Genomic DNA, 109159 nt, shown 5'->3' with positions numbered 1-109159 from the left:
TCAACTTTTCTGTGCTCGGCTGCTTCTTACCTCGTGCAGGCAACGGAAAGGAGAACGTGAGCGGTGTTTGTGTGGTGGAATGCACCTTCCCCCAGGGCCTGCATGAAAGTTGCTTTCCTTTGCACACCTGCAGCATTGCGCGGGTTAAAGCAGTAATTAATCTTGACCTTACAGTGAACTGGCTTTTTGGGAGCATGTATATTCGCAAGTTTAATCTTTGTCTTTTTACATGGCACTTCTTAGGAAATAAGCTCCAGTTCAGCTGTCGTGGCTGAAATTATCCATCTAAACTGGGTGATACAATAGAGAGAGAGACACACAACCTGCAGTTTATTTCACACTGCTCTGTAGCCTGCCAGAGAAAGATTTTAAAAAGGCTGGGCAGGACCAGCAACTTCAGGAAAACCAGACGTTGCGTTTTGAGTGCCGCATGATCATCCTTAGGGCTCCGTTGCCCAAGCAGGGAGCGCAATGTGAGTAAACACATATGTACCTCCAGATTGAGTGAAACACGGTTGTGGAATCTCAAGGTCTCCCCCTGCACGATGTATAATGAGTGTCTAGAGCTAAACCACTGAGGAACAAATTGTGGCTGTTTTCTTTTGCTCCCATGACTTTGTGGGGCTAGAGAACGTACTTGTCGCTCCAGTGAAGCAGCAGGAAATCCAGGCTGGCCATCAACGAGGTAGATTTCAAGGGGGGTTCTGATTCATTGAGAACAGAGAATAGTTTCTTTGAGAATTCAGCACAATAACAGCTATTACCAAATGCCAAGAAAGCAAGGTGAAATCATTTAGATGGAAGGAAAATCTCAGGTGTCTCCCATCTCAGTATGAAGCAGATGTGGCCTGAAATTTTCCCTTCCGGTGTGTTTGCTAACTGCAAATATTATCAACACTGATTTATTAACCATAATGGGTATTTGCAGTTGCTATGCAGTAAACTCATCTAAAAGCTTGCCCATTAATAACATGTTATTACAAATATTCCATTTTACTCATTAGCCCAGACATCAAACATTTTCTGTACTGGCATGACAGGAGGTGCTGGATGAACCCCTTTGCCAGAGGCTTTTGTGCCTTTTTGGTGCTATTCTGCTGTATACAGCCAGATCCTGTTTCTTCGCTGGGGTAGCTCTTGACTGCAGTGGTCTGTTAGACAAGAACTTGCGTCCCAGAAACTTCAGCCTTTACCTTACTAACAATTTTGACTCTAAAACTTGGGGTTTAACGGCTCCTAACTGCTGCCATGCGTCTGAAAAGCCTGCTTCCTTTAAGGATGCAGCTGCTGTACTAACATGACCATCAAATGCAGCTTAGTGTCCATTTAGGAAAGCACTGCAAATGTGCCTGTACTTGCATTGATGGGAGCAAAGGGGAACTTTGCACAACACTCTGTGGAAGCAGCAGCAGGAGAACTCTGACTGCCATTACATACTGCCTCACAGATACTGTTTTCTCTTTAGCAGCACCCCCACCTCCCAAAGTGTCCTTCTCTAGGTTTATTTTATTTTAGGCTGTGGACTGCTGTTTTTTAGGGTGTCCAGAACTGGGGATACCAAGGCTGTTATATTCATACTGGTTGGACAGGAGAGATGAATATATGTAGGGAAGAGCCAGGGCTGTGCCTGTGCCATGCTATTTTTGCAGACAATGAAAATTAGGTCCTTTTCCATATTGTCTCAACAAGAGGCTAATTAGTCAGCAAGCTTGAGCTCCTGAGGCATAATTAAGCTTTATAACTGTGGGTTCTCTCTGGTTGATGAGAAGGAGAAGACAGTACCCTCAGAGCCTAAGAATGCTGCTCTGCAGCTACTGTGCTGTACCTCATAATTGATCTATTGTTTCAACAGCAGATAATTCCTCACTTCCTCATAATTATCTCTTTTTAGTGCCTCACACTGTATCCTGATATTAGCTATAATCACTGATAATTTACCCTGAAGGCAATGGGAATCCGCAGAGCAAAATATTGGCCTTTACGCTTTCAGACAAAATTCTCTTTTCTTGGTGTCAAGAGGAATCAGGCCATTTTTTTGGATGTGGATGTTGAACTGGGTATAAACTTGTTTGGTTTTGTTGCTGTTCATTTATGTTAATTACCTACTACTGCCAAAAGACAAAAAGAACTACTGCTGAATCCTGTTTCTGGGTTTTTGCCCACAGAGGCATTGTATTTATTTGGTTTCAGGGGATTATATTACTCAAAAGGTGGTGCGTTATGTTTTAGATGCTGAATGCCTGTTGGTCCTTGCCTGTAGACAGTTAGCTTTTATGAGCTTGAAGGCCTCTAGCCCTATTTTATTAAATTACTGCTCACCCGTACTTTGTGAGCTTGATTTTCCCCAGAGTGACTGCCTCCAAGTTACTGTTGATTTATACCAAGTTATTTTGGTGACGGGAGAAGTGAATCATTCTCTGCATGTGTTGCTTTTAGGAGGCTAGCGGCAAGACATTACATAATGCCAGGTTCTGTTTGCTCCCCCTCCCCCCCCCCTTTTTATTTTTAAAGCTTTCCTGCAGTGCTTTCAGCATTTGCTGCCTGAAGAACTGATGAGCTGCTCCGAGTGTACAGCTCAGCCCTCACAACTCTGCTGCTTTGAGCCAAAAGCCCTTAGGATCACAGAGTGGTTGAGGCTGGAAGGGACCTCCAAAAGTCATCTTGTCCAACCCTCGCTCAAGCAGGGCCACCTAAAACCAGTTGCCCTGAACCACATCCAGATGCCTTTTAACATCTCCAAGCACAGGGACTCCACAACCCCTCTGGGCAACCTCTGCCAATGCTCTGTCACCCTCACTGTAAAGAAGTGTTCTCGTGTTTAGAGGGAACATCCCGTGTTTCATTTTGCGCCCCTTGTCTCTGGTCCTGTCACTGGGCACGACTGAAAAGAGCCTGGCTGCATCTTTTTTGTACCCTCCCTTCAGATACTTATCTTAATTTACATCAGCAAGATCCCCCCTCCCCAAACCTTCTCTTCCAGGCTGAAGAGTTGCAGCTCTCTCAGCCTTTCCTCACAAGAGAGATGCTCCAGTCCTTTCATCATACAAGTGGTTCTTTACTGGACTCTCCAGCATGTCCATGCCTCTCTTGCTCTGGAGAGCCCTGAACTGGACAGAGTACTTGGGTGTAGCCTCACCAGTGCTAAGAGAAGTGGAAGGATCACCTCCCTCAGTCTGCTGGCAACACCCCTCCTAATGCAGCCCGAGATACCATGAGCTCTGTATGCCACAATGGCACGCTGCTGGCTCATGGTCAACTTGGTGTGCAATAGGACCCCCTGGGCCTTTTCTGCAAAGCTCTTTCCAGCCAGTTCACCCCCAGCATGTGCTGGTGCCTGGGGTTGTTCCTCTGCAGGTGGAGGACTTTGCACTTACCCTTCATGAGGTTCCTGTCAGCCCATTTCTTCAGCGTGCTGAGGTCCTTCTGGATGGCAGCATGACCCTCGGGCGTATCAGCCACTCCTCCTCATTTGGTGTCACCTACAAACTTCCTGAGAGTACTCTGGCCCATCATCTGTATCATTAACATTGCTCAACAATATTGTTCCCTGTGGTACACCACTGGTTACCACCTCCAGCTAGACTTTGTGCCACCAATCCCCGCCCTCCGGACATCATCATTCAGCCAGTTTTCAGTCCACCTTTCTGCTCATCCAGGCCCTACTTCCAATACTACACCCAGACTTTCCCTGGCCTGCCTTTTTTTACCTATGTATTTATTCAAGCCTCTCTTATCTTTGACATGGCCGTGCCAGATACAGTTCCAGCTGGAGTTTGGCTTTCCTAGCCTCATCCCCAGCTGCTCAGTGTTTCCATATTCGTCCCAGGTTACCAATCCTTGCTTCCACCCTCTGCAACACTTTCTGTGTTTGAACATTGCCAAGAGCTCCTTATTTATCCACACAGGCCTCCTGGCATTTTTGCTTGACTTGGTATTTGTTGGGGTGGAACTCTTGAGTTTTGAGGTGGTGATCCTTGGATACTAACCACCATTTCTGAGCCCTTCTTCCCTTCAGGGCCTTGCCCCACAGAACACTCCCAAGCGGATCTTTCAAGAGTCCAAAGCCTGCTCACCTGAAGTCCATGGTTGTGAGCTTCTTATCTTCCTCCTTGCCTTTAGGATCCTGAACTCCACTGTCCCATGCTCACTGCAGCCAAGGCAGCCTTTGATCTTCACATCCCCAAGAAGTCCCTCCTTTGTAGAAGGGTATGAGGTCCAGGAGAACACTTCTCCTTCAGCTTCTCTATCACTTGGGTCAGGAAGGTGTCATCAGGGCACTGCAGGAACCTTGTGGACTGCTTGTGCTCTGCATACATTGGGGCAGCTGGAGTCCCCCATGAGGACTGGGGTCTGCAAACATGAGGCTGCTTCCAGCTGTCTGTAGAAGGCCTCATCATCGCTTGTTTCTCTACCAACTACAGTGTCACCCGTATCTGTTTTCTCTTTAGTCCTCGCCCGTAAACTCTCATTTGGCTCCTCATCCATCCCCCGGCAAACCTCTATGCATCCCAGCTGTCCCCTCAGAGGGAACCGCCACCATCCTGCTCTTTGCAGCATGTCTTTCTTATAGAGCCTGTATCCCTCTGCTGCAACATTCCAAGTGTTGCATGTCATGGAGCATCCCACCATGCCCTTGTGATCCCAGCAAGACTGTAGCCTTTCAGCTGCACATAGGTCTCTCCCACCATGTTTGTTCCCCACGCTCTGTTCATAAGCATACATGCACTGCAGAGAAGCACCCCATCATGCTTATTTCCCAGAAAGGGTTTGAGGAGGATTTCTCCGTAATCATACCTCACATGTGCGTTTTTGCTCACATGCAAATGCTGGAAGTGACCCCACTTAAGCATAACTCTTTTTGGTTTTTTTGTGATCCATTCTTCTCATATCAACCCAGGCCCTTTGCTCATCAGCCCTGTCTGTCTCTCTCACAGGGCTCCTGGTAACTCTGTCCCTGCCCTATCATACCTAGTTTAAAGTCCTCCTTATAAGGTCAGCCATCTACTAGCACAGTAGTGCTTTGTCCAGCTTGGCAGGGTGGATCCTGTCCCTCCAAAGCAGATGCTGCTCCACAGGCATGATCCCATGGTCACAGAACCCAACACCCTGTTGCCAACACTAATTCTGCAACCAACTCTTGACCTTCCCTGAGGAGAACATCGCCAGGGCTCCCAAGCCTTTAACTCCCTCCCACAGATCTCTGTAGTCACTTGACACTCTCCAGGTTACCGCTGAAGCCCACGTGGAAGAACATCAGCACTAGCAGTCAGAAGGTAGAACGAGTCCAGACAGTTCCTCCACAGCATCCCAGATCTGGGCCCTTTGCAGGCAGCAAGCCTCTCTAGATGATAGGTCAGGTTGGCAGGTGGGTGCCTCTGTCCCCTGCAGTCAGGGATACCCTGTTACAATCACTCACACCTTCTTTCTAGAGGTCTTGGGTGGTTTAGGGTCAGGTGGCTGATATCTTTAGCTGAAAGGCACATCTAGCTCCTCTTTAACAAGTGTGGTGAACCTGTTTTGTAGTTACAAGCCTTTAGGTGGGGCAGGAACTTCCATTGAACTGTCGTAAGTCACCTCCTTCCACCCTTCCTCTTTTCCAGAAGTTTCATTTACCTGGGTGATGGGGGTGGACACTGCCTGCGTCTCCATTGCAGATAGGGGCTGAAACTCTTCAAGCTGCTGAGACCCAGAGCGGATCCTGTCCATCTCCCATGAAACTTAACTGATGCTGTGCAGCCTTCTCGCTTCTTCCCATTCCTCCTTCACTTGGCACCACAGCTCCTCCAAGTCAGCATGTCTCCTGCAGCACAGAGGGTCATCTCTCCCAGCCTCAGGGATAGACCCAAGTCACTCCCTGCAGCCTCAGGCTTGGAGAGCTGTGCCCATCATCCAAAGCTCTGCCTGTATCAAAACCTTTACGCTAGCAGGGGCAGCTGCTCCTACGTGTGCTGGGGAAACTGCTCTATGGCATGCCACCACCATATCTGAACAGTTTACACAGGAACCAATAAAGCTAACAAAAACCCTTTCCCCTCTCTGCCTCCCAGCAATCTTCTCCAGAAACTTCAGCATTTGGTGGTGATGCCTTGGGCTTGGCTCTTATATAGAACTCGCCCAAGCCCTGGCTAAAAGGGTGCTTGACCCTCCCTGATTAGGGAGCAGCTGCACTCTGGATCAAGGGCAGCTGATCATGCTCGTTAGAAGCTTCTAGAGCTTCCTCAGCCCTGCGGCTTTGTGGCTCTCCATGCCTTGTCCTCACGTAGCAGCAGCGGCACCCCTAATTTTCTCAGAGGGTTCCCGGGTGTTCCCCAGTGATCCTGCACCATCTTTTTGGCACATGACCACGAATTGTCCCATACAAGGGATCTCTGCCCTTGATGTGGTACCCCAATGCACACAATAAGTGCACACCTTGTCCACAAAAGATCAGAAGGTCCCAAAGCAGAATCCAGAGACTACTGCACAAACCTTGGTCGGTTGCCTCTGGGAGCTTGTGCTCGTTCCTTTGCCGATGGTTTACAGAGAATTTGGTACGGGGCTCAGCCATTGCTTACTTGGATTTACCCCTCATTTAGGTTGGAAACGGCATAAAAATAATGGGCGTCATTTCAGCAAACACTCATTTGTAGTTGCTTTATACCTGTCTCCTGCTTCAGTTCTGAACAAGGATGCGGCACCATCTTTTTGGCACATGACCGCGAATTGTCCCATACGAGGGCTGTCTGCCCTTGATGTGACACCCAAGTGCACACAATAAAGGCTCACATTCCTGACCTGGCAGCACGGCTGTTTCTGAGCATTGACGTCTGCGTGCCGAGCAACAGCACAGCCCCATTCCTACCGAAATGTTAGCCCGAAACCTGTGGCTGATTTTAATAAAAGTTGTGACGAGTTTACATCTTCAGGAGGCATCTTGCAGGCATATCAGCAGCCAGATGATGAGCCTGTAGTGTTGAAAGAGTATAAAATGTAAGCATTTCTTTTGCAAGCGTTCGTAAAAAGGCATAGAGGGGGTTTTTGTTTGCAAGGACTTTGTTTTTGCTTAATTTAATCCATGCAAGCAAACAGCCTCCGCCAGTTAATAACTCTCCCTTTGATTTTTAGGTTCAAATAAAACAAAATCTCAAAGCAGAACTCATTAAAGTATATTGAGTTTCATCTCCTCTTTGCATCAAACACATACGTTATGCAGCTGGAACTGGTCTCCTAGGACTGGATTCTGAGTTTACCTTTCATCCACAGTTTACTTGGTATGGAGCCACACGCTGTCTCAAAAGGGAAAGGAGCTGTGATTGACACAGCTTGTTTGCATTGCTCGCCAGCCATGGCACAGAAAATTTAAGCCATTGCTGACCAAAGGCCTTTCTGGGCAAATGCTTCTTGGACGGACTTATCTTGGCAGTTTCCGAGACAAAAAGGAAATGCAAACCTCCTCCGGCACTTCCAATCGGAGCCATTAGGAAAGGGGGTAGGGCAGGCATGGATCTGGAAGCATGCCTGTCTCGCCGGGAGGGAAGAATGGTGACATTGTCTGAAAGTTCATTTGGGAGTTCATCTTCTACCTTGTTTCTCCAAAAGTCCCTGCTTTGCAAAATATCGTTTAAGTTTCCCCAGCAAAACCCTGGTGTCAATCATGAGGCTTAGGGAATGAAGTACAGCAGAGATTTCTTAGAACTAGTTTGTTTTATGGTTCCCGGGTGTAGGAGAGAAAAGGCTGGGCAGCAGGCATAGATGTTACAAAGTGGTGGCTGCTATGAAAAAACAAGAAAGAACAGCTCAGGCTTATACCTGCAGAGACCCCCTGAGTGACAGCCATCAGGCAGCAGCTTTATACCACCGTCGTCACCCGTGGCACCCTCCCCCCTATTTAAAAATACCCTCATCCAGGCTTCCCCCCCCCCCGAATTATTCCCCCTGTTTTCTTGATGCTTTTTTGCTACCCTTGACAGAAGATGCTGTCTTCTTGTTAAGCTACTTGTTAAGTTTGTCTTCTTCATGTTAAGCTACTTCTTAACATGAAGAACCAAAGATGTTTACGTTTTCTACCACATTTGTCTACAAATCTCAAAGTGTTTATGGTGCTGTGACAAATTCCATCTGAGCTTTCCTTTTTGAACAGAATAGAAACAGAAGAGTGCAGAGCTGCTGGTCACGATGCAGCCCTCTCCAGAGGGCTCTTGCTTCTCCACCATAGTTGCTAAATAGGCCCTGGGATTTCTCTGTTTCAAAACAGACTTGAAAACGCCTCCCTTCCCTCCCATCAAAACATTGCTGTGCGTTCTCTTTTTGCAGTTGCAGACCTGTGTTTTTAACTGTCAGGTTTCTTTAAAATGTTTGGAAAAATTCTTCAGCTCGGAAAACCGGCACTAAAACGAGGTTGACTTTTATTTGCACTCCCAGGAAAAATCTGGTTGGAGGAGAAGAAGTGGCGAGCGTGTGATGTACATGAGCCTGCCTGAACGATGCTGCCAAAGCATCTCACAGACCTGCCTTTGTAGCAGGTTGTGGGAGTTAGCTCTGGGTGAATCATACAGACAAACGGCAAGGGCCCTCTTCATTTCCCAGCCTGAATAAAATTACCTCTTTCCGAATTTAGGTCTGTTGGCTGGCTTCTACACAAGTCAAATAGGCTGCTTTTTAAAGGTGCAGTATTGTATATATACCTATGGCATATTTACGTGTGATACTAACACGTTTCTCATGGGGGAACACACTCTTAATGTATATTAGTATTCATTCCGTAGGCGTCAATTTGTCTCTTCAGATAGTGCACTCACTTATTTAGATGTTGAAATTTGAAACTGTATTCCCAAATATCTTTTTCCCAGTCGTTAACTTGAACTTTCCAGTAACCAGGCTGCAACGTGATTTACTTTCTACAACTCAAAACAGTTGATCTTAACCCACACCGGTCCTCTGCTTAGCGCTATCACGCCAGGTTGTGCTTTGGCAAGTTGAAAAGACAGAGAGCCAGGCACTGTTTTCCAGTAGCGAGGCATTCATGGGATGTGTTACTCTCTCAGCCACAGAAACGCTGTCCTCTTAGAACTGTTACGTGGCACAGAAATGATGTAAAATTGTAAAGGTAGTATATGCCTGCTGCTTTTTTCTTCTCATATATAAGCAACGCTGTAGGCATTTATGTCTGTCTGGCATAAATTTCTAGAGTGCTTTACTGACGTGGGGTGAGGAAAGAGTTAAGCCAAGAGAAAGGCTCAGATGCTAAAATTAACATCCATCCCACCGCCCACCCCACCCATAGCTTTGAAATTTCCCATCACAACTTGCAGTTAGACGATTTCTTCTAGCAGTGCAAACTACGTTTTGATCATTTGAAATCACAGATGGCTGGCTGGAGCTCGGAGGAATGCAGTCTCTTTCCTCTCTTCCTTCTGCTTCGCCTTCCTCCCCCACCCAGAAAAGTCTGTTTTCAGGTCATCTGTAAAATTGTGTTATTACTTGCTAAAGCTGAAGCAGATGTAGCTGCTGGTCGCTGAAAATACTTACAAGGTCTGCAGAAATGCGTGTGGTGGTTAAGCTTTATTGGAATTACTCCTCTTGTCCAGAATACCCACCTGGATTTATGTGCCAAATAAAGACAGCATTTTTTAGGCTTGTCTGTAGTCCTAGAAATCGTGTAACTTGTTTATGAAATGATCTATATTTAAAAAACAAAAAAAACCCCAACCCACAACCAAAACAAAAGAGGTTTTTATTATTGCCCTGAATGATTTCAGTGACCCTATTTAGAGTTCAGTTGCATTGGCACAGCTGAATTGCAACTGAAGGCAGGGGAAGATCAGGAACTGTGTTACGAGCTTGTTCTGCCAATGGATAACACGTTCCTGTAACTGCATCTTTTGTCTGCAGGACACACTTCTTATTGTCAGTGCAAATGATTACAAAGCCTAAAACAAAAAAATATACTGACTGTTTTGCATCCTGCACAAATGCACCACCACCACCCCCCCCAACCCAGAAAGTGTCTATGGCTAGGTAGCTGTCTGCCCCAATTACTGCAAACACGAAACTGCTTTTGAAAACTGTAGCCTGCAGCATTTAGCAGTGTAAAACTTCTCTTAGGAAACGGAAAGTACATTTTTAAGTTAGCTATATACTTGGATCAAAAAGAGAAAGCTTGGACTAAATGATCTTTAAAGGTGCCCTCCAACCCGACCTGACCCAACCCATTCTTTTTCTTTCCTTTCCCTTTCCCTTTCCCTTTCCCTTTCCCTTTCCCTTTCCCTTTCCCTTTCCTTTTCCCTTTCCCTTTCCCTTTCCCTTTCCCTTTCCCTTCCTTTCCTTTCCTTTCCTTTCCTTTCCTTTCCTTTCCTTTCCTTTCCTTTCCTTTCCTTTCCTTTCCTTTCCTTTCCTTTCCTTTCCTTTCCTTTCCTTTCCTTTCCTTTCCTTTCCTTTCCTTTCCTTTCCTTTCCTTTCCTTTCCTTTCCTTTCCTTTCCTTTCCTTTCCTTTCCTTTCCTTTCCTTTCCTTTCCTTTCCTTTCCTTTCCTTTCCTTTCCTTTCCTATTCTATTCTACTCTATTTTAATTCTTTATGAGATGGGTTACATTTTATGGATCAAGTCGGGGTATTTTTAATGGATAAGCAGGGGATTTTTAATGCCTCTCAAAAGGGAAAACCGCACACCAAAGTTTTTATTCCCTAATTTCAGAGCAAGATTCAAGCTGCAGCTTGTGACTTTGCTCAAAGGAGACGTCAGAACAAAGCCAATGCGTTGACTTGGCTCACTTTTCCTTTATGAACTTTCCAACTGTTCTTTAAGAAGATTCAGTGTAGCCAGTTCACCTTTCAGTGAAGATTAAGAAACTTTAAGAACTGTTTGAACAGTGGTTTAAAAACTCCCAAAGTGACCACAGAAAAAATAAAAAAAATCACCACCCTGGAGCTAAAGTTCAATTTTGAATCAAGGAAGCAGAAGCAGAAAGCTAGGGTGAGTTAGTTTATGCTAACTGTCACAGCTTCAGCAGTTCCTCCAGCCGTGGGTCTGTCGGGCTCAGTCGCGGAAAAATGCATGCAAGTTTTTGGCTGGAGCAAATCTTTGCTGGCAGGGCAGGCTCAGCCCTCCTGTTGGTACTGCTGTTCTCTGCAGATGCCTGCTACATTGACAAGGATCTTTACCGCTGATGGGAGCCTTGACATTGTTTTTCTGTGATGCTCAGGTTTTATCACCTTTATCTGAGCAGAAAGAAGAGAGTCCGGTCCCTCTGAGGTCTTCACCCGACGTCCATGCGCTGGATTTCAGGAAGCTGTGCCGGCCATCCCGTTTCTCATCTTCTGCGAGCAGTGCTCGCTCTGTAGTGGCTCCCTTGTGTTTTGTGAAGTGCTGCATATGTGTAGAGCATGCTGGCATTTTTGTAAAATGGCGGGCATTTATCTGATTAAGAGCTATGTAAATTTAGATGCAAACTCGTTTCAGCCCTCAGGGTGCTTGGCGTGTTGCCTGGCGTGCTCTCCGTGCTGGAAGAGTCTGCGCACCACTGTTGCTCCAAGGGAAACTTTTGAGCACGTCATTCCTCTTCTTTTTTTCCTTATAGAGGTTATTGTGCCTCAGCCCTCATTGAATTCCCTCCCCAGTTCAGAAAGGAAAGGTTACTTTTCCCTCTCTTTTTCCCTTGGCAACTCAAGAAGAGTTGCCATCACTGCTCACTAAAAATGTCCCTTGCAGGGCCATTGGTATTTAAGGGTGCTCCAGGGACGCCCCTGAGCTGTCTGCTGGGGCCACTAACTGGCCAAGGCAGTACAGGGACAACCTAAAAAGGGATCAGGGTAACTAAAAGATCTTCTTTGGGCCCACAGGCCCATGAAACCCATTGATGTTGTAAATACAGTGGCATTGTCTGTCAGTCACAACAGAAAAAAAAAGGTGCCTGAGGATGCTTACTTTGGCCTGAAATTTTTTATGTGTTATCTCCAGTGATTTGAGGGGTGGCTAATTACTCTCTCTTTCCTGCAAAACCAAGAAAGGACCATCGATATTTCATATTGGGAGACATGGTCGGGATAAATACAGGTACTGCTTTTTTTTCTGGCAAGCACGCAGCGAGGAGCTCGCTGTCTGCCGGCTCTCGGCGCTCAGCGCTGGTCGCCGGCTTTGGCCTCACTGCTGGCTTGGCCGAGCTTTGGGTCTGGTCCTAACTTCACCATTTTTCTCCATGCATATATTTCACCTTGTGCAACGCCGAGCGCTCGCGCACGCCTTTAATTGCCGTCTTCTCCAGGTGTGGCCCGAGAGACTGTAGCTGACGTCCTGCTGGACGTTACCCGGTTAGCATTACCTGGTATGTTGCAACTGATGATCTGCAGGCTCAGTTAAATTAAATAAATTTAAAAAAGAAAAAAAAAGTCAGCCATCTTTTTGCTCTGCACGGGCCTGGAGAAACCCGTTTTCTGGGGCTCTGGAGTCGCAAGGTGGGAAGGCTACACTCCCTGATGTGTGCTCCCCCAGCTCAACCCCCCTCTGCTGGATGCTCCCCCCCGCATGCCAGAGGGGACAAAATATTTCACCTGCGCCTGCAATTTGAACGGCTTTTTTCCATCGGTGCGGGGGTGCAGCCCTCATCCCTGCTGTCCTCATTTCGCAGGGCTTTACACCTCCTCTGGAAGTGGTGGGTGATCTGGCCTTTGGGAACCAGCCCAGCCCACACGGAAGCCTGGAGTGTCTGCTGGGCGGATAATGAGATGGTAATTAAGCCCCCCGAGGGGTGGGGAGGCTGTGAATGTGCATCCCTGTTACCCCTTCAGCTTCACCGGCAGCCCCATTTAAAGTGGTTTGAGTGTCACCAGGATCACCTCAAGGTTTAAAAAAGCAATGCAACAATGAGTAGATGCACATAAGGAAGCTGCGGTTCAAGCCACGGTTCTGTTTAGGGGAACATTGTTTCACCTCTTCCCAGGCAGAGTCTCCCTCTTGTCAAGTGAGGAACTTTTAATAGGGATTTTTCAGTCCACAGTGATACTCCACTAGCCATTCGGGGGCTGATGGAAAGTGATTTTGAGACACGGTGCGGAGGATTTTGAGCCCGTGCAGGAATCCTGGATCCGAGGTGTTCCCCCCAGCCGGAAGATCTGTACACGGCCCCAGTCACCTTGGGTCGTTACAGTGATGGGCTGGAAACCTTGTGTAGGGGTATGCCAAGCCAGTACAGCCTCTCCTTTGTTCATGGAGAAGCATTTGTTTTATACAAACCTAATATAAAAGGGGTTTCTGTTCAGGACTGAGAGGCTTGACGTTTATTTGCCACTTAAAAGCCGCTTGGCTATAAGTGGGACTTGAGTGCAGTTTTATGCCTCATGCAGGTTCTGTGTGAATCACGCCATTAAAAACTCCTGTAAACTGATAAAGAAAAATAGTTGTTCTACAGTTTCCCTTAGCTCCGTGAAAGCACTCTGAATCTTCATTTGTTCTGAGCTGCTGTTGTTATTATTTATAACAAGCTGATTGTTTTCACTGTGAATTTTGTTTATTTTCTCTGATTCAACATGTTGCCTTATTTCCTGTAAATACAACATAAACTGTTGTATTAACAAACCGGTCTTTATAAAATAGCCTGGTTAGCATTTGGCCAATATCCACCTGTTGCAGTTTCACAAGAGCTCACAGAAGGAATTGAAAGTTTAAATAACTTTCCCATGAATTTACCCTTCAGGGCTGAACTGCTTTGCCTAAGTGATTTAATACTGTCAAGAATTTGCAGCCAGAGTAATGGTAGGCAGTATTAGAACAATTTAAATAACCTTTTCAATCAGATCATCTCATCCCTTTGAAAACAGCTGGTGGAATCTGTTGTCTTTAAAAAAAAAAAAAAACCAAACCAAAAAAACCCCCAAACCTTGCCTTTGAAACTTTCATTTCAAATTTACAAGTTTCTTGACATATTGTGACTGCTGAGTGAGGCTGCAAGAGGGCCAGGAGAAGCCCCTTTTTTCTGTTTTGTGTATAGCAAAGTGTTTGGCTTTAAATTGCGTGCTTTTTATCATCACTTCTGCCAGTGGAAGCAGGCGTTTGTGAACACTGTAGGCCTTGCAGAAATTTTCTCCGTGGCTTACCTGGCTCGTAGTCAATTCATGCTTTGCAAAGGCTGTCGCTGGCTTTGCCACTTTTTGCCACCTTTAAAAGGCACTTTCTATCTAAAATGAAGGGATATGCGCTAAAGTTTTGTGGATCTAACATATTTTCAGAGTGATTAGACCCGAGAGGAGCCTTCCTGAGCTCCTTGGTACATTTGCATTGCACATGAAACAGGTTGCAACTTCTGTGAGAAGCTACAAACCGTACTGTGCAGAGAGGGAAAACACTGATCTTTTTGTCAGGCTTCAGCTTGTAAATCATTTAAATTCTCAAACAAGCATTCCTCTGTTTTGCACAGAACTTCCTATTGCTGCTGTGAGTACTGGGGTACTGCGTTGGCTGGCACCAGCCAGCTGGGATTTCTGAAAAACATGTGAATGTCAAGTCTTAACTTCCCTTGAAGTCGCTGCTAGACTGGTTTTAACTTCAGCTAGATTTGGGCCAGGGCAATCAACTTAGTGAAATCCCTTTTATATTTGCCATACAGCTCCTCCCTCTTCTCAAGTATTTTTTGTGTATTTCGTGTGTATAGGGAAAAAGTATTTTCCCTACTTTTTAGTGCTGCTGAAGCGGGAGAGGCCTTGCCTGCTTGCCTACATAACAGAGAAGGCAGAAGGATTCTCCAGCCCACGTTAGGTGTTGGAGATCAGTGGACGAGCTTGGCCCAGCTTCGTCTGAATCTGAGCCGGCTGGTTTGGGTTTCCTTGCGTAGGTTTGCCAAGTACCCGATCACCATCTGTGTTACAGATGAGCCTGTTCGGTTTCTTGCAGCTTTAGTCACCTTCGTGCTTTCTTTTGCTCAGTTCACCGGACAGGCACGGCTCTGTATTTTACCAGGCTGTCTTTGGTTTTGCAGGTAGCTGTATCCAGCTGGGTGGCAGGTGGATCCAAGGGTTACCATGAAGTTTTCAGGACCCCTGGAGAGCCAGAGGTTGTCTCTCCTTCTGGAGACGGCAATCTCTAGGGAAGCTCAAATGTGGAAAGCACATGTGCCGAAAATTCAGCCCAATCAGGTAACGTCTCTTCTTCACATCATTCATCTTAGCAAAGGCATGAGACTGTCCTCTGGTGTGTTTTTATGTGAACAACTGAAGCTGTTGCATGAGAGGTTGCCTTCTGCTTGAGACCTGGGAACTTAGCCTCGGAAGCAAGTGACTACTTTTTTATTTGAGGGACGTACCTGCAGCAGTCAGCGTAGAGAACACGCCATACAGCGTACACTGTAGATCTCTGCTGTTGCTTCTGAAAGCACGTACATGTATTGTCTTAATTAAATTCATTTTACAAATTGTATGGGTAATTAATGCACATTCCTAGTGGGCACCAACTCTGCAGCAGTTCTTGAAAGCAGCTTCATTTTCTTGCACTAAGTTCACTAATAACACCGTTGAAATGCTGGTTGCTTTCCACATGAACCGACGTCTTCTCACATGAACCGTTACTGCCAGCTTAGCTCAGGCCTCCCCTGACACAGCATTTTCACAGCGAAAGCCTTACTTGGCGACCTTTTCCCATTCTCAGCCAGATTCTTCCCTGGTGTAAATCACCCTAGTTCTGCAGGGGAGGCTGAAGCCAGATGAGGATCTGACTTGGTAAGGCACTGTCTACTTCAGGAAGAACCTCGCTGACTGTAGTGGGACTATTTACGGAGCAGGATGCACGCTAATGTCAAGGGAAGCGGAGCCAGGCGCTGGCCTGTTCCAGCGAGGAATGTTCTCGTGGGACTGGGGCAGAATTCAGGCCGGAAGGGACCGCAGGGGGTCCGCAGTCCACCCTCCTGCTCAAGTTCTGTGTCAGGGCCAGCTGGGAGGTTGGACCAGGGCACTCGCAGCCTTACCCAGCCCAAACTGCGTTTGCATTCCTTGCGGAGGAGGCATCTGTCTAGCACGTGTACTCAAAAAATGCCTGTAAACTCCACAAAGCTTCGTTTAAAGCAAAATGTGAAATGTGAGGATGCTCGTCGTAAGGTTTCTGGTACTTTGTTGCTGGGTTGGGCAGAAAAAAACCCGTAGTAACGGGCTCGGATCCAGTCTTGCTGTTCTTGATCCATATAAACTGTTCACGCAAGTATGTCAGCTGTTGTCATAGGTAATCGGTGTGGTGGTGGTTTTTTCTGTCTGGCGAACAAGAAACTGCTGTTGTGTAGGAACAAATATGTTTTTAAAGGGCTCAGTAGTAGTTTTGTTAATCCACATTTAGGTTTCTCCATAAGTGACCTGGTTGTCAGAGGTGCTGAGTATATTGTAGCTGTGGCTGTCTTTGGGCACGTACAATTTAAGACCCTGTTTTATGGTAAACCAGCCTGTTATTCCATGCTGGCAGTATTCCTGGGGTTAGTAATTATAATGTAGGGAGATAAGATTACAGTATAACAAGATAGGTTAGGGACTCGGAGAGCGTAATCAGGCCAGATTCTTGTGTAAAGATTTCACAGGGACAAAGCGTTTGCAGTTTTGCCTTGGTGAAGTTGCTTCTGGTGGCTCAGACAAGCAGCATTAGACGGTCTTCCTAGCAATCCCTCCCTTGCAGGATTGCTTTGTCGCCCTTTGGAGGTGAGCTTCCCCGCCCGCGCCACGTTCGAGTTGTCGCTGCCGCAGAAGCACTAACCTCAGCCCTGTCTGTGGTGAACAGCAGTTGTCCTGCTGCCAGGGAGCTTGAGGGGGTCTCAGCATCTCTGCGGCTGAGGTTTGCAGCACCTCACAAAGTGTTGTCCTCGGGGGTAAATACTCGGAGAGGTTCACGGGACTCTGGGCCGTCTGCCGAATGTGAAACTGGGGAGGCAGCTCTGTTTGCCTGCTGTGAAAAGTTGGAGTGGGATCAAGTATGGAAACAGCCTGATGGCTAAAGCCAGCGTAAGGTTTGTGCTCGCTAGCAGAGTCTCAGGTCTGGCCTGGACGAATACCAAGTTTGTCCTTTTAGTGTGCAATTATGTCATGATGACGGAGTATCTCTCCCCACCCTCCTCCCCTGCACTTCGACATATTGCTGGGAGTGTTTCCTGGCCCGCGGTGCTTGTCCTCTAGGGTTTCTGCTCCTGGAGTTTCCACCCCCAAAACTCTGTTGTCTTTGTGACCTTTTTCTTTATACTTTCCTACGTGTCAGTTCAGACATTGACTTTCAGTCAGTTCAGACATAGAATGCCACACCATTGAATGTTTTCTAGCAGTAAACAATCATTAAATTGGATTGAAATCTCTGTGTGCATCTCTGTAAAATGTACCGAGGTCAGATTTAAAACAGAACATAAACGCAGTTGTCTGCTCGGGGGAAATCCTGACTTGCAGTGCCAGGGTGCAGCTGAAAACCCTCTATCTGTGGTCACATGTTTCTCTCTGCTCCTACAGTCTGTGACACCCGGTTTTTCAAACTGTCACGTGTTCCTCCACTTCTGCAGCGTTCATTTTGCAATGTTACAGTCATGGACGTTCCGTGTGAATTATCCTATTTTCTGTAGTATCTGGAAGAAGGTCATATTCCCTGACATCTACTGCCTTCTTTTGAAAACAGCTGCAGTAGCCTAAAACCTCACTTGGATGAAACTGTCATTTATTTCCCATGACAGTCAGGAAATCTGCATCCTTCTGTGTATCAGATCTGGCAACCCAAAGCGTATGTAACTTTCCATTCCTTGCTACAAAGGTAGACTGGCTACAGGAAGGGTTTTAATGAAGTCATCTCGTTTGCAAATGAGAAAATGTGAGTGCGTCTACAAAAAAAAATAATAAATAGATGGGAGCTACACCGTAACTATTTTTCTGGAGTAGACTTCCGGTTTTGAGTCTTTAGGAGACCTTTTTGGTTCTAATGTTTAAAACCGGAACAAATTTAGTTTCTAAATATGTGTCGGAGTTGAGAACTTTAAAAGGAAGAAAGAAACTCATAGTTACAGAAACAGGAAGACTTTACATTTTTAGTACAGGATGCAGAATCTGTTGGGGACTTTGGTCCCGATAATGTATGTGATTTTTCTGTTTTGTTTTTATTTTTTGTTTGAAAACTCCCATTTCCTACTGCCATGTATAGTTCTTTTAGTTTCCCTCTTTTAAATGTAGGCCACTGGCTCTGGGTATTTGCAATATATCGAAGCCAGATGTCGCAGGGGCTTTTATCAGCCTGAAGAAATAGGTGGGCTGAGTCTGGAACCCTCCTCCTAGTGCTTCTGAATGTATTTGGTCTTTTTTTGTTTCCTCTCTTGGGTTATACAGCATGCAGACGACATTCAGAAGTTTCCATGTGAGAACTGAGGCTTGAGAAATCAAGCAGTAAAGATTGGTCAAAGATTGATTTTTGCACGTTACCAAGTAACAGTGCAGCAGAGAGGTGTGTAAGCCAAGATTTTTGTTTTCTTTTGTTGTGTTTTTTTTTTTAATAGAAACAGTGTGTCACTTCTATTATTACTCCTTTCTTGCCTGTTCTGGCTTTCTTTCTGTCTTGTCGTTTGTTCTCTGTACCTCTTGAGAAATCAGGAGACCTCGGTTTATTTCCAGTTTTTCCACTGTCTCAGCACATGACCTTTTTCGGTCTTTTAACCTTCTGGTGCCCATTTTATCCTGTGGGCAAATCGGAGCCTCACTTACCATTTTTTTAAAACCTTGTGAGGTTAATGCACCCACCTCTTCTGCTCTGCTGAGCAGTAATCTCTCTCCCCAGTGTTTGTGCACGTTACCGTGCCGATGGCAGAGGCTGTGCTGCTTGAGCTCTCTGCTGCACCGCTAAACGGTAGGCAAACCCTGCAAAACGCCACTTCCGAAAGCTATCAGGAGAGCACCTCTAATTCCCAGCTGCTTGGAGGTCGCTCTGGCATAAAACAAGGGCTCCTGAGACCAAGGAAGGACCGATTCGGCTGCGATGTTTACAGCTGCCCTTTTCAGAAGCCACCCAGTCCTGATAAAGGTCACCTGCTTGCTCCCCGGGGAGCCCACAGCGGGCCTAGGCAGAAACAAAGAGGGGAAAGAGCAAAACATCTCTGTCTGGGACAGCAGTCACTAAAGAAAAAAAAAAAGATCAGGTAGGGTGTTTTTCTTAGATTAGACAGCAATAAAATTGAGTCACGTTTGAGGTCACAGATAATATTTTCTTTTTAGTCTGCATTTTCCAAAAGTTTCAAGGTATTCTTAGAGATGATTTGTACTGCGCTCGCACTCTGGAACCTGACTCACGGGCTCCGGCCCTCCTGTCCCTTGCAGCAGGCCCCAAATAAGATATTAACCATCACAGGTGCTGCAGGCCTCGTGTCTGTGTGTTTTGTATGGGGTGCTGCCTTGGGCAGAATTACTGACCTCTGCGTTGCTCACTTTGCAGTGGTAAGATGACAGACACAGTGGGTGCGGCGCTGCCCTTTCATTGTTCCGCATCATCACGTGCGGTCAGCAGGCTCATGTTGAGTGGCCTTGTGTCGTGTGATGTGCGGTACCTGTCAGGAATCTTCACAGAAGCTTCCTGTTAGCTGACAGCATTTAAAGGCCTGTTCATCGATATAGTGACAGACAGGATGCTTCTTGATAAGGAATCAAGCAAATAATGCCAGGAAGTGGGTCAATGTGATGTACCCCTGCTTTAGGTGAGGAAGAGGGAGAAGTCGACATCCCTCCGCTTCCCCGTTTGTGTCCCAAACAGATCCCAGTAGCTCCGTAGTTCTGCAAGGTGGCTTATTTGTGTTCATGCTGAAACAAAACTGATGGGTTTACACATGCTGCTGTGCTCTGAAAAGATGGGAATTAGCATCACATCTTCTGCCTCGAAAAGAAGTCACGGGTCTGTCAGACACGGGTTTGGAATAGCTTTGGTAGGTTCGCACATCCGACGGGGCTGTTGCGCTGCTCCGGCGTCACGTTTTGCGCTGATACCGGCAGGGCGCATTGTGTGTGGCGGTCTGTCCGCTGCTCCCGCCGGCCTCCCGGTGGATGGAGCGTTTGTGCGCTCCGCAGGCGGAAGACTGGAAAAGAGCTGCAGAAACCTCTGTGGTTATTTTACAGAGGTGCCAAGCAGGACTAAGCAGACTGGAGAAAGAGGAAGGGAGTACAGTTAAAGAGCAGTGGTTGATCTTGTGCTCTGCAGGAGCATTCAGCCTGCCACGTTACACGTCACCGTCGGTCCCGAGCACCGGGTAGACAAAGAGACGGCTGTGAGCCAACGGCTGTAAGTGCGCAGGGCAGTTTGTAAAAGTTACTCTAAGGCACTGCAGCAGCAGCACTGCCTCTCTTCGCTCTCAGTAAAACTCTGTCAGGCGCTTTTGCAAGAGCCCTGCCTGCGCTCCGTGGGGTGTCTCCTGCAGAGCAAATCAGTGCTGAAATCCCTCGTGCTTCTTCACGCAGCTGCCCACTGTCTCCCTGCTGCGGGCGAGCTGAGCCGCACCTGCTGCAAAGACCTGCACGGGTGCCAGTCCGGAGAAGAGCACTCTGGCACCCGCAGGGGCTCGGACCGCGACGGCTGGTGTGGCAGGGGGACAGGTAACGTGGCCCCCGCTTGCAGCAGCTGGGGGTCCTGGGCATCTGCAGTTGCACGGGGTGAGTAGGGCCGCGGCTCAGGGAGGCGCCTGATCCTGGTGGGGAGTGTGGGGAAGAGCTAGGGGTGCTGTCGCCTTTTTGATGGCAGGAGTCACGTGGACGTCTTTGCTGCCGGGACGGGCAACCGGATCTGTAGGTTGGGCCCTGCTCTGATCTGGCTGTCCCTCCAAAAAAAAAAAGAGGGGGGGAAAAGCGCCAGCTGGAGAACATGGATTGTTTTTAATTTTATCTCTATCTTCCTTAGATACACTGTTTTGTTTTTCAGTGGTTCAGATTAAACACCATTTCTTTTTCACACGGAAAGGACAGATGATACCAGGGACTGAGCGTACAGTCCTAAGGGCGGTTGTTGGGTCTGTCTTGGAGCAACCTGCTGCTGCCCTGTGAAAACGGAGCCTGCCCTCGCTGGGCTTGGGTTGCTTTTCCCTAATTAAAGCCGTCATGCTAGGCTGTCGTGCTCTTCCAACCTGGGGGCTAAGTTCCGCAACGGTGGATTTGTGGCGACAAAACAAAGAGCTGGCCACACACAGACGCGGTGAGTGGCAGAAGGCGACGTCTGTGGGAAAGTACCTCCGCACCAAAGAGGAACTTTTGCTTTCCAGCCCAAAGGGACTTTTTTACTTTCAGCCACCATAGCGTCTCGTTTTTGCTTTTAATTTTATATAACTAAGGAACAGCGACCTTGCCACTTACTTAAAGAATTTTACAGTGCTGCATTTCTTATTTGTGTTACTAGGATGACATGGGTATACCTTCGAGGGAGAGGGATAAAGACCGACAGCTTTGCGTGGGAAGCTCCTTGCCATGCTCGGAAGTAGCGGCAGGGTTTCTGTGGTGGGACCAGTTCTCAGCCCTTCTGCCTGCCTCTTCCAATGGTCCGTGACAAACCTTCCTTGTGCTGACGGGAGGAGGTTTACATTCACCTGGTCTTTCTGTGCGAGGGGATTCTCCCCCCTACCCTTGTGCTCCTTTATTTGCAGTTAGAGACTGGAGTAGACAAATTTTTTGTGTTCTTGCAGAAAAAGAACTGGAGATTCACCTCCTTTCCTTTGCTTCCCCAGATAGTTCTTAAGAACACAGATTTTATTTTGAAGCCTTACTCCTGCTGCGCATATACCTAGATGCGAGTTCACTTTGCAGATGTTCCTTCATGTCAAAGGAACCTAACACTCTATGTAGGGGCCTCTTTTTGTTTGTTTTAATTTTATATCTTACTTAGATACACTGTTGTTTTTCAGTGGTTTCGATTAAACGCCATTTCTTTTTCACAGGGAGAGGACAGATGTTAGCAGGGACCGCGTACAGTTGCTATTCTTTGCGATACGGCCTTGCCATTTAAAGCTAATTCCCGAGTCTGAAACTTTGCCTTTCGGCCTCACGCTGCCCGCGAAGGGCGAGAGGATGCAAGGATTGATCTTGGGAGGACTGAAGACTGAGAGGCAGCGTGGAAAAGACCACCTCACCCTTTCCACCCGTGCTGTTTTTAGGAGAAGGCCTAATCTTTTGCTTTGGCAGATGCAGGGAAAATGGCGCTGAGCCAGGACAGACACCGGCAGGAGCTGTTGAAGCTGACTCCCCATTTCTGCTGGGATCTAGCAGGAGTGGGATTTGCCAGGAATGGAAGGGGATGGGAAACCCCCCCGCTCCGTGTTGCTGAGGCACAGCCCTGCCTCCCCAGCAAGGAGCCCAATGGATGCCCTTTTTGCCCGCTCCTCTAGAGCAGATGTTGTATCGCAGGAGGGAGCGCGGGGACGGAGAGCCTGCTGCCCCGTTGCACCGCCGGCCAAGGGCCCAAGCCCATTACCTGCTGCTTTCCCCGTGAAGCTGCTGTGGCAGGACCAGGGTGCTGATTTAAGAGTCAGAGGCAGGTTTTTAAAGTCCGGTTTATTCTGTTTGACGTGGTAGTGTCAGGTTGGCTTTTAGCAGGTGAGCTTAGCTGCTGGATTCACCCAGATACTGCGTTTCCAAATTAATCCTTTAAGCTGCTTGAAACATTTTGTGTGCACAGTATTGTCCCAACCTGGCTGCGGTTACAGGCCCTTTTGTATGGCTTTGTCCCCTTCCATTTAAAAGTAGGTGCAATCAATAAAGCAATAAGGAACTTCCTCCTCACTATCACTCCTCCCCGTGCTGCCTGTTTTAGGTTCAGCTGTGCAGGCCTCACTTTGCTACGGAGGAAGTTTGCTCTGTAAGGACAGCCGGTAAATAACATAGTGGTGCCCATTTTTCTCCCTAGGGACATTCTAGGTCCCTATCCCACTGTCCGAAAGATGTTTTTAGCACAGCATTTAATAAACTCCTTACTGGCATGTGGTATATTCATTACAGTCCCAGCGCGTGTCAAACTAGCGTTTCTGGAATGAGCGCAACGCGCTGCAGACAGCGGGTGTCCCACACCTGGTGGGGCTCAGATTTCACCCTTAAAATGCAATAATGATTTTAGAAAGAATCGCTATTTCTTGGAATTGTGAAAACTAATTTTCTCTTCTCTCCTGAAAAATGGTAGGTGCTTTTTAAAAAGCCACGCTGTAGTCGAGTGGCATCCAAAGGTCCCAGCCGAGAGCAGAGGCCCATCTGGACCGGACACACAGTCCTGCTGACGCTGTTGTGGCTTCAGGAAAGAAAACAAGGCAGGACTTTGTTCTCCTCAGGGGAACACCTGATAGAGCGCCGAAGGCACATTTTAGAGGCAGAGGTAGTATCGCTTCATTAGCCCAGCTCGTACAGCTGGAAAAAACAACTTTGGATTGCACAGCCCTGCGCCCTCAGACCAGATCCCTGCTACAGCAGCACTGTTACTGTTGTACTTTTCCCAAGGGAATTGGGTGGCCGCATGTTGGCAGGACGCGCATCTGCGAGCAGCAGTAACCGGCTGCACGCCCACCATCGCAAAACCCAGAACTCAGCCCCGGGGCTCGAGCCCTGCCACCTTCCCCGCCCCGTCCTGCTCGGTGCTGAAGGTGAGGCTCAGCAGCAGTAAGGAAGTTAAGTATAGAGTAAAGATGATGTACTGTAGGGAACAGCAAAAGGTGTGAAGCCGGCATCCTCATGGAGGCCCTAGTGTAATAACAGCTCTGCCTAAAACCTCTACTTTCACGCACTGCCTTGACTCCAAGGCCGGAGAGGCAGTAGACCTGTAACAGGGCATTACGGTGTATGTAAGGCACACAGTCAGTACTTTGGTGATAGAGCCTGAAATATTTATTTTGCATCAACATCTGGTGTTTTTATTTTCTACTGTCCCCGCCCGTCTTCGTGCCGGGAGGAGAGCTACAACCCAGCCCAGCAGTGATGCTGGTGTGCGCAAGCCCTTAGCTTTCTTTTCCACGGTACTTGGCCAGCCCGCGTTTTGTTCGGGTCTTTTCTCGTGAACCGCCTCAGCAGTAGCCAAAAGAGCACAAGGTCCCCGCGCGTAGCAGAAGAACTTTGTTTAGTTTTACTTCTGGACACATCCTTGCTAATCACCCCAAATAATCCCTGTTGAAGTGAGACCAGAGACTTACTTGGCTGAATGGAAAGGCTCTAGAAGAGCTACCAATATTTCTGAAGAAAGTCAGAGAGAAAGATTTTTACATCAATGACTGATCTCTGCATGCGGTTAAAATTCAGCTATAGTCCAAACAGATTGACGGTGGTGACTTGGGCCAAAAAGTTTAAAAAAAAAAAAAACAAACCAGCTGAAAAACTTCAACATACACTGAGCTAAAACTGTCCCCACAGTTTGAAAGAAAAATAAACCTTTCCTCTCAACCACCAACTCTGTCCCTCCCCGCTTCTGTTTGCCAGCAGCAGTGCACCCGCCCGGCTCCCGTAGCACATCTGGTTTTGCTCAAGCTGGGCATTTCGGTGTATCTGCAGGGTTCTAAGGAGGTTAAAAAACCCAATAGATCCCTTCTTAGAGCTACCCTGGAGCAGAAACTACAAGACATCTTTCCTCTTTTCCCCAACCTCCAGTGAAATTTCCGAGTGAGGGTTGCGGTTGCTGTGAGGAAAATTGCCTTTTCCAGGGCAGATTTCTTGGGACAGAGTAAAGTAACTGCAAGAACAAAGGGGTGATTGAGGCTGGCACGAGGCCCCCCCTTTCCAAAGGAGGCTTTGTTTCCCTGCTGAGTAACTCCTGCAGAGGTAAAACATTTGGTCTTCTCTGACTTGCTCAGCCTGGGTGTAAGAAGAGTTTGTTTTTCTCTCCAACAGGATGCAGCCATTTCTCCAAAGCAGAGGGATGAGGTCATTCAGTGGCTGGCCAAGCTCAAATACCAGTTCCACCTTTATCCAGAAACGCTCGCCCTGGCCATCAGCCTTTTGGACAGGTTTCTAGCTGCAGTAAAGGTAAATATTTGCAGATACATAAACTGGAATAAATTCATACCACCCACTTGGCTATTTCTGTGTCCAGGCCGAGCAGTGCAGCTGTACGGAAAAGGTTTCTTCCCCGCCCTCTGCTCTCGCACCCTCTGCCTTTCTCACACATGCAGAGGATGGTACCTGCACTGCTCCAGGAACCTAATTTCGGGTTGTCGAACTGGCAGCACACACTGCTGCCAGGAACTTTTGAAGGCAGGTTCTTTCCATAGTCATTTTTAACCTGGGGAAAGTGGCCATTGCTTTAATGAGAACACGCAGTTCTCGGGGAACTGACCCAGTGCTTGTAGCCGCTCCGGGTATTTTCCCTCTTTTCTCCATTGTGCCCCTTTCCCCTCATGTAATGCAACTCATTAGTTTAAATGTGTACTAAGCTGAGATGAAAGCAGCACCCTTCCTCTTCAACAACATGCTCGCTCTTAAGCTGGTGTGAATATTGAATTTACCTTGGCACAATTCCTATTCCTATAAGCAATCAGAAGGAGGGGCTGCAGAGAGGTTATGCTTTAGATAAAAAGAAAGAAAACAGTCTCTACCTTAACCCAAATTGACTCATAAAGCTAAAGGAAATGCCTGCTAGCCCGCAGTTCGAAACCTAGGCCCAGTGCCCTCTTGACAGAAAAGTCAGGGAAAGTCCCTGCTCACAGCGTATTTCTCTCATGTTTTAACTGCATTTAATCTCATTTGTAGCACCTGGAGTTGCTGGGAGCACATGCTAGCAGTGAACTAACTGGAGGAAACAAGCATTTGAGGACAGGTTTGGGCCTGGCAAGTGTGCTAGTGCAGGGAAAAAAATGGAGCAAGAAGGCAGAGCCAGAGGTGATTGCTTTTTGGGGGAGTAGTTCACTACTAACCTGCTCTAAACCCTGACTGACAGACTAAGAGCTTAAGACTGAGGTCAGGCCAGACCCAAGCGGAGGAGAAAGAGGGGTAGGCAAGCGGGGTGCAGGCCAAAGTGACAGGTTGTCCCCTGCCGCTGTTGTGAGCGCGATGAAGAATATATATGCCCCTTCGGTGTGAAGGCTGTTACGCCATACACACTGTTTAACAAAAGACAAAAGCCTGCATTTGGGCTGCCTGCCACCGGGATCTGCCGCTCTCCTGTCGCTGTCAGCCTGCTGTGGAAGCAAGTTAGACGTGCTGTGCTTGGGCCGTGTCCTGCTCCCGCGCAAGCAACTGAACAAACTGTGGGTCAGCCCAAAACCCTTGGCCTTGAGTTGTCAAGTCAGGCTTTGGGTAGCCTTATCGCTTAACCTATTTGCTCAGTTACATTCCGTGCTCAGCAAACCTGCAGTCTCATCTGCACGTGCGTCTAATCTCATCACCAATGCCATTAGGTCAGCAATATAGCTTAGGTGATTTAAGCAGAAGGTGGCGGTCTGAGCCTGTACATTTACTTACATTTCAATGCAACTTTAAATATTGATAAACATTGCTAATGTTTTAATTACAAACCATGGAAGTTTCTATTTCTAAGGAGATCGTGAAGTAGCTGATCTACTGAGATGGGAAATAGATTTAAATCCCACAGCAGCTAAGGCCCTCAGGTACAGTTTTTCTTTCAGTCGTTTGCAGCAGCCAAGAAGTCTGCAAAGAAAGTATGACAACACGAGTAAGGAGTCCACCGCATGCTTCAGGCAGCAAGCAGGAATGGGGAAAGCTGTATTCTCTGGGTGAGGATTGTTCAAACGGCTCAGGGCTTTGTACTCCCTGCCCCAGTTTTCCTCTCCCATAAAGCTGTCATGCCTCTTCTGCAGCTTAACTCCTGGGGTTTTTTTGACCAGGCACTACCATGTGCGATTTTATTATTAAGACAACTAGTCCCTTCCCCTCCCTGTGAACACGCTTTGGAACTGCTGGGACTGGCCACCCCTAGGGCTGTTCGCCAGCCAGCCGCAGTTGGCGTAACTCGCTGCACAGCACTCGTTAACCCTCCACAGAGCTGGGCTTACAGCCTCCCCTCAGCAGTGCTTGCCTGCGTGCAAGGAGCCGGACAGGCAGGGAGAGGCTCCTGTAGGAGACCAGGATGGGTGACAGGGTTTGTTACACTGGTAAAAGACAGAGTTGTTCCTTCCAGGTCAGTCGCTAGAGGGCATGTACTTGGGAAAGAGAGGAGACAAAATTACTCTTGAAAATAATGGGGAGTGTTAAGTGTCCCTGATGGTAGGACCCTGCTCTAGACACCGGCTTTTCCCTGAAAGGTGTCGTTCTTTGCTGTAGAGGATGTTGTGCTAACTTGGCAGTTCTCTTTCAATCTGGCTGCATGGTCAAGAACGACTTGCAGTTGTGCCCTCAGGGAATCTATTCTCTTTGCTTACAGTGACACCTGAATGCAGCAGCAGATGTGTGCACGTGCACTCCCGGCCCCTACACGTATTTAAGTTGAAGTTTAAATGGCACTAGAAAGCCAAAGCTCTAGGCACAGCGTGGTCCTTTTTATCTAACTGGGGCTGCATGTGGATCTTCAACTTGGACATCTTCTCTTGTTGCTTTCCGGAAATGGCATTCTGGATTTCTTGACAGCTCATTGCACGAGTGTAACATGCAGCATCTCGCCCCATAGCTCTGCTGCATCCGCTGAAAATTACTCAGCAAGAAGAACTCATGGCAGCAGCTCAGGCTGTAAGCAGATTTTCATACTCTGTGCGGGATTTTCACTTACCTTTGTTTCCAGCATGTGCTAACGTGGACAGAAGAGGGCCAATTGCCAGTTGGCTACTGGAGGCAGGGGCACAGCCCTGCAGCTGCCTACTCACGTGGCCACGTGGCTGCGACAAGGTTTAGGAACAGTACCTCTGCATTTCCTACCCCCAGCCACCAAGAAGGAGGGGGACACAGTCTGTGGTTTTTACGCTGACGTTGGAAGGGAAGGTCCTTGTCAGATGGTCAAATTGACAAAGATGGCTGCTAAATAAAACTGCAACAGGTGCGCCACATTCGAAGCGTGTGCTCAGTCTGGTCCGGCACAGGGACTGTCTGAACACTGCTTCCCCCTCACCCCCCAGCCAAGGCCCAGAAAAAGGAGGTTTTGATGCATGGGGGGTGGGGGGGGAAGTGGTAAATCACCCTTTCCCCTCCAAATTTCACTTACCTTCCCTAAAACAACTCACCACAGAAGGGAACAGCTCTCCCTCCACACTTCCTGGGCCGCAGTTTGGACAACTGCAGTGCAAAATCACGAGTAGTGATTTTTATGGGTGTTTTATATTCCCTAGGCAAGGACAGGATTTTTAACTTGCCCTCTTTTCCTTCCTGTTCTGTGTGTGATCCCCAGCAGCACTAACAGGAGAGCTCTGCTGAAGCAGGTGGAGTGGGGCAAGGTTTTTTTGTGGAGTGACATCATCTTCTGATTTTCTCCTTCCCATTTCTGTTACACCGTCTAAAAATGAGGTCTTTCCGCTCCAGCACCGCACAACAGTGGGTGCCAGTTACGGTCATGGGGCTGGCGGATCTTTGTTCTGCCTTACGTCACGGAGCATGGATTTTTGCTTGGCACGGCTTGCCACTGCCATGGCGTACTTGCAGGCCAGCCTGCTGATCCAGAAAGTGTTGCATGGGCAGCTGAGACCCTGGGGCTCAGGATATCCGACCAGAAAGCATTATGCATAATTTTTGCATCATATTCACACAGAGACTTCTCTGCTCTTCTGTTCCGTAGGCCCGTCCAAAGTACTTGAACTGTATTGCAATCAGCTGCTTCTTCCTTGCTGCAAAGACCATTGAGGAAGATGAGGTAATTTTTCCTTAGTACCTTAGCGCTGTTTGAGTATATACTTTGCCAGCCCTGCCTTTGCTTGCACGGAGGGGCTGATGCTTGCCAGGACAGGAACAAAGTGTTTTGTGTGATTTCTATAACGATCGGTTCTCTGGTTTCTTTTTTGCGTTGCCTTTTGCAGAGGATTCCAGTACTGAAGGTGTTGGCTCGGGATAGCTTTTGTGGTTGTTCTCCAGCTGAAATACGCAGAATGGAGAAGATTATCCTGGATAAGCTGAACTGGGATCTTCACATGGCAACGCCGCTGGATTTCCTTCATATTGTAAGTAAGGGGCTATTTAGATTCTTTCTGGTGCCTGTCGGTGTAAGTAAGGTACCTAGACAAAAACTCTACCTGCAGGAGAGCAAAGCCCTCACGATGTGTTCGTCATTCCTCTGTACAAGTAGTTTCTGAAAGAAAAAGCCTTTGCCAGAGAATTTCACAGGAGACTTGTGACACCTTGAGCGCCATTTCCAAAACGTGGGCCTGCCATCTGGCCTGTTCCTAGGCATGCTAAACTGCACACTAAGCCTCACAGCTCCTGAAACCCTTGCCCTACTTGCTAGTGGCTTTGCTCAAAGCTAAGTGCCAGGCAGCACAAGAACAGTAAGTACAACCGCAGAAGTAAGCACTGATGCTGGGCCAACGGATGTGCTCCGTGCCTGCTACAGAAAGGCACGGCCAGAGAACCAGATACATGGATGAGACAAAGGGAAAGAAGTGTCCCGAGGTTCTCTGTTGGATGTCATCCTCTCTGCTTGCTCCAGAAGGAGTTTCTGTAGAGGACACCTCAACTGCCAAACCTGTGTTGTTGACGAAGAAGAGTGGAAGGGGATGGCCTTTTGCATGGCCCCGAGAAGCCTGGCCACCAGGCAGATGGGGTGTATGATGGCAGGTCCACCTGAAAGGCTGCATCAGGCTGTTTGGTGGTTCAAGGCATTGTTTTTTTTTTTTCCACGGTGTGGAAATTGCCTCGAAAGTTGGGCTGGAGGATCCTTGTGCGTCAAAAACATGTCGCATGCCGTTCTTGAGGCACGACCTGGCTCTGCCTGTGGGGTTGCCTGTCAGTGATGCCAGCTGCCTCACTTGCTTGTTTCCCCCCCTAGTTCCACGCAGTTGCGGTGTCCAACAGGCCTCAGCTACTGACCATCCTGCCCAAGCTGAGTCCCTCTCAGCACGTGGCGGCGCTCACAAGGCAGCTGCTGCACTGCATGGCCTGTTACCAGCTGCTGCAGTTCAAGGGCTCCATGCTGGCACTGGCCATCGTCAGCCTGGAGCTGGAGAAGCTGCTCCCCGACTGGCTGGCTCTCATCATCGAGCTGCTCCAGAAAGCACAGGTGAGGGGGTGCTGGCACCGCACACCGCAGCAGGGAGGGACCGGGGGCCGAGGAAGGCCACGTCTCGCTTGGTGCTCCAGTGATCCAAGCCAGCCGGGGCTTTCGGATCCCTAGCTGCTCACCTCTGCCCACGGTTACGCTTTCACAGGGAGAGCTGTGCCACAGCCTGAAGGGACAGTTGGTTGGGACAGTGCTGCATAGCCTCGATCTTGACTGCATGCAGTAGGTCACAAAGGGAGGAGCTGTGTGCCCTGACGTATACGGGTGCACTCTGCACCAGGGAGAACATGACACGCTGGGGTTAAAAATCCTAGTTAGCTGCTCAGCCGTTCATTCTAAGCGTACAGGGTTGGTCCTGCAGGTACTGGGAAGGCAAATGGTCAAGCTGCTAAAAATAGGCAGTGAAAGCTTTTAATATCTGACCGGTCTTTTTCCCCCCCCGCTATTGCCATGGGGTGTAAGGAGGAGCAGGGGTCCATACCTTATGGAGTCGTCACATTGGGGGGTCTTTTTGGTCCTTTGTCACTTACTTTCTGCTGCATCCAGCATGTCACTGAGAAGCGACATGCACGGCTGGCCGGCACGTTCAGAGCCCTAGCACTGCCCTGGCCGACAGCCTCGCCTCTCCGTGGCAGCGATCCCGCAACGCCGGTATCTTTGCTTGTCTTCCCACTCTAGATGGATAGCTCGCAGCTGATCCACTGCCGGGAGCTCGTGGCACATCACCTTTCCACCCTGCAGTTTTCTCTGCTGCCCAATTCTGTATATGTCTACAGTCCCCTCCAGCATACCCTGGTGACCTGTAACAGAGGAGCGTTCAAATGCCCGCCCTCCTCTGTCCCAGGGCCGGGTTTCTCCAAGGACAACGGCAGGCCAGAAGTGCCCGTCACAGGTACAGCCGCGCTCTACCAGCGTCTGCCAGCTCACAGCGGTTGCAAGCAAGCCTCTGCCAAGCGTAAAGTGGAAGAGATGGAAGTGGACGACTTCTACGACGGTATCAAGCGTCTCTACAACGAAGACATCGCTCCAGAGGTAGTGCCTCTTGAAAACATGGGCTCTGTTTGTGGCGCTGATGTCTCGAGGCAGGAGGGCAACGTTTCCCCTTGTCCACCCTTACAGCCAGTGTCCGTGATGTAGCTGTGAGTGCCCACTGCCAGCTCCACTGTAGCTACTCTAGAAACCATGCAGAACCTGGCACCCCATGTTCTCAGTGGGGGGAGAAGGGGCCATACCTTGTCAGGCTGAACTGAAGGGAGCCAAAAAACAGAAAAAAAACCCAATCCCAACCCTTTTTTGAATCTTCTTCTTGTGCGGCTAATTATAGTTCCACTATTTAAGCACTTAAAACCACAAAAAAGTATAAAAATCTAAAAAAAGACCCAAAAACCAAACAAAAAAAGTAGCAAAAAATTGTTTCTTTCTAGTGTTGTCAGTTCCACTGTTTTTCTGCTCCTGTGTATTGTAACCCATTCTCCATGTCCCAGAGCTCACATCAGTCGTGCAGAGTTGTTCCGGGTTTCCCAGCTAACTAACACCTCTCTGATGCAATTTCCACCTGCTCCTCGCTCTCTCTCTGCTTGCTCCTCTTTTACTTCTCAGCAAGTCTTGTGCATGGTGTTCTGTACTACCTGACCTTCACGACCGCTTTCTTTTTCCTTTCTGAAGAAAAAGACCTTTTTCATTTTGTTTTGTTAGCACTTTGGTGTTTAAATGTGATAATATTTAAAAACTGGATTTAAATAAAAAGGTTATTCAGGAAAAAAAACAACACAAAAACAAGCTTACAAGCTGCTCCACACTTAAGTAATTACTACAGCAATGTGAACAAACTCTAGAAGAACAGTAGGGCAGCCGGCCACTGTGCTCTGTACCTTACACAGAGACTTCTCCAAGTTAAAAGTTTGCGTTTTCAAACACAGAAAGCAGTTAACGGATTTTATATCACCTGAACAAAAATGGTATTTTTTTCTTGTTCACACCAAGAAATGTTGCGCTCTGTGTAGATTTTCACCAACGCTTGACTCCCTATGTCAAGTGTAAACTTAAAATTCTGCAGAGTCTGTTTTTTTGCCATACATTTATAAGCTTAGCATGCGACCAGCACTGCTCGGTGGGTGCAGGGGTGGCTACGTACGCCTGAGCTTTGAAAGGTGTGTAACTATCAGCCACAAAACCAAAAAGACCCTAATCCTAAAGTTTTGTGTTCATGTAACTTCTAACCAAGAGTAAAGCCTTTAAAAACTTGTCTCTTAAATGTTACACCTCTGTTTCTCAGAATGACCTGTCCCAATTGTAAGCTCTCTCCACAGCCCTGAGGAAGGTATCGTATTTGGAGCCATTGTACTGATGAAAGCCTTCTGGTAGCAATAAAGAAAGTTGTCCTGGATTCCGAGTCTTGTGTTGTGCTTTTCACCCGAGTCCAGGATCAGTTTTACCTGGAGGCTGCAAGGGAGCTGCTCTGTGCCAGACCTGTGAGAAAGTGCCAGTAGGGGTGCCAGGTAGCCGGGGTGCCAGAGGAGTTGCACGACATTAACTCGTCGCCTCTACAGCGGTTCCAGCTTTAGCCCCAGCTCCAGTGCCCCTCACTCCCTCCTCAGTCACCAGGTTGTCCCCCTTCCAGGCCGAGTACAAGCCACTCAGGGCACAGCTGGGACACTGCTTCATCTCATCCATCTTGTAGTCCTCTCCTTTCTGATCTTCTGAGCACCCCACTGAAGGGTCAAGTTTCCTGTAGGCAGGCTGGCCCTAGGTTCCCGCTTGCCTGACATACCTTCCACGGGAAATCACATTGGATCATGAGCAGGTTAGCACAGATGCCCTTTGTGCTCTTTCACAGATTACAGAATAGATCCCTCTCTGTAATCTCGCTTTCTTCACGGCTGGCTTTCATCTTGTGAGTTTCAGGAGGAGCTGGTCCCTCTTGCCTCGTACCTTCTGAGGTGCCATCCTTCTTGTTGTGCTCAGCCTGCCGTGACAAACTGCTCTCTTGGGTTTCCGCTCTCTTCCTGCCCGTGTGTTGGAAACCACCTTGTGAGGCTGCATGTCTCAATGGTGTGCGCACCTTCCCTCCCCACCAGCCCTTCCTGTCGTCCTTATGTATCACAAGTCCTTTTCTCTCTTCCCGCTGCTCAGCTCTCTCCAGCCAGGCTGCTGTGGGGCTTCACCTAGCACACCCCTAGTAAAATACCCCGTCGCTGCAGGATTTGTACGACACTGGTGCTCGCTACTTGATAGCGGACGTCTTTTTTGGTTAAACTACACAGCACAACAGCTCTACATCAAAGTAACTGCCCCTGTGTCCAACACTAGATGTAACAACATGAGCACGGGGAAGAGGGGAGCCAGGTAATTTTCACACCCCTTGAGAGCCAAGCCAGGCCCCCGTGGTTTCTGCCCAGAAGCGACTCTGTGCGCACTTGTGCTTGCTGCATGTGAGCAGCAGTTGAAGTCATGCAGCCTGCGCCGAAGGGAGCAGTTGCTAAGAGCTCCGGCTGTGCACACAGTCGGGGAGAGGTGACCCAGGGCTCTAACTCCTCTGACCATATTGGCCTGCATGGCACAAAACCATGGAGAGAGTTTTGTGGGACTACAGCTTTAGTTGGCTTCTAATAGTATCAGCCACATTGTGGGGGAAAGAAGAGAAGACGGGGACCAAAGCACGTTGTTGTCCCACAGCATAAATCTAAGCCTCACCCGCCACTGGTTTCTCTCCCCCTCCACACTCTCCCTCCCACTCAGCTTAAAGGGCACGTTCCCCCTTACCCCGTTCAGGCCGATACCCACATAGGCTGATTACGGCCCAAACCCATTTGCAGACACGCACAAGGAGAGGAGTTGGCCCAGGGCCAGCCAAAGGAGGCTGTTGGCTTGCGCCAGCTGGCAGGGGCCTGGCGGGAACACAAGGGAGAGAGATTCAGAGAAGCACTGCTCCCGCAGCAGTTAACAGACGCGCTGCAGCCATGGCTGCGAGTCACTCGCCGAGAAGGTCAGAGTTCTCCTTCTCACCATTTTCTCCCCCGCAAAAGCGAGGGGACAAGGGCAGGTCCCACACCACCCCTGCACCAGGCATGTCCGTGCCAGCCCTGGGAGAAGAGCTCTGCGACGACTGAGCTACCTGAGTAACAGCGTTACTTCTGGCTCTCCCAGTGTGAAGCGCAACGCTGGCAAGGGTCACTGCCCAGAAATCTTCCCAGCCGCCCCGTGCTGCACAAAGCGGGCCCAGCCACAAGCACCAACTTGGCACGCTCCTGCGAGGCAAACGCCTCAAGAGGCAGGACTCAAAACCTCCCTTCGTGCTCCTGAGTCCCAAGCACACAGACGCTCCCCCAGCCCCAGCCTGAGCAGATTGCGGAGGGGGACGCCTCTTTATTTTGTTCTGCCTGGATACAGGCAGCTCTACCAACAAAATCCAAGATTCTAATAGATAAAACCCGCCCCCCTTTCGGCAGACCTACCTCCGCAGGGTCCTGCCGCCAGGTTGTTCTCACATAGGCCCTAGGACACTTGTGGTAAGCTTGGTTTTAAACTTGGGCACCTGCTCACTCTTGCGGATGAAGCAGCTCTCCCAGCTCTGCTGGGGACATTCGGTGACACTGAGTGACAAATAACCTCCCTGGGCTGCCCAACAGCAGGTTTCACATTGCTGTCCCCTCCCCATGCTGACACCTCTTCCCCTGACAGCTGCAGGGATGGAGGACACGAGCCAAAGGGCACGTCGGGAAAACCTCGGCAACACTCCCTTATTCGACACATGTCTCGCTGCTAAGGGCCCTTGCACTGCCCCTACAGTGCTTTCTCTGCTCCCCCGCCCCAATATCCACCACTGCCAGGCTATGGGTGTCAGCTGTTTCATCCTGTTTTTCCCCACCCCCCACTTAAAATTTCTTATGGCTCTGTGCCCATGAATTTACCTTTAGAAAAAAAAAATCAAAACAAACACCAAAACCTTCTGCTGACACCATCTGCATCAACAACCTGGGGCAACAAATTCCAGAAGCTTACTACTTGCTCTGTAACAACATTACTCAATGTTTTGAGTTGGTTTCCTTCTAGCTAAACGCCCCTCTAGTTCTAGTCGAGAGGATTTGCTAACTAGTAGATCGGCATCCACTGCCATCACAGCTTAGCAGACTTTGTAACAGAATCACAAAAAAATTTAGGCTGCAAGAGACCTCTAGAGGACATCTGCTGCAACCTCCAGCTCACAGCAGGGCTGATGCTCCCAGCTCAGCCTTTCCCTCTCCAAAACTGACACCTCCAAGCCTTTGCGGTCTCACCTGGCGGGCTGCCGCTCCATCCCGTTTACCATTAGTGCCCTCCTCTAACTCCTCTGTGTCCTTCTGGAGACATGAACTCCAGAGCTGCATGCAGGACTCAAGGCACCAGCACAGCAAAACTCTAGAGCTGCAACATAAAAGCAGTTCTCTTAGGTCTTGGCATTTGGTTTGGGCCCATCTGCTTCTCTTTATATAAAGCTTCAAAGAAACGTCTATTCGGAGTTTAAGAAACATCTATTCAGTGTTTAGACATCGTCAAAAGGGTTTTGCCCCTCTTCAAACCTTCTTGACACAACAGCACTACTGCTGGGTCACCTAGGCCTGAGTCCCTCCAGCTGATGAAGAACAACCTCCTCCGGGACAGCCCAGCACTTGCAAAGGGCAGAAGAAATGCCCTAAAAGGGTAGTTCTCGAGAGCACCTTGAAAAGCCAGGGCTGAGTCCATCAGGACACTTCTTCAATACTTGCCAACCTGCAGATTTGGTCATGACTTGACACACAAGATTTCAGAAAATCACACAGCTGCATGGCTAAGATGATGGGGTTAGGAACGCTCGATATCCTCTCTTCAGATACAGGATAAAAAAAGCCACCACCACCCAACTTTTTTCTTCTTACTTGCAGTAGATGATGCCCAGCCACCCATGACTGAGCCTGGCTCCCAAATCATTACCATCAGCACCACATGGGTGACCTGACACGAGGTGGAGCCCAGCAGAATAGCTCTGTGCCCATCCATGATGCTGAACTATATCATAACAAGTGACTATTTCAAGAGGGAAGCTCTAGCACAGTGGTGAGGTTTTCCAGGCTAGACTCCTACCACCAGATAAACCCACACTACAGTTTTTAAATGGAATAAAAAAAGGGTCCGAGGAATGAGAGAAACATAAACATAAGATTCCCTCCCCAAAACAGGGGCTCTGGGGAGGGTCTCACTGCACAGGACACTGCGGGAGCCATCCGGCAGGTGGGCTGGCCTGTGGGCAAGTAACCAGCAGGGTATTTTGGCAAGTTGGAGGCTATCATAGAGGGGAGTCGCACAGACGAGCCACAGCAAGGCCCTCGGGCCAGGCGCGGTGGTCCCTGACGCTGCAGACTGGCCTAGGTGCCAACACTGAAAGAAAACAAAACACAGCAGTAGTAAACTGGGCGTTTTAACGGGCAAGACATTTTCCTCAGTAAGCACTGACCGCCTTCACACGCGGAGACCCCGGGCTGGGGGGTGACACTCACCCTGCACGAGGGACAGGGCCGGCTCAAGGAGCAGGACGCCCCAGCCCTGCAGCAGCCCTCGGCTGCAAGGTTCACGACTGATTTCAGAAAATACATGGCTGCAGCCATCGCTTTTTGCTAGGCAGGGGTGGTCCGGTGCACGCAGAGCACGCCTGCCTAAGCCCTGTCAGAACAAAAAGGATTCCCTCCTGCAAGTGGTGCAAGCGGTTCCCAGTTAGCAAAGCACTCAGTTTTGCACAATCGGAGAGGAATTACCAGAGGCAAAGTTTAATCCAGCAATACCCTCAAGGCCTCAACCCACGAGGCACTAGCTGCAGAAGACTTAATGCGAGCAGTTTTCCAGTTCGGGCTGTCTCGAGGTAAGCGCTGGCGGCTGGAGAGCAGACCTTCAGCAGGTATCACCCGAGAGCACTGAAGCCTAGAGAGGCGGGCAGGCTCCATTTTTGGTGTTAATGCCAGTTGCGTCCTAAGCTACATCTGTGCAAATGCTCACATCCCTTCGGTTTTGGCAACCATCAGCAATTCCATTTACATACCAGATATGTCGTTACAGCGTATGCACAAGGCCATTATTTAATCATCTTTCCCCCTTAATCTATGAAGTCACTTAGTTGGTTGCAAAGGTTTCCAGGATAAATTTTCTGCCACTTTAGAAAAATAGCCACCTGGCTGGAGGAAGCTTCTAGTGCTCTCATCCTTGCCACTGAGGAGTGCTGAAAAATATTGTGCTTCTGAAAAAACCCCCAGCAGATTTCAGCAGCGACCCTTGGCAGCTTGCGCTTCACACACAGATTGGAAGAGGCAAAACCTAGAAGATTTAACAGTTACCTTTTCCCTGGCAGGTTAAAGGAGGTGAATTCCTTCATTAAGATTCACAGATGAAAAGACTAAATCACTAGTGTTCGGCTAAAAAAAAAAAAAGTGCATCACCCCACATGAAAAAACAGCCAAAGAAAGCGGATCAGGCTATCTCCTTCCATCCATCCCAAACCAGCTAGAGGTCACTACATGCCAAGTTTACAAGCTTTGTTTTTACACTCAAACAAGACTTTGGCACTTCTCAAGCTTTTTGACTGAATTCACTCCCGAAGTAAGCAAGTTAGAAAGTTTAACAACTATCCCACATTTGGGATTGTTAAAAAAAATAATGACTACTTAGGTGTCATGAAAATAAAATGAAGCCCTCAATGTAAGTGCAAGTCAGCGCAGCTCAGTTGTGCAAGGAGGGGTACCTACTTAGCTCATACAGAGGCAGATGAGCCAGAAAATAATAAGGCCTTGACCATCCAGAACAAGCTCCATCAATGCAACAGTACACGACCTCAGCCACCTCCGCTTCGTGCGACCGCATACTGAAAACAGAAGTCGTCTGGGTCTAAGGACTTATTTTCAGCACATGTCAGAGGAGCACAGGACGTACTGGTGATGAAGCTGCGGTGTCCAAAGCAGCCAGACTTGATCTTCAGAAGCAGAAATGAGGTCCTCCAGCTATGCACACACACCCTCATCCACAGTCTGTCATTCTATTTGTCATCACGTGCGTATTATGGCAAAAGGAAAGAAAATGGGGAGGGAGAAAAAACCAAACCTCAGCCAGTGCAATATCTCACATTATGGCCAAGCTCTTTCCTGCAGCCGTTACCTCTGTCATTTTTGGTAGCCTCAATTCTGTTGGAGATGCGCCAGGAGCGGACAGGTCCCGCACAGAGATACACAGCACAGCGCACCCTCAGACGCACAGGTGAAAAACAAAAAGGAAGGGAGAGAAGGGCGGACGTGATGGAAGAATGAGATGGCTCTTCTCCTGGTGGGGGTGCCCGTAGCCGCAGGCTCTTCCAGTGCCCTACTGTCCACTGGGAGAGAGGGTGTGGGGGCTTTGGCAAGGTGACGGTTACATAAAGAAGAAGCTACAGAAAAAGAGAAAAACAGAAAAGAAAAGAAACAGACATTGAGAATTGAAATTAAAAAGTGAGAGAGGGAAAAAAAAAAAAGGAGGAACAACATTTTAAAAGAAGTAAGCCATGAAGGATGAGTGCACTGGGGAGGTGGTGTACAAATCGGCTATGCCAGAGAGACCTGGACCCCTCCGAGACACCGGCCAATTTGGAGAACAAGCTCACAACCGCCACAGAAAGCGACTGACAAACACCAGCACAGACCTACAGAGGCATCTCCAATGCACAAAACAACCTGCTGGGAAACGCCGCGCTTCCTCAGCCCCTCCTGTCACGCCGTTACAAAATGGCAACGGCAAAACAAAGTTAAAGGCCACGCGAAAAGCAAAGCGTTTGGGTAAAAATGAATTTCCTCGCTCCACTTCAAGTGTTGGCACTATTTGTGTAACCTAAAGCATACGCAAGAAATAACTGAGCTTATGCTATAAGGTTATTATTCAATTTGTAATTCAGAAACTGAAATATTTTAACATCAAATAAAGTAACAATATCTAACAGATGTATACATAAAATTTGCATTAACACTGTACGTAGGTTACACAATTATTTAGTTACAAACATGGGTTATTTCCAAATAGCAAGGTAATAAAGTTCTACATCTACAGTTTAAGGCAATCAAGATATTAAAAATGTATACAAATACAATATTTCTACCGCTGTTCACAGCTTTATTTTCCGTTAATTAAAAAACCCTTCATATTTGTAGAGTTCCATGCTGATACACGCCAATGAGAGCGTGATGGGTATCGTATACTGCCAATGCAACCACGGTCCACGGAGAAGAGACAAATACAGACTCTAATGTCTCGGAAGGGCAAATGGTAACCAGATTCAGATGGACGTATCTGATATGATCACACACAAAAAGACATTTCCATTCTCACTGGGATGTTTTAGGAGAAGCAGAACGAGAGCTACCTGGAGAAGCGCCGGTCATGTTAAAGACAGACACGCTTAAAGAGAGACACAAGAGATACAGATCTCCTTGACAGGATTTCAAGCTGTCAAACGCAGAGGGGGTGACACAAGTTGCAGTTTTTGGGCTGCAGAGGAGCCCAGGGTGGGTGCCAGCCACCGCTTTCCCCCGGTCCCCAGCAGCGCCACATGAGATGCAAGGTGATGCATTTAACGACCATGAGCTCAAAGGGCACTTACGGCCCTCCGGGAAAGAAACCGTGCAGCCGCAGTGAGGTTTTGGGGGAGCAAACCCTTATTCATCTCCACCTTGTCATCTGGCGGCCAGGTACATGCGTGCCCACCTCTACAGAGCAATCATGGCCCCTCTCTGCAACCTGGATTTTGTTTGTTTTCCCATTCTGGGGGTTCGTCCCATGCCCCAGGAACACCATCATTCCAGAAACTCACGTTTCGGTGCACTTTGCCACTCCTTTATATTATTCTAAGGTTTGAAATCCACCTTGTCAGGAACGTGCAGCATTTTCAGCTAGTTATCTTCACTGTCTAATGCACATTAAAGGCTGCGGTACCTCTCAAAGCAAGGCTTTTGCCCATGCGACCATCCATCCAGTGTCACCAGCTGGCTTGCTAGCTTCACGCATGCCGAGAAGCTGTACAGGGTCGCTTTAGGCATTCAACGGGAGCTGGATGTCGTGTTCCCTATGGCTTCTTTTCAACAAATGAGCACAAGCAGATTATTGCAAAAGGATTTAAAGTAGTGTTAACCACGCCACTTGTAAGTAAAAGCTTACAAGACTTAAGAAGCCCCCAGAAAAACACAACTGGTTTCGTATCGGTAGCGAGGCAGAAAGGGTGAGCCTCTTGCTACTGTACTTACATGCAAAGGTGAAAGCACAGCCAACTAGATTTGAGTGTACCATTTACTCCATGCAGAATCAGGGGCTACTGTGAAAAAGAGTGTAAGTAAAGAAAAGAAAGAAGTGCAGCAGTAACAAGCTAAACATGGCCCAGCGGTCTAAGGAGGAAAAAAAAAAAAAAAATCGTTAACATCTCCTTTGGCAAAATCCCAAAACAGTACCTTTAAGTTTTGCAAGTTTACGGTTTATTCCCAGTTTCTCCAAAACAGCTTGCTTTTCGCTGGAAAAAGAAACTCAACCAAAAATACATTCATGCATTTGGCCACAGCTTTCTGTCAACAACAGCAACAAAAAAACATAGCTAGACTCAGCTGATTTTCCGCACCAAACGTCCCTTGAAGGGCTGTTAAATGAAGCAGGACAAATAAATGTTAAAATTAAGTTTTCTACTTGGCACAAAATGCTGGTAATTAAAAAGAGGACATGCACAGAGACAGCTGAAGCAAAGCATACCGCCACAAGCATTTGATGATGTGCATATGATGTGACTGTAAAAACCTCACGCCAAAAGCAAACTTCTTCTTTGATAACTCAAGATTTTAAAGCTGGGTTTGCCAGAAGCCACAAGAACCATAGTTTCCTTTGTCCAAACAAACCTACTTAACTTGACAGAAAGTGCATCATGGTTGATAAGACCAGGAGGTGAGATTTAAAAAAAAAAAACCCACAAAAAAATAGAGGAAAGGCTCAACTATTTTATTTCCAGCTTATTTATCTCCAATCAATTTTTGCTGTCTGACCACGGCAACATATTTAGATATCCTTTTCCCAAAGCCATGTTTAAGCAGCGAGGGTTAAAAGGCAAGACAACCCAAAAGCTAACCCCCAAACACATTTCCCAATCCAACACTTCAGAACAGGTGATAATTCTGCCCCTTTATTTTTTTCTCCTTTCCCCAGAGAGGCAAGAAATTCCATCCCAGAAACAAGCAAAGAAGTGCAGTGCACGGGACTTAGGTAGGAAGAGTGATTTTTAAGAGTGCTTTAAAGAAAGAAACAGGAGAATACCTAGCTAGGAGCAGTGGAAGTGCTGGCTGTACATTAGCAGAAGAGAAAGAAATCCAGAAGTCATAGGATAAGCATGGCTCGCCACTTCTTGGGCAGGAAGGGAAAGAGTCTGTCCGAAAAGCAATGGCATAGAAAATACCCATTAAACAGACCCATTTCCACACCGCGCTGACCACAGAGCGGGGCCTGGCTTATATTACATCTCCTTTGCGCATTCAAGGGAGATCCGAGTGGCACATCGGCCCAGGCGCAGGAGGGCTGGTGGGGAGCGCAGGGAACACGTGTCCAGGCACCCTTCGTCCCCTGACATGAACTTCTGGATCCCACAGCCTTGCAAGTCTGTATTTAAGTGGGCGTGGGAATCCTCCTGAAGGCTCTAAAAGGATGCTGAAGGCTATGTCTTGCCCCCTGCCCAGGCATTTGGTTCCATAAGGGCTGCTAAGTGTCGCTAACATCGCGCACGTTGGAAATCAGGTGCTGTTTTAAGCGAGCTTTCAAAGGTTATGGTCAGGCAAGTAATACAGGGAAAACAGTAATGAGAAATGGTCCTTCTCCCAGGCACCCACCACCGGGAACCTAGGTTCCCACCGCAGCATTCAGCGGGTAGCTACCACACTGAACCGGAAAGGTGGCTGCAAAAATACGCCAGCACATGGTGATAAATCCGAGCCAACTGGTATGATCAAGTCAGACAACAAAAACAGGAACGAATAAAAAATATCATGCAAATGTAATGGCATGCAAGGTCAGTTAAACTTTTGTTATCTACACACACATACCCCCCTCCCTCTCCCCCAACAGCAGGATTCGTACTGCTCTAACATGTTAGCTATTGAAGGAACATGGGTCAGACTAAACTCCAGGGTTTAAGCCACACCGGGGAACTGTGACCCTCAAGCAGCAGTAATTCCCTGAGGCTGGCTTCTGCGGATCTAGGGACCCCTTCGGCAGAGGGCTGTTGCAGCCAGCCTTCGAGAGCTGGGGATGCCAGCAGCACTGAGGACCTGATCCAGTCAATGAGGGTCACCCAAGCTGCTCACGTCCACCAGCCCTGGTTCTCAGTTCAAATTTGGGGCCAAGAATTATTTACTGCTCCTGGTTTTGATGAGAAAAATACATGGTATCATCGCCTTGCCCCTCCATCCACCCCTGAACTTCCAGTTGCCTACAGTCTTGTACCCAATCCTCCTTCTTCCCACTGTGTTATTAGATCAGTTAAGAGTTATTAATGTTAAAAAATGAAAAAGAAAAAAAAAAGAAAAAAGGAAACAGATGGCAGAGACACATTACTGCAAAAGCAGGTGAATGCAGGAACATCCTTGGCTTGACAGGCTTTATGTGAAGCTTGCACTGCAAGTTAAAAAAAAGAACAAAAAACAAAAAAGTTAGCAATAATTGAACTCAAAATGAGGAAAAAAAACCCCAAAAATCCAAGAAAGCTGGGAGAGCCGATACCAGCAACCTGCTTTGGTGGGTGGGCATGCAGATGGATTATGGAATGCTAAAGAAATTAAACCTCAAGGCTGGGCTCTACTCCAGCCTCTAACAAGTGAAAGCAAAAAGAAAAACTGGGGGGGGGGGCAGAACTACCAACCACCAACCACTTAAGTTAGTCAAGGTTACAGTCTGTAACCACACAGTGGTGGGTACCTTGAGGCTTCGTTTTTTCAGAACACACACGGCTGGGGGCTACGGTTGCAGGTGTCCGGTTTGGGTTACGTTACATGGGAGGCTGTGTGCCCAGCCTTTACCCAAACGCAGGTACCTCAGACCTGGGCACCATGACATCTCCCAGCACTTCAGCACATCAGCTTTCAGAACCAAGTCAGATCCTTCAGACATAAAATTATCTTTTTTTACAGAGTGTTGGGCCAGGCCCTGACATACATGTTACGGCTCAGGTTGTAGCTGTGTGTAGCTCAGGGATTGCTTTGGGACTAAGCGTGGCCCATGATGGCCAGACCAGTCGCATTGGACTGGAAACTATTATGTAGAGAGGAAACTGGAAAAAAGCTTTTCACCTGGTTTTCAGAAGTAGCTTGAAAAAAAACAAAACCAGAGCCCAAAAAGACAGTCCCGGCTCCTGGGGGGTTGAGGATGAGGAAGTAACACGATGGCACGTGTTGAGGCATGCATGTGGCCGTCTACCAAACAACAGGCAAGCACCAGAACGCTCTTTGCTGCTCCTGTTTGGTTTTGCCAAGTCCATTGCCAGGAACCATCTCCAGATTGTTGCCGTTTGAAGCACGGTCCCATCCCAATATTACGGCAGGGGCTTGATAAGTACGCTCAGCCCCTCGTTCAGGTAAGTACTTGAGTACGTGTCCGTACTGCAGTCACACAAGTGTCTGAGGTACACAGGTGTGCTGTCCTGAGAACAGCACCCTTCTGTCCTCAGGCCAGAGCTGCAATGGCTTTATATGAAAAACACCTAAGCTACGAGAATCTGAGAAATGGATTAGGAACAAAATGGTATCAAAAGACAAATTGTTCCTATAGGAATAGCCTGGAAATCGAGAGGGCCAAGTACTCCCTCATGGAGTTAAGCCAGCGGCAGATTTCACCCGGAGCCTTCCCTCTGGCTTGCACAGCACAGTGGGAAGTCTCCGTTGTCCAAGTTGGAGAAATCTGATCCCACCTCGAGAAAGCAGCATTCCCATGAATTACTTTCTGGGGCGGCTACAAGGATCGTGCACGGCAAGGATTTCCTCTGGCAACTGCACAAGAACCACCACAGTCCATGTCAGCACAGAGAAAGGTTGAAAGCCTTACCTAAGTAAACCGCAGCTTTTCATTAGAGTACAAGGAGGAACTGAAAGCCTTTAGAAAAACCAAGGTGTGCTACAAGGCAGAAGCATCAGCATTTCCCTTTAAAGCCTCAGTTAGTAATTCAGACACTAAGGAACAATTGAAGCAGTTACAGCACCTGGTGTGGAGCGACACTGAAAGGACAGACTAAAACACGTGCATGTTCCTCGTGACTGGATTTCTGTGAATGCATCAGCAAAGCAAAAACTGCGTTTGTCACGGTCGCTAGAAACATCCATGTATCACCCCCACAACGTTGCGCATATGCCAGCCAACTTCACAGAAGCAAATAGTAGCTAACACTGCCTACCAAAAGTTACAGAACTCCCCAGACCATTCTACACTGCATTGGTCTCATGCCTACGAGGTGAAAAAACTGACTGTAGAGTTATTAAAAATATTAAGCTACCGGCTCTGTTTAAGAGATAGGGAAAGGGGTCTCCAAAATTTTCTATTCTTTCTAGGAAACAGGTCATCATGATTAAATTCTCACTTGAGAGAAGACCGGTGTTTCAGCCTATGCCATTTACAGACATCGTCGCAGAACGGTATTTCAGCGTGCCTGGACGTTAGCTGCCGACACTGATCCAGTTCAGCACAACACCGATCAGTTCGTAACGATTTCTTTACCCAAGCAGAGCATGCAGCACACAAGCGCTCTACGTATTTCAGCGGGTGCCGAAGGGCAGGTTCTCAGTTAGCATAAAGCAGCACAGCTCCATAGGAGCTACATCAATTTCCATCAGCTGAGGAACTAGCCCTAGGCCCTCCCCACCTTCCCGGGAGAAGCCAGGGGCAGAAGCAACAAATGACGGGCACTGAGCCAGCAGTAGAGAGAAGGGACATGCAGTGAGCGTCAGCGTAACTTCTCAAAGCATAAAAACATATTGGTATATAAGCAATACAACAGAAACTCATAGGCTCACGCTGTAAGACAGCTCAGACCTGGCTTAAGGGAGACAAAAGTGTCTATACCCCATCCCCACTAGCATTTTGGATTCTTTCAACACAGGCAGCTTAGTGTTCATCAAGTAGGTTACTCTGCCAGCGTTTCTTAAGGAATACATCCCTTCACTATCGGCTTTTAAGAGAAGCGTGGAACTGTTGTTTTTGTGTGTGGGTTGAAGAAGCATTTCCCAGGGAAGTTTGCTGCATTACCATCTTCACAGCTTTCCCGATGGCAGTTATCAACTCGGCACTGTTACCATGGATGACCCAGAAAATACCTGCATGAGTATCCCCTTACTAGGTATGGAAAAAGCGAATGGAAATTACAACAGAAGGCCTCAAAGCAGCCTCTGTTCCAGTAACCCGTCTCGCTGCGCTACACAAACAAGCCACGTGCCGTCTACTTGACCTCTGCAAGGTTTGTCTGGCTTCACCGTATGTATGGCATGTAAGTGGACCTTGTGTTCTGGTTTTTAAAGCACAGTGAATTGGCCAGCATAATGTAATAAATACGGGTCTCTTGCACTAATTGCAAGCTAAACCTGGCCATCTCCAAGCACGGGCTGCAAAAAAGGAGGTTAACGACAATTTGGATTCATCTAGAGCTCAAGGTTTTCAGCGGACCTCTGCAGTGACTTAACCCTGAGCCCAGGTCCATGGCAACGTTTCTCCAGTTTCAACGGAAGCAGACTTAGGTCCAAAGGCAGCGCATCTGAAAATCCCACCTCCAAATACTGACCACGGGACAGACTCTGTCCACAGACACACTTGCTGCCTACCGAGTTGCTGCAACCTCAGAGTACTGGAGCGTATAGGATTATGCTCCTAGCATACGAATATAAAATAGCAGAAAACAGTGCCATCGTCTTCACTAAGAGATATGGGTTTCTTAGCTCATTACATCAACTCAATACAACCACAAATACCATTTACCTGCAATTATGGTACCAGAGTACTTTGGTTTTTAAAACAACAAAACCAAAACTTCTTGTCTTTAAAGCAAGCTTCCGAGTATTCACTTTTGGCACTAGCATTTCCCATATAACAATAATGTGGTGGTTTTGGTTTCTAATCTACTTCTACTTACAACTACAACCTTAAGGAATGGGAACTGGAGACTACTCTTGGGTGAAAGAAAGGATGGGTAGAGACTCCCTTAATCATTTTGGCTCGAGCAGATAAAACCGAGTCCGGAACATCCCAACTGGTCCAGAAGATGCTGGACAGATCACATGTCAAACCTCCACCACTCGATTGCTCTCCCATACCAGTCAGACTTCAACATAGAATTTGAAGGTTTTTCTTCTAGAGAAGAATTAAGATAATGTCCCTGGCCCACCCTTTAGAAAAAAAAATATTTTATTTCATCAGGCTGATAAAAGCCCACTTTCCAGTCTGATAATGGGGAAAAGCAAATACAGACATGCAGCAAGAAAGAAAAAACAACCTCCCAAACTGTAATAAACCCTACAAAGGACGTGGGTGACATCCGCTTACTTTTTCTTGTCCTTGTCTTTCTTGGTTTGTTGAGAACCTGCCTGCTGTGCCTGTGACTGTAATAGCTGAGCTGCTGCCTTTTTCTTTTGAAAGTTGTTCAGTTCTTCCTCGAGTTCCTTCTTTTTGTCTTCCACTTTTTTCTTCTCTTCTTGGTGAGTCCTCTTTAGATGGTCAAACTTTTCGTGAAGCTGCCGGGACAGAGACAACAGGAATTGGACAGGAAGAGAAGAACAATTCACCCCGATTATTGGTATTGATGCCTGAATTGGTTCCACTGTAACAGAGTCCTCACTGCATTAATAAGAAGCCACCGGCCTGTCCCAGGCGTGCCTGACTTTGTGAGAAAAGCCCCACAATTAACACATACACGCACACACAGGTGGTGACAATTTAAGTTGCTGTATGAATACGACAGGTCTCTGGACACTTCCAAGCCCCTATGTTCCATCCCTCATTGCTTTGTACCTAGCGGACGCTCCCATACTTGTGCAAAGCAAGACAAGGTGGCCCTTCAGCCCACTCTGGGGCTCTTCTCTGTACAAGTACACATGCCTCCGTGAGGCCCCAGAAACAGCTCCCTCCCCCAGCAGGACATCTACGTTTTCTCTGTCCCACAGTAATCAGTGCCGACCTACACACACCGAGCACATCACCATAGAGCATCTCTCAAAAAGCTCCCTCTACAACTACGCTGAGCGGGACTCACTGCCCTCCGGGAAAGCCTCATCTTACTGAAAATCTCCAGAAAGGTGCGACTGCTTAAGGGCAGCGCTGACTGCGCCAGAGCTGAAAATCCACTGCGAATCAACATTACTCTGAGTAGCAAACTTACTCTCTCCTTTGGGTGGGACTGAAGAGGTGAGCGAGCAGAGAGGACTCGCACAGCACAGCAACGCTGGCGTTTCTGTGGGGTATGTAGCTGCAGCCGCTGTTCCCATCACACTGTGGTACCTCCCACTTGATCCACGGTATAAGTCCTCCTCCAGCTGCCCAAAATCAGGGAACACTCCTGCACCATTTTGCAGGCACAGAAAAGCGGCAGAGGACTCGTGTGATGGGGTCACACCACAAGTCCATGGCGGGACTGGGAACTGAGTTCAGATCTGCTTCTTGAGACGGTTTATGCACAGCAAGCACCTCTGCAAGCTTGATGTTGGAATATGGATGGTCACCTTCCCAGGGCTCTCAGAAAAGCCCCAGCCTAAACCCTCACACACAGTCCTCTGAGCTACAATATACTCACATCTTTCTCCGCTTCCTTCAACTCTGCTTCCTTCTCCTTCACTCGCATGACAAACATCTGCCTCATTTCGTCCTCCTTCTTCTGGAGTTCGCCCAGGAATTCATTCCTCTTCGCTTCATAGGTCTCTTGGAGACTGTTAAAGAACACAGGGAAAAAAAAAAAAACCACAAACCAGTCAGAGCTGTGTTTCAAGCAGAGTCACGAGTTTCCAGCCTTTGGTGATCTTACCACATTGTCTTGTCACAAAACATCATCAGAGGTCCCTGACTACACAGAGGCACGAACACCTCCACCAAAACCATTCCTAGCTTGCTAGATGGCAGCAGTGGGAGACAAATTGGCAATGAAAAAATGAACACACTGTTCAGGATCCTGTAAATCCCTCAGCAGGCAGGACGACTGTCCTCGAAAATAAACAGCCGCTACATAAGCTTCGACAGCAACCTCTGATGCTTACATGGCATGTGATCTATTTGAGTCACACCTCCTCCCTTCTCCCACTGTTTGTCCTGAATACCTTCATTTGAAGTGCAAGATTTGTGGAACAGACACAGGGATATCAGAGTGCAAAATCTGGCTTTATGTAGTTCATTAAGCATGACACTGACACAGAGCAAAACTAATTTTCCCTACTTATTGCTAATGGATTCAGACCAGTGGCTTTATTTGGAAAAAGCCACCTTGGGAGATCTCTATTCCTCTTTTTGCTGTCAAGCGAGAAGCTAAGCCTTTATGAACGAGCAGCAGCGTTCCTCCTCCAAATAACCGCATTACTGGATTCCTTCATTCCTTTATTCCCCCTCTACTTCTTGGCATTCCTTTATTTCCCCAGCGCTGAGATACCGCAGCAAAGATTTGGGACGCAAAATATGTTGTCCACGCACCTCTGAGATTCAGAGCCTCTGAAGAACTCTGGAGGCCAAATTCCTCTTCATTTTATTCCTTAAATGGATTTGGATATTTCAGCCATAATGATAGTGTGGGAATGATAACTATTTCCCCCAAGACGCTTTTTTGAATACACATTTAAAATGAAAACTCCACTAGTATCACACAGATACGTTGCATCCATGCACCTAAGGAACACACTAACCACTGGGCTAGTGGATCATCTTAATGCCGTTAAAGCCAAGCTTTTGCCTTTCCTTAACACGTGGTGGGGTTTTGGGGGGCTTTTTTGTTGCTTGGCCTTGTTGTTTGGGGTTGTGGGTTGGTTGGTTTTTTTGTGTTTTTTGTTTGTGTGGGGTTTTTTTTTTTTTGGGGGGGGGGGGGTTGAGGGGGGTTGAGCTGGGGAACAAGATTTGACAGATTAAGCCCAAGACTTGGGTTTTACACTGCTAATAAATGGGTACTTCAGTTGCCTCCTAAAGTACTCCACAGACAGGATGCCCAGAGCTGCCCTTGCACAGTACTGGCCACCGGGGAGGAATCACACTATTCCATCTGACCAGATCAGCTTCCCACACAGTGAAGCAAAAATGTCGACTCTAAAAATGACAAAAATCTTTTAATGGGAGAACTAGGCAAGAGGCATCTTTCGATTCTTAACTAAATCGAGAACCAGGCCAATCATAGCGGATAGAGACCAAGAGACTCAAAAAACTCCCTTAAATTCAGTCTTGTATTTAATCCTCTGACTGTGGACACTGAAACTTAAATTCATAAACTGTTCTGAAAGGTCTGGCTAGAGCCTAGAAAAAACCTGAGGGCAGATTAGCCTTCACTGCTCAGCGAGCAGAAATGGAATCTGTAATTAGTGACACATTATACTAGGGAGCAGCAGAGCCTTACGAACCTAAAGGGAAAACTCTGCACGCTGCTAACAGTATCCTGTACCGCAAACAATTTCTTGCAAAGCTCATTTCCAAAAACACGATGCCAGGCGATGGACAAGGAGGTAAAGGCTGGCAGGAGCTTACTGTGAAATTGTCCCAGCTTCAATGCTAATCCCAGCTTCAGTCTTAAAAACCTACTGCTAACCTAAAGCTAGCAAGCTTAAATCTCTACTCAAGTGACTCTGACTTCCAGAGAAGCAAAGTTCCCTGAGAAACTGGCCTGGCAACTTCAGGCTGTATGTGAAAAACAACACTTGCCGCCCTAAGGAATAACAGTCCAAACCAACTGGGAACCCTGCAGCTTCTCCCAGACAAAGATGACAAGGGAATTTGCTTTTTAAGTATACAAACATATGAACCTAGATTACAAGAATAACTCGATTCCCCAACACACACCCACACACTGAATGATGCCCTTGCAAATAATATTCTTCTTCCCCAAGTATTTTGAGAAAATTCATCAGAGCAGCAGAGAAACCAGCCCACAACAGACAGAGGACAGCAGAAGGGCCTCTGTGGAACAGAGGACCCCATTTCACAGCGCAGATGCCTACGGGGGCACCGGTGCTCCCTCCTGATCTCCTGCAGCTTGGACAAGCGGTGGGGGCTCCGCCAGCAAGGCGGGTCTCGTCGCCAGCTTCCCTTTTTCACGGCTGGCACAAGCACCCACACAGCACCAATGGTTTGCTGGGGTCTTTTGCCCTGCTCACCCTGAGCTCTGTGAAAGGGTCCCTGCTCCTGGCTGACGCAAACCGGCTGAAGAGCGGCGGTTCCTGCGGCTCCCAGGGCGCAGACCCGAGGAAAGGCATGCTTTTGATCCCTGGTCTCAGAAGGAAGAACAGAAAGAACCAAACCTAGTGTTTTCCTCATTTCAGATATACATCAGCCTCAGCCAAACAGCTCGGGATCATGGGTTTTGTTTGTTTATTGGAGGGAGGAGGCACCCAGAGCGAACTGTTCTCAACTAGCACGTACCAGATGGAGAAATTCTGTACGTTTTCATTTCCTCTCTACTTATAGCTTGGTCAAAAGAGGCCTCGTGTACAGGAAGTAATGGAAATTCCTCAAATTCCTCAAAGGGAAGGGCTGAGCCCATCTTAAGCTGTTGCTCTCCAGAAAGGAAATCCAGTAAAGCTTCACACTTGGGCTTCGTAACAGAACTGGGCTCGACTGATTCCAGCACAGTTTCTGTGCTGCAAAAGAAATGCAGCTGCATAAACCTCGCAAGTCACAGATAAAACCTGGAATTGACACAAACTTAGTGTCCTAGCACAAGCCTTGATCCATGCTTGGACCATGCTCCTTGCTTCCTTACCATGGAGGTGAGGCCAAGCAAAGTCTTTTTTTCTGGAAACACAAACACAAGGCCCCCGCTCGCCTTCTGCTCTAGAGCTTCTGGCTTTCCCCTGTTGAGGATCAGAGATGAGCCATCTCCATGGTTATCCGGCACAAGCCAGCTGCATGGCCGCCGTCTCGGGGATTGGCACGCCAACTCCTGACATGCACTCCTGTTATGGGGATAAACCCGCATCGATGCGCATTTAGTTCTGACTGCCGTCCCCTGGGGCAGAGAGGAGCGTGGGATGCTGCTATAGGCAGTGGGTGCAATTATTGGGGAGAAGTTGGAGAGGAATGGGAAACAGGAAATTAAGAGAAAAACAAACACTCCCTCCAGAATTCTCACACAGCTGTTGTCCCTGGCTAATGACTTCAGCTTCAGACCAACAAAGCTGTCTAACAGCATAAACTCTGTCTTCAGTAATAATGCAAACTTCAACATCAGACCATGGCACCCTCTTCACAGTGCACTTTGGACCAGCTGGGAAAAGTTCTAGGAGCGTCAACAAGAACATTTATCCCAGCAGCTCCTTTTTGTTAACCAGTTAGACCTCAACACACGAGTCACCTTCATCTCGGTACGGACACGGCTGTATTTTTCAAGCCTAGCATTTTTATGTGGCCCTGACGTAGAGCAGGGCAAGTCGGCTGCAAAACTCAGTTGAGTCTGCAGTGGAGGAAAGGGATACTAGTGTATCACCTGACCATCTCAAAACCTGCCCTCCTCCAAGGGCAAAAAGCATCAGGAGGAATTTCTGAACTGATAAACTTGATATTCAACAGATTCACTCAAGCCTCCATGAAACTCATAGTATCTGCAGTAGAAAGGTAAGGATAAGCTTCACTTAACACTGGACAGTTCACAGGTTTTAGGAAAGCAAGGGCAACCGTGAAGCAAAAAAAAAAAAAAAAATCACCTTCCCAACCACAGAATAAGATTTTCCAGCTTGAAAAAAACAACAAGTCAACAATGTGAACAGCTAACTGATGCCGTTTCCAATCAGACATATCTACGAGCCCTGACTGCATGCTACCACCAGCTCTCTCATCACGTCTTACGAAAACATGCCCCCTTCTGTGATGCTGAGGACACAAAGAAACCAGGAAACGGCAACAATCCTCACCGCCAGCTCCCGGTTATAGCAGCCTCTTGGCCACGTACAGCAATGGACCGTTTGAAATGTGGACAGCAAAATCAGTTTGGAGAGCGCAGTAAGTAACTGCTCTCCACACCGAATGACACGAGGAGCATTTAGGAAATAATCCCTTTGACGCTTTTTAGGACTGGCTGACAGATAACAGGTAGGAGATAGACTAAAAGGCACATACTGGTGAGCAAGGGCCAGCAGCTTATATTTGACATGGCAGAGCAAGGCATGGTCAGAGAAGATGACAAAGAAAACTGATACAACTTCAGCAACAGGGTGCAGACAGATCCAGGTTGATCTGAAGTGGGTCGTATCCTGCCCTCAAAACAGATCCCCTTCAAGCACGCTGGTGACATTTTGCAGGCTCGAGAAAGCCTGTACGGCCCTGCTGCAGGGTTGCAAACGTTTTCAGTATGTTAATGCGAGAATTGGCTTTCTCAGCCACCCAAGCTTTTCTTGTGCTTCTCCTGTACGAATCCTAGGCTGTGAGAGCAGGACTGCATTGCACAAGGTTTTCCTCCCTAGCCACACTTTAGATGTCAGCTACTCTAAGTGACCATGCCTACTCCCTCCCCAGTTCTTGCAAACGTTGGCATCCCCAAGACCTCCAATCTCTCTGGTTGTACAAGGCTTGAGTTACGCCTCCCTACCTGAAAGGCTTGCTGTCTGGATCTGTGTCCTTGAATCCCATCTCTTCAAGTTTGCAGCGCCTGTACAGCTCGTAGTGTCGGGTATGTGTCTGCTCTCTCAAGTCCTCCATGTTCACTCGGATCAGCATCTCCCGCAGCTTCACAAAGTCACAGTGATTTTCGTTTTCAACTGAAAAAACAACCCCAGACCACCCACAGAGAGAACGTTAAACCCAGGAACCAGGTCCCCCCCATTCTCTGGACCTGATTTAGCAAGCTTGAGAGTTCTTCAGGCACACAAGCAGACGTCCAAGTCAGCCTGCACCAAAACGCCTTGCTGAACTGGGGGTGAAACTGTCCCATGCCATATGGGCACCAGTTCAAGGCCTTTTGCTAGATTTGAAAGATCTCTCTTGCCCAATCTATCACAGAGCTGTCGACTCCCCGTGCCTTTCTGTACCATCCAGGTGACCATCCATTCCTACTACTCCTACATCCCCGTTCCAAATCCTACTCACCGACAGGGGCCCAGGCAGGCAACAACATCTCAGTCTGTAGCAGCAGTGAAAGGAAAGGTTATGAGAAGACCCCGGCAGAGATGCTGTACCCTTTCCAAGCCAACTAACCTTACTGAAGAGCCCTAAATCCCTGCTCCCGGCACTGAAGGGAAGCAGCACGCAAACGGAGTTTAACATGGCTTCCCATAACAACTTCTTTTCAGGGTAGAGTCTGGTCTGCCACCGTCAGCCCCTGGGCGAGCAAGCTGTTCAGCCTGGGGAGGGCCTGCGGCCAGAGGGCTGCACGCTTCAGTGCGGGCAAACAGTTCGGGTACGCTTCAAGACAAGGGGTGGAAGAAGTTCTCTCTTTAGGATGTGATGGCAAGCAGCAGGCATCTCTGCTGCTAAGAGATAACTCTGCAGTATGCCTCTGGGGACCCAGTGAAGCAGTCCAGCTGCTCCCTTTCAGACCACAGCAGCTGTCTCTGCAAAGGGGCAGCTCAGGGCCAGATCTTCAAAGTCTCTCTGGTACCCAGCAAAAACTCTGGTCCTAGCTTCCCAGGAGTGGCAAGAACCCAGCAAGGTATGTGTCAAGCCCCAGAATTCCTAAATACATCAACTTCCTTATTAATTGTGAGTTACTCTCAGTATGATCCTCTGGTGTACACAGCTGAAGTCTGAAGCTGTTTCATGGGCAGCTTGTATTACTGAGAAAAACCGGGTGCGTTTTGCAGAATTGCTCTGGGGATGTTCTCCTGCAGCTTGCTGGGCCGTTCTCCAACACGGCTGAAGCCCACAAGCAGACCACCACTACCATCTCAACCCTGTACTTCTCCATGCTGGTCAGGAAAGCAAGCACCAGCCCTATCTTTGGCAGCTTCAGTACAGCCTGGGTTGCAAACACAGCCCTAGACAAACTCTGCTCTCCAACAGGAAGGAGGTTTTGGTTGACTTTATGGGGTGTTGCGCACTTGAGCTGCACGTCCACAGTTTAGGATACCAGGACAAGACATGCCAGGCAGTCAGCGGGGACTTAGTTCTGCTCCCATTTCAAGCTGAGAGGGCAGAGCACCTGCTGACCTCCCTGGAAAATCCTCCAGCTACTTGTTTGCATTTGAGCTTGCGTGCAAGGTCCAAACTGAACCACTCAGCTGCCCAAGGCCTCCCCATTGCTCACGCATTTTTGCGGTCAGAAAAGCGTTAAGGAATAGAAAATGGCAAGTTTTCATTTTTCGAGCTAGTTATTTAACATCTCCTAGTAACGTTACGCTGCTCTCCCCCAGCGCCAATGGCTAGGTTGACGTCACCAGCCCTCTGTGTCTAGATCTAGGTTACAAAGCCCTGATTTTTAGGGGAAATCCTAAAGCTGTGATCTTGCTTTCAGGGCGGATTTTTGTAAGGACCATCCAGAGATCAACGCATCTTTCATCAAAAAGAGACAGGACAACAAAGTCTTTTTTGTGCTTTCGGCAACATACCCTGCACAACACCCCAGGGGTACTGCCTGGCTTTTGCCATCTTATTGCCGATCTTCACTTCTTCAGTGCTGCCAACTACAGCGAAAGGAAGGTGGACCTACAAAAGGAAAGGGACAATGAGGTTAGGGATTTCCTTTGTTGCCTTGCCAGGGATTGTTTCTGAAGAAAGCTGTTTACTGTGGCAGCTGTGCTAGATTTAAGTTGCTTAAACACCTTTGCAATTCATCTGCTGTTTTAGTAAGAGCAACGGGACAATCTGCATGAGAAACCTGCTCAGACTTAAAGGCCAAAATTCTGAAGTCCTAAAAATACAAGAGACATACATACTTTTCATGTAACGACAGAGCAGGACTCCTCCCAAGAAAGGTAGGCTAAACATTCCGGGGGTTTCTGCTGTGAGAAATAGCCGCTCATACTTCCTCTTAAAAAGGGCAAAGCTGTGAGCAAGGGGAAGAGCGGAGTAGACCTGGCCCTGGGCTGACACGTCTTAATCACCGAGCTCTGCTACGTCCCAGTCTCTCCGCGGGTGTGGTGGGGACAATGTGGGATCTACTCCCAGAAGCGTGGCTGCTGCCAGGAGGGAGCTCGCCTCTGCCGCCAGCCCACGCCCGCAGTGCTCTCCCTGCCTCAACAGCATCCAAAAGGGCTGGGCAAAAGCTCGGAGAGCGGGTGCCGTGTTGGCCGAGCTGTGGTCACAGGCTGGGTGGGAGGGGAAGCCGACAAGCGGCAGAGGAGATGGGATTAACTAGCAAAGGAGTTTCCCAGCAGCCAGGCTACACCAGGGGAAGGCAAAACACACACTGCACTCAGAGAGGGCCACGATCCTTCTCTGTGCCAGCTTCTCCCTGCTGAGAACGCAATATAAACAGGGAAAAGAGGCAATACAGAGGTTTGCAGGGAGACTGATATCCAGCTGGATGTGACAATTGCCAATCTACAAGCAGTTGTGCAGGGAAACCACATAGAAGCCTTCCAGTTGCAAGGAAATGGCTTAATATTGATGCCTCCATTCCCTGTAAAAACGCAGGTAACTCAACCTCGTCTTGCACTTGCTTTGGGTTTGGCACGTCCTTTTGGGTGTTACGTGCCCCACTAAAGCCACCCAAGGGCCCTGTCAGCACTGCTGTGATGCACGTCACTGCCAGAAACCCTGAGCTCAGGTTTTTCCCCCCGCACACCAAGTCAGGAGCACGGGAAACAGTTGTTTCCCTTTGTAAACCCCACTAAAACATTTGGTCTACCCCAGCCCTGTTTGCCCTCAAATCCCACCCCTATGGCTAGAGGAAAGGGAAAGGAGGTGAAAGCCAGAACCCTTGCCGCTGACGGCCACCGGCTCCACCAAGAGCTGGAACGCCATTGACTGCACCCCCGCTCTCACCGGAAAGCGAAACAAAGGTAGAAGTGAATCACCCCCCACTGAGCAGCAAGTGGTCGTTTGGGACAGGAAACCCAAACCCCAGCCCTTTGCCCTGACCGCGTCGGGGCCCTGCCTCCCATCCTCTTCCTTTCCCGAGATGGGAATACTGCAACAGGGGAAGGATATGAAAAAATACTCTGAGCACAATCATTTGTCAGACAAAGGCAGCCCACGTGTGACAGGTACCTCCATCTCCGAAAGCCTCTCGCCAGCCTGGTATCTGTGCTTAGACTGCAGTTTGTACCATGTTTCTTCTGGCTTTAAACAGGCCCTACCATCAAGGATGGGCCCAGATAAACCAAGGCAAGCAAAGCCCCCCAAAAAAACATACACTCATCGTGGCGTTTATCTCGGCCACTGTCTCTTCATCTGTCGGGAACTGATAGATCTGGACGCCGTTGCTGACGAGCTCACTCATGATTTTGCTCTTGAACTTGTGCAACTCGTTTTTTGCAATGGTGTCAGCCTTGGCAATGATGGGGATGATGTTCACCTGCAAAACAAAGACCGCACCTCCACATAGGGGACTGCGCACATTGCGTCACCGGGAGAGGACCGAGAGCAGCGTGCATCCCACAGCAACGGCCCCCCCAGCAGAAGACCTTCCCCGGGGCTCCTGCTGACAGCACCACTGCCTTAGACAGGCTTTTCAGGCAGCAGTGATGATGGTCTTACAAAGAAGTCAAATACAATTTGGCAACATGCTATTTCCTATCCTGTCATATTCCCTTCCTCATCCAAATTGGCTGGACAGGAAATGCTGTCATAGATTTTACAAGCTGATCCAAAAAAAGGAAATTACCATCTAGGCACTTCTTTACACCGCAGCAGGCTGGATTACTGCAAGCGGCAGGCTCAGACATTAGCCTCTCGTGGGCGTTTGCTCAGGCGCTGTTATCGGGACAGCCGGGTGGGCAGCAGCGCTGCTATTACCCCACCGGAGGTGGAAGTGCGTGGTCCATATCCAACCTCGCTACGCACAGGGCGGGGGCTGGCGGTAACACAGGCACGCTTCCTCCACCTGCGCACCCTCACCTGCTCCCGGACACCGCTGTACTGTGGGACCGGAGTTGATTTATCCCCTCCAAGACAATCATCCAAAAGAAACGCGTGATGGGCTTAACACAAAAATGGCAGGTAAGTTACTGACTTTCCTCCCTAGACAGGCTGTTTGCAACACCGGCAGCAGGATGGCAAACGGCAACAGTGTCTAAGGAGCCGAGGGGAGATTGCATTGTACCCTCAGCGTAGCCGAAGGGATCGATGCACAGCGAGCACGCACAAGCATCTGCTTTGCTGGGAGAGAGGTCAAGAACGCATTAGGAGGAGGAATCCTGCTCTCTTTCCCTTTCTCCTCCCTCCAGATGGGTGTTTCTGCTTTTCATATTGCAGGACTTGCTTTTCCGTGCAAGAGCAGACATAAATTGTAGTGAGGAAGATGTTGATATTGACCTATATGAAGGGGTTTTAGCTACAGTACTTCAAAATCCTCTTATATTACATTGCTTAATTCTGTTCAGAGGATGGCCTGGAGTTACTAAATCCCCCTTGGCCAAAAGACAGAACATGAATGCCAATTAGCTCACTTTGGGTAAATCCCCATAACTCTATTTTAAGTTGAATAGAGCAGGGATCTTTCTCCATCACTGCATGAAACCCAATCGATAGGTCACTACAGGAAGTAAAGAACCAATTCTCATCATTGATCTTCTGCAGAATCAGGATCCAATGAGCCAAAGGCGCAAAGTGGACTGATATACATTGCTTAATTGTGACATAAAGCAGCACAATGAAAGCTCAGTTTAAATACTCGGGTTTTACAGTTGTACCTTGGTTACTTTCCCTAAGAGAAGAGACGTGAAATCTTCTTGCAAGTATCTAATACAACAATGTGGTTCAAATAAGCTCGGTTCCCATGCTTGCTAGGAGAATTACCCTTGCTAGGAAGGTAACCGAAAAAGCACATGCCGAGTAACGTTATTTGTTCAGATTCTTCTTGTTTATCAGATCATGGTTAGAATAACACTACATTTGCCATAGAAGATCAAATCACTGTTTGTGTCTAGCTGGATGCAGTGAGAGCATGCAGACACAGCATTTTGATTTGTTTTTCATTGATTAGTAAAATGATCTGAAGTGTTTTAGATGTGCTTCTCATCTCATACACACTTACCAAATCAGGTCCTGTACCAAAACCTAATTAATCTGTTGGACATAGTGAAACAGAGATGGCAATCTTGTCTTGAAGTGCTAGAATTAGCAGAGTTCAACTTCAACCTCTCGTCCTGATTTCTGGATTTAAAGAGAAAACACGCTTTTCTCTCTCTTTCAACAGCCAACTGATCTTTCAGTTGTAAACAAACCTGTCACTGAACTTGGCTGCGTTAACAAGCTTTTGCAAAGCAAAAAGAACAGTGGTCTTTTTGACCACCACTCTGACTGTCCAAGGACGGACGGTCTAACCCGTCCTCGTAAACACGGTTTCCTGCTCTCAGACTGCTAACTTGATAGCACAGCTGGGGAGCAAGCGGCAAAGTTTCCTAACCCGAGATGGGACTGGAAGAGGGTAGGAGCCCAAACTCTTAATAAATCCCTGCAGCATATGAACCAGTGAATAACGACCCATTCTAGCAGCTAGCCCAACTTACTGAAATTTTCACACAGCACCTCTGCAATTCTCTGCTACTAAACACAGACAGCATTCTTCTGAGCAGGTTTAACTAAATCCTCGACGAGATGATAAAAGCACTGGTAGGGCCACGAGAGGGTCATCACATGAGCAGCAAGTACCTTACTGTCGAGCTTCTTCATGGTGACCAAGTCTAGGGACTTCAATGAGTGTCCAGTTGGCGCAATGAAATAGAGGCAGGCATGAATTCTGGTGTCGTGGTAGTTGAATAGGGACCGTTTGATCTTCAGCTCTTCTTGCAAGTAGGCTTCAAACTGTGCATCGATGTATTCTACTATAGGCTTGTAGCTGAGGAGATAAAACATGGCACAGAGAAAAAACAGGGCATTGGCTGCTGGGACAACACAGCTCACCGATCGACACTAAGAAAGCTTCAACGGGCGCTCTCTACATTACGGGACAAGCGCTGCTCTTAGGACCCTTCCCTCCCAACCTACGGTCCCTCTTCAGCAAGTGTGTGTTTCCACCTGGGGCGCCAGGAGAGTATTATGGACATATTAGCAAGATAAAGTGGCAGAAACCCCAGACTTTAGGTGTGTGGAAGCCACATGAAACTGCTACCCCGAGAAAGAACGTATTATGCAGTCTCTCCAATTCAAGTCTGAGCTTCTGCTCCGCCTGTGTCACTGGGAATTATCCAATACAAGAAAATTTGAACATGAAACTGCCACCTACCCTAGCTTGTCCAAAAGCTTGCTCGTGATCTTAAAAGAGGGAAGGGAGATTCACAAGGGAATAATTGAAACTTTTCAGGAATTGAAGCCTGTAAGTAAAGCTCAGGAGACAACTGCGCTGTTTGTGTACTTTGAGGGGATTGTTTTGTTGGAGAAAAAAAAGCTGGTGCAGTGTAACATGCCCTGATCTGACTGAAGATTGTGCTTCTGGAAAGGAAACTTTTCATTTTGTTCCTACCTCCACCAAGGGCAGCCTCAGGACCTGCAGCCCAAGGAAGCTCTTGAAGGAGGCCACTGACACCAAGGCACCAAGCCAACACTGCCACTGCCTTGAGCACTGGATTCACTGCAGTGTTAAAGCCTTCCCCCAAAAGCAGTCGGAAGGAGGAAACAAACCATCGGGAGTTTTCAGGTCCTCCAGAAACACCCTTCTGACAGGCAGCCAGCAAGGCTCTGCTCTGGACTCTCTGCTCCAGATTCCGGTGCAGCTGTTGGAGCAGTTGCTCAAAACCCCTGGTGAAGCAGAGCAGACTCTTGCTTGATTTACCAAGCGACAGCTACAGGAAGAGACAGCCAGCGCTGCGTGAGGGCTGCCGACACCAGAGACCCATAAGACAATACTGAGCACTGCTTGATAATTTGTAGGCACAAAGGGTCTCACCAATATCACCAGGTGCGTTTGTAACGTGACTACTGCTCTGGTTTCTGTGCTCTTGTGAATTCTGTCTCTGACCACGAGACCCCCAAATCCTCAGACAGAGACATGTTGCAAAGAAAGCAGTAAGGCCTTACATTGGGAGATGGTATTGGAGAAAGCACCGTAAAAACACAGAGCGAAAAAGGACTGGGAGGACTCAAACCACTAGCACAGAGAAAATCCCACCCACCGCAGCCATATGTGTCAGGACACAGCTGGAAGACAAAAGCTCTCCCCGGGCGCTGCTGCCCCTCTCTCCAGCTGCCCAAGAGAGAAGCTGCGGGGCCTTCACCACCGGTTCTGCCGGCTCTTCTTGGCTGCCGAACGAAGCAAATGCAAAGTGACCCGGCAGTAACAAGCTGCAGAGCATCCCCGCTCCGAGCACCTGCTCCTCCTCCGAGCGGTTTTTGTTCTCGCCTGAGAGCATATGGCAGCGTCCGACATGCAGAGTTCTCCATCCAGCCAGCACGTGCCCCTCACCGTTATTGATTCTATAGCGCTAGCCAGGAGCGGGAGCAGCAAAGCAGGGGCAACAGTTGCATTTTGGCGTCAGGTCAAGCAGAAAGGCAGCATTACAGAAACAAAGCATTGTAAAACCTTTTTTAAAAATCTACAGTTTGCCTTAAGAAACAGGAGGCAGAACCTCCTCTATCACCACGCTAATGGGGATCCTGGCGGAAACTTTGATGTTAGGCTTACGTTTTCAAAGAGCTTACGCTGCCTTATCTGCCTAGAGCCCTAATGGCTTTTGGTCAGCGCCCACAGCGCCGGCCAGCGTGCCACTGGCTTGGCAAGGTGCGGAGAAAAGGATCACTAACAACCCTCCAGAGGGAGCCGGGATTACTGCAATGGGGAACGTGTGGCTCTAAGATATAGGAAACACGCTAATTAATGCATTAGCCATGGTCAGAATGACTAGTTTTAACACTACAGCACAAGTCCATATGGATGGACACAAGGGACGGCGTAGGCGGCCCAGAATATTTACTTCAGGCACGCAACATGAAAATCAGCACCTAGGTACAACGTTGAAGCGAAAACCCACTTCAACTTGAAGACTGCAGGATGGTGTGAACAGGAACTATGATCTGAGCTCCAGCTCCCTAAAAATGCTACGTAACTGCAATTTGAACTCATACTTCCAAATATTTACATGGTTCGTCTCAAGCAGAGACTTCAACTAAGCTGCACAGAAACAGGGAGGACAGAAACACAGTTTTAGTTCTGTAGCCTGATTGATCTGCTAGTTCTTCACTTCAGTTTCTCATCACTTCTACCTGCCTCACAGGGCGAGCGATGCTAGCTGCCACAGCTGGATCAGGCAACATGCCGGAACAATGAGGGACCTACTCCCCACACAGGGTCAGGCCCTTCTGACCTCTGAGCACACCAGCACAAGGATTCCTTCACCTGACAGAAATAAATTTACCTGTCATCTTTGTTAATTTGATCGCCAAATCCAACTGTGTCGACAATGGTCAGCTTCAGACGGACATTACTCTCCTGGAGCTCGTAACTCCTGGCTTTCAATCTCACGCCAGGCTCGTTGTGCGTCGCAGGTTCACTTTCAAACTTGGTATTGAACAGAGTGTCCATCAACGTCGACTTGCCGATGCCAGTTTCACCTGAGCAGACAAAGGCAAGGTTAGTAGGGTCCGATCGCTTCTCCTCACTCTCAGGCACATTCGCCAGGCCGAGGAATTACTCCACTTGCGTAGCAGTGGCATTAGGCTACGTGCACATCACTGAGCAAAATAATCTCTGTAGGAACGAATGTCTTTCAAGACAGTCCCGCAGGACGGAACTGGGGACTTTGTGGACATTGGGAGGTGACAGCAGCTCTGACTTCTCCTGCTGGGCTCTGACTAAACTGCTCCACAGATCACACCGCCTGGGTCTCTGTGGAACACCTTGCAGACATGCCCGATCAAAGCAGCACACGCAGGGGACGCGAATCTGAAATGACCCCTGCCATGCAAAAGCTGCTACCCCAAGAGACACCAAGATAAGCCAAATGCCTTCAGAGCTAAAAGTCATCACCTGCAAGTGAAGAGTTAGGCTGCTGTGCTGGGAATAGCAAGAGAAATTTGTGGGCTGGGTTTCAGGGGAGGTACACCACAGTCACAGGCAAGGACACTGAAAGGGGGATGACCAGAGATACTAAGCACCACTGATCCTCAGGGATTTTTCATTATTTTGGGGAAGGAAAGGGGCTTATTTCACACATACAGAGGCATGGTCTTTTACAGTAACTGTGTTGTTAACATTTCCCACGGGAAAAGGAGGAATTGGAGAACATGGGCTGAGGCTTATGAGACTTCCCGAAGAAAAGGTACTAGACTGGAAAGAAGGGAGGGGAAAAAAATCAGACAAACCAATTCAAAAAAATAGAGCCACAACAGTTTTAAGAACGGTTACTTAGACATTTGCCGAGTGAGCCCCCCTACTCAGAGAAGGGAAAGGACTCCTTCCACGATGAACCAGCAAATGCCCGCTGCTGCTACAACCCTGTTACTGGACTTGCTATGTTGGCAGTGCGGGAGAGATAATAAAGAATCATGCCTTCCCCGTAAAGCATTTGGTTCCAGCGGTCTTCAGCTGTTGCGCGTGGTTTTTACATCGGTATGACCTGACCGGTGATGCAGGCTCCCTCCTGCGTGATGGCATGAAAAGCCCCAACCTCCCCACCTTGCAAGCGACATCTGTATTCAGGACAGCAAGAAGCTGTTGTTAGTCGAGCATGACTTCATTCCCTTTTTAATAGTGTAGCCTAAGTCCTAGTCCTGACACAAATTTCTTTACAGAAGCACGTTGTAAATTCTCTCAACTCGGGTACTTCCTTGGGAATCAAATTCAGATTTTCTACATTTTTTTCTGAATTTTTTTTTTTCCTCAGCTCAGTTTCTGTTCCTTTTTCAAGAGAAGCACAAGAAACCACAGTTAAACTTGGACAATGAAAACTTGAGACAGAGAAATAAATAAAAAGTTTTTTAAAAAAATCTAAAATAGCACACTGCATAAATACCAACTTTTATAACTATTACAGGTTCACTAATCCGCAGTGCAATTAGTAAAATGGATGAAAGCATTAGCCTAAATATCATTTTTAAGTCAAAAGCGTTTGCTTAGCAGTTACACTCTCAAACCGCTACTGCTACCCATGCTGTGAGCTGAGGTAACATCCTGAAGTTGCTCCAAATGAAGAGATGCTGGCATTTGGGACAGACCTCCCGGACTGCAGCGTGCAGCTCTGGCATCTGCAGGTCAGGCTCGTGCAGGGGTCCCATTCCCAACCTCTCAACCCCCTCCAAAATCTTAAATAGAAGCACATAATTGAAAAGCAACACAAAATATCAGGTGGGAGAGGAGAGACTGCATCTGGGATTGCCCTCAAGCATCTCTCTAGGCTGCCTACAGCTCTCCCAGCATGAAAATCTCTCTCTCAAAATATGCAAAGCCCCCACTATGAAGACCTCAGAGAATCATATAGTATTTGTGTCCACAGAAATAAATAGCACTACTCAGCAACTGCCTGTTGCTCTGTAATACTCAACAATTCATTTTCCTGGCACTGACTTTGACCGTTTTCATGCTAGGCTCAGGAAGGTAAGTGACTACTTACAGCCCAGTAAAATAATTACTCAGAGCTATGTTTGTCACAGCATTCCTACCCTGGGAAGCTGCAAGACATGAAGCAAGCTTTTAAAAAAGAATGAACAAATGAAAGAGGGGCATGACAGAAAGCATACATGACATTACAGCTCAAAATTGAGGCCCAAAGAACGCAACCCACACGAAAAGATCAGTCCTAAGCTGATGGCACAGACTGTTCATCGCACAAGTTATGTATTTTAGTGGTCTCCTGATGCGAATGCAACGCTGCTGCATGCTGTGCTAGATGGGCTTTGCAGCACTTTATCTGTGCGCACCTCAATTACAAGCCTCACATTACAATGCCAAAGTCAGTTGTGTCCTTCCTCAAAACACAATTAAGTAGTTTTTTAGTTTTTTCTCTTTTGATTCTATTCCTTGGACAACTGCAGCAATTTGGTGAAATTTTAGTTTCGTTGATGAACACATTTTACAAGAGAAAAGTGTTGGGCGAAATTGCTATCTTAATGGAACTGTATCAATTCACTCAGAGGAATATTCACTGCAACAGAAAAAGGCAATTAATTTATGTCATTTTGATCAAAGAGCTGCCTGCGAGTCGGGATGTTCCCCGCTGAATTTCAAATGGTTTCATGCTGCTAGGAGAATCACGTGACAGCTGGTAGCTTGAGCGTGCAGAAGTCCAACTACGCTCTTATCTCGTTCTTTGATATGCAAAGCTACATAGAGGCATCCAGTTTGTTCGCCAGATTTCTTTTCAGATGGCCCACCCTGCACTGCCGACAGAAATCCTCAACTTGCTTTAGACAAGTCACAATCAAAGGGTGGTGTTTTTTTCCAGCTAATTAATGTAACTAATTAGAAGGGACAATATTTCCCTCTCACGTGCTTACATGGACAACAAATGGAGAGATGATGTTTGTAGACTGCTCTGCCAAACTAAGAGTAAACCCTCCATTTTTGACAACTTTACATAAACCACATTCTGGGGGCACCTTGAAGAGCTCCGCCAACAGGTCAAAGCTGTTTTGGCACACAGCTCCCTAGGGCTGAACAATGGATTTCCAATTCCGTAGTGTCCACAGAGTGCCAAGACAGCAGGTATCTCTCTATAGCCAAGAGGAGGAGTTACCTCCCCATATTTCACCCTCTGAATAATTTGGGAAAAGTAACACAGTAACTCAGGCTATAAAACCGACTTGCAGCACACAGATTAAATACAGCAGAGAACAGGTGACAGGCTTTGTTCTCAAGTACATCATTGGGAGACTAAAAATGGCATCGTCTTCAACCGGAGAAACTAAGAATATAACGAGACAGGCAGGCAAAGCCTGGAAAGGAAGGAATGCAATTTATTGAGAAACAGCCTCTGTGCCCAACCCAGAAAGAGGCAGATTTCAGTTAACATTCCTTTTAAAAATACATTTAGTTCCCAAGTTAGCTCAGCTTCCTTATGGGCAGCCCTTGAGGAAAGCAGAACTGCCAGACCATCAAAAGGGTAGATTTTTAACACGCAGAAATTTCCACATTTAGACTCAGGGTACGGAGTACGGAAAAGGAAAAGAAGGATACTAGATTTTACCCCGAAGAAGCTCTGGGAAGAAACTGCCGCTTCCCTGCCACTAGGGCCCCCGCTGGCTCAGGTCTTACCCTTTGCAGAAGGGGGAAGGGACTAACTGGTGGATACGTGTGCACCCCTTGGCATGAGCTGACCACTCAGCGGCGCAGAATGACTTACCCACACAGAGGATGTTGAAGCAGAAGCCCTGCGATGTTGACTTGTTGACCAGCTGATCAGGGAGGCTGTCGAAGCCCACGTGGCCGGAGAGGGACAGGTTCCTAAGGTCATCGCTCTGTAACACCAAGAAGAAAGGCATTTAACAGGGTTGCGACACCCCTGTCAGGGAAGAAGGCTGAGCCTAGTCCCGCCAGAACTGTATAACAACACAGGAGTTTTTGGCACACAGGATCTTTCTGTCTTGGGTCTACCTCCCACATGAGGTCACCTTTTACTTCTATCCAGCTTTCCGCTGTGGGGCTCGGGAGCTAAAGTGTCCCCAATGCCATGGCACGCAAATACCACCAGACTGTTTTTCCATGCTTGCGACTAATAAGCCATGATTCTGTACCAATTTGCAACACCCAAACATCGCTTCCGAGGCCTCAGCACCACATATCCCTAGGGTTACCCAAAAATTATTTAGGCAGACGCCTGGAAGGTACGCAGTAAAACACAGTCATAGCTTTGAGCAGACCAACTCCTGTTTAATCGGTGAAGCAGCTAAGTCTGCCTGCTCCGTGTTCGCTGTACAGCTCCACGGCAGAAACAAGCCAACCTCCCCTTTGAAGACTCCCCCAGCAGCATGGGAGCTTCACCAAACCACCCAGTGAAGCCAGCTCTGACAAACAGAAGAGTGACACAGGCTGTGACGTGGTCCTGGCCGCAACTCCAAAATCTGTTCCTGATAGAAACCCTTGCAGGCAAGCAGAGAACCAAACTCGTGCTCCCCTTGGCTCAGTTTGCCAAAGGGAAAGAGGAACGCTCTCAGACTTGCTCTACCCTCCCAGTAGCACATGGGAAACACGACACTCTTGTACTTTTGCTGCAACCCTTCAGTATGGTCACAGCAGGACATAGGTTAGATGGCATCACCGCCTCCAAAGCCAGCTAAATCTCTTCCCAGCTTTTACAGGCCTTGAGCAGAAGGGGAGAAAAAGAACCCCAAGCATTGCATGCTGCTCTGTGGATGCCTTGGTTTATAAATAACCTCATCCGGCACGAGGTGAGAAAGCAGGGCACCGCTCCCGGTGTTTCCTGCATGACGTACAAAAGCCCACCGTGCTGCCCCTTTGTGTCGTCAGGAGGAAGAAAAAGCCGGCCAGACACCTCAGAGGAGCAAGTCACCCCCCTTGTGACCTGCTCTCCTTCTCCAGGCTGCCCGGGGGGCCAGAGCTGAGAATATCAGACACCGCAAGTACCTTCCGTGGACAGCGATGGGGCACCACAGACCTCAAAGAAGGGAGGTTTGAAAGAACTTCGAGATTATCTTTAGGATTTTTCTACAACAGCTATGCAGTAATTCACAGAGAAGCTTGGAAAAAGAAGCCAGCCCAGTCATCTCTTCCCCCACATATCGTAGTTATGCCGATATCCTGAGCACAGATAAACCTTAGGCGAAATAAAAGCAGAGCTGCTCTATGTCTACTAGGTTGGAGGATTTTTTTTGTTTTTTCTCCAAATGTTTGTTGTCCTTAAGTTAAGATACTAACTTTTCTCCAAATCCAAACATTTCCAGCACAGTCACTCCACAGAGGCCATACTGTTGAGCTAAGCTACAGTTGCAGGCAGCCTCAGTCTGATTTAACGATGCTGGAAGCCCCAGCTTTTTTTCCGCAAAATCAGTGGGCTTTGGACCAGACATGGCAAAAAAAAAACCCCACACTCTTCGGTTGCTAAACTAAGAATCAAAAGCGGAAGACGACTTCCCACACCCTGCACAATTGCTGAGCATCTCCACTTCCCTCCTCAAAACATACAGACCAGCCATCAATTGCACAAAGTAATAAGCTTCATCAGGGCCCAGTGCTGATGAAAATACTACTCAGACTTAAAGAAGAAAAAAAACCAAAGCAACAGAAATTTGCTAGCAAAGGCAACATCTCAAAGTCAAAATAGTCTAAGTCTGTGCCATCAGCATACAACACAAAGGAGCAAATTACCATGCTGGCATGCGCAGCTTGACAGCAGTACTAGATACCTAAGCCTTCTTCTCTCAACATCTGAATGAGGCTTGTCTGAAGGCTTCACAATGATACCTCCATCCTTCCATATACCAGACCGCTCTTCACCAGTGCCGTAACACAGAAGCTTAGGGGATTAAGAGATGCCACCTCGTTCACTCAGGCTTGGGGAAAAAACCCAACCCAAAACAGACCATCACCTCATTTACCCACAACAGTGATTTTCCTGGAAAAGCCCCGGGCAATGGAAGGGGCAAGGGAAGGAGACCCTGGGATTTATGCATGACCTGAACAGGCTACATGAAATGTTTGTAACATTAGTATTTTTAAAACACCGGTGGGCTTGGGTTTCTGATAAAGTGAAGGGAGCTCGGAGCAGATCCAGAAAGCAGTAGGTGCCCATGACTCACAGGCTTCACAGAAAGCGGTGTGTGTTTAAAATCTCTCAGCACAGCACCAACATGTCTTTCCCTGATATATTTTGGGAAAGCAAGTACTGCCTCATCATCAGTTATTCAGCAGGAACTGGCGTTAGACTCATCCCTCACATCTGTGACAGTTATTTTTTGCTGCGTACTTTCTTTGATTTAGTTCCCTCCCCTTTCTTTTTTTTCCCTGCAAGTGGCAAACATCAACAGTGGAAAAAACAAAAATTATCTCTACGCTTTTAAATGCCAAGTATTTTTCACAAGCTGTACTGCATAACAGGAGACAGAAGCGTAGTCTGACATCTGCCCAAAACACTTACAAAAAGCCCAGAGGCCCAAGGCATGGGCAGAGATGAAATGCATCTCCACCTCCCTCAGTACTTCCCAGGATGCAGCACATCTCACTGACTGGATACAGAAAATACATGTGTTTCTACAGAAGTATCAGAAATACGCATTTTGGACAAGGCAGGAGACCCAAAGGGATTGGAGTTTCTAAGTACGTCCCTCCACACACAAACGAAAGCGTCGTGCGACGTAACAGCCAGCTCCATTGCTTGCAGATGGACTTGGAGAGCCGACACTTTTTGGGGGGAGACACAGGCTGCTCCTCCTTGAGAAAAAGGCTTCAAGAGAGGCGCACGCACTGCATAACCTCTCACCACTGCGGCCAGGCCTCCACTCTTGCTTTTACCCTCTTCAAGGGGCCAGCTTACTCCTGACACAAGGAGAAAACCCCTGCCCTCTTTCTCTGCTCTCCCTGCAGCAGAGAAGCTGGAAGCTGCAGGACACCCCTTCCCCAAGGCTCTGTGGCCCCTGTAGCCAAGCCACAGGTCTGCTCGAGGATGCCAATCAGCAAAACCACAATGGGCAATTTTACCAGTTAGCCCAATTGCATTGGACCCTGAAGTTCTGGCTTGACTAGCTCAGTCTTTGGCCCTCAGGCTGCCTTGAGGAGGGTGCATGGATTGAAACTAGTACAAACAACGGTAGCTCAGGTCTTATCCGCGTGGAAAGTAAGCCTCTGCTGGAGAGCAACAAGCATGATTGCTCAGCATATCAGTAGCAGAACAGGCAAGCGATTCTCACATTCAGTCTGGCAAAACAGAAGTGTTTAAAAATAACGGGCTGCTAAGTCAGATGGCCACGCTGCTCTGGCTGCGAGAGGCTCCTGAAAAGAGTCAGCAGGCTGCGTTTTGATCTCAGGCAAGTCATCCCACTGTGAACTGGGTGCCTCCAGCTGAACAGTAGTCAAAGGCTTACACAGGCCAGGGCTCCTGCCCCACAGAGACAAGCCCAGAGCCCCCACGTGCACCCAGCAAGCCGCGGGGAGCAATGCTACAAGCATTGATTTATTCCTCCTGCCACAGGGCTCCTCGTCCAGAAGGCGGCACCAGGGCTGCCCAGGCACTTCACCCCGAGCAGAAAGGCCTATCATCACCCTGCCTCACTGGCTTCTTCCCACGCGTATTCCACATTTTCCCTTGGAAGATGAACAGAGCTCATCATGCCTTTGAGCTAAGCACAACTCCTCTTGTTCCCCAATACCGCACCTCAATACACTCCTGGGCTAAAACAACTCCTCAGCTGTCACAGCGACACAGCCCTAAGAGATGCCTTATTAACACACAGACAAGTCGCTGTATCGGGAAGTGCTGACCTCTTACAAGCAAGCTAAAAGAATAACTGTTTGCCAAGCGCCATCCTTGCTTGCAGCTTCAGGAGCTATGGACAAGATCATCATGGGTAAAACTGCAGCTCCACCGACTTCTATAGATATCGGCCAATTTGGAGCAGATACTACTCTGCTAGGCTTGGGTGTCTGGAAGTTCTCAGATGTCAGAACACTTAAGACATCTCAAGAGTAGTCTTTATTTTTAAACTCATAAGACACAGCCATGACTCCTTTACTGAACCCCGCGTTATAGAGCGAATCGTCCCTCCCTCTTCACATACTATCTGCGCGAGCAGGAAGCAATTCCAAACCTCCCAAGCTGTATGCTAACCCCGACGAGGACTACAGAGTAACACAAACAAATACATGCTTGTTTATTGGGAAAGATGCTGATCACTTCACTTTTCTTTGCAGAGTGACCTACAAGGCATCCACAGTTGCTATTTCTTGGGTCAACAACAACCTTCAGACACTGTTATCACAGCTGCTGAGTTTAACTCTAGCAGGGTATGGGAAGGGGTAAGTAAAGCAGAGGCAGGCCTCCAGAGGCAGGGCGTCTACTACGTACCATCACTATCAAGAAATTAACTGCCAGGACCCCACATCCTAGCACTCTTAATTTTAAGGGGAAAAAAACGTGTCGCAAAAAGCCACGAAAAAGTTTGCAATCTCAGAATCCTGTCAAGTCTACCTCAGATCTGGTTTTCTTCATAGATAGCTTCTGGTGGCAAAGGTTTTACAGGTCAAGCAACGCCGTAACGGATGCTCTGCGGCAAACAGTGGGTTTGCCTGGTTATAATTCAGTAAAGCTTTATAAACAATTTGGCTGGTGAGGCACGTGCAAGGAGAGAATCAGCTCACTCCTCCTAAGCCACGGTGGCTTCGCAGAGCTAGTGGGAAGGGGAAAATTCACTTGCCTCATTGCAGTCAGCAACAGTATGCCTGTGTACAGATGGGGAGGAGGATGTAGAGGTGGGTCCCATGACTAGAAATGCATCCCTCCTCCAGAGGCACAACAAAGCCATGTCCTTATGCTTCAGGTGGTGTCTGGTAGCTGATCTGAGCTAAAGCAAAGCTGCTCTTCTCCGTAGAATAAAAGTGGCACTCCCAAAGGCTGAGGAGCGAGGGTCCACAACGACACGTGCATCAATTGTCCCGCTCTGCTCTCCTCACTTAGGACTCGACTATGATGACAGCTGTTCCCTCAACCCAAGCAAGGTCCTGGGTGAGCCCCTTCTGCTTAAAGGCTGCTGGCAAAATATGCCCTTCAGTCCCTCCTGGCCCAGCGCTCCCAGCAGCTGGGGGCCAGTTTCACACAGCCTTCAAAGAGTTAAAGAACACAAAAACGAGCCTCAAATTCAAGAGGGGAAAAATGCTGGAATGCAAAATATTGAGCTCAACCACAAATATGAAGCAAGTGTTTAGTTATTTGAGGCCACACAACTTAGGAGGCACCTTTAAGAAATTCTGAAGGCTTCAGAATTCAGCAGCTCAGGCCAGCTACATTTTTGCCCCATTACTAGGCGCACGTTCCTGCGTTTCTGAAGTCATCTTAGATGCTGCATCCAAAGCCAGGGACCTTAGAGGTACTTCAGTCCGCTCAGAGTCGGCTCAGGGAAGAGCAGTGAGCACAAAAGCAAAGAGTAGTCAGCAAGAGACAAATCTACCGTACCCTCTCGCTGTATTAAAGCTGAGAGCTGGGGTCCCTGCCAGCAGGGCAAAAAGTATTCCCAACGTCTACACAAGAGCCAAGCTCACCGTTTAAGTTCCTTGAAACAGCACTCACAACCCCCATCCCTTCCCTTATGCAGACTTAACTGATGGTTAAACCCTTAATTCTTGGACAAAGGAACCCAACTATAATAATAAGGGGGGAACACGAAAAGAAAGAATTCCTTTCCCCTCCTTGCCATAGCTTGTGCAGTCACGCCACGAGAAAACAGCCCATAGCAATCAGTTAATCAAGAAACGAAGGACTTTGTTGTTTTAGGCTAGGATAACCATCAGTGTCACCAGCAAAGGAGGGGGAGTTCCTGCCTCTGCTGGCTGTCCGCAGACTCGGGCAGATGTCTCCACCAACTACTGAATTCCGAGAGATCTTTTTTCCCCTTCTCCCCCAACAAGGAAAGCAGAACCCTTTGGAAGACATATCCTCATTCTGTAGATTAGTGTGTCAAGCAAGCCATGAAGATTAATCAGAGAAGTAGACAAGCTGGATGGTTAATACCTCCCACCCTGCCTCCAACCCACCAGTGACTCACTGCTGCAGCTATTGTCCCCAAGGGCTGCACCTCAGTAAACTATCTTGTTCTTCATGGATCAAAGCTGGGAAGCTTTGATCACCAGCTTCAGGGGCACACAGCTCCTCAACAGAGCATGCTTCAGTCTCCAAGTCCCCTGCCCCAGCAGGCTCTAAAACAACAGCAAGGAGTCAGATGTCCCTAGTCCCAATTACAAGAAATGCCGTCAACAAAGCGTCATGCCAGAGCTGGCTCCCTCGCTCAGTAACGATGGAAGTTCACAGGGAACACAAAAAGGATCTCTTTGAATGTGCTGGTTTTTCCTTTTAGTCCTGGAGAATCAGGATAGCAGAAAAGGTTATTTTGTGGGAGGAAGGCTGGAAGCAATTTGGCTGACAAAGCACCCAGCAGCAGCAGACAGGGAAGGGGAGGCGTGGGTCTTGTGCTGCCCCTCCTCGCAAAGAATATTTCTCTACATATACATGAGATTTTGATCTATGGAATCACCAGCCAAAGGATGCTGCCAGCGAGACAAAGCAAGGGGTTCCCCGGAGGAGACACCCTCAGAGACTGGGTGGGGCTCAACACGCTTACGTTAGCACAGGCAATAACATGCAGAAATGATGGTGAAGGAAACATCCTCTCTCCAGTGCTGGTTCCCTAAATGAATCGCAGGATGACACCAGGGACAGTGAGCAGACATCACAAGCCAGCCCCTGCCCAGGTGCAGCCCATGCAGGCCATGCCTGCCGGAGGAAAACCCAACCGAGCAAAACCCCTGCCCCAGTCCCAGCTCCCTGGCACAGGCACAGCATAGGGTGGGAAGCACAAGGCCCATGTCCCCAACACCTAGCACCAAATATCCCGGTTGCCAGTGGCCTGCAATTGTGAGCCGCAACCCCTGCCACACAGCAAGGAAGCGCTCCCTGCGGTCGATAGAGCCGCCGCTGTTCCCGCGCCTCTAAGGCACGCCGGTCGGGAGGCGAGGGGAATTGCTTACGTTGGCACGCTGGAGCAACTCAGCGGGAGGACGGAGAAAAAGGATACAGTCGCATTCTTCTGGGAAGAGGGAAGTCAGCAAAATCTGACAACTCAGAAGTGGCCGTTGTGAGCGGGAACGAACATTTGTCTTCCAGGCAAAATGTTTGGCTAAAGGTCAGCACAAGCTCAGAGCACTAACGGTTCCATTTATGCCAAGAACTGACATAAAAGACATTTTCCTCCATAGGTTTCCAAAAACCACAGACCTTTCCATTTGGAGTAAAAGTAACTAATGTCTCTAACAGCCCCTGATGTCACAGACTGCTAACCAGCAAAAAAACCCCTCTGGACTTGGGGGATGATAAGGACCATATGTGCATTCCAGCAAGGCTTGTAAACTCACTGAAGGGAAAGGGGGGAAAAAAAAGTAAAGAGAGGAAGGAGGAAGGGAGCAGGAAAAAAAAGAGACATAATGTGACAAACAAGAATGAAGACCATCCAAAAGCAGAGCCCAATGAAAACCAGATGCTCTTTGCTTCTCTGGCCAACCTCTCTCCTGACAGAAGGACGACATGCAACCAACTGCCTTTTTGACTGCTTGCATGAGACTGATGAAATAAAACAGGAGATATTGTTCAGTGCCAGGCTCCCCAGGTGGAAAGGCTCCACTCTTCCCATTTCAAAAAATTTTATTGCCATTTCCCCACCTTTTGTCTTCTGAATTGCCACATGGAGGGAAAGGCAGAGAGACCTGTTTCGGCATCCCAGCCATCCTCTCTCAGCCAGGCGCAGCTGAGAAAACTGGCAGATCCTTCACACCAGCCCTGAATGAAATGTTTTCGGTGGGGACCGCTGCCCAGCAGACCACCAGCTGCTGCACAGCGACACGGCACGCCTGCCAGTCTGTGACACCAGGCCAGCTTATAGCAGCAAGTATTGGACAACGCCGAGTTTTTCTTAGGCTTCGTCTTAAGAGTTAAAAACAACTCAGATGAGCAGGACAGAACCTAACCGAGACACGACAGGAAGGCATGTTGCTATGCAGACAGCAGAAACACTTTCTTTTTTGCTGTTCCTTTGCCCTTTTCCAGCCCTTCTGGCTACACAGTCCCACACCACCACAGATACAGATGTAGTCCAGCGAGACAGCAGAGAGGAAAAACCCAACGACAGCAGTTTCCTTCTGTATTCCACTATCATGCACTTAAAATAGCCCTGAAACAGCTGCATCACAAGCCCTTAAATAAGTGGATTTCTACTTTGCTAAAAGCCTTTAGCTGGAGGCACAGCGCAATATGGGACTCAACACAGAAGAAAGTGTGATATATGAACTCGGCGAGACTCCCGGTTACACTAACGCAGAGGCCGTTTGCGGGGAGCTCTTCGGGACACCAATCCCGAGCAGAAGGCAGCGGAATTAACACAAACCCAGGAATAGAACATCTGATCTCATTGCCAAGTTTTCCTCAAGCCTTCCCCAGGCTTCTACCAATTCCAGTCCAGTTAGGGGTGTGAACACAACCGGAGCAAAACACAGAGATTTTTAGAAAGGAAGGCAGCCCGCAGGGCTTGCTTATAAAGCTGTAACAAGGCAGCACTGTTCCAATACCTGAATCAAATTAAGGGCCGCTCAAACATAAAAAGCAGCAGTTTTCCTTGTGAGGTGGTACAGGGGCTTGCAGTTCCTTAACGCCCTATTTTCTTTCCTGAAAAAACGTAGCCATGCATCAAGGAGGCAGTTTGTCAGCTCCTATTCAGCAAGCTCCAGGACCGAAAGGTGCCCCATATCATGCTCTGGATAATTAATTAGCCCTGGGACTTACTACGAGGATCTGCATTAATACTAGGCCCTGCTGGCTTGCTCAGTCAGGTGGGGGACACCATGGCATAGTGCTGCCCTGCACACAGACATGCTACAGTTACCTGCACAGACCCAGTTTCCAAGCAGGGCACATTGATATACACACATACACGGTTTCTTCAACGCTCAGATACCACAGCGGTGAGTACGAACAGGTCTCAACTTCAGAAATAAAAATCTTTCAGCTGTGTGATTTCACATGGTCAGTGCACTGGCAACCTGTCTTGGGCTTGGAGATAGTGGAAGACCTCAATGAAGCAGGTAAATGTACTCCTTCGAAAACCCCTAGCAGGACTTTTAGGGTCCCAAGAAATGCTAGATACACACTGGAATTCCTCAGGGAAACCTTACTGGTCCAGCACCACCAAGGAAACATCGATCCAGTATCAACAAGAGCTTAGACCACCTCTTGTTAAACTCATATGCAACACGCACATGTATATGTGACACTAACAATACTAAAGACCAGAGAAAACGTCAGATTTAGTCAAGTCCCATGTTTTTACTCTCACTAGTAACGTGTACGCTTGAATGCGGTTGTGACAGAGTAACGCAGACAACAACAATGAAGCAGGAAAAACAGATTTTAACGTGTTCATGATATGGTCTAATTTTCCAAGTGTTAAGTCACAGCCCTCGCATCTGCTTAGAAAAGGAAAAAGGAACGTGCATAGCCCCTGATGGTATAGGAAGCTGTTCTAGGGTGCCACAGAAGTCATTCATCAGTAGTAAGAAAAGGTCAGCAATCAAAGAATATAAGGGATTAGAAACAACGTTGTTTGCCTTAGCGTGCAGTTTTCTGTTTTCAGCAGGAGGGAAAGTGGAATTAAGTTGAACTGAATCTGCGTGCAGAGGAAAAGGTCAAGGTTTATTGAATTATTTAGCTGACAGTTTTGAAACATCAGTCTGTAGACTTCAAGCTTTCACCTGACTTAACAGCAACAACGTTCTCCACTTGCCTTCAGCCAGTCTTAGTTTTCCTGCCTTTAACATGGAAAGTTTATACAAAAATTTTCGTAAATAGGACATAGCTCCACAGAGCAATTCCCCATTTTCGCTGTAGTACTTCCTTCCTTTCACCTCATTAATCCCAAACTTTTGTGGTTGCCTTGGAAGACTGTATTTTGTCTTTCCAAAACTGGTAATTGGCCAGAGTTCTTCCAGAGGAAAGCACATCAGATCTAGGTCCGCGGCACAGTCATAACACAGATATCACTAGGAGGAGATGGGACTAGAAGGCCGCTCTACAGCATGCTTTTTACCCTCCTCGTGTTTTGCTGCGCTGGCAGACAGCTCCAGAGACTTAACGTTTTTGGACTCGATAGCCAGCGCAAGACAAAACATTTTTCTCACATGCAGTCCGCAGACAAGAATGTTCCCACAGTCCTCTCCACATCCATCACTTGCAAAGGGGCAGGATCACAAAGGCATTTGATGACCACTGCAACCCTGGGGATGCTCCAAGTCATAAAGAATCCCCAGACAAGACACCAGCAATTGCCCAACACCCTCAAAAAATAAACTTACACAGCGCCAGAAGAAAGGATTAACTCTCCAGTCGCAAGGAATCCACATATGAGTCTTACAGCGACAGTTTTTGGTTTGTGGCAGAGACAAGCCTTTTACTCCAGAAATCTAAACCAACTCCCATGAACTCAATGAGTGCCACTCTGCCCCATGCCTATTTTCTGCACTGGACTTTATGTTGAGCTATTCCTCCCCACACACCAGAACGGGAAAACGCTTTCCTTGCGCTCTAGCTGCTCGTGACTAACTACAAAGTAACACGACATGAAAGACACCAAAGAACTGCAAGTCCCACCAGAGCATCAGCCACCAAGGCCTCTTACGCAGCACAGCCAAACTCCCTTCTGAAGCTGAACGCGCCTGTGCTCTCCAAAACATGTCTTCAGCCTCCACTGCAAACAGACCAGCAAGGAAATCCAACTCTGACAACTATTTTTTTGCCTGGGCAAGAGGAGCTAGCCACAAAGTCACAGAGAAGTTGCACCAAGCAGATGTCTCCAAGACAGGGAGAGACTTGAAATCGCATCTCCCACTCGAGTCAGCGTGGGCAGACCCAGCTAGCACCAAAGCAGAGAAAGCAAGACTCTTTCTCCCTGCCCCCCCAACCATCAGACCTCCTTGACTGCAGACAGCAAAGCATGGGCACCATCAACTTCATCTGCTAATTAACTCAGGAGGAGCCCGTGTCAGCAAGCAAGCGAAGACAGCCCAAATTAAGCGGGCTACCTACCATCTGGAACAAGTCATCCAGAAAGAGGCTTTGCAGACACTACAGCCAAGGCAGAGCAGCCGTGCCACGGCGCAACGATTCAAGGGGCTCTGGATGGTGTTGCCAAACAGCATCAGCAAGAGACTCCTGCAGCCCTGACTGTTCTCGCCTCATGCTTCACCAGCTGCCGGTCATCTACAGACAGGGATAAGAAAGAGCAGGTTGCTAGCGAGGCTGAATGCCTCTGAAGACACTAGAAAAGCGGAGGCTTTTTCACAGGAACATCTTCACACCATTCACATAGCAGACAGCCAGCAATAGTTCTCTCCCTCCCGTGGAGCCCTCTGAGCGCTCTCACCTCAAAAGGTGGCTTAGGCAGGCACCATCACACTAAAACAAGAGCGGGATTTTCCCCGCAGGAGACAGGCCTGGGAACCTGGCACAGCAGGGAGGGATCCTTCCCCCAGTTACAGACAATGACACCTAATGTTCGGCTTATATGACAAGTTTCTTTTGCAGGGACCTATTTTCCAAACACCTCTATTACTGAAGCAAGAATTCCTGGGGAATAAAATAAATAGTTTCATTGGGAAGATTTTATAAAGGCAACGAGGCCACACCACAGCTCATCGCACACACCAGGCTCCCGAGCTGTTGGAGCACAGTTTCCACCCCGGGGCTGGGTCCTGGCAAGAGGCAGAGGGTGTGTGCCAGCACAGAGGGTAGGGGTTCACGTGCAACCGCCAGCTTGCCAAGACACACACCAGGAAGGCAGGGTCAGCACCAGACCCCCAGTTCCTGCTGCGTGCCCAGGCCCAGCACACAGCAGGCTCCCGGCAGAGCCTCTGAACCCCCCCCCGGGTGCTGCCTTCACAAGCACACGCAGCACTCGCAGGGCTCCTAGCTGTACTTTAGCTTGCAGCTCAGCATCCGAAAGGCTGGGCAGGCTTTCCCACCAGACCAAGCTCAGATTGCACCAGGAACTTCAATTCCCGTAGTCACCTCAGCTTTCTCTCTTTATACAAGCTGTGATGATTTCCTTAATGCAGCTTACTTTGCAGCAAGGTGCTCCTTAGCAGGAAAAGACACTTTTTAGGCCAGCCGCAGAACTTAATTTCTGAAGGCTACAATTTTATCACCTTGAGTAAAAGCAGTAACTTTTGCGAGAGATGTCTAGGAGGGAAAAACCGCAAAGGACCAAGGACCTGGAAAAGCAGATGACTCCATGGCGTTCAGGTTAAGAACCAGCCACAATTTGCCTTCGCTGTCTTGCACCTTTACCTGTAGGCAGGCAGGAACAGCTACTGAGGCAACCAAAACAACAAATCCTATCCGAATTGGGGGAAAACCAGGCCTTAACTTCTCAGCAAAATGCATGAGCGCAGACAAACCTGTCATTTTGAAACTGCTGTGGCTACACGCCCACCTGACGTGAGTGCTATAAGCAGCCCTGACAATGACTAAGAGGTTTGGTATCACGAACTAATACTAGTAGTGGCCTCATCTAAAGCACACATGTGACTTTTACCTTCTCCCTGCCTTTAATCTCCTCTCCTCCTTTGCCAGAGCTCATAGTTGCTACCAGGCTTTCCACCAAGATGCTAGCAATTCCCAAGCAGCTGTGCTCAAAGAAAGAGCCCACCACACGTCCTCCACTTCAGTCTCCGGTATGTTTCTGTGGTCTCCAAGCGAACGCATGCACAGTTTCAGACATCAGAAAACTGCCTGCCAGCTGACAGTTAAAAAAAAGCCACGTAACAGCCCATCTCTGACAGACAGACGAGTAGTGTTATTCAGTGGTGGTACTGAACTAGGAAACCACCCCTCTTCTGCAACAACGTTCAGTCCCTTGCCCAGTGAGTGCACAATATTTGGAGAGAAGACAATATAATGCATACTGGCCCAGTCTCTGGGGGCAAGACGCAACTCAGAGTGTGTATGTGGGTGTGGAGGGGTGTGCACCCAGTCAGGCTCCCAAGCACTGGCGAGAGCCCAGCGATCGTGTACTCATGTATAGTTAAAGGGCAGCTTTGACACTAGCACTTCCCCAGTCCCCCTGGAAATACAGAGAACAAGACTCAGACTTTTGCTGTGACGTACAAGCTTTATAACCTGTCATGCAGACCAGACACCCACCAGGAGAAAGCCTTTCCTCCGCAACACAGCGCTGGCAAACAGCAGTTTCCCCATCATCAAGGATTTCAAGCAGATTTATCAGTTTAATCCTAATAATGCAAATAAAGCCAGATGCAGAACTGGCATAAGTCACTACATGTGGAAAAACCTGCCCGTGACACCCCTTCACAAATCTCTCATGATAAAGCACAAGCCTGTACAGTTACCCTTTTCCTCCTTCCCCATCCTCTGGAAGCTGAGGCAGCTTGGTGCTACCAGGCCGGGTGTGCGAGGGCGACAAGGCTGGCACAGGCACCGTTTCAGTAACTCATTTCTCTCCCAATAAAGGTGCTTCTGTACTTGCATCTAGCTGGACATCCTAGCACTCAGGACCAAACTCAAAGGCTGCATGCAGTGATAAACCTTCAGGAGTTGTAGCTTCTTCTCTCTTAAAACTCAAACCCTAGCAGAGAGGTTGCAAATGCCACTGTTTACAGCAAGGGAGGCTTAAGCGATACTCCTAAGTCACACTCCACTTCTCCAGTCCTTATCCCACTCTCTGGGGTCAGACTACCATCGGTTAGGATCCTGCTCACAAAGTCAAATGCGAGGACGTCGAATACTGTCAGCTAAGGGATTCAGAGGGTGGCTGGCATAAGCAAGGAGAGAACAAAGCATCTGGCCGCCCAAGCAGCCGCTTGCTTAAGGCCAAACGTAACTCCCTGCCACCACAGAGCGCCCAGGAGGCTCAGGTGCTCCGGGCGTAAAGCTCAGCACCGTGGCATTGCCACACCAGCCCTGGTAGATACCAACCATCATTAGAGGTTGCGCTTGCTCCAGGCAGTTTCATATTTTACAGTTTGCAATCTGCTTGCACATCTCTCAAGCTCAGCACTGTTAGTGTATACCCCCAGCAAGTTTCTAAGAAGCATATCTAGATTTCAGGGGAGGAAGCTCATTCTTTAAAAGATCAAACTAATGCCGTATTCAGCTTGCCACAAAAAACAGCTATGCATCAGCAGCCATGGGAAGACAGAGCGCCACATTAAATTCCTGGGGCTTGGAAGGGGGAATCTCTTCCAAAGTGCCCAACATGCAATGAAGAGTAAGTAAATAAGACACCAAGGTCCCACACCTGCCCTTCAAGCAAGCACGTTCACATGCTACCAGCCCCTGAACCTTCAGCCAACTGGTATGTCTTCATAAGCCTAGCTTTTCTTTGGCTAACGATTTTAACTTTTGTTCTAGAAAAGTCAACGTATATACCCCAAAACAAAGAAGCCCAATGGGAACAGCATATAAATGCACAACATAAGGAAATAAGCGAGAGGAAAATATTTTTCTTTTTACTGTTGCTAAGTTTTAGTAACACTAAGTCCTATTTTAAACAACTACAGGTAGAAAACAAAAACTCAAGGAATACACTAACAGTGTTTCTACAAACTCACACTGGTGCCTAAACTCCAGACACTACATTTTTATGGTTATATCCTGTAACCATAAAATCCTTCTCTTACTTATAAATAATTCTGAGACTGTCATCCAAAACCTACCATCAACTTTAAATGCCCAATGCTCCAGCCATACAAAGTTTATTCCGTCAGGAAGGCAAAAAAAACCCCAAACCAACAAAAAAGGAAAAAAATCCCCTATAAAGTCAGAAAACATGTTGCTCACTAACCTGACAAAAGAACCAAAAGGTTTTCCAGTACCGAGTGTCCCATGGTCAGCAAGTCTGTTCTCAGAGAGCAGTCCCAGGGCACACCGGCAGGAAAGGAAACAGCTCTGTCCTCTGTGGGTTGCTTCTTGAATTTCCCCTCACATCAGCAAGGGGAATCGGCCCCTGCTGCGCACTCCAAGAATACATCCAGCATCACCCATGCAATAGGCTGATGAAAGACCTTGCAGTCACATATATAATGACACAGAAGAGCAAACTGATTTATAAAGTCAAGGGGGGAAGCAGCCATGTATTAACACCGCCATACACAATCAAATTAATTCACTTAATGATGAGTAACTGCCTAATAGACACATCTATGCTCCGCATGGTTTCCCATGGCTATTCTAAGATGCCTGTGATAAAACAACGCACATCCATAACTTGGCAGCAGGTTCATCATCACGGCCTGTAAGTCTATGGGCTATATCAGTGATTTGCCATTTTCCAGGCGCTTAAGAGAAAGGGGGTCAGCCGGCCTTTGGCCAGCAGCCAGGAGCAACGTAACTTAGCGGGCACAGTTCTCATTTGGTAACTGTCTGAGCTCTGGACATCAGATGCAAGTCCCCTTAGAATCTGTGACAGAATACAACATACAGCTTTATACCTTTTGACCTGATCAAAGCATAGAGACTTGCACCTCTAAAATGAAGGAAACTTACTTCCTAGTAATTGGATTTTTACTCCCACATCTATTACCATCAGTAAGGAGGTCTTTTGTTTGGTCATGTGTCCCCCCACCCCAAATGGTTCCAGAAACAACCTTCCCATAGCTATTTTTTCCAAAAGCTCTCTGTCCAAACACGGTCCCTGGCAGAGGTGTGTATTCAGTGTTCTCATGGAATACATCAAAGCTCCAGAACATTTGAGGGTTAAGTCACATTTCCACTAGAAACACTGACGCTTGTAACAAGAGAAGCAGCAAGCACTTACACATCTCCTAGAGCAACACTCGGCCTAGGAATGAGGGGAGATGCTTTCATGGCAGGCAAAGGGATCAGGTCTGCGAGTGCAGCAAAAGAGTGACCTGCTGCTTCTGAAAGCAGCAGCTGCTGGCACAGTCAGGTCTGCATGGCCCCTGTGTGTCCCGCAGCTGGGAGAAGCGGTGCTCCTTGCAGAGCACGCCAACTGCAGACCCAGCTTATTTTGCCAAAACTATGGGGGTAGCTGCAAATTTCACTTTTCTTCCTGTGAAACGGGATGTTTACTGCCAATGGTCTGCTGGCTATAAACACTTCATCGTGTTTCCCAGCACCACGGCTCTGCCAGAACAAGGCCCACAGTAAAAACATGGTTTGATTATCAGTCTCCTTTCAAAAAAAAAAGAGAAGACCCTGTGTGTTAGAGCCAACACTTACTCAAAAGGTTACATGCTTTATGGGAACACAGGGTCTTTAACCAGAGAACAGTGAACTTGCATCTGAGCTGGTCACTGACCCCCCACACAGGCAATGCAGCGGTTCCCACTGCTTCAGCAGCGAGCTCGGCGCACCGGCACGGCCTCTGCAGAGTTCCAGTGGCCCGAAGGCAAGGCGGGCAGCACAGTGCACTGGCTGTTTCCCTACGGGTGACAATTACAGGCTGAGCTACAGAATTGCCGAGTGCCCCCTCTCAGGGAATAACGAACACCCTGCCAGCCCCTGCGGGTTTTTTGGGAGTTTCTGCTTGGCAGGTTTCTGCATCTGATGCAACAGCCCGACCTCCACAAACCAACCTGCCACAGGAATTTCACCTTCCTGTTCGAAGCCATGCCTCCTCCATCCAGCAGCTCAGGCACAAACTGTCTGTGGGCTCTACCACCACCAAAACACCCCCGTGGAAAGCAACCGCTCCAGCTTCTCGGATGCAAGCACTGCTCTATCGCGTGACCACGTCTGGAGGCATTAGGTGCAAAGACACGCCAGTTAACACGCATTAACTACAGCAAGTCTCCTTTGTAGCCTTCTGTAATTATTCTCAAAGCAACAACAGTTCTCACAGAAAAATGGTGCACATGAACTTCTGCAAAGCAAGAGAGTGAGGCACTCTGAGGGCTCGCAGAGGGGTAGCTATCATCTATGGTGCTCCTCGGGTGTTAGGAGACACTTTGTAATTAAAACCAACATGAGGGGAAAATGCTAGACTTCAATGGTGTTTTCAGCCCTACCACAGAGCAGCTGGATAAGCAGAGAGAAGCAGGCACTGACCCTGCCCTAAGCGCTGTCAAAGGTTTCCCATCCGCATACCAAGGCTCCCAAACGCCTTTGTGAGCTGGACCTTTGGCTTCTGCTATCTCCATCCTGCTCTGCCTGCAGGGTCCTGACAGTTTAATTAAAAGCAGGAGGCTGAGAAGCTTGAAACAGGCAGGGGAGTGCTGCTGCATTCACAGCTGGCTCTGGAGTTCGGTGCTGAGGCAAGGCTTCCATTTCTTCAGCTGCAGAAAATGCACCCAAGCCAGATAACAGGTCTGTAATGGTACCCAGCTGCCTCAGAGCTGTGAGATCAAGCCACCTGGCATTTGCCCAGACAGTCCGAGTACTTGAAAAAAGAGGATCGTCTTCCCAAATGACAGGGGTATTGCAAAGGCCACTTGGGAAAAGCCAGTACCTAAAAAACTCTCTCTATGTTGCTTCCCACTTCTTGTTCGAAGCACAAAGAATACTCTTATGAAATACATTTCTACTGACTTCAGAATACCCTGCCTAGAGCCCAGGGCTGCTCTGCCGAAGGGTCAGCCTTTAGGAACGAAGCGTGACACTTCCAAACGTTACCCTGAGCTACCCAAATGTTATTTTTCCTGCAGCAGGCCGCTGCTCACAAGACCACTGGCAGAGATTTGCAAACCGCTGGCATTCGCTCACGTGCTCGTTGGAATTGCGTTCTTCCAAATTCATAAATTACTCCACACACAGGCTGCTGCAACATCCATTAACTGTCTGTGGAGCCCTGCTAAAAGGTTAAACTAGAGCCAGCATTCACCTCCACAGATGAATTCACGTTGGTCACTACATTCTGCTTTGCCTGTCTCCGCCAGTCATGCTTGCACTTTAAATAAAAGCAAAAGCAGCTGGATTTAGACTTGGGTTTAATTTCTGCCCTCCTGTCAAGACTTTCGCTGTAGCAATCCATGCCACTACTCGTAACAGACTAGCATTAAATTTAACCCACACTTCCAATGTTATTCCTTGATACACCCCGAAAGCGAACATAAATTCTCTAGCTTACTACCCATCTGCACAGTCCAGCTGCTCAGACTTCTCCCAGACAGTCAAGCTAGACACATACCTGGTAAAATTCAAGGTCTTGCAACCTTATCAGTACAGATAATACATATTGCACTCCGCTTGGTTGAAATACGTAGCTCAAGGACAGCTTTTGGAAGGGAAGAATGGAACACTTTGCAAGGCTGTTCCTCCAAATAACCATAATAAGCAAGAGGATTTGCCATTAGCTTGCATCTCCTGCGGTTACTTGATGCTGCAGCTTTATGTACTCACGTTCCTCAGATTTATCATCCTTTTTCCCTTAAGAGGTGGCACTGCAACGACGTGCCATCTAGTGCCCGGGTCTGGCGGCCACCTCTCATCCCGCCGCCGTGGCAGGAGAGCGCAGAGGCAGCTCACGGCACGCTGCTCTCCTGCGGCAAGGTTCGCGAAGACCCACAGGCCAGCGTGCTGCCCCATTAGCTACGGTCCCACGCAGGTCACATTAGATACCATTCTGCAGGCTCGATCTCTATTCTTTCCCCACCCCCCCGCACCGGTGGCAGCAGGATCGGCAGCAGGGCACATCAGGTATCACTCTGTAAAGCAAAGCACCGAACTGTTTAGCTTGGCCAAATAACGATGCCAGCACGTACGACATAACAGCTGAGCACGAGCCGACCGCGGAGCAATGATGACTGTGACAGATGAGCAGGGGTGCTGCCGAGCGAGCAGGCTCCAGCGCACTGCACGTCATCTCTCTGCAGCAGCGAGGCTTTAATGACCTGACGAAGCAGGTAAATCTTGTCACAACTTTATGGAGCCAAACGTAAGGATTCAGGAAGACAAATATACCCAAAGGCAAATTCAGCTTGCTCCGAGCAAGCGCTTCCTGCGCAGGACCACGCAAGATCAGTTCACATGAAGGAGCTTCCTGCTCCAACACGCTCTACAACTCCCAAGTGCTGCAGACCTGTCTATCCCAAAACGGGGATACAATTCCCACATACAATGCATGTTTTTGCCCTCGGCTCACGTTATTTAATGAGAGACACCAAAGCAAGTGATCTGCTGCTGCACGTTCCTTATTAACACTGCAAAGGCTGGAGATGCAGCAGTCTCCAGCAGTAGGTCATGCATGAAGCCACAAGCAGCACTGCACGGGTTGCTTATATCCCAGAGCAGCCAGGGTCTCACAGATAAATCACTGCTCCAGGAACTGGGTGAGCCTTCCAAGAAGGAGGCTAATGCCCAGCTCTTCCTCCCTTCCTCTCACAACTGTCCGGAATAAAGAGCTGGGTTTGAACATGCAGCAACAAGGCTCACGCTCTCTGCGCACCGCAGTGCCGACACAGCACAAGAGTCTGGTCCCGCGGCAGGGCAGCGCGTGTTGCCCTTAGGAGAGTCAGTGCAGGCAGGACGGCAGCCCTTCCTCGGGTGCGTGATGTTTTCACTTGCGTCTCCTTGGGCCACTCGGTAGCCCCCGAGGACACAGACTGCAGCATAAACCTCAAAAGCAGACTTGCGCAGTTTTCCTACTTGTATAGGAGCCAGGAGGATGGCACCCATCCAACAACCTCCACCCTCCCTCCTACCATTCGACACCACTGCACCAGAGACCCTGGGCCATGACCCTCCTCTACACAGCACTGCATCCAACCAGAAATACCAATTCCCCTGCCCTCAAGGGCTCCCAGTTACCAAGATAGTCACCGCATACAGAGTCCAGTAAAAGACCCTTTTACCACAGCTAGCATGGATGGGGACAACATCTGCATGCTCTTCTCTCCGGACTCCTTACTGTGTATTTTACGTAGGCACCAACCACCTATTTCACGCCAGAAACATGGACCCTTTTTCAGCCTGTGTGAACTTTATACTGCCTTTCATCGCACGTAAGCTGTTTCACAGCTAGCCTGCCTGAATTTATACTTCTCGCTTTCGGGCTCATCCTGCTGGAAGAAATCATCAAGTTGCTTGGTCAGGCTATAAAAAAAATATTGCTTTCCTTAGGTTATATTAAAACCAACTAATGCACATGCCATGGAAAAACTGCATTTCTGAGCTCCGTTCCCGGAGAGGCCACACCCGGGGGAACGTGGCTGCGATCAGGAATAGACAGTAGTCACACGTCAGACTACAATTTCAAATAATGTTTTTGTTTAAACAACAAAACGAAAACACCTCTGGCTTTGATGTTTAAGTGGTTCTGGCCTACAACAGAGAAACTTACCACGTCTTAGGAATACTCTACATGAAAATTGCCCTCAATTGCATTTAAGTAAACCCAGAGAAACAAGGTCAGTGGAGTTATTCACACTGCTCATTTTTAAACCCTTCTTCCTTACTGAAAGCACTTATTACATCTCCTTGAAAACATAGCTTGCATATTACCCTATTTAAATAGTTATTTTCTCGAAAGTGTTTTTAACTAAAAGCATTAGTCTGGTAACGCTTCTGTGCCACAAGACCTCACTAAATTTGGTGCAATAGGGCTAGGTTTGTAAAGGTGACTATGGCCACGCTATTAATTCATCGATCACAGCTTTGCACCTTACAAAACAAGGGAACTGTCATCTGCCTTACAGATGGAGAAAACAAAGGCATACCTAAACAAAGGTATTTGCCCAAGACCACCCAACAAATCAGGAACTGAAACACTTGTAGCATGCCAACCACACAAGGCTTAATCCCACATGGCTCTCGTAATTAATTATCAAATAATGAATAATTGCCTAACTCCAAATGCTGAATAGCAAAAGTGCTTTTCAACAGGATGAATATTCAGCCACCTGGAAACACAAAACCCCAGGTCCCCTGACACTACTACTTTTTGGCAATTATATATCAGAAAGCAAACTAAATTGTTCAGTGACCACCAACTACGCATCCCAGAAGGTAAGGCACTTGTTAGAAAAGCTGTTTAGTTTTAGCTTTCGGCACAGCTTCTTTGTAATTCACAGCATCAGGCAGGGTTTACCTCTGCTTTGCTGCAGAGCCGGCCCAGGGCCACAGCAGAGACCTTACAGGCAAGTTTTCCCCAGTGTGAAGCAGGTCCCAGATCCGGTGCCACTTTCTACCTCCACTGGACACCGGGGACTTGTGTTGCAGTCACCAAAACCCCCCTGAACAGTTATTAGGCCTACGAGAAAGACAGGAGCGCTCTGCAAGAGCTGCCTCAAAGCTGGGAAGGAGGGCTGCCTCCGGACTCCGGCCAGGGACTCATTTCCTGACTTTGGGAATGGGGCTGGCACAGTGGAATAGCACCTTCCAGATACAGGGGTAGTGCAGAGGCGGCACTCTGACCTTTCCCATGCCCAGTCTGCACAGGAGTCCCTCCCGCCGACCAGGGAAGCGCCCTCACGCCCCCGACAACCTGCTCCCCAAAGATGCTTAGCACCTCTCACCCCCACGGTACTTGGTGCCAGCCAGTCCTCTGAGCACCCTTCTCTAAAGCAGGCTGAAGGCCCAGAAATCCCAATGACTAACCAGCCTCTGAAGAGAGGTTTGAGGGGGCAGGGGAAGAAAAAAACCCATAAATTAGGTCAAACGCTCCTGGAAAATGCCAATTACTTTATATATAGCAGATTGCACTCGGATATCATTTAATCGCAGCTTGCTGTTGTCAGATATTAGCTGAAATTCCCTGCTTTGCTTCGGCTGCCATATTAAAGTGCCATGTATTCAATATTAATGAGACAGATGAAACAGAATGAGACTATGTTGGCATTTTCTGTGATAAAATGTACTTTGTGGCAGAAGAACATTCACTTAAAAGCACTGAGGACTTTTCTCAGCTTAGAAATTACATACAATATACAAGAACTGTACAAAACCATTTTCAAATGTAATTAAAAATCTTAATCTTCCAATTCTATATGCTAACTAAAGGCATAGTCCTCGATTCATTGTTTCTGGTAAAAACAACAAGGGCAGCAAGTTGAGATACTTGGCCACAATTAGGGAAAGCTTTACAGATAAAATTGCTGGCGTGGATTTGAGAAATGACCTCCCCCCCCGCTCCCAGCATCAGCACTCTTGCTCTTACAGACAGGCAAAAAAACTCCAGCGCGCAGAACTCTGTGACCGACCGAGAAAGAAAAGGCACAATGAGACCTGCCATAGCTCAACCCGGACATGAAACGGATTTGGAGGAAAAAGCAGCGGCCAACGGATGTGTTGGTCAAGTGGCGGGATTTACCACTAGAGCAAGTCACCAGGCCATCTAGGAAAATCCCTGCTCCTCTTGGGGTCTTGACGTGAAGATTTGAGGACTGTGCATATGTTGAGTCCCAGACGGCCACGTTAAGCCTTATAATCACTGCTAGCATTTACAGCTAGCAATATACCTGCTCACAGTATAACAACCTAATCTTTTAGCTGTAAAAGCTGAGAATAAATGAGAACAGTTTCCAGTTGTTTAATTCAGCGCTTCGTGAAAATGTCAGTCTTGACATCTCAAAATAGGAACAAAACAAAACCAAAGACTACTGAAGTATCATCAGCCATGCTGTTTCTAAGTTCATTCTGCAGGTGAAAAAGAACTTTAATTCTACCAATTAAAACAAAAGGATACAACAGAGGAAAGAAAAATCTTTAATTATATGAACCAGCAACACAAAGAAAATTCAACTACATTTATGCACAACCTCTTTTTTGGCAACCCTGTATGTTTCTGACATGCATCGGGAGGACATGGGGTAATCCATGTTATTGCAGAGAGATGCCAAGAAGGAGTGTCAATGGTAACCAGATACCTTCACCTTCCCAGCTTGCAAATTCCTTATTTCCAAGCGAGGCTGTTGCCTGTGAAATTTTGTCCCGGAAAAATAAAGCCGGGAAACATGTCACCCTGCTATTCTTCATTCATCTGAAAGCTGCCAAAAGCTCCCAGGCTGAGTCCGATTGGAGGAGATGGGTTTTCACAGGGTCTGAAAGGAGATAATTTGTGTGCTTTGAAACGCAAAGATTTGGCTGCGGCTACAAGTGGGAACCTCTATCAGAAAGAATAAAAGCAGACTTGCAATTCCATCTCTACTGCAGTTTGTGCTCTTGTACTTTACTGCGAATCTGCCACCGCGCTGCCCAGTGGAAGAGGGAAATACAAGCTCACGCTGCCACTGAGCAAGCCGAGCAAGCAGTCTACCAAACTTGCTCCTCTCCCACCGTAATTTTGTTTACAGACAAAAAGAGAGGCTGCCAGCACCAGACTGTCAGAAACTTATGCACATTACTGTGGCTTGAATTAAATAAAGCATTTAGCATACTTGATGCATTCAACATACGTCTGGCAAATAGATTCTCTCGAGTCTCTTGCTTACTCAGGACATCATACTTCACACTGCGCTCAGTTAACCCCCTGCGAAACACCCACAGACTTTGCAAAATGCCTTCAGATCCACAGACAGCCCCAAACAGCCCTGCAAATCATTTACCGAGATCTCCCCCAGGATTCAAAACACTATTTCTCTCCTTCCACTCCCATCATGCGAGAGGTTAATATAGTTTCTGAATTAAATACATAACACGCATGCAGATATCCAGAAACAATTCCCATTAGAACTACTGCTTTGCACAGGCATCAATTCCCAGGAGCTGCTGGCAAACATCTGTGGCAGAAGCAAAATGTTTCTAAAACAAACCTTTCTCTATTAGCTTGCGCCAAGTATTCATGACCAGATCTGGTAAAGAAATAACCTGCAATTATGATACTTCAATAAGATAGTTCCATCAGCTAAACCCCATCTGAAAATAGATCTGGGATGCAGAAACGGTAACAGAAAATCCCATTTGATAACAAAAAGATTTAAAGAACTATAAGCCGAGATGGAAAAAAAACAGACACACACACACACAAAGCCAGTTGCAGTCTGCTCTCCGCCATGGCCTTATGTGGGATGCTACTGAAGAAAAAAAAACCCCAAGTCTGCAATAAAAAGATTCAGCTCTTCCGTATTTCCAGCAACTTCAAAAGCTCTAATCGCAAATTCACATCCTAAGGCTACTTAACCACTTCTGCTCAGAACACCGGCACAGTCTGTATTTTTAAGTAAGGAGTCCCAAAGATAGCTCAAGACTCATCAATTGCAGAGCTGAGCAAAATAATTGTACTAGTAGCAAAATGGCAATATGAACCTTTGGAGTGCCTGTTTCATGCCAGCAGCGGCTATCACTTATGTTGGATGAGCAGAGAACGCAGCCACAGGGAGAATGCTTGCAGAAGGGGTGGATATTACTCTTGGAAAGCCACAGGGAGCTCTTCCTCTTTCTCACAGCTCTTTCTCCACCGCCTCATGCGATGCCTACACCCACATTAATCACAGCAGCCCAAGCTGTGGCTGAGAACAGCTCTGGCTACTCCTGCAAGTCCCGGCCCACATACATCTAAACCAGGCACCGTGGCCTAGAGTAGGGGGAAAGGCATGCAGATGTAATGAAGCAGCCAAGAAAGAGCATCTCTTATTCCCATCTCAGTGAAGGCATCACATAGCGGCATGCAAACCAGCCCTTGTAATATAGAGAGAAAAAAAGATGATTTGGAGTAATTTTTTTGTTACCACGGCTCTCAGCTAAAGCAGCAAGACCCTGAGCTTGGTTTTCTGCCTCTGATCTGGAGCATTCTCCACCAGTATTAATGCTGAATGGTAACAGCACCGTGGCATTTGTCTGAGCCATTATTATGCATCACTTATTACAGTAGGCTGAAGAGCTGCTCACACAGCTGGAAGTGAAGGCAGCTCGATAGCGTACCTAAAAAAAGCTTGAAGTACTATTGCGAGACTTTTTTTGTTTCTTTTTAAATCACCTGGTTGCACCCAACTGTTCTGAGCTGAAACTGCTTCAGTATCTTTTCTTTCAAGAGCCACTGTAGCTTACAGGACTGAAGCCTAGCGCCAAACTAAGCCAACAAAGAGGCTGGACAAGGCAGAAGCATTTGCCAAGCCGACAGAAGACCCTGTCCCCCGCCATCTCTCCTGCCCAGCAAGCCACTGAGCAGCCTCGTGCCCTTGCTCTCAGCATTATCTTCCAGAGGAAGAGGCTTTCCAAGGGCACATAAGGAGCGACAACCCTCAAGTCTCTCCAACGCGGGCAGCCAGCCAGTAAAGCCATCTCTCTCGGGGGTGGAAAGGGGACGTATAAAACATGCCTCAGCTCTGAGTAAATATTTTACTTCTCAGATTCATGCTGCTTACTTAATCAATCCCCATCATTATTTCAGAGGCCCTACTCAGACACTAAAATTCATTCCCCATGATCTCATTCACACAAAATAAGGATTTTCCAAGTATCCCCATCAGACCCTGACTCCAGGTCAGTGCACTTCATGCCGGAAAAGCTAGAGGCTTATGGTGGGCTGGACACATAACCTGCCCCACGACTGCGGCTGTGCTGAAAACAAGGCAAGGAGGCGGCAGGTTCCCACCATTGTTAACACCAACTGGAGCAACAAGAATTGTCTGAAAGAATTTCCTACTGCAGACAAGGCACCGAGGTGAATCAAACAAATGAAGAGTTCACCAACGTCAAATCCAGTCCCCCATGCACCGCCCAGGTCTGCTGCCCTGATGCAGGCAGCTCAGCCAGGCCAGGCCCAAAGCGCCACACTTGGCAGCTGAAAGCGGGCAAGGAAGCCAAAACCCATGCCCCTGGCCTTCATCTCAGCAGCTCCAGCAGTGCCACCCAAGCCTACAACATAGTCACATCTGCTGGGAGGAGAGTCCGCAGCTCTGCGATGCTCCCTCGGGGATACCCGGCAGCGGGGACACCTCAGCCTTGCAGGTAACTTGGAAAGGCGACCCGTGCCTGGAGCACAACAATCCACTCCCTACCCTAAGGGTCCATCCCTGACCCAACGCCTCCCCAACTTCCCCCCATCTCAGCTCTCTACCTGCAGTAGCTCTTCTCCCACCCAGCCCCACCTTTGTGAGCGAAGACAACTCGGCTAGAAGGAGCACAGAAACACCCCCAGACACCAAGGGTTATCACCTCTCTTAGCGCTCATCTTCTTGTCTGAAATCAGTGGTCACGGGGGCCCTGTTCCACCCAACAACACACACGGACGTGGCCCCACAGCTCTCGCTGACCCCAGTGGGTGTTGGTAGATCTGCCGCTGAGAGAAAGACAAAGCACGTAGATTCTTCAGCTCCGTTAGACCCGCTCTACCTTCTTGTCTCTCTCTTTCGTTCCCTCCCTCCATGGAAACTGGCAGTCTCTCATTACAAGTATTTTTCAAACAGATGGAAGAATACACTGTGCTGTTTTAATCTCTAACATAATGTTTTCCATGGTCCCCACGTAAAATTTGTGTTCCAGCTTCATTTGCCATGTATTTTCGTTTGACTCGGCAGAGAGTATATGTCAGCGTATACATACGAGTAGACATTTAACTTTGCTCCTTTAGCTAGGCCAAACTATGATTCTGCAAACATTTAGCATAAACGAATAAAGAGGCGGGTAGGGAGGCCAGAGCCCTCTTCCATGCTCTGAAGTACTGAGAAACCATCCAGCACTGGTCAAGATGCCAGAAGAGGAAGGGGGTCCCGTATCTAGCACAGCTCAACAGTTTCCTGACTGCAAGTGGCTTATCTCACCCTCAGCCCAGACAGAGCCAGCATAGATGACCAGTTGCATCCTTCCACTCCGACGTATGTTTAAACATACGCATGGCTTTCATCAGTTCAGAGGTCCCGTGGCATCTCCCAGCACCAATCCTGCCAAAACTTTGCTTATGCATGCCTTGACATTTACATACCGAGATCAGTCTCTATTAAGTCAAATGAAATTACAGGCAGTGCATCACACATGTGCCTTCACATCTGTGGGATCAGGGCCTCCAAATGAAAGCTGCCCATCCTACCAAAACACGCCCTTGCTTGGCTACAATTAAACACAGACACTTCAGAGCAGTTCGCTGAAGTTAATTTTTATGCATGCTTTTACAATTAACATAATGTCATATCCTGCCAGGACATAAAAGGTTGTGACTCAGGAATGTTATCTTAGTTTTAAGTCAAAGTGAGTCACTTGTCGTTTCATTCCTTTTCTTTCCCCCTTTCCTTCAATTCTATCCTCATGCTCCCTCCAACGAGATGTGTACCACTCAGGGCCCTTATAAAACATGATGATTATGCTGAAAGCTTGGTAGGCAAACATTCATCAGCCTTGCCTTGCTCTACTGTATAATTAACTATTTCTTCAAACTCCCTACCACCCCCCAGCAACACAACGGCAACATGCAAAGCGGTAGCAGAGAGGATTAGATAAGAAGGGATACAAGACAAAACGCCCCCAACACCTACTGAATATCAGCCCGCTGCCCTTTCTTCTCTTATCACCCCAAGATAAAACAGCTCTTCTCCAAAAAGCACCCACTCTGGAGGATGACTGCTCTGCCCACCAGCGGCTTATGAGGAAGCCGACTGCCCTCACCCTTCCCTCTCCCACACACACATGCTTCTCACGCTGAAGAGTGCTTTTTCTGCATTCAGTCCCACAGGACTCAGCGGCAGAGATATGAATTTAGTTTAACTCGGTGAAACCCTCTGTGGAAGCTGTTTCGCGATTGCTCATGGACTGGGATTAACCAAAAAAGCGAGAGGCTGAGTAGCGGCATCAGTTAAATATAATGACTGAAAAACAAAGCAAAACACACACACCAGAACCAACAGCAACCACGTCTCACAATAAGCCACCTTCCCGAGTCTATTCGCACTGCGAGGCTGCTGCTCTACACAAAGCGAAATAGCTCCACTTGGCAAGATCTTTCAGCCCGCCCAAAAAAACCAGCTGCAGTAGCTTCTTCTTACAGTGAAAGACAAACTTCAATTTCCAAGTACGATTTAGACGTTAAGATCAAGGAATAATTTCAGAAGCAGCTTCACAAACAGCTGGTATAATTTATAGGTATTCTGTTAGCAAACATTAGCTCTTATTTTGCTTAGCAGCATAACTTCCCCACCTCCAGTAACACCATTAACCCCATCTTCATACATTTTCTTTGCCACATCACAGAAACCATTTAGCCCCGCAGATCCATAAGGGCATAATAAATGCTAAAAGAAACTGTCTCATCCTGGTCACATCTTGAACACAGACCATTTTTTTGTTATGAGAAAGAGCCACATTCAAGTCCTCCGCTCGTGGGCAACATCTGTTTTCCTCGCAAGCACTGAAAAAGTTACTGGGAAGATGGTCAAGTCTCTCTCCCTCCCCCGGCCGATGCACAGAAGTGCATTCAGCCTGGTCACGGTGGAGTTTCATTCACGTTTCTGCAAGCTGGATGCGAGAGAGGCTTTTTTTTTTTGTTTTTCCCCGGGAACAGCATCTGTTACTGTTTGTGGGTTTGGGTCTTGGGTTGTTTTTTTTTTTCCTTTTCTCTCTCTCTGAAGGGGAAATCCTTTGTCTTTCTCAACATGGATGTAAAAAACTCCCGGCCACCACATCCCCAAAAAAACGGTCACGCTAGAAGACGCAAAACACACATCGAAAGACTTTCACGCCGGGATTTCCACGGCTGCTGCCCGCCGCAGCCGAGCGCCCAAAGCCTTTCCCCAGGGGCTCCCGGCCCACACAGCCCTCCCCACTCCCCAGTTTCCCCATCCATGGGAATCGGCGGGGCAGAAGCACCCGCGGCAAGCCCGCAAACGCAGCCGCAGCCGCGGCAGGAGCCGCCCGGGCAGCCGCCGGCGTCCGCCCGCCGCCCCGTGCGGCTCAAGGCAAAGGGCTCCGGGGAAGAGCTGCCCGCCGCCGGGCCCGGCTGCAACAAAGAGCCGCGGCCCCTAAAACCGGGGCGTAAAAGTTTTGCGCGCCCCCGACTCCCCGGCCCCGGGAACGGGCACAGGCAGCGGCTCCCCGCTCGCCGCAGCGGCGAGCCCGTCGCCGCCCCCGCCGGCATCGCACCCCCGCGACCCTCCGCATCGCAACCCGGGCACGGCACCCCTACAACCGCCGGCACGGCACCCCCGGCACCGCACCCCTATAGCCCCCAGCAGCGCATGCCGCCGTGCTCGGACAATCCACCCCCGGCACGGCCCTGCAATCCCTCCGTCCTCCGGCACCGCCGTCTCCCACACCGCTCCCCGCCGCCGCACCCACCGCCGGTCTCCCCACGGCCACGGCCATGGCGGTGCAGTGCGCTGCGCTCCCCGGCCCGCCGCCTCCTCTGCGATGCTGCTAAGGCTGCAACATGGCCACCCGGCGGGGAGGGCCCATGCGCAATGCAAAGGGGCCGGACGGCTAGGCGGGATCCCCCCGGCACCGCCCCGGCCCCGCCACGGGCGCCCCGAGAGTAGGCTGGAGCTCGGCGGCTGCGGTCCGGCCACAGCGGTAAATGTAATTAATCCCTCTCTTAGCGAGCCCTCCGGGGCGGGACCGTGCGGCTTTGCCCCACAGCGCGGCTGGGCTGGGGGAGCCCGGCATGCCCGCTCCCCTTCGCCTGAAAGGGTCACTGGCAGCCCCGCAGCGATGGCGGGGACAGCTGAAAGCCAAGAGACCCATCTGCTCCAGGGGCCCTTGCGAAGAGCTGGCCAGGCACGCGTCGGGCAAGGTCCTCCTACTACCAGTTTGGCTAGGAGGGAGGCTGGGGAGGCAGCAAAGAGGGGGCTCGAACAGGAGCTCCAACAGCTGGGGCCAGGTGCCAACAGGAGCTCCCAAACCCCTCGTAGAACGACACAGAGGGCAAAACCAGGCACCCCATTCCTCTTGTTTCTCTTTCAGCTCTCCTCCCTCTGCCAAAGACACCCTTAGCACCCTTTTCAACAAACTGGATATTCCAAACAGCGTGGTGCCCCGTGGCCAAGAGCTCTCCCGCCCCAGCAAGGTCCAACTGACAAAGCGACACTAAGCCTGATACCCCTTTATCTGCAAAGGTAGGAGTCTTAGGTCCAAATTCAACTCCGCTCGCACGTCTTCAATCGAAACGGCAAGGAAAGAAGGGCCCTGCTGGGTCAGGTCCTGCAAAGCAAGAGATAAAACCCCAAAGGGCTACAAAAAATCAGAAGCGTGATTCACCACACACAGGAAGAACTTGCTGAATTACAGACGCATCACAACTGCCCCCTTATGTGAAGAACCACAAAAATCAAAACAAAAAAGCCAAAAGGATAAAAGCTGGGAGCACCTCTTACAAGTAAATGACGCAGGGTAGGAAGTAAATAGACCTCAGGGATACACTTACATTTGTACACCCTTTAACCTAAAGCCTTTACCTTTTCGCTCCAAACACCATTTTTGTACAGCAACAAAGCAGCACATGGCTGTTTGTACAGAGCTACAAAATGCAGATGTCTCCTTCCTCCAGGTCTTTTTAGTGTGTTTTGAAGGACTCAGAAGCTAGTAGTTAAGAGAAGTCACCCACACCTGCTCCAGCAGCCCCCAGAATGAAGAGAAACCAAAGAAAGCACAGGAGCACTACCTGGCACTGCTCTTCCCTGGGGGCTGAGGAGCTGCACCTGGGGCAGCAGCCCTTAACTGGGCACAGCTGCAGCCATCACTAGCAAACCTGCCCCACCAAAAAACACTAATGGAGTTTCTACCAGTAGAAGTGTGCCAGCATAGTTGGCATGGTGCTTTTATTACACTAATGTATTAGGTGTTACTGCTAATATCCCAGGGAGGCTGCTATATTAGCGTAATTTTCTTGCTCTTATAGCAAATTCCTCCTGCACGCAGGGCTCCAGGTGAGGAGGTGCTGAGCGTGCCTGTGCTGGGAAATGTACTCAGACCAGCGCAGCCTCTAGTGGAAACCTGATGATCATATCTAAAGAGTCGCACCTCGAAGCACAAACACAGCTTCCCCTTGTCTGAGTTAGAGGCATGCATGATACTCCTGCATCAGCGTAACCCAACTAACACAAAGATCTTCTGCGTTTGCAAAACCCTAACGTGACTCACCGTGTCCTTCCTTGGCCCGAAGCTGGGAGAGCTGTGGCCAAGTTCTCTCTATGAACCTCATGCATACAGACCTTCCTGGGTATGGCTGATCATGCTGAAAGAGTAGGAGGTAAAAAAACCCCATCAAGACAAAGAAAGGCTCCGCAATCTTTCTAGATCTCTGCTGGTATAGTTCCTTGCAATGCCTACTGTTCAGCGGGAAGAAGCAGACCCCTCGCTCCTGAAAGATTCAGGAACAGCTAACAGATTGCTACCCGTGCAAAGGGGATTGCCAGTCCCTCATTCCAGAGACCCCACGGGAACTGTTTCCTTTTTGGCAAATCTGTTTTGCCTTATTTTGCAGATATGGCACATCAATGCTTTAATAACGTTTTGAGTCAGCTGCAGGGCAATGTATCAGATTACATGGGATGAGAAAATATGCAAGTAGACATAGAACTTGGGTTAACTTACCTCCTGTTTAAAAACAAACACACGTATACAGCCCCCTAAAGGCAACATCTTCCTGCACAACAGTGCAAAGCTACAAGACTAAGTGGTGGGCTTCTTTTTTTTTTTTGAACGTTTAAGTAATGCTTGATCATGCCTCTGTTTTGCAATTAGCACTACTCACAACTTACTCAGATTTCAACCAAAGAACCAAGAGACCTGTCGTGTCCAGAACTCCCAAAGAGGGCGAGACCAGGGTAAATTCAGCCATTTGGAAGACTCCAACAAACAACCAAAAGAGATCAATTTGCAGACAAGGTAAATCATTAGAGCATAAGGGGAAACAAGAGTCTCTTTTTAAACCTCTTACTGTGAAGTAGGCAATGAAGCAACTCCAGGTAGCAGGGCTGCCCTTCTCCTTGCCTGCATGCAGCGTTATACACCCTTAATCCCAAAATGTGATTTGCAGCTCAGGCCGTAAGGGGAGAGACGCGCGCCAGCATTCGGTCTGCCTCTGAATCAACGTGAGCTACTCTTTCAGCAGGCTTCTGCATGTGCCTCCGGAGAGTATCGACAGACAGTCATAACCAAAAGGGTTACAACCACCTGCCGTGTTATTGTCCATCATATGTCCATCAGTAAGCAACACGCTCCCAGCCAGTAGTGACCGTCGATGAGAAGCGTTAGCTTAACCCATTTCACTCGACCAAGCTGTGAGGCTTTTCCAACCTCAGCAACGCCAAAGCATCGGCATGCAGCGCCGGCCTCCGTCCTCCAGGTACTTCAGGTAACGCTCAATGTTACCCAAGTGTGTTTCACTAACTTCAAGAAAAAAGTTTACAGGGTGAGAGCTGACATTTCTCACGAGGAAAACCTGTATTTTCTCAGTCAAAGCAAAGCTTATATGTAGGACAATATCTCTAAGGGTGTTTAAATGAAAATATGACATCACGGAATGCCTCCTGCTTATGCCTTAGTCGGTTACACCAAAACAACACTTTCATAGTACTGTTGTCATTTGCCACTGTTATTTACGTGGATTTTTTATCTTCACAATCTACCCTCCTCTCTTATTTGTGATCACAATTATATCATTATGCTCCATTCATTTAATCTCAACTGCTTCCGCTGAGATCGTGCTGCTATCAAACACAGAGTTGTGACTGCAGTTCAGGGCTCGTCAAAAGAGGGAGAAAGGTATTTACGACTTGAAGAACTGTACCAAAAGCATGTGCAAAATGATAAAATGCTAACGTGAGCCTTACCCTTTCCCCAGCACTGTGCCCTACGCAGATGAACACCGCTCTCCAACAATATACACCGCAGGGAAAACCAAAAGCAGGACGTGGCAGAGCATGTAGTGCAGTTTCTCTTGCTGTACCACACGAGCAACCCAAATCTTGGCACGGTGGAAAACATTTCTGATACATTGCCTAAACTGTAACTTCTAACCTAGAAAATATAAAGTTTCTTTCAGGGCGGCTCCCACCACTCTGGAGGTTACACTTTAGCAGTCCCGCATCTTCAGAGGGGAATTTATCCTGCAAACCAGCATGATAAAGCACTGTGTCAGAAACCAACGGTTCAGAGTCAGAAATCCAAAAGCATGGAGCTCTCTTGCTTTCTTAGTCGAGAGCGGCACTGCCCCATGCATCCACTCTTGCATGTGCTTGCAGGATCTGAACCTTAAAAGTTATCCTAAAGTTTTGCATAACCGAAACAGAAATCGCAAGCCTGTACGCACCATCGATTGCAATCTCTGCCCGGGGTTTGTGAAGGTTGCGTTATACTTCTGCGTTCGCGGTGGGCTAAAGGATATTCTAGCTACCTAGATAACAGGCAGCTAAAAATACTTATGGATACCCGGGAGCCTGTAGTAGAGATGATTTCTGGAGCGTGACTTAGAACCTGATCCAGACCTCTTTAAAGCCCGTGAGCCTATATGAGAGCTCAGTCCCCTCATGCCTCTGTTGCCTGACTGTAGGACGCTAAAACCAGCACACCCTCTCTCCCACCCACTCTTCGCTCCCCAAACTCCTTGGGGCAGAGGCTGCTATTTGTTTGGTGTATACAGGGCACGTTGCCACACAGTGGACGTAAAGATAATACGAGATATAATTTAACTTCAGGAACTCTTGGTATTGGCCTGTGGTTGTCCTACAATCCCACCCACTTGTAATAACAGCTACCCTGAACCACATCACATTTGCGTATATTTAGTGCCAGTGTTCCCAAGTCAGAGAACCACAGGTTGACGGTTCAAGCTGGAAGGCACCTCTGGAGATGGTCTGGTCCAGCCTCTGCTCAGATGGGGTCACACAGAGCAGGACTGCGTCCAGTGGAGCTTTGGACGTCCCTGAGGGTGGAAACCACAACCTCACCAGCCAAGCTGCTCCAGTACTCGACCACCCTCACTGTAAAATAGTTTTTTCTCACGGGCAAACAGAATTTCTTGCATTTTGCCTCGTTGCCATCGCCTTCCGTCTGTTCACAGACATAATGACTGATAAAGTGTTCTTTCTCCTCCCCACACGCCAGCAAATGACCCTCGCGCTTCTCGGAGCACTAGCAAGGCTCCTCCAGTCCCTCTGCCCTGCTGCCCTCCTCCACCGCCGCCGTTTCTCTCCGCCGCCACCCCGGGCAAAAGGCAGCCGGGGTGGGGGGGTAGTGGCCCAGCTATGAAGGAGGAGGAGGAGGAGGCGGAGAGGCCCGGCGCTGCAGGAGGCGGGTTTCCCCGCTGCACCTGGGTACAGCGCCGAGCACCGAGGCGGAGGAGCGAGAGCCGACAAGCCCGAAGCATGGCGCGGGAGCTGAGCCAGGAGGCCGTGCTGGACTTCCTCTGGGGGGCCGGGGGCCGAGCCCCCAACACCGCGCTGCTCCGCCACTTCCAGCGCTTCCTCCGCGACCCGGCGCTGACGGAGCAGCAGCGGCGGGAGCGCCGCGAGCACTTCAAGAGCCTCGTCAATTCGCTGGCCACCGTCCGCCCCTCCGCCGCTCCCGGCGCCTCCAAGGACATCGTCCTCCGCCGCAGGTACCGCGACCTCCTCGATGAGGAGCTGCTGCTGCCGCCGCCGCCGGAGGAACGGCAGGAGGAGGAGCCGCTGTCGCCTCGACGCGACCCCGACCGGCGGCGCGGCCCCCCAGGGGAGGTGGCGGCGAAGGGGCGGCGCGGCGAGGGGCAGCCCCCGAGGGCGGTGGCGGCGGCGGGTGGGGGCTGCGCTGCCCAGGGCCGCGGCGGGCCCTGCTGCGAGTGCCGCCGGGCGCGCCGCGCTGCCGCTCTCCCGCCGGGGCCCGAGGTGCCGCCTGCCCCCGCGCCTCCGCCCCCGTATGGGAGCCGGCCGCTCTCCTCGGGCCCCGGGGCACTTCACACCGAGGGGCTACCCCGCTCTCCGCGCTCGGCGCTGCCCTCGTGTCCTGGGACGCCGAGCCCCGCCGGGCCGCCACGGTCCCGATCGCCGCCGCTGTCCCCCGCCGGGCCGCCCTCTGCTAGACCGTCCCGGTCCCCCCTGCCCACTGGGATGCCCCGACGGAAGGGCCCGACACCCTCGGCAGGCCCAGGGGGGCGGCCCCACGCCGGACCATCCCAGTCCCCGCTGCTGTCCCCCGGCGAGCTGCCGCTATCCCGGTCCTCGCCGCCAACCCTCACCGGGCCACGTCCCTCTCGGTCCCCACCGCCCCTCTCCCGGTCCCTGCAGGCACTCCCTGCCAACCCTTGCCCATCCCCACCGCTTTCACCGGGCCTAGGCTTGCTGCCCTCATCGCAGTCCAGGTCCCTGCAGCACCTCCCCATCCGGCTGCCACCCTCCCCACCGAGGGGATCAAGGGTGCCGGCCCCCAAACGGGGGGGCACTCAAGTCCTGCTGCTGTACCCATACCAAACCCTGCCACTGCCGTCACATCCAGGGGTGCTGCCCCGCAGCAAGCCACCCCCATCCCAATCCCCACCACAGTCCCCTGCCCAGGCATCCCCACTCCAGTCCTTGCTGCCAGCACAGAGCCGCACGGGGCCTCAAACCCCAGGGAACAGCCCCCCAGCACCGCTGCCTGTCTTCAGGAGCATCAGGTGCCAGCTTGCTTTGTTGGAGGCACAGGGCATCCCCTCGTTGCTGCCAGATGACTGCAGGCAGCAGCCCCACACCGTGCCCTCCAAAACCTCCCCCAGGAATGTCGTGAGCCAGGGGCCATCAGTGCCACTGGGCCAGCGGGAGCATGCCTGGCTCGTGGCGGTGTCAGCGGGGTGCTGGGCCCGGGTGCGGGGGCTCTTCCTGGAGGAGCCGGAGCTTGCGCTGCAGCGAGACTTCATGTCAGGCTTCACAGTCCTTCACTGGCTGGCCAAGCACGGTGACGGGCCAGGCCTGCAGGAGCTGGCGGCAGCGGCACGGCAGGCTGGGCTGGCGCTGGACGTGGACGCCCGCTCGGGCTGCGGCTACACTCCGCTACACCTAGCTGCCATACATGGCCACCAGCTTGCCATCAGGGTGCTGGTGCTGCAGCTGGGGTGCCAGGTGCAGGTGCGGGACAGCAGCGGGCGCCGGCCCTGGGAGTATCTGGGCAGTTCCACCTCGGGGGAAATCTGGCAGCTCCTCGAGGCACCCCAAGGCACCATTATGTTCCCCACACAGCCTCTGGCCCGCAGCACATCCTCTGTCAGCAAGGTCCCGCTGTCCGCTGGCAGGGCAGCACTGCCTTCCTGCCTTAGGCCACAGCACGGCCGTGGGGCAGCATCCCACCCAACCAGCAGCAAGAGCGACTGAGAGACAACTCCCTGGCATTCCCTGCCAGTGGAGATGGGACTTTGGTGGCCATCCTGCAAGAGGAAGCCAGGCAGGCACAAAAAAGCTGTGAAACAAATGGAACGTATTGAAGAATGTACTTTTAAATCAATTCAATGAACCGTTGTCTGAGCCTCTCTGCCCTCTTTCCCAGTTCTTGCTTTTCTACCAGTGAGAGGATGCAATGACTCTGCTGGAAGCACATCCGAATCCTGGGGAGGCAAGTCCTATGCACCCCACAGGGCCGACCAGCTGCTGGGTCCCACGACCACCAGCGTTAGTGGGACCAGGGGTTGGGGGTCTCAGACTCCAGTGTGAAGCTCACAGCCTGGCCCCGACCAGGATGGAGTGCTTGCTTTTGCTTACAGCCACAGATTGTTGTTGGTCCTGAGGGTTGCAAAACACTTGTTTACACCGCCTAAATTCTGGGGAGTAGCTAAGGCTGCGTCCCTTTTTAATCCCAGCAGATTAAGGACGAGTACCAATTTTAAAAATGCAGCTGGTCCAGCCTTCTGGCAAGAGCCCTCAGAGAGCGACTGGCTGTGGCAGAAGGCAGCAGCTGGAGAGCCCCGAGTAGAGGAGGGTGTAACACACCCACTCCATTTCTCAGCTGGCCTTGCCCACCAGCCCATGCAGAAAGGAATGCAGGGCAGCACGGCAGCCCTGCTCCTCCCCACGACTGCCCCAGGCTGCCCAGCAGCACCGATACCGCCTCCTCCATCCTGCACCTCCAGTCCCTTTCCTTGCACCGCAGGAATAGGAAGTGGTACCCAAGTTGGGGCTGGAGCCCTGTTCCCACGCCTGGAGATGGAAAGGGCTGCTGCAGGAAGCCGAGCTGGGCAGAAAAGGAACCGTGACACAGTACGAGTCCCCAGCTTGTAGGGGGAAGGCAGTTTCCTAACCAGAGCTGCATTTCCCCACAGACCCCAGCCCCAAATTGCCTCACATATATGATGGGAGTGGGTGGGATTGGGGGTCCAGACACAGGGAGGAGATGTCCAGTTCCATTGTTCTTAAGAGCTTATAACTAGCAAACTGGCTTTAGGAATCTCAGGGGATTATGTGAGATTACTATAATGTACTCTACTCTCTGATTTAGCATAAATGAGCTTCTAAACAGTCAAAAAACACAATAGGTTAATCTCGTACCTAATCTGGCTCTCCTATAGATCCTTTATGAAGGCAGAAAGAGAGCTAAGACACATGAGACAGGGGTACATCACTGCCTAGTTGGTGCTCCTGCTGCAGGGTTACCCCAGACATATAGGACCAGTGGGTGTCAGTGCTTGTAAAACTGGGGCTGCTGGCTCTGCTCCAGCAGGATGCTTCAAGGCAGACCAGTGCAGCAGGTGGGACTGATCGTATATTTGAGGCATGTGCCTAAATGCCTGCAGTTTCGGGGAGGAACGGGAATCAGGGCTGCAGAACCTGACCTTTGCATAACACACATGCTGGGGAATGCCTCGAGTCCTTGCTCAAGCATTAATTGAGGTCTCCACTTGGCTTGGGGTTTATTTGAGGGAGGAACTCTTTCTTGCTCAAGGGAAGATACTCTGCCTGACTCTGTGGCCACAAAAGGTTGTGGCCTTTTTCCAGCCTGATTTTCTCCTTTTACAGGGGAAAGAGCTCAGTAAACCAAGCCAGTATCCAGTGAAGGACCATTCCTCTCCGAGAGGACAACACAAGCTTGAACTCATAAGAAACTCAACACTAATGTGGCCTCTGAGCCATTGGCAGGCATGCCTGGAGGGCCCTCCAGGACTCCCCCGCAGAGGGAGGAATCCTACGTACCTCCCTTCCTCTTAGATCGGGCTGGGGTGACAGCCTCCATCAGCACGAACGCACAAAGTGGCTGCCGCCTGGTAAAATGCTGAAGTCTTTTCCCTCACATTCAGAGTCACTGCCACAACTCATGACAGGCACCAGGCTCCCTGGTGAAAGGGCTCACTAAAGCCTTCCACGAGCCTCGGCTAGAAGCTCTTAAAAGCAACCTGTTGACAGGGGGTATCAGGGACGCCACCAGAGCCTTTGTGCACAGCAAGCTTCAGGGAAGAAACCCCAAATGAAGGACATTTGTGAGCTGAATAAAGCTGTCTGGTGGTGAGCATACTTTTGCTCCACAGCCATCTATGGCTTCCAGAGAATAAGGTTTTCCCCTTACCATCTCTGCTGTTGCTAAGACAAAGCCTGAGAACAACAGTGCTACCTTGGGATTCTCATTTTACATCTTTTCCACGACCTTTCTCTGTGACGCAAATCTAAGTAGCCCTTGTTTTTCTGGACGCTGTTGCAGACCTTGTCTGTCATCTTTTTCAGAGCAGTTTTCTCTCCCTAGCATTAGTGTCCTTTGCCTATAGAGTCTTTGTCACGTAAGCCCAATAGAATGGCTTCTCAAGCCACAGGAGTTGGCAAGACTAGCACTTAGTTCACCAGTCTAAAGAAGAGCTGCAAAATCATTTTGTGACCACTGTTTGCATGCCTCTTAATAGGACACAGACAAGCTGCTCTGTCCAATTCTTAAATTAAAAAGCAACCGTTCCATTCACTCTGATTTATCACCCTAGGATTACTTGGAAGTTCTTGGACCTCTAACATTGGTAATACCGCACATCTCCTACACCACACTTTTTAAAAGCAGTCTGTCACTGCTTGTGGGAATAACCACTCTCTTAACACACCAAAGGCCTCATCCTCCAAGTTTTCTGCTGGTGAAACAAGCAACGGACAGGGTGAACCCCATCTCCAGCCCATTGCGGAAGGCAGGTCCAGATCTTCTGTTAGCCCTGCTCAGAGGAATCACACTGCCGCCCAGGAGCATCAGGCAGGCAGGGTGATCCAGACATCATAGGTCCAGTCCCCCAGGAATAATCCACCCCTGGATACACACACATGCAGCCTGAGAATCTCAGTTTCAAAGAGCTCCTGAGCTCCTTGCTACTCACTCATCAGCCTGCCTGGCCCCTTCCACACCTGTGCATGCTGCTGTTTCCTCATTGCAGGTGGACCTGGCTTCTTGCCTCACACCCAATACAGGCATCTGATTTTGCACCACCCTGAAACACAGGACATGTCACCAATTAATGCACAGCAGGACTCTGCCCTCTCCCCTCATTGCTTTTCAAAACACATCTCCCACTTGACGGCTGCTGCTGCTGAAGTCCACCCCTCTCTCTTAATGTTGATCTCTAACCAACTGCTTTGTACCTGAAACCACGTCTTTCAAAGAAGTGGGGTGTTTTTTTCACACAGTAGCCTTTGCCCATCACATACTATCAAGCCTGTGAACTCCGAGCCTTACAAAGGCATAGTAAAGGTACCCCCCTTCTCACCACCTCCCAGGTCCCGGGGCACGTGCTTTCTCACCCGCTCATTAGACTGCTAAAAGCAGACAGCACAACAGAGCAGGATGTTGATCTCGATTCATGTGGCTTCTGTAAGGTCTCAATTATGTTCCCAAATTGTGGCTCCGATTAGACTCATGCTGCAGCCTTTACTGACAGCACTTGCACAGGTGAGCCGGCAGTCTGATGCAATTGCTCAGCTATTTATCAAACATATAGAAATTTATACATGTTCCTTTTCTAGGAAGCCTGTTAGTCACCAACTGTCCTCTGTCTATAGAGTCTTTGTCGCTCAAGCCCAATATAATGGCTTCTCAAACCACAGGAGGTTGCAAGACTAGCACTGAAACTACTCATCATTTATGGTGAATGGGCTAAACTCAGCACAGAAGGGGGAGCGTGTGAATTTGAGTCCAATTTTGTGACAGAGCTGTTCTTTGAAGATATGAACCTCCTCCCACCCAGCAAATCAAAGCTTTCCATCTGAGAGGAGCTTCCCAACTACACACACGCACCAAATGTACTCTGAGTTTCCCACTTGACCAGCAAGATGGTAACCCATTGCCAGGCTTCAGTTCTGGTTTTTTACAAGTCTCTGGACAAGGACCGAATGCTAGAGCGATGGTCGGATCCCAGCTCAAATAACCCAAGAGGCTTTCATGTAATTAAAAAAACATTCTTGGGCAAAGCAGATGAGCAATACAGCAGAACATCGCTAACTTAAGCTAATAGCCAGGACATCCTTTGTTTCAAAGCACTTTCTGAAGCAGTGAGAAAAAGAACTTGTAGAAATAAAAAAAGACACTAAGGAGTCCATCACACAAAATGCACTTTTTCCTACTCCGACAAATGCTATTTGACTCAAATGGTTTATATACAACTCTGCAGTGAGAAAAAGGTTTTGCACACTTTTAACAAGTAGTGAGACAACCCCAGTTGCTACTAAATCTTGTTAAAGCTAGAATTTCTCATGACTACATTTACTGCAAGTAGTACCAGATGGCAAGATAGCAAAGCGGGTTTACAAGGAAAAAAACCCCAGTTAACTGTCCAATTCTCTACAGGCTAAGTTTCCCCATTAAAATAATAATTGTTAGCCCTTCAGGGGAAAAAATACTGGTTTTGGAAACTAAGTCACACTAGAACGCACTAAAAGTTGAATTTTGAGTTTAGCTACATTAATACCCCTCATCCCCAAGATCTTTAAGCAAATAACCCTCATCCCCAAGATCTTTAAGCAAATAACCCTCATTTTACTATTAATAAAACTAAAATATTTTAAGGTAACCACTTAAACTATCCTAGCAAAAATATTTAATGATAATATAACAAAGCAAAGTACCAAAATGGTTTTTTTCAGTATACACACACACACACAAATCTACCTTGAAAAACCAAAATCCTTAAAACAAATGAGAATAGTCCCATATCAAAAACTTCTAAAAGTACTTAAGAAAGTTCTTCCCTAACCTACACATCCTCAATCAAAGATGAAACCTACACACCTGAAGAACATAATAGTTCTTATCCCCTTATATAGCCTCAGTGCTGGGTGAGACCTGCTTAAAAGGAGGCTGGGAAAGGCTCTGTTCTTATCACATATAGTCATCTTTTTGTGGGGTTGGGTTTTTGTTAATGCTTACTTGAAGAACAGTGCAATGCTCAAGTCAAATGGAGGGAAAAGTGGATTCATTTTTGGTTGTTGTTGTATCCTTGAGATATTATGGTTGTGCTTTACTTGTGTTAATTTTGGGGAAAAAAACAAGCAGAAGATTTTTACTTTAGTTTTTGGGGAAGGTTAAAATGATAAATATGGGTTTATGAGACTTTTACTGTAAAAGATTTAATAGTTAATTTAAAAAAGTGAATGAGGAAGACTTTAAAAGCTAGAAGGGGAACAAGTCAAGGAAGGCGTTACAAACGAGAGGAAATCAGAAGAATAAAACTAAGCTTTTTTTTAAGAGGTGGCAAGTGGAGAAAAAATTAGTGCTATTCTTTTGTATGACTGAAGGCTTGGTTTTGGCTGATTGTGCGACAAGTGTCGCAGCCTTATGCAGGTTAGCAGTTTGGTACATGAAGTGCTACGGATAGGAGGCTTTGGGCTGTGGCACCGTTCTGTTAAATACTTAACCAAGTACAGCAACTTGTAGTGCAATAGCTTGTCTGTAAAGACACAGATGGGTGATATTGTATAGGTTATAATTGATTCATTAGAGCAGTTAATTTGACCTAGTAGATCAAACCTGTTTCTGGATGCTTTAAAAAAGCCTAAGGCTCATAGTACTTTAAAACCGTATAGCAATTTGACAAAGTCAAGACTCTTAAGATCCTAATGTCCATCAGGACTTCTCTACTATACAGCCTGTTTATAAAATATAAGCAAAACAAAATCTGTATTTGTAGAGTACACCTTTGCTTTGCTATTACTTTTCTTAGCACTGAAGGAAAGCATAGAACTGCTTGTAGCAGAGTGGTCTGAAAAGATTTCTGATGCTTTTGTGCCTGTGTGATAGCATTTCCCAGGCAGATATGTTCCATGTGTCCGAAGGCCACAAGCTATTTAATATGAAATGTGTTAAGTAGTCATAGTTTCTGTTGTGAAGGTAACACCCATCAAAACTATTCACAAGTTCCTCCACACAGGCAAGTCAGTCTGTGGTGACTGGCCTCAGTCAGCATTTCTAACGCTGCCATGGGGAGTGATGAGAGAAACCTTTCAAGATTTGTTACAGTACCTTCCCCCTTGCTGCTGGGCCTCTGGCAAAATGGTTGTTGGTTTAAGTCTTGTCTTTCAGTTTTCCTGAGAGACAGCTCTAGACTTGAGGAACGTTCTGATGAATATGATATCAGAAGAGGTGTTTTAGTGTCTTTAATGTAGCCCAGAATAGTCTAGTGAAAGTGGGGGTTAGAAGAATTTTCATTAGTGTCTGTCTATGGGCCTGGAATCCTGTAATAAGTCTGTGGGGGACAAATACCTTTGCACAGCCAAGCACGGAGCGAGTGTTATCACAAGTTGTCCAAAGTCCGCATGGGAGTTGCATGCTACTGGCAAATAGAAGAGATTGCTTAGGGGAAATGGGAAGGTCTCGAGCCCCGCTCGTATTTGTCGCGCTGCCTGGTGATGGTATCTAAAGTGCAAGGATTTGGGCTGTTCTCTTATCAGAGGTCAATGAGTGCATGGGGCTGCAGCCTTTGTCTAAAGGGCTGACAGCAGCCTTGCAGTTTCGGCACCCTGTCCCTGGCCACCAGGAGCCAGCACTTAGTACTGTGGTTTGTCTCTTCTCCTGGCCCTGCGGCAAAATGGGGAGCTGATAAGGATGAAGGCAGGGTTTGTCCTCAGAGCCAGGTGATTTGCAAGCCTGCTAGTGGCCAGGGAAGACAGTAGGGTCCAAGGGAAAAGCAAATGCTGCTGCTCCCTGGCAGCCTACAGGGCTTGGGTCGAGGCTACGTGGCGCTTGGGGGGCAGCAACAGTCCCTCCCCTGTACCCGCACTGGCTTCCTCTCCTGCAGCTTCAGTTTCCCGGTGACTTTACCCAAGGGAAAGCCTGCCTGTCACTGTGGATTGCTTCATACCCCTGTCTGGCTACGCCAGCGCCTCTGGTTGAGCCCACGCACGCATCCACGTACACAGGCTGGGCAACTAAGGTGGGTCCCTGTGCTGTGATCCTGTCTGGTGAGAC

General features: G+C 48.6%; 3 protein-coding genes across 6 annotated transcripts; 2 read left to right on the top strand and 1 right to left on the bottom strand.

Annotated features, from left to right (window-relative positions):
- Positions 1-14986: 14986 nt before the first annotated feature.
- Positions 14987-31676, top strand: CCNI (cyclin I; the record flags this gene model as incomplete). Of its 4 annotated transcripts, none has more annotated exons than XM_081998728.1 (6): positions 14987-15100; positions 24788-24922; positions 28614-28688; positions 28852-28869; positions 29817-30047; positions 30726-31676. In XM_081998728.1, the coding sequence occupies 6 exons, from the start codon at positions 14987-14989 to the stop codon at positions 31182-31184; spliced, it is 1032 nt and encodes a 343-aa protein (XP_081854854.1). In that variant the 3' UTR covers positions 31185-31676. The 4 variants fall into 4 exon arrangements, with proteins under 4 accessions (XP_081854854.1, XP_081854853.1, XP_081854855.1 ...); XM_081998727.1 differs by having other exon boundaries at positions 28852-28992; XM_081998729.1 differs by lacking the exon at positions 24788-24922 and having other exon boundaries at positions 28852-28992.
- A 14930-nt stretch (positions 31677-46606) lies between these two features.
- Positions 46607-95167, bottom strand: SEPTIN11 (septin 11; the record flags this gene model as incomplete). The annotated part of the gene is made up of 9 exons (XM_081998726.1): positions 46607-46798; positions 47854-47986; positions 52825-52993; positions 54779-54875; positions 56527-56688; positions 58986-59172; positions 61685-61880; positions 65606-65720; positions 95141-95167. 9 exons carry the CDS (start codon positions 95165-95167, stop codon positions 46607-46609), a joined length of 1278 nt encoding a protein of 425 aa, XP_081854852.1.
- Positions 95168-100164: 4997 nt separating this feature from the next.
- SOWAHB (sosondowah ankyrin repeat domain family member B) lies at positions 100165-102120 on the top strand (the record flags this gene model as incomplete). The annotated part of the gene is made up of 1 exon (XM_081999600.1): positions 100165-102120. The coding sequence occupies one exon, from the start codon at positions 100165-100167 to the stop codon at positions 102118-102120; it is 1956 nt and encodes a 651-aa protein (XP_081855726.1).
- Between the last annotated feature and the right edge of the window lie 7039 nt (positions 102121-109159).

Source organism: Phaethon aethereus (assembly GCF_964289735.1).
Source record: "Phaethon aethereus genome assembly, chromosome: 4".
NCBI classification, from domain to species: domain Eukaryota; kingdom Metazoa; phylum Chordata; class Aves; order Phaethontiformes; family Phaethontidae; genus Phaethon; species Phaethon aethereus.
Note: the sequence above shows the minus strand (reverse complement) of the source record. Positions and strands in the feature narration are given on the sequence as shown.